The sequence below is a fragment of the Tenrec ecaudatus genome, chromosome 6 (genome assembly GCF_050624435.1).
Source record: "Tenrec ecaudatus isolate mTenEca1 chromosome 6, mTenEca1.hap1, whole genome shotgun sequence".
NCBI lineage: Eukaryota > Metazoa > Chordata > Mammalia > Afrosoricida > Tenrecidae > Tenrec > Tenrec ecaudatus.
Genome location: NC_134535.1, coordinates 74,363,334 through 74,503,701, shown reverse-complemented (window position 1 = coordinate 74,503,701; position 140,368 = coordinate 74,363,334). Strand labels below are relative to the sequence as shown.

At 49.9% G+C, this 140,368-nt stretch overlaps 5 protein-coding genes, 2 long non-coding RNA genes and 2 pseudogenes across 9 annotated transcripts in view; 3 read left to right on the top strand and 6 right to left on the bottom strand.

Annotated features, from left to right (window-relative positions):
* LOC142450867 (uncharacterized) overlaps window positions 1–1,687 on the top strand; it is a 2,967-nt gene extending 1,280 nt beyond the window's left edge. The window contains exons 2-3 of the long non-coding RNA XR_012784968.1: window positions 672–774; window positions 1,427–1,687. This is a non-coding gene — a long non-coding RNA (uncharacterized LOC142450867). The remainder of the gene's footprint in view (window positions 1–671; window positions 775–1,426) is intronic.
* Window positions 1,688–2,977: 1,290 nt separating this feature from the next.
* On the bottom strand, window positions 2,978–7,201 carry TAC3 (tachykinin precursor 3). Its single transcript, XM_075553238.1, has 5 exons — window positions 7,097–7,201; window positions 4,150–4,255; window positions 3,933–3,962; window positions 3,472–3,525; window positions 2,978–3,051 (listed from the first exon to the last, which is right to left on the bottom strand). The coding sequence occupies exons 1-5, from the start codon at window positions 7,199–7,201 to the stop codon at window positions 2,978–2,980; spliced, it is 369 nt and encodes a 122-aa protein (XP_075409353.1).
* Window positions 7,202–19,023: 11,822 nt separating this feature from the next.
* On the bottom strand, window positions 19,024–41,909 carry MYO1A (myosin IA). Its single transcript, XM_075552801.1, has 27 exons — window positions 41,796–41,909; window positions 41,566–41,681; window positions 41,240–41,334; window positions 40,936–41,040; window positions 40,671–40,717; window positions 40,449–40,512; window positions 40,172–40,270; window positions 38,157–38,260; window positions 37,895–38,042; window positions 37,144–37,262; window positions 36,976–37,062; window positions 35,148–35,213; window positions 34,679–34,783; window positions 32,075–32,137; window positions 31,713–31,913; window positions 31,334–31,560; window positions 30,842–31,042; window positions 30,491–30,584; window positions 29,881–30,030; window positions 29,679–29,747; window positions 29,295–29,369; window positions 21,352–21,486; window positions 20,917–21,023; window positions 20,021–20,153; window positions 19,737–19,889; window positions 19,438–19,565; window positions 19,024–19,153 (listed from the first exon to the last, which is right to left on the bottom strand). Exons 1-27 carry the CDS (start codon window positions 41,907–41,909, stop codon window positions 19,024–19,026), a joined length of 3,135 nt encoding a protein of 1,044 aa, XP_075408916.1.
* Window positions 41,910–47,831: 5,922 nt separating this feature from the next.
* Window positions 47,832–79,662, bottom strand: NEMP1 (nuclear envelope integral membrane protein 1). Its single transcript, XM_075551442.1, has 9 exons — window positions 79,506–79,662; window positions 60,382–60,503; window positions 59,056–59,275; window positions 57,190–57,262; window positions 56,012–56,105; window positions 55,479–55,593; window positions 53,688–53,913; window positions 52,785–52,958; window positions 47,832–52,044 (listed from the first exon to the last, which is right to left on the bottom strand). The coding sequence occupies exons 1-9, from the start codon at window positions 79,630–79,632 to the stop codon at window positions 51,864–51,866; spliced, it is 1,332 nt and encodes a 443-aa protein (XP_075407557.1). The 5' UTR covers window positions 79,633–79,662; the 3' UTR covers window positions 47,832–51,863.
* Window positions 79,663–103,525: 23,863 nt separating this feature from the next.
* NAB2 (NGFI-A binding protein 2) lies at window positions 103,526–109,359 on the top strand. 2 transcript variants are annotated; one of them, XM_075551440.1, is made up of 7 exons: window positions 103,532–103,844; window positions 105,219–106,092; window positions 106,427–106,560; window positions 106,926–106,977; window positions 107,083–107,212; window positions 107,400–107,591; window positions 108,525–109,359. In XM_075551440.1, exons 1-7 carry the CDS (start codon window positions 103,762–103,764, stop codon window positions 108,632–108,634), a joined length of 1,575 nt encoding a protein of 524 aa, XP_075407555.1. In that variant the 5' UTR covers window positions 103,532–103,761; the 3' UTR covers window positions 108,635–109,359. The 2 variants fall into 2 exon arrangements, with proteins under 2 accessions (XP_075407556.1, XP_075407555.1); XM_075551441.1 differs by lacking the exon at window positions 107,400–107,591 and having other exon boundaries at window positions 103,526–103,844.
* Window positions 109,304–124,591, bottom strand: STAT6 (signal transducer and activator of transcription 6). Of its 2 annotated transcripts, none has more exons than XM_075551437.1 (22): window positions 124,076–124,591; window positions 120,060–120,196; window positions 119,325–119,463; window positions 118,965–119,048; window positions 118,444–118,582; window positions 118,262–118,314; window positions 118,005–118,153; window positions 117,150–117,281; window positions 116,819–117,007; window positions 116,424–116,511; window positions 116,194–116,316; window positions 115,016–115,108; window positions 114,585–114,791; window positions 113,168–113,262; window positions 112,948–113,084; window positions 112,459–112,605; window positions 112,193–112,256; window positions 111,973–112,107; window positions 111,722–111,814; window positions 110,830–110,895; window positions 110,617–110,742; window positions 109,304–110,531 (listed from the first exon to the last, which is right to left on the bottom strand). In XM_075551437.1, the coding sequence occupies exons 2-22, from the start codon at window positions 120,173–120,175 to the stop codon at window positions 110,345–110,347; spliced, it is 2,562 nt and encodes an 853-aa protein (XP_075407552.1). In that variant the 5' UTR covers window positions 120,176–120,196; window positions 124,076–124,591; the 3' UTR covers window positions 109,304–110,344. The 2 variants fall into 2 exon arrangements, with proteins under 2 accessions (XP_075407552.1, XP_075407553.1); XM_075551438.1 differs by having other exon boundaries at window positions 111,973–112,083; window positions 124,076–124,589.
* LOC142450009 (uncharacterized) lies at window positions 123,261–129,901 on the top strand. The gene is made up of 4 exons (XR_012784900.1): window positions 123,261–123,452; window positions 123,554–123,700; window positions 124,263–124,385; window positions 124,515–129,901. It is a non-coding gene; the product is annotated as an uncharacterized LOC142450009 (long non-coding RNA).
* A 4,093-nt stretch (window positions 129,902–133,994) lies between these two features.
* LOC142451442 (putative ATP-dependent RNA helicase DDX47 pseudogene) lies at window positions 133,995–135,476 on the bottom strand (annotated as a pseudogene).
* A 4,111-nt stretch (window positions 135,477–139,587) lies between these two features.
* The window catches only part of LOC142451441 (mitochondrial import inner membrane translocase subunit Tim9-like), a 2,217-nt pseudogene continuing 1,436 nt past the window's right edge, over window positions 139,588–140,368 (bottom strand).

Sequence of the window (140,368 nt, the reverse complement as noted above, 5' to 3'; positions counted from 1 at the left end):
CCTTTGCGCACTAGCACACCTGTGCCTGAGTCCATTCACTCCTCCTTTGAGTGCCCAAAGACAGGGAAATCCGGGATGGCCCCGCTGGAGCACGCAGTGTGTGTGCGGAACGAAGGTGGAACACCAGAGGCCACCACGGTGCCTCCCACTCCTGACCACCTGTGTGTCAGAGGCGACTGGACTCCCCAGGGCCTTCAGAGGCCCAGCTTTCTTCCAAGGCACCTCTGGGTGGGTTTACATCACTAGCCTTTCAGGGAACAGCCCAGTGCCGAAAAGAAAGACACTTTCATTGCAATACGAATATCTGCATTGGAGAGGGCTTCCGAACGACTTGTGAGGAAATCCCATGATCTTTTTATTCTGTATTCCAGGAACTTTTTGAAGCTCAATATATGCACACTCCCTAAGGAGCTTCAGAAAGCGATGCAGATTTCATCTCTAGGTCTGTATATACATACACACATATACATACACGCACATACAAGTATACCCACGCACACACAAGGAGCTTCAGAGCGTTCATGGAACATGGATTTTCCCCCTGAGCTCCCCATGTGAAGCTTCCTCATACAGCGTATGCCTATGCGACGTAGCTACAAGAGTCGGGGGAAAGAAACCCCAGGAGCAGACCGTCAGTGTAGGCCCTATGCAAAATGCCTTTATTATTGCAGAACCGAGGGGCACGGCATCACGACGACGTCGGACACACCATGTGGACACAGCCTGGGTCTGTTGGGAGGTGGGCTCCTCGCAGCGCAGCGTCTCCGAGACAGGGTGAGGTCGAAGGGATGGGAGCAAGGGGCCAAGGCGTGAGGGTGGTCCAGTGATGGGGAGTAGGGGCAGGGGGTCCTCGGGATGCAGCCCAGGGGTCCAGAAGCAGCATGCTGGGGACCTGAAAACAAAGCCACGGGTTATGGCCCAGCCCTCCCTGAGGAGGCGGGGCCTCTGTGAAGGAGCAGGGAGAAGGGAAGTCTCCATCCACATCCCGGGGACTCTTGCCATTGCTAACGCAGCTAGGTGGCTTCAGGGCCATGTGGGTGGAGCAGAAGGACCCTAACTTTCCCGAGGCTGCGCGCTCTGTGGAAGCTGATCTCCGGGTCTCCTCCTGCACACACTTGCTGGGGGCTTCGAACACTAACCCATTCAGTTCTCCTTCCCACCCCCTGTGGACAAGGCTCTGGCTCATAGCTTAGAGGCCCTCTTGAAATCCAGGACAGAACGCTATGGTGACAGGTGCTTGCCAGACCAGTCGTGATAAACCCCCTGGGGGTGGAAGTTGGGCGTGCAGAGAGAGCGGCAAAGCGCAGAGCATGCCAGCACCCTCGGGAGGCAGGGACACACAGCCCTGTCCAGGGTGCCAGGCCCGGAGCTCTCCCAGTCTCCGCCAGTCCCGCCTCTTCTCAGAAGCCTGTCTCTACTTTCTCAGCAGCTTCACATGAATGAAACGAGATGACAGCTTGTCCCCACAGAAACACAATGATCTGTGTTGGTCCATCTCGTCTAATCTCCTGGGAGTGCCAACCCCGGAAACCCGATTCGTACCCTGCCTGGTACCTAACAGATTGTCAAAGGTGCCGTTGCTGCGGATGACGGTGATGGTGATGAAATGATAAAGGCTGCAATGATGGGGTCTGATGCCTCTGAAAGAGCTGGATTCACCAACAAGCATTAAAAGCGGGTTTCTACAATGCGCTTGTTTCTACCATTTGTATAAAATACTGTGGCAAAATTGCACTGTAATTATCTTTACGGCCGGTGCATAACGCTGGGGGAGAGTATGTCATCCAGAGGTAGCTGCCCGTATAATTATCTGGCCTTCGGCAGAACTGAAATAACCATCTAATGAGAGCAAAATGATACGGGTGAGTACCGTGTAATCAGCGAGTTACGATTATTACGGTTCTTTGTGGCCTCTCACCCAGCACTGAATGGGAGGCTAGACCAGCCTCTGCTCCCCAGGAGTCATCTCTGGCAGTATCATCCAGAGCCAGCCCTTGAGCCTCAGACTGTCCGCCCAGAGACCAGTGAGGGTGGGTGGCAGGGACCCCGGGAAGGAGCAGGGCTCTCGCTGCGATAATTGTGGCCTCCCAGACCCTCGCCTTTCCGCTCCCCGCATTTCCTTTCTTTAGAAGGCCGTGGAAAGAGAGCTGCCAGTGGAGTTGCTATTGCTGTGTGTGGGCAGATGGTGTCGAGGCGGAAGCTTCCATGTTTTGACTAGATGCTTCCCCAGGGATTCTCACAGCAGCGGATCAAGTGAGAGATCCGGCGGCCCACTCACCCCCAGGGTCCAGTCCAAATGGCTGTAGGCAGTCAGACCAGAGCCAGTGGGAGAAACATGAGGCAGCCCCACTCCCACCCCTTCCCCGCCACCTCCCAGACCAGAACAATTATGAGAAAGCACTTTGCCTACCCCCAATCTTCCAACCACAACCCTGCAAGGCTCCTCAAGCACCCTCCATTCTTCAGGGGAAGAGATGGAGGAAAGGCACAGAGAGGGTGTGCAACTTGAGCAAGGACACACAGCTAGTGAGCGCCAGATCCAGGATTCAAGATCAAGGCATGCTCTTAACACACCACGGAGCAACTCAGATGGGGTTCCCAGCGAGACCCCACTAGATGTCCGAGCTCCTTCTATTTCTTTCTAATCATTCCTGGTGGGACTACACAGAGGCGTTGGGCCAGGCAGCCCTGGAGCCTGGACGCTTTGAGTGGGCAAACGATTCCCTTGTGCATCAGATTTGGTACCTGTAATGATCAGACGAGCTCTCCAGCTTCTGCACAGATCAGCAGAGAGCTGAAGAACTCACAGTGCCCATCAGAAAATCCCCGGAGGAAGCCTGTCCCACCTGCCCATGCCCCCCTCTCCCCCCCCCCACTCCTGCTCACGACACAGGGAAAGAGATGAAAGAGAAGCGTGTGTGTGCTCGGGTAGCCTCCCCCACCCCACAGACACAGTCACCCCCCACCCTTGCTTACCTCACTCTGCCTTGCGGGGATACTTGGGGTTCCCAAAGCTGGGGGCGCCCTCTCGGTTTGCATCAAAAGCAGTGTCTGGGATGAAGCAAACAGTGGTTAGGAGGGATTTTTCAGAATGCGACCTTCACTCTGACTTGTAACCGCGAGGGGCTTGGCTCTGGTGGGTACCAGGAGAAGATGGAGTCCGGAAGAAGGCACGCTCCAGCCCCTGCCCCAAGTGCAGCAGAGCCAGGCCATCAGGGAGGGCTGGATGGTGGCTCTGAGAGGACTGGGCAGAAGAGGCCCAGGGACCCTCACTATAGGTAAAAAACACACTCTGTCCCTCTGGGGATAAATATGGGGCATCTGGCCCCTGTGAGCTCTGCCCCAGGATCCCCCACCACCTCTTTCTCTCTCTCTCTCTCTCTCTCTCTCTCTCTCTCTCTCTCTCTCTCTCTCTCTCTCTCTCTCTCTCTCTCTCTCTCTCTCTTTCTCTCCACCTCTCCACACACCTACCTGGCTGGCTGTCCCGCTTGCCCATGAGGCCCACAAAGAAGTCGTGCATGTCGCCTGCAGAGAAAGGTCCCATTGCTAACAATGACGCACACACACACAACTGTGTGGAAACTTTTGGCAAGCATATTTCCAAGACCCTCCCAACACCCCCCCATACCCCACCCCCACCCGGCCTTCCAAGTTTCAAGAACCCCCCTTGCCCCAGCGGGTGCCTGTCTTGAAATCTTGGCCGAAACTGAACATGTGTCCGCTGAGACCCCTTAGTTCCCAAGAAGGAGGGTCCCCAGGCATGGCCCCTGCTACCTACTTCCCCCTAGTGCCTAGGGCCCCTCAGTTCAGGGAGAGGAGGTCTGGCTGAGTGGGCACAGCTGGCTGTGGAGATGGGCACTGAGCCCTGAGCCCTCAAAGGGAGCTCCGGGCAAGTGGTCAGCAGAGAGAGGGAGGGCGAAGGGGCTACTCACGCTTCTGGAAAAGGGACAATTTCTTAGGACCTAGAAACGAAGAACAAGCATATACATTGGGGGATTTGAATCTGGAAAATGGGGATTAGAAGGGTCCAAATCACAGTCCTCCACGAGTCACTAAACCATCCCCAATTCCCCGCCACCTGCTCCCCACCCTGATTCCACCCTCCACACCCTGGCCCCATGGCCCTCTCCCCTGGAGCCTGCTGCTCACCCACACTGGTGCTGCTCAGTATTTTAAGCAGCCCTTCCAGCGAGACCGTCTGGCTGTCTACAAGTTTCTGGAGTAAGGACGGGGGCAGGTGGTGGAGATTCGGGTCCTTCTGGGGGAGAGAAGTAAAGAGGGCTAAGAACAAGAAACCGTGTGGGCCTGAGCTCCCCGAGACTGGACCCAGCATCCTCCTGATTTCAGAGTTCCCTCTGGCTTCCAGGGGAAGCCACGCAGAGTGTGGTCTGTGGGCAGCAGCATTGTGAGGAGCCTGTTAGCGATGCCTCATTGCAGCCTCTCCGCAGGCCTATTGAAAGAGAATCTGCGTTTGTAATAAGATGTTCCGATGATTCATGTGCTCACTCAGGTTTGCGCGGCACTGGTGGGTGGGGACAGAGGCCCCCGCGTTCTACCCATCTCTGGCCCAGACCCTAATGTCTGTGACCAGGAACGGAGGCCGGGGTTGGGATGTTGGGGGCAGGCGGGAGGGTGTCAGACCTGATACAGGGAGTAGCAGGTGTGGCTCCCTAGCCCTGACTCAGGCTAGACTCTTGCTATGGGTTCAGCTCCATCAGAGCTGAGGGAGGAGGGCTGCAGGGTGCTCCCCAGAAGGCTGCCTAGCTACCCATTTGCCCAGTTCTGAGGAGCTCCATGTGATTGCAAGGCCAGGCCAGTCCTGGCCCAAACCAGGAGGGTCCGTTACCCCTGCACCGAGGGGACAGTCTTCAGGAGCTCTTGTCCATCTCAAGTGCTGAGGACCCGTTGAAGGATGTGGCTACCCTACCCCCACCCTCACCCACCCCGAAAGGCCCACCGAGGATCCCTGGTGGTAGTGGTTGCGCATTGGGCTGCGGTCTGCATGGTCGGAAGTTCAAAACCACCAGCAGCTCTGCAGTTACAATTTGGCAAACCCACAGGGGGGTGGCACCCTGGCTGTTTGATAACAGATTGAGTGCACACTCCCTGGTCCGTGACTGAGGGTGGGCAGCCAGGGGGTTCTCTCCCTGCTCCCCTACTATCCCTCACATTCTCGTCCTTGCATGGCTCTCTAACTCCAGGTCCCTGTCTCCCCACCCCCACCCTGACTCCCACTTTTTCCCTGGATCTGACATATCGGGTAGGGGGTGCACTCAAATTGGCCTCCTCTCCTCCTACCCCTGCAGCTGAACCCCGGCTCCCGGAGTTGCTGCCAAGCACGAGCTCTTAATGTCCTTGTGTTTGGGTTTTTTTGGCTTGGGGTGTTCTTTTAGCCAACTTTGAGCACAGCAGGATGGTGGGCACATGGTGCACAGAGGCGATCCGAGTGATCACCTTTGGAAAGCCGCGCCTTCAATCACCGTGCTGCCCCTCACTCCAGGCCCAGGAGGCTTTGGGTCTCTGTCCCACAGGATGCACCCCGAGCCACACCGCTCAGGGGGAGGGACGCTGGGGCAAATCGTCGCCTGCCTCCGGGCCCAGTTCCCTTCATCCTCAAAGACCCGGGCGAAGAAGGACCCACAGCGCAGTCCTGCTCCCTGGAGAGCCATCTTCTCGCCCCAGGCCTGGCAGCAAGGATGTGTCACAAGAACCCAGGTGCTCTAGCGGCCCAGCCTGGCACTCAGTCGCTCTGCTTACAGCGCCCAGCTCCTACTTGGCATCATTACCGGTGTGGTTTCTGGTCAGAGCCCTGGTGACACATCGGGCCGCTGTCCACCAGGTCAGCAGTTCGAAATGCCAGCCCGTCCTCAGGAGAAAGATAAGGCTTTCTCCACTCCCAGAAAGAGGCACCTGCTGGGGCAGTCCTGCTCTGTCCTTCAGGGTCACCATGAGTCAGCGTCGACTCAGTGACAGTGAGATTGGTTTTTAGTCTGGGGTGTGCTTTTCCAACTGTGTGTGTTTGGGGGAGGGGGGGTTAATGTGCTCCCAGCTGCCAGGCTGTCCGCCTCTTGTGCCCTAGCATGCTTCCTCAGCTGGATGGCCCTCTCTGCCCAGCACAGGGTTTCTCAGACAGTTTCTTTCCCAAAAATGTTCAAATCCTCTGCCCACCTCCTGTAATGAGATGCTAAACAGATCTCAGCTAGAGAGGCAGTTGGACTCCACACACGGAATTTATAATAAGTCTCACCGGCAGTCATCGTAAAAGCCTTTGCACCGATGTAATGACTATCATTTCCAAACCTTGCAGAGACACCCGCCCTGCTCTTCCATATCCCTACACTTTCCTGAGAAGAACTTTGGAAATCAGTGCTCAACTTGTTCCCCCACCACCTCTTCCCTAAGGCAGTGAGGCTAGAGGTGGGCAGGGGAGAGGAGGGAAGAGGCTGGGATGCTCGGAGCACCGGAGGTGGATGGGGCAGCTGAGCAGAGGCTACGGAGATTTCTCTGCAGTTTGAAAATAAAATAAGGCATAAGTGCTGAAAGGAAGAATCGCCTGCTAAGAAGCATTTGGGAAAGAAAGCCCGGCCATATTTCCTGCCACCCAGAGCTGTGCCAGCTTGCCGGGGGACAGAGCTGGGCTGGGCTGTAGAGAAGCTTGGACCACCCTCGTTCATGCCTGGCAGCTGCCCCAGCCCCAAGGAAGCCTTCAGCCATGAAACAAGCAGCCTATTTGCAGGGCACCTTTCCCATCCCATTGCCATCAGCTTGACAGGGTCCACATTCCGAGCGACCCTGCGGGACAGAGTCATCTAGACAGATACCGGCTGGTGAGTTCAAACCACTGATCTCTCCGCAGCAGCTGAGTGCTTTAACCACTGCGCCATCGGGCCACACACAAAGACACACGCAGAACACAGTTAGGGACCAGCCCCAGAGACAGTGAGGTCACAAGACAATCCAGGAGACAACGGAATTCCAAAGGTCGGCAGAATCCCCTTAGATCAACAGCCCCTGCTTCCTTCCATCAGTTTTCCCCAGGTGCCCAGGCAGATCTCCCCATTGTCTGCCAGACTGGGGACAGCTGGGGGTGCCTCACCTTGCCGATGGCCCTGTCGGGCACCTGTGCCTCCTCACAGACAGCCGAGTTGCTCTGGAGCAGGCTGAGGGCCAGGATGGCTGCAAACAGCAGGGAGCTCCGCATGGTGCCTGGGAGTGAAGAGAGGGGGAGAGGCAGGCAGGGCCCTCTGCCCACTGGCGACCCCAGCCCACAGCTCTCCCGTTGTCAAGAGCACTTCTGCACAGAGATGATAGCCCTTGGACTCTGTGGCCCACTCCCCATCAGACCCGCACCTGGCAGTGATGCCCAAGGCCCCGGGGCACCCAAAGAAGAGGTTGCGACACACACTATTGCCTTCGTTGGTTGGAGGAGAGACCCGAAAGCCTGTCTTCCAGCACCAGGTAACCCCAAGACCTAAGCCAGAAAACTTTCTAGCATAGAAGAATCAGCCTGGACCTGTAGGTTCCAAACATGAACCCTGACACTTCCTGTTCACCTTCTCGGTGCCCTGTCACCGCCTCACTCCCTCCAGATTCTGGCCTCTGCCCTAGGCCCCAGTTCCCACCCCAACCAATCCTCCCACTCCCTGTCCCTTACTGGGCAATGCCTACCTGCAGGGCGGCTTTGAGCCTGGGCAGACGGCCTGGCCTGGCTGGATCTGAGAGCTGGCTGGGAGCTGGGAAAACAGCCCACTCCCCACACTGCGCGGATCAGTGGAGGGGGTCTGGGAATGTGGCAGGAACTCAGTCCCGCTCTCTGATAAAGGCTCTGGGAGGGTCTGGGGGAGGCGAGGGGAGGGGCTGAGAGTCACCAATCCCAGGGTGGCTGGAGGGGAGGGGGGAAGGTAGGGAGAGGAGCCAGAGTCTGCAGCCCAGACGTGTACACACACACACACACACACACACACACACACACACACACACACACACACACACTCAAGTCGCCCGGCATCCACTTTGTACCAGCGCCTGAACCTCACACGCACAGGAACGCTGTGTGTTTTTCACAAATTTTCTGAGCCAGGTCTGGCGCAGTTAATGTGAGCCCCAGTGTCTTTCCCCTCGTGGCCGTCCATCCAGCAGCCCTTCGCCTTTTAGAGGTGACTTGCCTCACGTACTTTGGCTGTGTTATTGGGAGAGACCGTTATCAAACAGCCAGGGGTCCGGGAGAGCCTGTCACCTACTGTAGCCCCAAACAGGCCAGGTGGATTTGAGACATTCCCAGTTTATTCCTGCAAGCGCCTGCGGAAGGCAAACAGCCAGGTTTCTCTGTTTCAGAGTTCAGTCCTGAGCCCACACGTTCATGTGCCAGAAACGGGGTTTTCACAGTGATTACAGGAGATTAGTAGGGTTTTTGTTTTGTTTTTTTACAATGTCACAGATGTGGTGGATGCTCTAAGAAGGCAGGTTCTACATCGATCATCAGGAAATTATCGACACCTACATTTCTCCAGGGGCCATGAGATCACCATCCCTGAAGGTCCATGCCCCCTTGTCTGGCTGCTTCCCGTCTTCTGACTTTATGAGCCTCCTTCCTTCCTGAGATGGAATTGTTCCTGTAAGGGAGGGGACTGCTACGTTTCAGATTTTTAACAAATGAAATTTTAAATTAAGTCATACTTGTAGGATTGATTTTCCCTCTATCAAGACCAGTCTCTGGGGGAAAGGACATTGTGCTCGGGAGAGGGGCAGTGGGAAACAAAAGGAAGCCCCTCCACACGATGGATCGACCCAGTGGCTGTCACGGGGGGCTTTCACACAGGCAGGACTGTGAGGACGGCGCAGGACCAGATCTCGTTTCCTCCTGCCGGACATCGCACACACGCTGGCTACGAGTCAGAACCTGCTGTACATTACAGCTGGCTCCTGCGCAGTAACACCATACTTGAGGGGAGGGTCTCTCTGCACCGCCCACCACCTAGAGCAGCGCTTCTCAACCTGTGGGTCGTGACCCATTGGGGGGTCAAACAACTTTCACAGGAGTCGCCTAAGACCATCAGAAAACACATATTCCAATGATCTTAGGACCTGAGACACCGCTCCTCAATCGTCTCCAGGCAGATCGGCCCACATGCAGAGATGCCCACATACAAGTAGCCGGCGTGAAGACTGTTCCCCATGCTACACCATTCTTCAAGACAGCATTTCACTGATTTGTCATTAGAAATAAGTATTTCACAATAGATAATTACACATTGTTTTTGTGATTCACCATGATGCTTTCATTATGTCGAATTTGTAACAGTGAAAATACATCCTACATGTCAGATATTTACATGACGACGCATAACAGTAGCAAAATGACAGTTATGAAGTAGCGACGAAAATAATGTTATGGGTGGGGGTCACCACCACATGAGGAACTGTGTTAAAGGGTCCAGGCCTTAGGAAGGTGGAGAACCACTGCCAGAGAGGCAGACTCAGACCCCTGAGGACTGGGCCGCCATCCATCTCCTAGGCCTCACTTTCCTTACTGGGAGCTGCTCCATGATGGCCCCATCCAAGCAGTCTGCCTCCACCGGAGGGCTCCTCCAGGCTTAACTCTGTCCTCCTGGCCTCCCCAGCCCACTACTTTCTAACCTGAGTCAACCTGACTTATGCCCCTTTGTCCCCAGCTCTAACCTCTCCCTCCCGCTGTCATGGCGAAGAGGGGAAACAGAAGTGATGGCAGAGCTGTTCCAGCCCCACCCCTGCCCCAGCATTGAGCTCTTAATTGCTGTTTCCTTTCTCCCTCCCTACTTGTTTCCACTCTAATCTGTCTCCCTGTGGCTCAGCCGCTGCTCCCCCCCCCCCGCCCCCTCCCCACCTTCCCAGCTGCCGGCCACACCCCATACAGTTGAGGGGCCTTCATCTGCTCGATTCACACACAAGCAGAGAGCCTCAGGTCAGAGACAACACTCAGAGACAGACAAGAGGCTGAAAGACTACAGAAGATGCGAAGGGAAAGATGTATCAGGATGATTAGTCCTTGCCAAGGAGGAAGGGCCCGGGGCTTGAATATTTGCAAGGTGCTTTAGCAGAACATGATCCATTTCGTTTTCACTACCAGGCATGCAGGGAAAATTCCTATTTTGCAGATGAGGAAACGCGGGCTTAGAAGGTGACGTGACTTACTCTGGGACGTGTAGTCACTGATCTGTAGGAAGCAGCATTCAAATTCAAGCTTATCTCATTTCAAATCTCGCTTCTTTGGTTCTTTTGGATGCACTGTTTTGGACTTTGATCTAGAGAGGGAGCAGCGTTAGTGGGTGATCCACCTGCCCAAGAGACTTGGAGATTTGAGACCTTCTTATATTCCTCTGGGGAAGGAGGGTTGGTGGCTTAGTGATCATTTGCTTGATTGTAATCCAAAAAACCACCAGCCAGCTCTCCGGGAGAAAGATTGGTTTTTCCCCTTCGGTAGAGTTAGTCTCGGAACCTCACAGGGGGCAGTTCTGCCCTGCCCTCTAGGGGTCACTGTGCGCCAGCACTGACTCCATAGTCATGAGTTCGAGCTTTGGTTTTTACCCTCCTATAAGGAGTCCTGGTGATGTAGTGTTTACACGTTGGGCTGCTGACCACGAAGTCAGCAGTTCAAAGGCACCTGCTGCTCCCCAGGAGAAAGATGAGGCTTTCAACTCTTGCTCCTTACAGTCTCAGAAAACTCAGGGGCAGGTGTACACTGTCCTATAGGGTCACTCTGAGTCAGAATAAACTCAATGGCAGCATGTTGGGGTTTGGGCACTCTTCGATAAAGGAACCCAGGTGGTAATGGGTTATACTGCTAACCACAAGGTTAGCGGGTCAAACCCATCTGCTGCTCTCGGGAAGAAAGAGGAGGCTATCTCCATCCATGAAGATGTATAGCCTTGGGAACCGACAGAGGCAGTTTTGCTCTGCCCTGGAGGGTCACAGTGCGTCAGGCTCGACTCGATGGCAGCGAGGCTCCACTCATCTTTAATTTCAGAGGAGGAGAAAGCCTTGTCACTGTTGTGTGTTGACTACAATGACTTGTGCTCACCAAGGCCTTCCCCAGCCACCAATACTCGTTCCACATGCCCCTCCTGATTTTTTAAACAAATCAAACCCACTGCCGGTTGAGTCTGTTCCAGCCCTATGGGAGAGAGTAGAACTGACACACAGAGTTTCCAAGACTGTAGATCTTGTAGAGGCAGGCTGACGCAGCTTGCTACTTGGCCCGGTTTAGGTTCACTGCCCCGTCATAGCACTTCCATTCATCAGCTCTCACTGCCACCCAGGAGATTCAGACACATGGGGACCCTGTAGACAGAGACACCCTGCCCCTGTTGGTTTTTACAGGAGTAGAAAGCTTCATCTTTCTTTCCTGGAGAAGCTGGTGGTTTGGAACTGCTGACCTTCCGATTAGCAGCACTTGTAGCCCCCATGCCACCTGCACTCCTTTTCATTTTCCTCACACTTACGCCGTCAAGTTGGTTCCAACTCGCAGTGACCCTATAGCACAGGGTAGAGCTGCCCCCGCGGACTCACAAGACTGTGACTCTTTGTGGGAGCAGAGAGTCTTGTCTTCCTCCCCAGAGCAGCTGGTGGTTTTGAACCAACGGCCCTGTAGTTGGCCGCCCAAGGCACAGCCGCTATGCCACCAAGCCTCCTTCGTGGCATGTATTAAATAACTTGCTAACGACTCTCCGTAGTGACCGTCTTCACTCTCCTACTAGAAGGGAGCTAGAGCTTCATGAGGGCAATGGTCCTCTGTCTGTTCTCCTTGCTGTTGTACCCCTAACCCTGTGGAGTTTGGCGTGTAGTACGTGCTCAAGAAATATTGATTTCTAAAACAAAAAAGGGAGGCAGAGCCATGCTCCTTATATCACATCCCCAAACAGGGGATGGTGCCTCTCAAGCACCCCTGACTCCTGCCATGTTTGTCGCCCTGCACCATCTGCCCCCACCCCCAGCCCAGCCCATGCAAGCACACAGACACACATTTCCAAGGACTGAACCATATATTGAAAGAAGTCCCCTCAGGGTAAGGCCAGCAGCTGGGTCTCAAGGCCGCTCTATTATTTGAGAAGCCAGTGGGGCTTCCTTAAAAGCCCCCCATTACCCAGCTAATCATAAGCAGCTGGTAGGAACCAGGACTCAGGGTTGGGAGCACTTAGTGGGGGCAAAGAGAGGGAAGTCCTTTACACGCAAATAGTTTGATTAGTTCAGGCCTTCCAGAAGCTCAGGTGCTGTTCCTAATGGGATCCTACCCGCTCTCCTTCCCCAACGCCCACTCAGAGAAGGAAGCTGCAAGTGAGAGATGAAGGGAGCTGGGGGGGGCTGCCAGAGGAGGGGTGTGTTGGGGAGCATTTAGGTGATGGCTGAGGACCATCTCTTCCTCAACACCACCCCCCTACACACACACCAGTGCATCCCTGCCCCCAAGCTCAGACACCTGGGAAGCAAGGCTTCTGCAAAGGTCCACCATGAATAATGTCCTTTGATGATGCAGCAGCTCACAGAGGATGGCTGAAGCCAAGGATGCGGGGGGGGGGGTGGGGGGGGTGGCAGGGAGAACTGAACTGATCACCCCTTGATCCCTGAGGCTAGCAAAGACTTAAAAGAACCGAGGCTAAACTGAACAAGAGCCATGACCTAGCTTTTTGCCACAAAATATATGCACCTTTGGTGGGGTTGAGGAGGTCACCTATTGGATTTGAGCCCCATCTCTGAAATGGTCACTGGCCTACAGGGGCTGGGTGCTAGGGTTCCAAGATCTCTAGAACATCAGTCCTCCTGCAGCCCCTCCCTTAGTGCTGGGCCAGGTTGGGATGTGCCCCGGGACCAGCCTGCACAGCTGTGCTGAGGTGAGCCTGGCTAGCTGGCCATCCCCAAAGGGACAGAGTCGGGCATGACCTACACATGCCTGGACACAAAATAGCCTGCACGGGCCCACCACGGCTGTGCAAATGGAGTGCACACCTGTGGGCTTCTTCAGTGTACCGGAGGGGTACTGACTGGGGAGGGAGGCCAGGTTGCTATGTGGGTGGAGATGGCAGCGAAGAATTGGTCTGGGGAGAAAAAGCAAGGCCCAAGGGGGCATAGTTTCTAGAGACCCCTTGAGTGAGTCTCGAGCGGACCAGTGGCGCTGCAGGAGGAAGATGGTGCTGTCTGGCCCTGGGCGAACTGGCCGCCTTGTGTTGGAACCGACTCAGTGGCCAGAGCAAAACCAAACTGCTGCCATCAGGGTAATTACAAAACCCTTGTGGGGGCCGGGAGCCTCCTCTTCCCCCCACAGAGCTTCCGCTGGGCTCAAACTGCTGGCCTTGTGGTTAGCGGCCCAGTGCACATTACCCAGGACGCCACCAGGGCTCCCCAGTGTGTTGGCAGTGGATTTTTACTGAGTCTTAACAGGACAAAGACAAAAGCCAAGCCATCTGGCTACGGAGACCAGCACAGGGCAGAATGGGATCCAAAGGAGTCATGGTCCCGTGGCAACTCCAATAGGACGGGGCACAAAGCCGTGACTGATGGGGTGGGGGGTGGGGAGTCAATTCAACCCGCTTGTGGGCGGAGCTCCGGAAGTGGGGCAGGACTGTGATTGGGATACAGACACTATTGATGATCACTGATGAGCATTCACAGAGTTGGTTCTGGGCCCCTCTGACCATCTTGGTAAGAGCGTGACTCATGACCATGCGAGTCTATGTCCTAAGGCCCCGGGCAAGCCCACGAGGTTCCTGAGGGTCAGACTGCCCCTCGCCTGGCTGTGTGTGGGGACGAGGGACACTTGCTGCCGTGAATCAGGTTGGAATAAGGACGGAGGATCCCTGGCGGCCAGCAGTTCAAACCCCCAGCTCCTCGGGTGCTATAGAAGTCAGCCTTGACTCATTGGCAGTGAGGACAGGAGAGAACTGAGACTTCAAGCTTTAAATCTTCACAGGAGCCTCATCTTTCTTCTGAGGAGACACCTCTACCCATAGGCCACTAGCCCAGCAGAGGAGTCACTGCAAACACAGCCTCCGCACGCCCTGGTCACTGGTCAGGACCTCAATAAAGGCTTGAATCTCTGAGGAGGCTCACAAGAGACTGAGGGCTCCCACTGCCCACCACAGCCATCCACAAACCCAGTGCTTTAACCCAGAGCGGGAGGATCACAGCTTCTGTGTCCTGCCAAACCCTGCAGCAGGGAGACAGTCCACAGAGCAAAGAACCAGAGCGCCCCTCAGAGACAGAGCTGAGGCTGAGCTAGAGGCGGTGCCAGGTGAGCCGCAGACCCGGCTCCGCGAGTCCGGCGTAGCTCGTGGCCCTGCAGCCCCTGACAGATACTGGACTGGTCGGGCAGCAGGAGGGGTCTGTGGGGCTCAGGTTGCTCCCACAGGCGACGGAGGTCCACTGGGCTGCATCAAGGTGGGGAGGGTTCTCCCCTGGATGCAACAGGGGATGAAGCGAGATGCCGCTGGGCTTCGGAAGAGGAGAGGAGAGAGAGGGCCCCCCCTTCTGTGAACTAGCTTCCGATGGGCATGAGCAGTGCCCTCTGTCCACCCCACCACCCAGAGAGCTGACAGTGCCGTTAGCCCTGGGGATGGAGCAGCGGCAGAGGGGGCAGCAGCTGCATATTCTCCGGCAATTGCTTCTGAAAATGACCAGACACTTCACCGGGAGAGTGATGACAATTTGGGCCCTGGGAGCAGAAGCTGAGGCAGAGAGCAGGGGCGGAGGATGGGGAGGGTGGTCAGGCCGGGGGCCACCCACCTCCCACCTTGCCAGATAGGATCTGATTCTGAGAATTCAAGGATTGCCAAGAGTGGGGAAAGCTGGACAGGGCTCCCCAGCCCCAAGACAGGACTGAATCCCTCAGCTGCCTGGAAGAGCTGGCTCCCTGGGTCCTTTCTGGAGTCAGAGCAGTGTGTGTCAGAGGCTTGGGGCTTGAGCAAGATTAATCTGCAGGCAAGGAGAGGTGTTCCTCAGTTCCTCTGGCTCCGCCACCAGCTCGATTACCTGGGGTCTGTTGATGGAAGAGACCCCAGCCTCAGGGAACAATGAGCCCCAAAGAGGATGCCCAGAGTGGGGCTGGGCAGGAAGGGATCCCAAGCACAGGAAGGGAGATGGATCAGAGAGAGAAACAAAGCAGTCCAGCAAAGCCAAATCCTGCAAACTCAGGGGCTGGGAGCCTGAGAGGCTTGGATAAGGCCGAGTGTACAGGAACGCAGCGATGAAGGGGAGAGGGTACATGTCGAAAGTGTCATACAAAATGTTATGCGGGGCGATAAGATGGGGCAAGACAGTTGGTGGCAGAGACCAGGACGAGGACAGAGAAACATAAGAAGACAGAAGGAAGAGAAGCGTCACAGAGGTGGGACAGGGCCGTCTCACCGGTCCAAGAGCCACCAGCTGCAGGTCCCAAAGGTGGGACGGCAATTACCAAATAGTTGTTGGCAAAGGGGAGAAAACGCACAATAAAATTTCATATTCTTAACAACTCCAGACTTTCTGGAGCCATGGAGGTTGGATGAATGCCGACGATATTACCAGATAGCCTTTCAATCTTAAACCAGAGATACTCTTTGAAGCCCACTACACCACCCAGTCTACACCAACTCATGGTGTTTACTACAGGGTCACTACAGCCAGTATAGACTTTCCCAGGCTATAAATCTTTTCTTTCGTCTTCTTTTTTTAAACAAAATTGTATTATAAATTAAGCGGGAGTTTCCATGTCAAACCATCAACCTTGTATTCAATTTTCAACTACTGACCCAACCAGCCCCCTTCTCCCCCAATAGTTTACCCTTCCCTGCTCCTGGATTTTTCCTTTCCTCCTTATGGGAGGGCCTGTCTTCCATGTCCCTCCCCCAAGTGACCACCCATCACTGGCCTCCCTGCCCTCCCCCCCACCACTTGGTAATCTCCAAAGTGTGCTCCCTTGGTCTTGTCACCTTGCTTTAGTTGCCCTTAGGTCAGTGGTCACCTATAACAGTTGTCCTTTTGTGCTTGGCTAATTTCACTTAGCACCATGTGCTCCGGGCCCATCCATTTCATGAGGTGCTTCCTGGTTTCATTTTTCACTGATGCATAGTATTCCATTGAGTGTATGCACCAGAGTTTCTTTGTCTGACGGGCATTTAGGTTCCATCTACCTTTTTGCTATTGTGAACAGTGCCGCGATGACCGTGGGTGTGCAGACATCTGTTCCTGTTATGACTCTCACTTCTGGAGCCCCAGCCGAGGGATTGCTGGGTCCTGTGGCATTATATTCCCAGGTGTTTGAGGTGGCACCATACCACTTCCTAGCACCATACATTGACAGTTCCACCAATCTCCAGCATTTGTCGGTTTCTGGGTTTTGTGTGTGTGTGTGTGTGTGTGTGTGTGTGTGTGTTGTCCTTGGCTGGATCATCAGTATAAGGTGAGCTCTCATTGTGTGTGTGTGTGTATGTGTGTGTGTGTTGTCCTTGGCTGGATCATCCATATAAGGTGAGCTCTCATTGTGTGCGTGTGTGTGTGTGTGTGTGTTGTCCTTGACTGGATCATCAGTATAAGGTGAGCTCTCATTGTGTGTGTGTGTGTGTGTGTGTTGTCCTTGGCTGGATCATCAGTATAAGGTGAGTTATCATTGTGTGTGTGTGAGTGTGTATGTGTGTGTGTGTGTGTGTGTTGTTCTTGGCTGGATCATCAGTATAAGGTTAGTTCTCATTGTGTGTGTGTGTGTGTGTTTTGTCCTTGGCTGGATCATCAGTATAAGGTGAGCTCTCATTGTGTGTGTGTGTGTGTGTGTTGTCCTTGGCTGGATCATCAGTATAAGGTGAGCTCTCATTGTGTGTGTGTGTGTGTGTGTGTCGTCCTTGACTGGATCATCAATATAAGGTGAGCTCTCATTGTGTGTGTGTGTGCGCGTGTGTGTGTGTGTGTGTGTGTGGTCCTTGGCTGGATCATCAGTATAAGGTTAGTTCTCATTGTGTGTGTGTGTGTGTGTGTGTGTGTGTGTGTGTGGTCCTTGGCTGGATCATCAGTATGAGATGAGCTGTCATTGTTTTGATTTCCATCTCCTGGGTGGCTGGCGAGCATTTATTTCTTCGTATGTATGTTGGCTGTTTGGACCTCATCCTTGGTGAAATAGACTGTAAATCTTTGGGGAGCAGACAGCCTCAGCTTCCTCCCTCAGCACGGCGGGCGGGTTAAAACCACTGATTTGCGGTCGGCAGTCTAGCACTTACTCCACAGCTCTGCCAGGGCTCTAGTAGTCCCTGCAGTCTTCTGAAAACCACACAGGAATTTAGCTTAGCTAGTCCGAGAGGTCTGCCTGGACCATTCGGCTCTTTTTGAACCATTGCTGTGGCACCGATTGCCAAGAGTGACTCTGAGAGCTGAGCGAGGGACCTTAGGAGGCCGTGAGTTCACGTTAATGGAGAGGGACCCCCGAAAGAAATGGAGAGCGAACGTGAGGGTGTTACTCAATGGAGGGGATCCAGCTCTCAGAGCTGCACCCATAGAAGCTGCTGAGTTGGAGTGTGTTGTAACCTCACTGCCGGCATGTGGTCCAATCGCACGATGTGCCCTACCCACACCGTCTCTTGGGAATGTTTTAGAACGTCTGGATCACTCAGTGGCAAGCATGCTGGACGGGCGTCCAGAGAGTTGTGAGCCCCTCTCTGATTGCAACCCTGATTGTTAGCACCCGAGAGGCTCGTGCCTGCTCCCCAGAAAAGGCTCTCGGCTCCCGTGGCCAGTTCCAGTCTCAGAAACCCACAGGGGCAGTTCTACCCTGTCCCACAGGGTCGCCAGGAGTTGAAATTGACTCGAAGGCAGTGAGTGTGGTTTGGCTTGGAGACGCTTTCTACTCCCATAAAGAGCTACAGTCTCGGAAACCCTCCCTCCCAGAGGGTCGCCACGAGGCGAGTGGCAGTGAGATTGGGTTTTTGGTTAATCAACAGAGACATCCAAGAGTGACAAAGAGCCGTACTGTTCTGTCTGTTGGCTAATAGTTAACAGTTGCTTGCCATGATGATCCTGAAACCTGAGCTAATATAAAAGAGCTGTGTGTGCATCCCCCAGGGTAGGAATTCCAAAGAAGACATCATCTCTGAGGAGTCTGATTTCAAAAAGGACCCTACTAAGACAGACAGCCAATGTTGCTGCCAGACTCTCCCCTCTGAGAGTCACCTTCTCATAAATATCCCCTCCCCACCCCCGTACCCCCAGCACATGGAGTTAAGGAATTTGGCTCTGCTGCCCAGGGCACGAGCCTTTATGAAGGGAAGCCGTGTCCGACTGTGTGTCTGCTCATGAACACCCACCGCAGAGCGGTTGGCAGCAGCCTGGCATCGCAGGTGGCTACTGGTAAGGTACAGGATAACTAGGAGGCAGGTGTGCCCCCCCCCCCGCCCCGCCTGGAGGTGGGAGGCGATGGCACTCGTGGGTGCAGGGGACCCCGCCTTCCCCCGTTCACCTCAGCTTGTGGGAGCCTTCTGGGCCCCTTTTCAGGCAGAATTTCCAAAGAGTCTCCATTTCCACCAAATCAGGAATCTTCACTTCTTCCCTCCAGGGACACACTTAATGAATCAGCCCAGTGGCCACCTGCGGCCTGCTCCCCACCCTGCCTGCCCCTCTGCCCACCCCCAGCCTCTCCAAACCGTAGCTGAGCTCAGCCGGTCAAGGAGCCCAGACAGTTCCCCTTCTTTCCCACTCACCATTTGTGTTCCGCTGGCTCCGGGAAGAGGCGGGAGGGGCGAGAAAGGGGAGGGGGCCAGAGAGAGGAGGGTCTACGTGAAACCGGCTGAAAAGGGGCCGGAAGGTAGCTTTATTAGTCATATGGCTCATTAGGGGGCCAAGAGGCTGAGGTGGGGGTTGGGATAGAGTAGGGCGGGGCACTAAGTTCGGAGGAGAAGGCTGGGAAGGTTTGGGAAAAGCGAGGGTGTCTTCCTTAGGGGGCTTTTCAACCTGCCAGGCAGAGGTGTCAGCCCGGAGGGGAGGGATGGGGCAGGGGTGGGTGATGGTCCAGGAGGAAGATGTGGCAGTCGGCTCCCCTCACTGCACAGTCACCTCCAGATTGCGACTCCCCTTCTTCTTGCAGCTTAGCTTGCCCTCCCCGCTGCCGCCCCCAGGGCCCTGGATGACCTTCACAGCCACACTGCTCTCCTTGAACTTCACTGAGAACCTGGAGAGGGGGACAGATGGAAAGACAAGGATAGTCCCCACCCCCCAGCCCCAGGCCCTCTAAGCTCCTGGCTCCCCCCACACCAGCAATTTCATGATGGCTCTTCCTCCGCTTCCTGGGGTAGGTGCCTGCCCCTTGACCTGCCCCCCTGAGAACGCACTTCCCAGGCCTGCCCTGACCTGGTACACCCCATTCTGGGACTGCATCAATTCTCCCGGTCACAGTGACCAGCAGCTTGGTCATCTGCCTGCCCCTCGCTCGCCGACCCCAGCTCTCAGCCTTACTTCTCAGTCACAGTGATGGGCAGCTGCCTCTGCATGGCAGCCAGCACAGCCCGGGACATCTTGGTCAGCAGCTCAATCACATGGTCACTGATCAGCAGGAAGTCTCCCTTGGAGCCCACCAATGCCATCTTAGGAAGAGGGGGGAAATGCCAGGAAGGGATTCACTTTCCTCAAAGGGAAAGGACATCTGAGGATGAAGGAACAGGCCCGGCATGGGGGCTCTTGGACCAGGTCACCTCCAGCCCCAGGGTGCTGTCACCACAGCTAGTCCCAGGTCCTGCCCAGCATGCCCGTGGTACCTCATTCATGTGCAAGCAAAAGAGTCCATCCTTGAAGCTGGTGACAGAGACTCCAGCCAGACTGTCCAATTCAATGGCAGTCCTGGCCTGGGACTTCTTGGTGTCTGTGAGGATCACGTGTCTCTTGGTCAGGAGAAGAATCTTAGAGGAGGTCTAGGGGTGAGGAAAGACAGGAATTAATCCCGCCCCACTGTGCTCCGAGCCGGGGGTGGTGGGGAAGGAAACCCCTTAGCATGCACGCCACCCCTTGGTCTGGTGGTCTGGTCTGGGGAGCAGGCCTTCACCTTGCCATTGCCACGGTTGACCTTCTTCACCATCTCTGCCATCAGAACCGGGCCTTCCTCCCCGCCCTTCAGCTTCTGTAGTTTGGGGTTCCCTTGCAGCCCGATGTAGTCACCACGGAACTGTATGGGGACACTGGGGACACACAGAACGGTGTGCAGTGGAGACAAGGTCCCCACCACTGACCCCCAAGGCCCTGTGTTTACCTCCAGACTTCTCCTCCAAGTCCTCCCCCGCCCCCTGCTCCTTCCCACCCTCCACTGGATGCCGGCCCCTAGCAGGGGTTCCCAAAGAGGGCCCCCAAGCAAAAGCATCATCAGCACCCACCCCCAGACTTATCAGAAAAGCAAATTCTTTTACAATGGTGTCCCTAAACTTGTAAGCCCGAGAGCATTTCACTCTTCAGGGTCACTAAGGCAAGAGTCAGGGCCAAGTCGATGCCGATGCATGGGAACCCTATAGGACAGGGTAGAACTGCCTCTGTGAGGTTCCGAGACCGTCAGTCTTCACGAGAGTGGGAAGCCTCCTCTCCCCTCCAGGTCCACAGTCAGGCAGAGCTGGGGTGCTGGGGAGTCGGAGTCAGTGGGGGTGAGAGAATGACCACACCCCGGGAAGGCTATGAGCAACTGAAGGCCCTGTATACGCAAACCTGGACGCCTGGCTGTAGGTTCTGCCACGTAAATCTTCACCGAAATTAAAGTGCAAGAAGGAAGGGACATTCTTAGACACACACACTAACCCGCTGAGTTGGAAACTCTGGAGAGTGGGTCTAGCAAGCCAGGTGCTTACAAACCTTCCAGATGCTGCGGAGGCCCCCTAACGTTTCAGTTTCAGAACTGCTGCTGATGTGGATGGGGGTGGGGGGAGAAGGCCACGTGAAGGAACTGGAGGCCCTCACCTCTGGGGGTACGACGCCTTCCTGTCCTTGAACAGCTCACTCGCACACAGCTTCTCCCGCAGGACTTCCACCTGCTCTGCTGACAGCCGGTCCCGGAACTTCTTGCACTGGGTGGGGGGCAGGGGGTGGGGGGAAGGAGGACACTCTCAGAAGAGCAGTAGGGGACAGGAGATGGACAGGAGCAGGAGGGCACTTGGGGTGATGCGGGGGGGGGGGGAGAGAAAGGGCAGGGGCTGGAGGCGCACTGAGAGAGCAGGGCCTGAGAGGATGCCAGGAGGTGTCCATGGAGCCGCTCGATTAGAAGCACCAGAGGGTTGCATGCCCAGCGCACCGCACAGGTCTGGGCCTCCAACAGGTGCTCAGTACGTCCTCGGGAAAGAATCGACGAGAGGAAAAGCGCTGAGGCGCCAGGAAATGCTGCGTGCGTCCTCTCACCTTCCAACGGTAGAAGAGCTGCCGCAGCTCCTGGTTCACTGTGCTGAAACACTTGTAGGGGGCCGCTGGCCACTGGTGATCCAAGATCTTGGTGGACGGCAGATTATTCTTCAGTCCCAAGAGGAACTTCTGTGCCTGGGTGGGGGTAAACGTAATGAGAAAAGACACTCCCTGGTGGGTGAATTCACCCCCAGAGCCTGCCAGGTCAAAGGAGGAAGGTCACCGCTGGGGAAGTCACAGTCGGCAGAAAGAAGGAAAGTGGGTAGACAAGAAGGTCCCTTCCTGCCTCTCCTTCAGCATGAAGTACAAATAAGCTTGGGTCTGGGAGGTATGGGCATGAATGGAGGGTGAGAATTAGATTGTGGGGAGGGCTGGTTCCAGCCAGGGATCCCCCACCCACGGCGGTGAAGTGGGTGATGAGGACACTGGCCTCAACGTTTGCTCCTGTGGCTTCCCTATTCTGCCAGCTCACAATGGCCTTCAACCGTGAGCCACTGCCTTGGATGGGTACCAAATCTCCTCTCTAACCAGTCAAGTCCAAACACCTCAGTCTGGTATTCCAATCCCTCCACTTAGAGCCCACCCTCGTGTCACAGGACCCCTGTATTCTCCTAGGACCCCACTGGACATGCCATGCCCGCTAGCCAGCCCGTGCATTATCACTGTGCCTTAGCTCCTGCGGCCCTCTCCCCTCAACTCTGCCAACCCACATTCTGCCCATCTTTCGAGAGTTAGCTTAACACCACCACCACCACCACCACCCCGATTCCTAGAGCAGGATCAGAGTCCCAGAGCACATGTCTATTCCTTACTCTTTGTACTATATCTCTTTGTTGGGAGATCTCCCTCTTCTAGACCAGAAATCCTTGAAAAGAAGCACTCCAGTTCTCTTTGTTTGTTTGTTTTTCACGTTCACATTCAATAAAGTAAACTCTCTGTTCTGTGCATGATACCATTGTAGGTCTGAAGGCACAGCAGTCCATGAAGCAAAGACTCCATCCTCACTGAGCTCATTGAGCTGGGTAGTGAGGTGGGAGATGGAGCACAGGCAACAAATATACGACGGATATCTGCTCTGACGAAAAAGGCAGGGCCTGAGGCAGGAGTGAGTGGCCCCATGTTCCAAGAGCAGAACACTAGGCCATTTGGCTACAGAAACCAGAACCAGAGGAGAGACCATTAGAGAGCAGGTCAGGGGCAGACCACCAAGGACCTGGTGGACTTTTATGCTGAGGGAAACAGAGCACCAGTAGAGGCGTTAAAAGAGGAGAGTAACATATATGACTTAAGTTTCCATTTAATTCCACTTTTTGAAAGTTTTTCAGCTTGTAAAAAAGTTGAAACCATGCAATGAACACCTGTGTCTGCCTCTTCTAAACTCATCGGCTAATGTGAACACCTGTCTTACTTGCTCTCACGCTTTCTATACATAGATGTAGACGTTCATGTGTGTAAATACATGTGTACCTATAAAATGCACACACACGTGCATATAAATGCATGCGCCATATAGAGACATACCATCCTAAATTAGATCGGAGGTATCATGAGCTTCCCTCCCTAAAAATGTCATGATGCATTCCAACGAACCAGGACCTTGTCCAATGCAGTCATCATTCCATTACTACACCTAAGAAAATCGCAACACCCAGCAGCCATCCCCACCCAGAGCGCTCCATGTGTTCATTATAAACTACACATGCTCTTAATAGCTTTGTCTTCACTTTTAAAATGCTGGGGTTGAATAAAGTGTTACCTCTCCCCAAATCTAATTTAAAGACTCTTGTTCTTGTTGCTAGGTGCTGTCAAGTCGGTTCTGTCTCACAGCGACCCTACGTACAACAGAACAAGACACTGCCCGGCTCTGAGCCGTCCTCACAATTGTGTTGTTGGAGCTCCTTGTTGCAGCCACTGTGTCAGTCCGTCTCGTTGAGGGTCTTCCTCTTTTTTGCTGCCCTTCTACTTTACCAAGCAGGATGTCCTTCTCCAGGGACTGGTCTCTCCTGACAACATGCCCAACTAGGTGAGACAGAGTCTCATCATCCGCCTCTAAGAAGCACACTATCCTAACTTCTTCCAAGACAGGTTTTCTTGTCCTTCTGGTAGTGGTAGTCCACAGTACTTTTAAAATTCGTCACCATGATTCAAATGCACCGATTCTTCAGTCTTACTTATTCCATATCCACCTTTTACACACATATGATGTGCTTGAAAATACCACGGCTTGGGTCAGGTGCACCTTAGTCCTTAAAGTAATATGCTTGCTTTCCAACACTTTAAAGAGGTCGTGTGCAGTGCATTTACCCAATGCCATGTGTTGTTTGATATCCTGACTGCTGAGTCCATGGGCATTGGGGTGGGTCCAAGATAGATAAAATCGTTGACAACTGGAACCTTTTCTCCATTTATCATGACGGTACCTATGATGATTTGGGTCTTTACATTGATTTGTAATCCATATTCAAGACTTCGGTCCTTGATCTTCATCAACAAGTGCTTCAAGTCCTACTCATTTTTTCGTTAAAAAAAGGGGGGGCTGTGTGACCTGCATATCAAAGGTTGTTAATAAGGCCTTTCTCCAATCTTGATGGCACATTCCTCTGCATACAATCCAGCTTCTCTGATGATTTGCCCATCAGACAGATTGAATAAGTATGATGAGAGGATACAACCCTGGCACACACCTTTCCAGATTTTAAACCATGCAGTATTCCCTTGTTCTGTTTGAACAACTGCCTCTTAATCCATGTACAAGTTCCACATGAGCACAATGAAGTGTCTTGGAATTCCCATTCTTCTCAAGGCTATCCATAGTTTGTTCTGATCCACACCATTTGATGCCTTGGAATAACCAATAAAACACAAGTAAACATCTGAGACCTTAGGTCAAGAAAATTAAAGGCCTCCAGCAAGATGATGAACTGGGCAGATATACTACACAAATCCTCTACAACAATGACACAGAAACCAAGTGAAACAGACCCAAATGATAGTCCTGGAACCCTGAGCTTCAGCGGAAAGAAAGGATAGAGAAATGGACTGAATACTAACTAAGAAAGGAAGTTGAACAAAAGTACCCTAAAAAAGGAGACAGGTGGTGAATTGCCAGGTGGCCTGACACAAAGCTGCCATCTGGAGCCTTTTCAAGCAGCATTCAAGACAGTTGCCTGACTCAAAATGCACACTGGCAGCTGGTGGAATCCTCCCTTCCTCACGCCCTACTGGCGACCAAAAATGTAGTCAGTCAGACCAACAGAACACACAGTGCGGGCTCCCTGCCCATCCTGACCTCTGCCACCATCTGAGGAGGCGCCCACTGCTTCCACATCAGTGTCCTGACCCAGGAGAACAAAGGTCAGCAAGAATCCCACCTAGGACCAGGGGCCCCGCCCTCCCCACTTCTCCCACCTTGTGAGCTCCTTGACTGGCAAAAGGTGCCAACCTACACAAGACACCCTGCCTACCAGTTCCCTCCCTTCTGTTTTCCTCTTCTCGCTTCGTTTTCTGCCTTCCTCCTCTTCCGTTTCTGTGTTTCCCTCCCATTCCCACTTTTCTCCTAGCTCTTTTCTTTATTGCTCTCTTTTCTCTTTGGCATTTCTTCCCCCCTCCCTAGTTTTGCTTACTGTTACTTCTTCTCGTTCCTGGATATCCTCTCTTGCTTTAATTTTTCTTTCCTCTTTTTTTGGTTTTATCTGTTATCATTTTTTGTTTTTCTATCTTTTATTATTATTGTTGGCTGTTGTTTTTTAATTCAATCTATTATTTGTCTCACCAGATGAACGAAAACAACTGTGCCCACACAGTCCAGCCACATCCATACTTTCTGTAGCCCCGCCTATTGGATAAGGGCTACTACCTGCTCCTGTGCCACCTGGTTATCCATAGACCGCAATTAATACAAACCAAACCCATGCAAAACGGTGCTACATGAACTGCTAGCAGAAGTGCACACACACTCACTTTCTCTGTCACACACATCAGAAGACAGATGGTGAGTTCTCACTAACATAAGACCATCCATCACATACAACTCCACCATAATGTCTCAGAGCCAGCAGGTGACTTCAGTTCACATGAAGAAAACAAGACACGGTGGCTCAAACCAGTGACCAAGACACAGAATTAGAAGACCCTTCTTAGGAATAAATAATATTGGCACTACTTGATACAGAATTCAGAAGACTGATACTATTTAGATTCCTTCAATAGATTGAGACAAAGATGAACAAAAGAAGAACATGAAAAAATTAGAAGAATTCAAGAAAATGCTACAAGAACAAATTGATCAATATAAAATTAAAAGCTACACTAAAACAGCAAATAGAAGTCTAAACGATTAACACTTAGATTTCAGAAATAGCTAATATATTGAAAGGCCAAAGGTGTAGAATTGAATCAATAGAGATATCAGGCATCAAAGAACAAAAAAATCATATCATTGTGAATGAGGGGGAATGCAGATTGAGGACCCAAAACCCATCTGTAGGCAACTGGACATACCCTTACAGAAGGGTCTCGGGGAGGAGACAACCCAGTCAGGGTACAGGCTAGTAACGATGAAACATACAATTTTCCTCTAGTTCTTAAATGCTTCCTCCACCCCATCCCCCACTATCATGATCCCAAATCTACCTTACAAAACTGGCTAGACCAGAGGATGTACACTAGTACAGATAGGAACTGAGACCACAGGCAATCCAGGACAGATGACCCCTTCAGGACCAGTGGTGAGATTGGTGATACTGGGAGGGTGGAGGGAGGGTGGGGTAGAGGGGGGGAATCTATTACAGGATCTGCATATAACCTCCTCCCTGGGGGATGGACAACAGAAAAGTGGATGAAGGGAGACATCCGACAGTGTAAGATATGACAAAATAATAATTTATAAATAATCAAGGGTTCATGAGGGAGAGGGAGCGGGGAGGGAGTGGGGAAAATGGTGAGCTGGTGCCAAGGGCTTACGTGGAGAGCAAATGTTTTGAGAATGATGAGAGTAATGATGTACAAATGTGCTCTACGCAATTGATGTATGGATGGATTGTGATAAGAGTTGTATGAGCCCCCAATAAAATGATTTTTTAAAAAGAACTGAATCAATAGAAAGCAAAATTAGTGAGCGTGAAGACAAATCTCAGTACTAGTCTGTTAGAGGAACAATCGGGAAAAAGAACAACAAAAACTCTTAGAAAGACTAAGAATTCTGTGATACACAATCAAGATCAGTCATGTACATGTAATGAGAACTCCAGAACAGACAGACACATCCAAAAGCCCAAAGAGAACTGTCAAAGCATTGTTAGAAGAACCCTTCTCAGACGTCATGAAAGACAAGAAGATAGGCGTTCAAGTAGTGGAATAAACCCCAAACAGGACAGACCTTATATGAAAACCACCAAGACTTATCAAGATCAAGTTTTGTGAAACCAAACACAAGGGAGATCTGGAGAGCAGCTTTAAGACGAACAACATGTTCTACAAAGGAGACCAATCCCACTAAACTCTAATTTCTCAGCAGAAGCAGCACAGGTAAGAAAGCAATGGGGTAACAAATATAAAACTCTGAAAGAAAAAAAGTTGCTAATCAAGAATCATATATCCAGAAAAACTGTCCCACAAATATGATTGCAAAATTAAGACATTTCCAGATAAGCAGAAATGAAAGGCATTTGCAAAAAAAAAAAAAGACCAATCTTACTAGAAATACTAAAGGAAGCTTTCAGACAGAGAACCAACAATGGTAGACAACAACGTGATCTTAGCAATCATGGCAAAGGCACCGAGAAGTCAACCCAGGTGTAGCAGTATCCTAAATAAAGCAGACCCACAACATTAAAAATAGGGCACCAGAGATATCAATCTGTTATGATGACGATTATAAAGTAAGAAGAGGAAATCATGAAGTTACAGACCTTCTAAAAGGCAAGTCGATTTCCAGAATCCGAGTGAAGGGAAGGGCAGTATAAAGTAAGAGGGGGGTTGGCAAAGAAGGACAAAGGAAAGGGAAGGCCGTGGGAAGGGTGTAAGAGTGAAAGGCAACAGAAACACAGATTGATAGGAATGCAAGCCTGCAATAACAGTGATCTAGGAACAGTTGTGTGGACAGTGGTCCATCCACGAATACATAGACAGAGGAAGTGTGTACATAGATCGTTGCCTTTTCCCAGCCTCCTCAGAGCTTAGTGTAAAGAGCTTGAAGCACAGTACATGCTGAAAAGATCGTATGCACTATCATTAATTGTAGTCAGAAACACTGGGAGACTCCATACCCAGAGATTCCTAGGATTCTGGGAGGGTATGATTTATGGAAATATTAATGCACACCCAGGTACTTCTAGCTTGACATTCAGCAGCTGCCTAGTAATACACCAGTGAAAGGAAAAGTAAAAGGGGCCCAGTCAGGAGATAAGAACAAAGTCAGATTACAGGTCTCAGGTATGCGGCAAGAAAGCACATAGATCACAGAAGCAGACACACTGGAGCCAGGATGGAAGAGGTCAGGCAAAGCACAAGGCCTGGGAAAATGGACCTCCCTTAAAGAGGGGAGGAGGATGCAGGCATGGCTTGGGAAGGCAGGGGAGAGACCCAGCATTTCAGGAGTCTGCTGACAGGTTAACTTCTCCAACAACAAACAAAGAGGGGCAAAGTCACGTCCAGATGATGTGTCTCATCCATGAAGGGGCACGGTTCATGAGAGTCCTGGACACTGTTCAAATCCAGCCCTCTGCCCAAGATCAGGCGCCTGCCCTTCTTCTCGCTGCCCTTTCCAGAGCCTTCACAAAGTACTGCTCTCTCCTTGGCCTGGTTTCCCTCAGACCCTTCTCAGCAGCACGCCAGCACCCTGGTGGTAGCTCCACAAATTTACGTTTTGTGCCTCTATTTCCTGTTACCAGAAACGTGTAGTGTGGATGTCTTTAGGCCAACCCCTAGCTTCTTCCTGCCTACCCTCCTCTGAGTCTTCCAGAGCTCAGGTAGGCCCTTTCTGAGATTTACCTGTGGGCCGTTCCCACTATTTCACAGGAGGTCATGGGAAGGAATGACTCGTGGCCACCACCATGCAATGAAGCACTGCCAGCCCTGCACCAGCCCCACGATCGGTGGCGGATCAGACCGCTGTGATTCACTCATAAAGTTTTCATTGGTGGATTTTAGAAGATCTTCACATCTCTCTTCCTAGTCCTTATTAGTCTGGAAGCGCTGCTGAAAACTCCAGCATCGTAGCAGCACACAAGCCTCCGCTAACTGGCAACGGCTGCTCTGACAGGAGGTGTAATGGCCAAGAATAGGGGAGACCTCCCACACAGCACCGAGGAGCCCTGGTGGTATAGTGGCAATGCATTAGGCTGCCACGTGCAAGGTCAGCAGTTTGAAACCACCAGCCACCGCGAGAGAAAAATGGGGCTTTCTGTTCCCGTAAAGAGTTGTAGTCTCAGAAACTTAACAGGGACATATAAACCCTGCCCTGCAGGCTCACTGTGAGTTCCCATAAAGAAGGGAAGAATTCAACCACTGAGCCACCACCGCCTTGTTCCTCCACGCTTACCCCCCTCCCCACCCCACCCCGCCCTAAAACGCAGCTCCTAATGTGGAGTCATGAACCCACCCTGTGACCTTGCTCAGCTCCTCAGTGAAGCTCAGCCTCCTGAGCTCTTGTTGCCGGTTCAGTGGCAGCTTCTTGGTGGGCCTATTTGCCTATGGACAGTCCCTGGGATCCCTATTTGCCCAGGGGTTACCAAGAGTGTCGGCCAACCAAAATGCTCTTCCGTCTTCCCCTGACCCTGAGGCGCTAGGTTGCTCCCAGCAGGTTGCTATCCCATCCCCTCTTCTCCAGGACTTAACTCGCACAGATGAAGGAAGATCTTGGAGAAATGCTTTGAGTGACCGCAAGCATGTCCTCCTCTCCCAAACCTCCACCCCAGCTCCCACCCTGGCTCCCCACCACTTACAAGGCTCTTGTAGATGAAACTCGACAACAAGAGGGCTGCCCCGGAACGGAAGTATTTCCGATAATCCTTGCGTGCCTACAGGGACAGGGAGTCAACGTCATGGCAGACTGCGTCTGGAGGAAGAGGTTCTACTACCTTCCAGCTACACAAAGAGCACAAAAGGTAAAGGGCTGAGACGACAGCCACCCGCCACTGAAGAGGACACAGAAGCAAAAGCTAGAGCCCCATCCGCACGTATATACGAAGCCCCCAGACACACACACAGGACTATGTCCTGCTTGCAGCCAGGACTTGCTCCCTCGCAGCCCTAAGGGAGCCCTGGCAGGGGGTGGGAGGTGGGGCTAAGGAGCCGCAGGTGGAGAAGTTCTACCCCCTGCCCACTACCTTCCATCCTCTCACGAACGCCTGGATCAACAGTGCCGACGCCCTCATCTTCCCATAGCGCTTCTTTTGCTGCAGAAAACATTGGACCTGTAAGCAAACAGCCTGGCAGACCTGCCCACGGAAACTGCCTCCCAAACCACCTCTCCCGCTGCACACTCTCCCCACTAGAGCGCGGGGGCGGGGCCTTGGCCCTGACAGGTACCATGTTGCCCCGAAACCAGGAGGAGATAAGGATCTGACTCTTGCGCATCAGCTGGTAGTGGGTCCGGCAGCGCCAGCCTCGGTACGTCTTCTGGATGAGCGTGGCCAACTGTTGGATCTTAAGGCGCCGCTGTTCTTCCAGGAAGAAAAGCTGGGGAGAGGGGAGAGGGAGGTGGGGGAGAGAGAAGCTGAGGAGCAGCACTCGCTCCCCGACACCCCACAGAACCAGCGGCTTCCCATCCGTGCATCCTGGGTTCATTCTAGCTAGCGTCTCGCTCGTTCACGCATTCACCCGCTCATTCGTTCATTCATTCAATCACTCGTACATTGAACGAGCATCCACCTGTGTAGCAGGCACTGTGCTAGGTGGGGGGTAAGGAGGCGTGCCTCCAGGGAGTTCCATTTCAATGACAGAGGGCCAAGCTGGCACAGACTCAGGCCAGGGTGGGAAGCCCAGGCTTCAGGTCCAAGGAAAAAAGCCCCTGCAGGGAGGGGACTTCCTCATCCACCATCTACTCCCGGTTAGGGAGGCTCCCCACCCCCTCCCTCCCGGCAGCCTCCTGCTCCTCCACCTTTCCACCTCACAAACACAGGTGCACTCTCCCACTCACTGTCTTGGGGCTCCTGATGAAGATCTTTGTCTTCCCAAAGGCCACCTCCTCTGAGGTCACACCCAGGTCCTCCAAGATCTTCTTGACCCCCTCCCTACAGGGCGCAGATAGGGAAAAGCTTCAGAGGGAGCTCCCAGAGAAAACTTCTTCTCCCTGGCCCTTTTCACGCTGGGGGACAGGGTTCAAGTCTCACCAAGGCCCTCCAGAGAGAACTAAGCTAATTCATTTCCCCAAGTATCCATTCAGCAAGCCAGCTCTGGTAGATGTACGTGACACCAGACCCTCCCATCTCTCTTCCAGAGGCAGTTCTTTCCCTGCCTTCCCTGCCCCAGCCTCCCCGCGGAGTCTTACCGATCTCCCTCTTTCCAGGAAGGCCAGGTGCTCCGGCTCAGCATTCGGTATCTTTCCAGAAAGAGGCTGTACACCTGACGGTAGGCATAGCCTGCCCGTCGCACCCGTACATTCTCCAGCAGTCCCAGGTACTGAGACTGGGTGGCCACCAGCTCCAAGTTGAACTGACCACGCTGCTGATTCTCATTGGGCTTAATGCACCTGGGTGGGAGATAGGTCAAGACATGCCCTTCAGGCTGATGTACCAATCCTGGGCTGTCCCCCTATTCTGTCTACATCCCCTTTAGCTGACACTTCAGAGGACAGAATACACTGGCCTTCCAGACTTCATCCACTACCGATGCTACCCAAGCCGGGTGTTCTCCTCCTGTAGGAAAGGATCTCCGATCCTCTTATTCCAGAGAGCCCCCCTCTCTCCGTGGACATGTTCTATAATCCATGAACTTGGCCATCATGTGTGTAACATGCCCCCCTAGGTGCCCAGCATGTCACCTGATGTAGTTGGGGCTCTTGGCATACAGGTTCTTCATGAGTATGGCCACCGAGCTCTTGAACTGGGCGCCGGCAGTTGGAGGGCGTTTGAGAGAGGCCTGCTTAGGATCCCCCTCGGGGAATAAAGACCGAAGCAGGGTGTGCTGGGCTTTCCACATGACCTGGGACAGGTCTCGGAAGAGTAGGTCATTATTTTTGTCGATGAAGCTGACCACATTGTACGTCACCTGTGGAGGATGGCTCTTGGTCTGGGAGCTCCTGAGCCTGTCCCAGCACCTGACCCTCCCCCTGTCCCCTGGGAAATTACTCCCACCGCTACCATCCCCAACTCCTTCTCCACGCCCCGGCTTCTCTTTGCCCCCCAGGGTGCCCGCATTACCTTGCCCGCATAGTGGCAGATGCGGAAGCTGCTGAGGCCCATGGTGTGGTCATACTGGTGCTGGGCATTCTGGGTGACCTTGCTCTCATAGTGATCGTGTTTGGAGAAGAGCTGGTTGAGCTTCGCCAGGAAGGTGGAGTCGCTGACCACCCCAGGCCGCAGACACTCCTCGTCTAGCATGGCCAGGATGCCTCGCTGATTCTGGTCAGGGGAACAGAAGCAGCCCAGCCCAGAGCTGGTTCCCGAAATAGCCGCACACTCACTGCTGCCCCCACACCCTTCTCGGTTTTTCCCTCGTTGCCAAGGGGTTGCCAGGCTACCTGGAAGGCATGGCTTTAGAGGTACCTGGACGGATAACTCACATGCTCAATGAGGTTGCAGATGATACCATTGTCAAAGTAGTCCACCTTTGTCCACGGGATGCCCTGGTGAGGGGAGATGCAACACATTGCAGGGAGCGAGTCCAAGACAAGTCTCTATGGCCTCACCTGTGCCGGCTGCCCCATTCTACCGCCCAGCAGAGGACCATCAGGAAGGCCCGTCGTTAGGAGCTGTCTGTTGGTATGGTTTCTGTTCCCTTCGAGACTGGAAGAGAACTGTGGGATGGGCAGACAGACCCAAGGGAGAACAAAGCCGGGAGTCCTGCAGGTGGGGTAGGGTGCAGAGGGGAGTGGGACATGTTGGGTAAGGACGGGGACAAAGGGTCACTCCACCGCGCAAGTCAAGAAGGACCCAAATGCATGGGGGAAACCAGTGGCCATGCCACTTTGCCAATATACCACCAAACCTGAACCCCGCCCCGCCCCGCCCCGCCCCGAGAAAGAAAGTGTTGTCCAACATCAGAGCAAAGTTGGTACGTGGTCAAAGATCACCGTAAGTGATTCTCACACCTAAGTGTGCGTCACCATCACCTTGGAGGGCTTGTTAAAATGGATTGCTTGGTCCCAAGCCCACAGTTTCTGATTGGGCAGTCAGAGTGGGTCCTGGAAGCTGCCTTCCCAGGACATTCCCAATGCTGGGAGCCCAGGACCACACTTGGAGAAGCACTGGTATCCAGAATACCTTCAAGATTGTAGAACAAGAAATAAGCAAGTACACAAACAAAAACACCGCACATGGTACAGAAGCAGAAGACCCCACCCTTCCAAGAAAGACGAGAGGAAGAAGAGCCAAAGACACAGTGGTCCCACCCTTGAGGGATTTGCTGAGCTTAGGTCTGCAGGCGGAATAGCTCCTGAGCCACACCAGTCCCGAGGAGCAGCCCTCCCAGCCGAGGTCATTTTCAGGGGGATCTGAGCAGCGCAAGCCTTTCTTCCCCCTTCACTCACAGGGGAGAAGTTAGTCCAGTTGCCTTCTACTTCATCCCCAAAATAACTTCCCCAACTGGTTCCGTGAGTTAGTTAGCATATCTTTATAAGCCCTATGTAATGTGTAGCTATGAAAAATAAATAAAATAAAACTCTTTATCTACCGCCACAGAAAGATCGCTCGTTCAGTAATGAAAATGAGGTGCAGGGCAGCGTGAATTTCCTGCCTCTGTGGTAATACCATCCTTGCAGATTTGCCTGTATCTATACCGAGCCCCTCTGGGAGGAGGCTCTCCGGCTGCTTGGTTGGGGAGGGAAATGAGGGCACCAGAGCAGGAGTGGGAGTGAGAGGCCACACTATGCACCCTCTTAAGCTTTTTTGAAATTTGAAATATGGGTCTGCATAATATATTTGATATATATTTTTTCAATTAACCTTTTCATGATCCATGGGACATAGATCCCCCACCAACGTCTTCAGCCTCTTGGGTTGCTTGGGAAGCTGCAACTCCAATTGTAATAAATGCAACCGACCGCAGGGAACTGTACAGCCTTGGGAGAGCCTGTATAACTACCAATCCTACCACCAGAAGCTACTTGGGACATATATGTCCCACATCATTGCATCAAACTCTATACACCTCAAAAACTATTTTCCCCATGATTCCAACATATCGCGTCATTTACTGAACACGTACATTGTCGTTATTATTAGGTGCCACTGAGTCGCCTCTGACCCACGGCCACCCTGTGCCATCCTCACAGTGGTTCCTATGCCTGAGCCCACGGTCTCAGCCACCGTGTCAGTGCATCTCGCCGATGGCCTTCCTCTCTTTCACTTCCCTCTACGTTACCAAGCACGATGACCTCCAGGGACTGCTCTCTCCGGACAACATGGCCAAAGTGCAAACGGCTGATATCCATGACATCCACAAAATAGTCAAGGCAGAAAGTAATGCAGTCATGAGAGGGTTAAAACGTACACAACAATAAGAAACCCGTTTGCACGCATTTCGATCACATTTGCCCCAAATTCCAGCACTAGAGGTTCCCAAGAGCACGGGAGCAGTCCTGGGAGGGCTTTCATGAGCGAGACTGCCACACACTCAATCAGAAGCCTCTTTCTCGCACCCAGCCCGCGATGACAGGGGCTGTCCCTGGACCACAGTGACAGACCAGGAAGAAATGTGGAGAGTGTGAGCCGACAAGGCAGGGCATCAGAGGGCTGCCAGAAAGGAGGCCCAGCTGCGAGAACCCTGAGGAGACAGAGTTCTGCGACGTTAGAGAAGTGCAAAGGACAGGATGTGCCAAGCCCAGGAGAAATGTCCCTTCTGAATTGGGTTCATAGTCTGCCCTAAGCCAAGCACGGCTGTCACTTCCTCCTTGTCAGGACTCCAAACACCACACAAACACACACACACACACACACACACACACACACAACTGGCCCTTCTGGAGTGGGAGGCTGGGCTGGTGGGGAGGGCCGGAGATAGACGGCAGAGACGAGGGTCACTTGGCTATGCCGCAGTGCTCAGTGCGCGGCTGTACCGTCCGAGGGCAAGTTGTGTCCTTTGGGTTCCATCTGGGGTCACCCCAGGGGAGATTGGGATTAAGGAGAAAGCTCCAGGGACCTGCTCTGCCTCCACAGCCTGTGTTTACCTCTCTCGCATACTCCTCCTGCTCCTCTTTCAGGGTTATTTCTATGAACACCTGCTGTAGCTTCTCGTTGCAGTAGTTGATCACAAACTGTTCAAAGCTGTTATCCTGCGGGTGAGGCACAGAGTAAAGTCAGAGCAGCTCACCCCCAGACCTTTCCTCCCCTCTCCCATCTCCCTCTTAGAGCCTGCCCGCCTCTGTGTGTGGGGCGTGTGTGTGTGCATGTGTGTGTGCGCGCACGCACAGCCTGCCGGCTCTCAGTCATGGAGACCATGGAGAGCTCTGGGGCTGCCTGGGCTGGAATCTTGACCGGAGCAGCTGGCTAGAGCTTTCCTCCTGTAGCGACTCAGCTGGGTTTGCACCCCAGACCTTGTCTTAGCCGTCACACACTTAACCATCATGCCGCCACCGCTCGTGGTCTGCCTCTACCACTAGGGAACTAGGATTCTGAGGCTGGCTGAAGCCTTCTTACCTGTAATATTTCAAAGCCATAGATATCCAGTACGCCCATGACCTTCTTCCTCTCCCCGGTGCCCACCTGAAGAGAGAGGCAAGAGCAGTCTGAGGACAGGCCCTTCTGGGGATGACCTGGCTGGAGCAGGAGGCAAACGGCATCCACTGCCCTTGACCGGGCTGCTAAGGCGCGGATGTGATGTTGTTCTGCCTCCTCCAGAGGCTGGAGACAAGCCCAGGGAGAGATGCCAAGGAGAAGGAAGACACACTCCTGCCAGAATTGTGCTCCCTTGGCACAAGGTAAGGTGTGTGTGTTCCCAAGTGGCGCCAACAATGAACACAAAGCTGCTAGCCACCGCAAGGTTGGTGGTTCAAGTCCACCCAGAGGGGCCTCAGGAGAAAGACCTGACCATCGATCGCAGAAATTCTGCCACTGAACACCCTACAGGCTACAGTTCCCATTGAACCCCCATGGGGTGGCCGGGAGTCAGAATCCACCCAACAGCAGCTGGTTTGGCGTTTGGGTCTGCTAAGCAGTAGAAAGGTACAAAAATCCGCTCAGGATAGTGCCCATCCTTCCATTGGCAGCGCCTTTCCCCCAAAAGAATGGCATCCCTATTTCCCTCATCCTTACCATCACCCAGAACAAGGGATGACTAGTCCCATGTTACAGATGAAGAAAACCAGATCTCAGAAGGACTGAGCCCTTACCCGAGCCTGGATTCAGACTCCCCCATCGACCCTGTTGCTCTCGAGCAACTCATTCTAAATAAATGGCACCTCCGGTGCATCATTTAAAAAGTGAAATAACAGCTTTATTGAGGTATAGTTCACATGCGAGCCTCCCTTTTAATGTATGCAAAGCAGTGGGTCTCCTACATTCAGAGTTCTGTAACCATCCCAACTCACCCCTGCCATCAAGTTCTTCCAACTCACCAAGACCCTCCACGGGGTTTCTGAGGCTGTAAATCTCCACAGGAGCAAAGAGCCTCCCCTTTCTCCCCCAGAGCGGCTGCTGGGTTTGAACCAGCCTCATGGTTAGCAGTTCAACGCTTACCCTTCTGCAACGCCACCGCTGCGTCGTACTGGCACATTTTGATAAGGGATCCTACACCTCCCTGCTCTACTAGCTCTAGGGACTGGCAGCGACGAGGCACTCCCACTGCAGTCACTCTCCAGGCCCTACCTTTAACCTACGCCCTCTCCCTGTGGGCCTACCCACCCGGCAGACTTCATCTAAATGGGTCCACATACGATGCGGCCTCTGTGTCTGGCTTCTTTCATCTAGCATGGTATTGCCGAGGTTCACTGTGCTCTAGCACGTACCGGTCCTTCGATCCTGAATCACATTCCCTTGTACGGATGCACGCACTTTGCTTATCCTGTTGATGGTTTCTTCCTTGGGGTTACTGTAAACCATGCCACTATGAGCACTTGTGGACAAGTTCTTAGGGGATCCTAGCTTTTGCTTCTCTTGGGTCTAGTTAGCAGTCGAGTTGTTGGGCCTTACGGTAGCCGTGCCTATAAATTTGTCTGACATTCACTCAGTCCTGTGAATTAGATGGGCACTAATGTCCCATTTTTCACATCAGGAAAGTGCAAGATAGAATCTTTGTGAAGTTGGAAGGCCACCCAGGTGATCAGCAGGGAGTCCAGAATATCTCATTCTGAAGTCCCTGCCATCTCCGCAATAGCACAGTACCAGGAAGAACCAGGCACGGTTGCCCCAGCGCCCCGCCCCAGCCATCTCCCTAACTGGTCATCTCAGGACCCAAGGTATGGGACTAGAGACCGGAGTGAGAAAGGGGAGGCAAGCAGAGGAGTGTTGAAGGAAGAGGGCCCTCTACCTTGATACTCTCGTTGATTCGATTCACGATCCAATTGAAGAGACGGTTGTAGATGTTCTTGGCCAGAGCGTCCCGGGCATACTGAGCCTGCGGGACAGAACCAGGCTGGTCAGAGTGGGCAGTCATGGGACAGGTTCACAAGCAGCCCCCTCTCATAGGCGCCCTTACCTGGATGACATTCAAAGCTGTGACCACTTTTTCCTTGGCCGTTTCCATGGTCCTTGCACACAAAGCTCTTTCTAGGTCTTTTGAATTTAAACCCACCAGCTCCCCAATCTCCTGGGTAACTAGAGTGGTGAGAAAATGCAATATGGCCTGAGAAGAGGCGCCCCCTCCTCCCACCCAACTCCAGGGAGAGTCACAGCAGGCCATTGTGGGCATGGAGGACTCTGGGGGAGGAGAGAGATGGAAGCTCTGTGTTGCTGACAGTATCCACTTTGATATGAGAAACTCCTGAAACAGGCATGGTGGATCCCATTTTGTAGAAGAATCGACTGAGACTCAGAGAACCCCTAGAGCAGGGGTCCTCAAACTACGGCCCGCGGGGTACTCGAGGCCCGCCGAGGATATTTATCCAGGCCTCCGGGTGTTTTTTCCCCATTTTGTTTTTCACTTCAAAATAAGATATGTGTAATGTGCATAGGAATTTGTTCATAGTTATTTTGTTTCAACTATAGTCTGGCCCTCCAATGGGTGTGAGGGACAGTGAACTGGCCCCCTGTTTAAAACGTTTGAGGACCCCTACCCTAGACCCCTACCAAACTTCCCAACCCCTTTCCAATAGGCTTCACCAAGAGCTCTTGAGGAGTCTGTCTGGGGAGCGCTCAGGAGCCGGCTAAGAGGGCCTGAATCATGCCCAGGAGGCCAGAAGAGTCCACAGAGCCAGAGGAAGCTCCGAGACCTGGGCAAGGGTGCTGACCTGGCCCCTCACAGATGCCACTTGCTGAGACCCCGTTGGCCTGGAACTCGCTGGCCAGCTCCACATTCCCCAGCTTCAGCACCAGCGCTGTCACCTCCAGCACCTGCCGAATCTCGTCCTCCGAGAATCCAATCACGGCCATGGCATTCTTAGGGGAAGGCAGAACCAGAAGCCAGATTAGAGGAGCCCAGCCAATGTCTTCTTCTCCAGGCTGGGTTCAGGGGACGCCCGAGGGCCGCAGCCCACCCCGCCCGGTACCCACCTGGACTGTCCTGAAGTTAGAGGCATCATCCATGCCGCCCACCTCGGACACGTCTGCGTTCAGATAGGCATAGCAGCCCGGGTCTCGCTCGAGCTTCAGGGCCTCTGGAAGGGCCAGCGTGGGGGAGAGAGGTCAGTGCCCAGGCTCTCAGGAAGGAGCCTTCCCGTCAGGGAGCTATGACCCCTGCCGGCCCTTGCCCTGGGATGGCTCCTTTACTTGTCCCAGGGCCCCATTTGTGTGTTTCTGTCTTTCCAGAGATCCTTCCTTCCATGGCAATAGGTGAAATCTTGAAGTGGTATGTGGGATTTGAGTATTCCTAGTGGATTTTTTAAAATAGCGGCAGTTTCTTTTTCTTTTTTCTTGTAACCATTATGATAAAAAAGCCTCATTCTCCTTTCCTCTCCCGAATCAATAAAAGGTTCCAAGCAATCAAAACACACGTGAAAGCGCTCCATCCTGCTCGGGAGTCAGTGCCCTGGAAGGACAGAAGGCGTGCAGAAGAGAAAGCCCAGCTCTCCCCACTGGCCAGCCTCAGCAGCAAACCCTCGGCCTGGCTTGGCGCAGTCAGTAAGCGGTCACAAAGCCCCAATGAAACAGCAGACACCATGCTCCCCGCGGACCCTGACACCTGCCCCAGAAGGTTCTCTCTGGCACTGCGGAGCCAAGTGACTCTCCTGTGTACCCCCCCCCCACACACACACCCTACCCCATGATGAGAGAGGTTGTATGTTGGCCCTGGGTCTCTCGTCTCTGTCTTTCAAGTGCCTGGCTGGCATCCAGAAACTTAAAATAGATAAGTAAACAAATGAATGGATCCAGGGGATGGCCAAAGTTGTTTCTTTGAGATGGGGAACACTGGGTTCATCCTCAGGCCGGAATGGGTATCAATGCTGTTGTGCAAGTAACCGCAAAATCAAGGCGCGTTCCTCAAACCAGAGCTTGATGGGAGCTCCCTGGTGACTCACAATGTGAAGCCTGAACGAGTCTGCAGGAAGGATGAGTCAGGGGGGCCCTGCAAGTACGGCCCCAAGAAGACTTAGCGGAGGAGACTCCACTGAAATGAGGAGGTAAAGAGGGCTCCGCTGACAGGGTCAGCCCGAACAAGGTCCTGTGCCATGATTCAGACAATGGGACACGCTAAGACCGTGAAGGCACGGGGGAGGCGGAAGCTATGGGGGTTCCTGAGCCACAGCGACCTCTCGGAGGGAGAAAGAGACAAGCACGAGTCCAGCCCAGAATCATCGGAAACCCACGGACAGCTCACAGCAAGAGGAGGACCGGGAGGCAAAGTGACAGACTACAGTCCCACCAGACCCCGCTGTGCCGTCCGTCTCGAGCCACCACGGGCCAGCCCAACGTTCGGCCAGGCTGCCTGCAATGGGTTCGCCCCTGGGACCAGGCAAGGGGCTCCATCCCTCCTACTTGTGCCGACTGCCCTGGCCTGTTGCCATCCTGCCACACCTCCTGTAACGTGTCCAACTCCAGAAGATGGCCGTTGGCCACCCATGTCTTATACATCTCCTTTAGTGTCCGGTCACATTCAGGTGTTCAAGAGACTTAATAAAATCAATGAATGAACGGAATAGCCACAGAACCAGCCAAGAAGAAGAAACCAGGGGCAGGCTCCTGGCGGGGCGGCTAGAGACTGAGGCTCACTTGGACTATAGCTCATCGAAAGTTCTGGAGCAGCCTCTCATTCCGTGCGGAACGAGCAATGAAAACCCAAGCTCCTGAAAGGGACTGTTCCGTGTTTCTTTGTGTTGTGTTGTGTTGTGTTGTGTTGTGTTTGGGAGGAAGAGGAACCGGGAGGGGCAGAGAAATAAAAGCAATGTCCAAGCGAGATGGCAGCTCTTGGATAGATAGAACACAGAGGTCAGAGGATTTGTTCCCAACCGGGGTGAGCAAAGCTCAGGGTGGGGATTGCAGGTAAGGCCAAGTCTGGGGGGGCAGGGGCAGTGGGTCCCAGGGGCGCTGGGGTCGAGTGGAGGTTGGAGAGGCTCCAGGCAGGTGCTTACTGAGCAGCTGTGTGTCTGCCCCGGCCAGCAGCTGATGGAAGATGTGGAAGTTCCTTTCTCCCTTCAGCTGCTTCACCACGCGGGATTTCTCCAGCAGATCTGTTGGAGATCCGGAGAGGTTTGTTGAGCAACCCCCCCCCCCTAATTCTGTCCTCATCCTGCTCCCTCCCCCTGGCAGTCTGGGGCTCCACTTTCCTACAGCAGCACATGAGCCACGGGGGTGGGGGTGTTGGGGGAGGGGGAGACCAGCTGCAAATGGGCAGAGGGAGATACATACAGTTTGTGATGACACCACCGAGAGGCATGCCCTTGAAGTCAAACTCGATGTCCATGTATTTTCCCTTCAAAGAGAGACCAGAGAAGGCCTTCATCCCCCTCCACCCCTTCCTCTCAGGCTGGGCTCTGTGCTGCACTATTCACCCTCTCAAGTCCCCTCACACTCCCCCACCCCCACCCCACCCCACACCACGGGGAGGGGCCCCGGCAGGTGTTCACTCACAAACCGAGAGGAGTTGTTGTTGCGTATGGTCTTGGCATTGCCAAAGGCTGCAGAGAGTGGGGATGGTACATGAGGGGATGCTGAAGGGGGAGGGGGTTCTCTAGAGGAGAGAGGCCTCCTGGCTGGTCATTGCTAGCTCATGCTGGAGCTCATGCTGTACAAGGCCAGTGGCGGTAGGAACCCTGGGGCAGGAGGGTCTGGGACGGAGCCTCTGGGGTTAGGCGGGAGGGGTGGGCAGGGCAGGGCCAAGACCAGGGATTCTCACCCTCCAGCACCGGGTTTGACTGAAGCAGCTGCTCCTTCACGGAATTCACCTGCTCCCCTTGGCCACAGACAGCCGCCACATAGGACATCACCAGCTTACTAGCCTCTGTCCAGAAGACGCCCTCAGTGTGAATCCCCTCCAGACTGTCACCCCCGGCCCCCCGTCATTGCCCCTCATCCCAGCACCACACACCCCTCAGCGACAGAAAAGCTGGGGAGGCATCGTTTTTGAGAACTAGGCAGAAGCAGGCCTGGCTTGGAGGGACTCAGAGGGCCCCCGGGGGCGCGTTCCGCAGGCTCCTCACCGGTCTTGCCAGCTCCGCTCTCGCCTGTGATGAGGATGCACTGGTCTCGGTCCTGGTCCCTCAGGGACTGGTACGCCACGTTGGCCAATGCATAGCTTAAGGGGAGGAGGTGGACAATGACCGAGAGGGGACCAGTCCCCAGGACCCAGGCTCATTCTACCTTCCCCACTTGGGCCAGGCTGAGGCAAGAAGTGCCAGGCCTCTCAGGGGATTCAGAGAAGGATGGGGCAGCTGGAGAACCTCCTTCGGGGCAAGAATAAGAGGAAACCGAGGTCTCTCATAGTGATGAAGCTGGGCCCGACCACCCCTCAGGGCCGTCCACTCACATGTGGGGCTTCAGCTCAAAGAAGGTATAGTCCCGGTATTGGTTAATAAACTCTGGGCCATAGATGGGCAGCTGCTGGTAGGGATTCACGGAGACCACCACATTCCCGATGTAGGTCTGCAGCCAAGGAAGAAGGGGAAGGGAGCAGGTTCAAGGGTGGGCGCGTGGTGGAGGAGGAGCAGGTGACTCTCTGGCCACACGCCTGGCCAGCAGGGCCCAAGCTGTACTCACATAAATCTCCTTGCTTTCAAAGCGAAGCTGGAGGTTCTTGAGCAGAGACTCCTGTGCCAGGGGTTCCAGGAGGATGAGGTCCTCCACCCCAACGGAATTGTCCAGGAGGGGCATGTCCAGAGGGGCTACAGGTCCCAGGAGGGAGGTGGGGGAGAGGGAGGGGACGTTGCAGCCGGCTGCTCAGCTTTAGGTCCTGAGAACTGTTTGGGAACAAGAGAGCAAACAGACTTGAAAGAGACATCCTCCCCCTCCGCTCTGGCTGCAGAGAGAGCCCCTCCCCCACCCCCATCTAGATGAGGCCTCTGGACAAGCCCAAGCCGAACACAGGGGGCTGAAACTCTTGGCGGGACAGGGGGGAATCAATCCCCTGCTCCCGGCCTTAGGGTTCAGTGGGGTGAAGGCAAAGGGCCACCTTCCTGTGACCACCAGGACAAGGAAGGCACCCAGTGGGTAATGCCAGGGGAACACAATTGTGCTTGAGAGAGAAAGAGTTGGGGAGGAGCCGCCAATCAAGCTGCATGCAGCAGCCAACTGCAGAAGGATCTTCCTCCTGCCCGGAGACACCTGCCCAGAGTCCAGGTCTCTTATTGGCCCCTGGGTCTTCTCAACCACCTACCTCCCACCCCTGTTTCAGCCACCACTTTGTCCGTACCCATTGAGAAGCTCTTTGAGTAGGGCCTGGAGGGGCATGAGTTACAGAACAGGAGTTGCTCCATGAAAGACTGACCTCCCTCAGAGATGATGGGGTGGGGGGCTGTTTCTCCAACAAACAAGCAGCTGTCGGGATCCCTAATGTGCCGCCCCCCCCCCCGGCCCTATGGTTCTAGCTCGAGCTTGGGCACCATCCCTACAACCTGGGGCAGACTTTGCCCCAGGGACACACCCCGCTTCTTAGTTGCGGGTGGGCGGGTGCAAGGAGGAGCAGAGCTGGCACTGCAGGCCACGCTGTGGGCTCTGCCCACGCAGTAGGCATCTGGCAGGTGTTCCCTGAAGAGGAAGTCCAACCGTCCTCACAGGGCCCTGCGGTATGGAGTAGGTGGGGTGGCTGGTCGCAGGACAGAATGACTTGTACAATGGTCAACGCCACTCCCCAATGGGAATCAAGAGCCACATCCTCCTCCTATTCGCCTGGCATCTCTGTCTCCAAACCTAGGAGGAGGAGGAGGAAGCAGGAATGGAAGGTAGGGTGAGAAGGTTCTCTTCTGCCTTCCCTCTGCTTTCTCCCCCCAGGAAAGGAGGACACTTGTCCCTTCCAGTCAGGACACAGCCGAGACAGCCACAATAAGACTGGTAATAGCCATCCTAAGTGCAATCATGCAGCACTTACCGTGAGCCGGGCACTGTTCGCACCACTTTGCACATACTTTGGGATTCATTTGATGCTTACAATACCCCCATGAAGTAGGTGGCATTACGTTCCCCCATTTTCCAGATCGGGGGAAAAACCTAAATAAGTCTTTTAAGTAACTTAGCAGGGGAGAGTTAGAAGCAGAAGGGGGCTGGGAGAAGATAGCACCTTTGGATTTGGATTTGAGAAACGCGGGTGTGGGTGTGGGTGCCGGAGGAGAGGCACCACAGGATGGGGGACGAGTTGCAGTGACAGGCGAAGGCAGCACTCACCCAGAACTGGAACCGGCGAGTCTCACTCCCGTGCCCCTAGGAGAATGGCGACGGAATCCCACTGTGACAGGAAGCGGGCATAGCAGTCCAAGCGGCCCCACAAGGGCAGAGAGGCACCTTAGTGGGCGCTGTCCATGGTGTCAAGGAAGCCGGGAAAGAGTCTGACCTCCTAGGCCGTGGTCCCTCTCCGACGTTCCTTTGTGCTGCCTGTGCCAGTCCTGCAGGAGAGGCTGCAGCCTGCTGTTCAGCACAAAGTCCGAGGGTGTTCCTGCTGAGGGTGTGGCTCGCTTAACCCTTGACAGGCCGGACGCCCCAGGTGAAGAGAGAGCTCAGTGAGGCAACCTGCCAAGATTCAGAGGGGCTATATGATGTGTGTCCCATGCCACCGTTAGTACACAGCAGAGCCAGGAACAGAATGCACGTCTGCCAACCCTAACCTCAAGTTTTCCGCAGGGCCCAGACCTAGGTCAGATGTCTCTCAGTTTAATCCCTCCTCAGCACTGCGAAGACCCTGGTCATTGCTAGCTCAGCTGGAAGTAACTGCCTCAGAAAGGCAAACAGCTTACATCGTCCTGCCTTCTAGGATACCTCCCTTCCTCCATTAAGGATGATTCCCGAATAACAGGCTCCCACCACCCTTTTCCTCAGGGATGCACAATGTGCACATCAGGTCATTACAGGCACTTAGGGGAAAGTACGGACTTGACTACCCAACTCTCATTCACTGGCTGCTGGGTTCAAGGTTCAAGCTCAATAGCTCTCGCAGAAGCACTCTGCATCAGCCAGGCCCATCAGCATTTCCATTATCAACCTGCCTTTACATAATTTATTGGCCTACTATATATATTTGAAGGGGAGGGGGAGGTAAGGAAAGGAGACGGAGAAGCTGAGCCTCGGTGACATACCACGACTACTCCCCATGGAGGGGTGGAGCGTACCAATGTCAGAGACAGAAGTGACCAGACATCCGTGTACGGGGAATCAGACCTAAAGCAAAACATCTAGGAACCTGGCAGGGCTGGGGCCAAAACTCAGGTCTCCTGTTCCCCAGAGATCTACAGCCTTGTTCCACTTGAGGTTTATCTGGGTCAACCCGTCCCCTACTGAGTGCTTACTGTGTGCTCAAATGAGGAAAGCAAAAAACCAACTTACTACCATCAAGTCAGTGCCAACTCATAGCGACCCTACAGGACAGGGTAGAACTGCCCCTTGTGAGTTTCCAAAACTGGATGGTAATGGCAGAACGCCCTGCCTTTCTCCCGAGGAGCGGCTGGTGGTTTCAAATTGCTGACTGCGGATCATAGGCAAACACATAACCACCACCACCACCACCGAGGGTTCCCCTACATGAGAGGCCAGCCTGGGATAATCTTCAAACCTTAAACCAAAACTAGTCCTTGAAGTGTTGGGTTGTTGTTGTTTTAATTCAATTTTTTGAAGTCTTCTTAAAATGAAACAATAGTTCAGCTTAGCTAGTCAAAATGGTCTACCCTTCAGAGGTTTGATAAGTTGTTTGGGTCGTTCAATGAAAAAAAATTCATCTAAAATGTAAACCCTCATCCAATTAATTCACCATGAATAAGGTTAAGAGCACGATGCCTCGAGCTATCTCTGGGAGAGCAAACCGACTGGCACTGAGGGGCCGTGGGTTTCTGTGAACCAGGACAAAGCAGGGAAGGAGGGTGAGAACAGTGCCACGCTGCAGGAATGCAGCGCTGACTCGGTGTGTTTTGCGTGTATATTCTCAACATCAAAACAGCATGCCGAGAAAAATCTACAGCAACCTCAGGCTTACAGTGGCATGCACAGACACCACAGTTAGTGTGGCCAACTGCTCGGGTGGGTCTGGGCTCAGGTGGGTGCAAGCTAGAGAAATGTCTAGCACACTTTCATCACAATAAGGAACGAGACGCATACCCACGCCAGTGGAGACTTCAAGATCTGTCCAAGCTTACCAGGGATGGGGAGGAAACTGGCAGTGGGGAGGCAGTCCTGGGATGGGCTTCTAAGACACAACTGAAGAGCTTACTGGTTTCCTCCCACTCCACCCAGCCCCTAAATCCCCTTCCCTTTGGAACCCCTGGCCCACAGAATGGAGTTGAGGAAACTTTGAGGGAGATGGCAATGTTCATCAGGATAATGGTGGGGTGGTGACCACGTCAACCAGACCCGGCACAACCGGACGCCAAAATGTGCATATTTTGTTGTGTCTACATCGTATTTCAATAAAGCCAACCAAAGGGAATTCCATTATTTTTTATTTCTTACAGGGATTTGTCGGAGGTTGTGCTCAACTCACGGTGCCCCCAGGTCCAACACACAATGCTGCCCGGTCCTGCGCTGTTCACATGGACCAATCAGTCCCAGAGCAGGCCACGGGGACCCATGGGGTTTTCAATGGCTGCTCTGGGGAAGTCGACTGCCAGGCCTTGATTACTAGCCTATTTTGATCTAGAAGCTCTGATGAAGTCTATCCGGTATCCCAGCAGCATGCACTGGCAGACTGCCTCCTGTGGGTGATGGGTTGGATCATGAGGTGGCATTGACTGAAAGTGGGTGCCACGTTGGGAGGGCAGTAATCTGACTCAAGGACTTCACACTCACTGACCCTCCCAGAGTATTCACTGATTCAAAGGCTGTGTACCATAAAAGTAACAGTTCTCAGATTATGGAAGGGAAGGCATTTGGGGGTCAAGGGTCTTCTCAGCATTTATAAATTGTTAACTAGTTACAAAGACCAGGTGTCTATTATGTGTCAGGCACCAAGCTAAATGCCTTACATGCTGGCTATTCAGTGAGGTCAACAGACCAGCAGATCCAATTCACCTGGGAAACTTATTAAAAAAGCAGAACTTGCGCCCCCACCTCAAACCTACTCTGCATGTTAGCAACATTGCCCAATGATCCCTATGCTCACTTCAAGATTCTTCCATGCCCGAGCTTTCAAATCCCCACTGAAACCCATGAATGACCACCCGTGTCTCTCGAGTTATATACAAGGAAAAGCTGTCATTACTGTGTTCATCTACATAAATTTACATATCCACCTTGTTTTCTTCGCCTCCCTGGCATTCCATCTTTTTTTAAAAAAACACTTTATTGGGGGTTCCTACAGATATTTTAACCATCCGATTACATCAAGCGAACTTGTATATGTTGCCATTATTTTTTTAAAATTATCTACTTGAGCCCTTTGATACCAGCTTTCCCCCCTCCCCCACTCTCATGAACAATGAAATACTTTTCTATATCTTATGCTGTCCAGTGTCCTTTCATCCACATTTCTGTTCTTCGTCCCCCTGGGGACACCCTCCCTCCCTGTGCCTTCACGGTACCGCTACTTCCCTTACTGTTTCTGGGGTGTTTATCTGTCCTGGATTCCATGTGTTGAAAGGTCTTATCTGTACCAGGGTACATATTCCCATCTAGCAGGATTAGGGAGGTAGAACTTCGGTCGAGGAGTGTGGTGAGTTTCATCGGAACTATATTGCACTGTGAGTGAATTGTCCCTCCCATGTGACCCTCCTGTCAGGGAATGTCCAATTGTCTACAGATGGGTTTTCGGATCTCCACTCTGACCCCTTTCCTTCACATCAATATAATTGTATGTCATTCCACCTTTTATAAATGGACAGCAGAGTCCCCTGCACACTAAATAACTGAGACAGATCTATAAATACACTCACCCTCCAAAAAAAACCCACTGTGAAGAGACACAAGATGTCCTTGGTAGTTGCTGTAGAGTTTCTACCTCATGGAAACCCCACATGTGCAGAGGACAAGCACAGGGCAGGGTTTTCAAGGATGACCTTTCAGAAGGTGACCGCCGCCAGGCTGTCCTAGGTGTCTCTGGGAGGTCCGACCTGCCACCTGTTTGTGCCATGCACCCACGACCCTTCACGCAGACACAACACTAAAGCTCAAACGTTCCCTGGGATAATCTACACTAGGCATGTTTTCCAATAGGACGGCACGGTGGCCCAACCAGCCAGTCCATGGAGACACCCTGGGGAAGCAGCCAAAGGAGGGACGTCCTCTCCAGCCTGAATGGCCAACAGACCTGGAGCTGGCTGCAGGGGGAGAAAGGAAAGGAGTTGAGGAGAGAAAAAGATGGCATTTGAAACCACTGCATGAGAAAGAGGAAAATAAGGAGCCACTGCTGATTACCCAGTAAGAAGAGACGCAAATGAGGAAAGTACACAGTCATCAGGAGAGACCACTATATGGCCTATAAAAGTTTATTAAAATTGGGATTACTTACAAACTATACAATAAAATGAAAAAATATATGATTGTTATTTTTGTCTCTTTCAGAAAAGTCAGTGAAAATGAGACCCACAGCAACGCATCATCCCTGATCATTGTATGCCTTTCAAGCATTCATGAACATTTTCAATAGAAATGACAATGACACAATTTTTCTCTTTTTTAATAACACTAAGGCATTACCATGGCTAAGACTTACCCGGGGATTCCTCAGCCCTGCTCTTCCTCTGGGAATTCCAGAAGCGGGGGCTCGGAGGCAACTGCAGGCAGTTAACAGTTCGAGTCCTCACACCGTGAGCACGGATGTTCACATGAGCTGTTTCTCACACTGTCGGAAAGTTCATAGAACGTCACCATTTTCAAGTTATCCAGAGTATGAAGAGAAGATGAAACACATGGGTGAGGGTGAGGGAGTCCAAAGCGCCCGTTTGGGGAGGCTGTCCTGCCGCAGCTGTGCCGGCACTGGCATCGGTGTGAGTAGCCAGTGTTTACTCCGGGTAGGCCCTGGCTCCCTTCACCTAAGGCACCAAGTACCCCTGTGAGCTCCACGGTGACCTGAATTCATGAGCAACGTCACTGAAGACACCACAGTTGTACAGCTTCCACAGAGCTCATAAGCAATGTCCGCTGTGTAGAAAAAGAAGGGGTGCACTTGCCTTCTGCAATGGCTATTTCACACGTTTATGACTCGGGCCCACTGCCCACAGGACATGGAAGCACCAGGAATCTGTCCAAGTCTCCTGTCCTTGGTTCAGATCAAACTCCTGGCATATCAATACGGAGCCCAGAGAGATACTAACAGGACACTGACTCTCGTTCCCTCCTACTTCGACTGGCACTTCTCACTTTGGGGAAACGTATGGGCACACAGCTAGGAACCATTTTTACATGGGTGTCCGTCTGAACTCATCTTTTTTTGTGAAAAAACAGAAAGATTGAGGGTGATTGTGTAATCCATTCCCAAGGCTTTCTCCTTTCTATCAGGCCGTGGGAGGGCTAGCTGGTCTACTTGGACGCTTGCAGGCATCAAACTTCCTTTGGCATTTACCAACGGGGGACTGAGGAAAAGGGGACTGGGCGCTACGACGGGATGTTTTAGCACAAAATAGAACATTGGGACCAAAGAGCTACTCTCAGCAAAATCCCCTTCCTAACACATTAAAATCATAATTTGGGAAGAGAAATAAAATCTTTTTTTTTTTTAGGTGGGGAGCTGTTTGCAATGGCTGACAGGAATTTCTAACGTTGCTCACTTTTCCTTGGTTTGGTCATTGTGTTCCTTTGGTCTCATGAAAGCAATCGTAGTGGGAAAGAGAACGGGCAATGTTTCAGACCACGCGGCTCTGAGACCCCCATCAGTGGAAGTCACACTCTACCCAACTTGGCCAGACTGAACAGAGGCGATGGATTTCCGATGTTGACGAAACTCTGAGCCCTGGGGCCAATTTACAGCTTGATATTTGCCAAGTCAGATGCTGACAAGGCAGCAGACCTGGCTCCATGGGCCAGCTCACCCCATAGTTAGCCCCTCATCCTTCTTGATGAGATTGGTCTGGGAGGAGATGAGATTGTGCTGAAACTGCAAGAGCTATAACTGCCAGAGAAAATGAAAGGGGGGCTTCAAGTAGTGACTGAGCCAGCAGACTAAGCGGCCAAGAGGGAGACAAGAGCAGCTCCTAAGGAAGGTTGACGGAGTCGTGCCATGTGCAGGCACACGGAGACGCTGAAGCACCGAGGATAGAGCCCCCCAGGCCGGCCGGCCGGCCAAGGCTACGCAGCACACCCGAGTAGCACCGTCCTTCACCGTCTGGAGCAGCTCTCCGCGCGACGACCCACAGCTTGGCTCCCGGCTCCAGCCACCACGCAGAGAAGAGGCACAAACAGCATTTGCCCTCCCTCACCCCAAACTCCAGCACAGTGAAAATACGGGCCTCCAGATGGTAACTGTATTTCACAAGGAGTTAGCAAACAGAAGCAGAGGAGAGTCTCCTCTGCTGCACAAGCCTCATCACAAGAATAATGACCTAAGGCAGGAAGAGTGACCCTGGAGGCGAGCTACCTCCCTGCCTCAGGAGCTATTTGGGGGGAAGGCACCTAAGCCCCCAGGGAACCCTGAGATCACTTGGATAGCTGAATTCTTTGTTTAATACAACTTTGGCTCAAATATGCTAGGTGCCAGTTTCTATAAATAAGGCAAAAACAGTTCCATCTCAGAGGTTTCACGGTACTTCAGGGCGGGACAGGATTTTACCATATACACAATGCATGAAGGCACTGGGGTTCCCCAGTATAAACCTCCTGGAACCTACCACCACACCCCGCTGCACCTGCCCCAACACTGCTCACGTTTCACTTTCTATCTCGAGTCTCGCTGCTGCCAACTGAGGTAGCTGTCACTCAACAACAGCCTGAAGCTGCCAGAAAACCTGGAAGAAATGATCAGCCAGGCACCTGGAGAGGAATGTTGGCACCGATGGACCCCAGGGCCTTTCTATCTGATGTGCTACATGGCTGGTCTGAAGGCATCACTGTAGCTGCTTCCCCCAGATCATGGTGAGCCAACCAGCCTCATGTGTGCTCTTGTCAGGAGCATCCACCCTACTGACCAAAGTGACCCCAGCTTCTCCTGAGGCCCGAGAGGGCGGATCAGATGGAGCAGAGAGAAGCAAACAAGGAACAGCCAGGCAGGAATCTGCCCCCTCACAAAAAGCACTGCTGGTTTGTAAGCGAACTCGCTCCTGGCCAAGGGAGGGTCACAATGGCCTCCAATGGTGAAATCAAACGAATGGCCCTGTAATCAAAGGTGCTGTCATTCTCTGATCAGAAACGAAACTGCGAATAAGTAGGGGTCGTGAAAAAAGAGGTCCAATCCTGGATCCCGGTGGTGGACTGGCCCTCTAGAGGACGCAGCCTACCTGGCTGGCAGTTTATGTCCTGTGAGTGGAACTGGCAATGCACCGTCTGCACAGCAAGCAACTCTCCAGACAGTTTCAGGACTAATCACTGCGCCAGGTGCTTGTGGTGAGGGGCAGGTGTGGGCGAGGATGACACGGATGGTGCGGAAAGGCTGAGAGGAATGAGGAGAATGCGCAGGTGAAGGAAGGAAGGGGAAGGGAAGGGAATGAGGTCCTGATTCCATTGAAACCAAAAGATAAGGGACCCACTGCGGCCAAACAGAGGACCTGGGCCAGGGTCCAAATCCCCACGCACGGCCAGTTCTCTCTGCGGGTGTGAGAAACGCCACAACCCAAGAGAAGGCAGGCATGAGACCGGAAACAACTGTGCACACTTCACAGTGCAGGGCAGACACGCCCAGGAAAGGCAGAGGGAAGCAGGAAAAGCTGAGCACAACGGCAAGGCCAGTAGACCTTGCCCCAAAGCCTACAGATACATCCCCGCAAACGGCAGGCAGCCCTCTGAGCAGTGCTGTGTTGGAGAACTCGTGCAGGGCTCACCAGCACACTGCCCCTGGAGCTGCAGTGGCCAATTCCTGCTAATAAATACAGACAGCGTCTGTGGACTTCCTGCTCGGGAGCACCTGCAGCTTTCGGAATGTGCATTGACAAGATTTAGAGAATATATACCATTTGCTTCAAAAACACAAACAAAAATTCATCTTCCTCTACAAAGGGCTAAATCAAGACCGATGCTAGTCGCTGAGGTAAACGAGGTGCGAGAGGCTCGGCGTGGTGGTGCCTCGAGTCTGGAGTCACCGCTGTGCTTACCACTCCGCTCGCTCCGGAGGGCCAGCCACAGGCATGGGGGCCGCGGGGAGCACCTTCTCTCATTAGGGAAATCCAGAGGCTTCCTTGCAAAAGGTTGGGGGCGTCGTCGTTATTTTTCCATTCTTCTACGAACTCTTCTATGAAGTCCCTTCCTAGAAGCAGGAGTGTCAAACGTGGATGTTCTTTCTGAGAGGCCCCAGAATGCCACGCGAGCCGTGCCCAGTACTCCAGCCAGCGTTTTCTTTGGGAATAAGAAGGCGGGCTGAGAGCCGAACCCATGCCAGCAGACTGTTCCTTTACCCACGCTTCTTCCCAGAGGTTCCTCACAGACCACCTCGAATCAAGCTTTCTGAGCTATCTCACCCCATTGCAAAGGGCAGAGAAGCCACTGCACAACATGGGCAACAAGGCACGCACAGACCCCAAGCCAGTCCCCAGCAAACTGACTGAGCGCCACTTAAGACAGGACGTTGTTGTGTGTGATCGTAGGGCACAAAGGACCTGAGTTCTCCTCCTCGGAGGACGTGTCCTCAAAGAGCTCACTCTGGATCAACATGCTCCCCAAGCCATACTCCTGCTCGTGGACAGAGACCTCATGTGGGGTGAGGTGGTAGGAACCTTCCACAAAGTCAGCAAATCTGAAAAAGAGAAAAATAACACTCATTAGGAACCTGCTTTCTGGTTTATTTTTGGGTTTTTTTTCTTTTCTTCTATCAAAAGAAGAACCAATGGAAATCCTTTGGCAGGCTCATAGCTCAAAGTACACAGTCCAGCCAATATCCGTGTCCTTGCCCAAGGACGACAGTAAGAAAGAAGAGAGGGTCAGAGATCAGTATCCCGGCACCCTGTTGAGTCCTGCTAATGCGCTGCAGTGCGTCACCGCTCACCACTGCCCTGTGTGCTGCCCAACGACAGTGCCGCACAGTCCCAGCCATCCTCACAGCTGGCTGAGCCCAAAGGTCCACCAGTCATCTGTAGTCCCGATAAGGGGAGATGTGGGATATTACAGGCTTATTGATGTTTGTAGCGCTATAAAGCTTATGCCACCAAGATTCTAAAGTGAAGCTTCACATATTCACTGCACGGTTTGCTCCTAGGTGAATGCACACTTGCTCACTCAGAAAGCAAGGAAGACTATCAGAGGGAGCACTTGACATGGTCCTGCAGTCTTCCCACTGCAATGTACAACCAAAGCTGATGTCAGGGCTCCTTACGACTGGTACTAAACATCTGCTGATACTTAATTTTCTCTTGTCCACTCCCAGGCTAATAGGGGACAAGTCAGTAAGACAAAATGGCTATCCTGCAGTATGAACTCGGTTAGAGTTCTAGGCTAATTGCCCTGATAAATGCCTGGCTTATGTGGCCAAGAGCTTACCTTTTGGGAGACTGAATTCGAGACACAGTCTTCCAAGCAGGGCAGTCTGGGCTTCTACAATATTCCTGAAGTTCCTGTAAAGCCTTTCGAGTCTCCACCTCTCCTTGAATCCGGTACTCTTCTTCTGTCAGAAGGCGAGGGAGGACAGGCTTTTCTGCGGCCTTACACATCTTTCTGTGCTCGTCAAAATAACATCATGAATCACTCATCAGTAAGCAGCCTTACCCCGCGCTCCCTTCAGTAAGCCAGCCACACGGCAGAGAGCTGAGCACGAAGATCCATCACTCCCACCTTTCTCAGCCCTCTTTAATAAGGATGGGCCCTTGACAAGTCAAGAGCAGCCACGATGATTCACTAATATATACAAATTCTCTCATTTGACAAAACAATAAGAGATTTATTTAGTTTCCAGTAGATGGAAAACAACAAGAAAACACTGGCTTCTGGCCGTGGCCCATGAACTTGGTTCACCACACCTTGACTCCTCCAGGAGAAGAACCGTCGGTGACGTCCTCAATGGCCTGTTTTCCATCTTTTACAATGCTACATGGTAACATGCTACAAGCTACATCTTAAAGCTAAGATTCCAAGACTGCCTGATTATCAGCGCAAAATCATCTGAAACCAGGTGACCTGTGGTATAAAGTGGTATAACTAGCACCACCTGGTGGTCATAGGAACACATACCAGTTACTAGATGCTCTTATTTCATAAAATGACTAGCCAACACCCCTGGTGAGACTGCTAAAGGAGTAGACCCCAAACCAAAAGCAGAATCATTGTAAACATTATACAATAACTTTCGTTAACAAAGACACCCAGATTTACACCTCTGTATCCTTTTGCTGCAACTGCATACCTCCCATTGCACATGTCAGTACAGTTACACTGCCTTCCGGTCACCTGTAGGTAATGTACAGCCACTGGATAGGGTACTCCAGGTTCTTGGTGCACAGTGCAATGACGATAATGGCAAAGGCAATGTGTGGTATCTGGATGCCAGAATACATGAGAGACAGGCCCATCAGCTGCAAGGCCCAGGTCAGCAGGTTGATGCTTCGTTCATTCTCCAAGGGCCCATACTTGTAACATACTGCAAAACTCATGAATCCAACTGTGAAGATGTAGCCTACAAAAAGAGTTATCAGAAGACATTCCTTATCCTGTAGACCTGGCAAAAGTTATTTGTAGGGGGAGCAGCAGTAAATTCACTATATCATCCACTGGACCAGGAAATCAAGCAAGAGCCTTACTCAATGATTCATACCTCTGGCAGTAGGATATATTTATATCTGTAATTTGTCTATGCTTTATGACATACCAGATGTATTTGGTTTAAGTGCAACATTAAGATTCAAAAGTGAGTCGAAAAGTATTGTTAGGAAAATCACAGAAAACTTCATTAAACAAAAGAATTCAAATGTGGAGCTATTGTTTCTTGACATATCCTTCTGAAGGTGAGGAGTTGTTTCCAACTCTCAACCGTCCCTGAAGGATGCTGTGTTCCTCTAGTCACATCATCCCACCAAAATAGAAGTTTTAACATCCTCAAGGGACTGCTGACGGCATGCTCCTGACAACTGTGCTTGACGTTGTAGGAACAAAAAAAGAAAAAGGGCAGAAAAGATGAGACGGGGGTTATATGTATGGCAGATGAGGTGAGGTGTCCCAGAGAAATGCACCTGAACGGGCCTTGCCACCCTCCAAGAGTGAGATGGTGAACTGTCATCACGGGGGGGAAACCTTCAGCGTTAACCTTCCTGGACTATTTTTAATCTAAGCAGTTTTCAATTTTCTTAAAATTTCTTCCTAAGAAGTCTCTGTAAAGATTTCTTGCATTCTTCAAGAAATCCATCAAGATGACTCTTTTATTTGGAGGGGTGGGGGTGGGCAAAAAACATCACCATAACCTTCTGCTCTGACTTCTCTGCCCTGAATTTAACTGGCCCAGCAGATTCTGTCAGAAGACATTGTCGACGGGACCTTTTTCTTGGAGACACCCTAACAAGACAAAGACAGGTGCACTGCTGGCTCCAATGACTGCGCAGGCGTGCTCAAACATGTTTTGTTTACAGTAAACCTGCGCACGTGTGCACTGGAGCCCTAGAAGCAATACTAGTTTCCTCGCGTCATACACTTGAACATTTCTGGGATAGTTTATTGAAAGCACCAACATATGAAAGTGAGCTGCATCATCTCTCGAGGACACAAGTTGCATCATCTCTCGAGGACACAATCAAGGGTAAGCAATCTGAATGGCCAATGATTCTCATTTTTCAGGCTAAATTCACCGAGTCCTTTACTTCCTAAGGTTCCCCCAGTATATTTAATATGTCATGTTTTTTAAAACATCAATTTCCAGCTGTTTAAAATGAAGTCTACTGTGTAAAGAGAGGTGCACTTACAAATACCAACAAATTAAAAGTCTCCTCCCAGACAGTGAGTGAGTGTCTGTAGACTGGTTAGAAATGCATGAAGGGCTTTCAGGTTTGAAAGCTAACACAATAACCTGAGCTGCTTATCTCCCATAAGCAAACAATAGCCTTATCAGCCTATGAGAAATTTTTTTATGATTAATAATTTTACTGGCTGGGGGCTCTTACAAATCTTATAGCAATCCATCATTCAATAGCACCTGTGTCGCATCAACATTTCCAAAGCACATGAGAAGTTAGCAGTAAAACTAAAACTTACTTAAAAGATACTGCCAGTAACACCTCCAGATATCTTGCAAATTCTTGAAAACTAGTTGAATGAGGTACAGAGAGAAGGACCAGCCTCCCGCCAGGAGGATGTAAATGGGGCTTTTCTAAGACAGAGAGTAGAAGTGAAAGCAAAAAAGTTACCACAGAGAAGCAAATGAACAATGATCTACAAAAACAAAACAGCCCACTCCAAGTGCACAAAAACGTATTTCTTCAAAAGATGTCCTTTACATTTAAACTGGTACTGTCTGCAAGGAACACTGGGATAATGAGAAGCTAAATAACTTAAAAGCCTGCTGTGTAATTAACAAAGAGGAAGGAGGCTTTAGTCCACCGGAGCGCAGAACTTCATGTAAAGAGGAGTTTGTGGGTAGCTGAGCCCCACATTGCAGGGTGGAAGGTATCTGTCTGAATCAGGGAAGAGCCGTCATGCGAATCTGTGGGGCTCCAGCAGTCCCTGGCTGAGTCCTTCGGCTGGCCAAGCGCACCCTCAGTGCATCGAAGGAGTCTTCTGCTACTTACCCTGGGCATGAACTTGGAGAGCATGAAAATGATGATCAGGAGAGAGGCCACGATCCCCACACTCATCCCAGTGGAATAGTAGAAAATCTGGCTTCTACAAAGATAAAATGTACTTCATGGCCGGGCATACAGCACACAGGCCGTGTAGACACATAGCATACAGACCAACGATAGGGAAAGGTACCAAATTAGAGCATACCCTCACCCAAATCCTAAGGTGAGAGAAGTGGAGCTACTGGTATGATGTGGCTGCTGCCAAATGATGAGTATTCATATCAACAAGGCCCCCTCCAATAAGTATCTCCCAATAATAAACATCTACTTAGTCTCCTAGCCCCCTCCCACCACCACCAGCATGTCTCCTACCTAGTTTTTCCTAAGAATCTTCTTCGGAGGAATTGCACAACTTCTCCAGGAAAAACCAAGGGGCAAGAACATTGTCCCAGTGGATAATAGAAAGGGGAACTGAACTGCTTACCGAAGGCCCAGCTTGGTAAACCAAGCATGTGGGCTAGAACCTAGGCCCCTACTACTATTCAGGCTTTCTACCAGCTAGTCCCCTCACCATAAGCTTCTCTCAGGAGCCCCAAAGCAAGGAGCAACCCCCAGCAGCCCAGCCTCAATGTCCACCTGCTAACTGTCCCTGTACTACTTTCACACTTCTTTTACGTCTAATGCTAATGTTGATTCAAATTTTGTACTTTATTTGGCGGTTTCTATTTTTACATGGTAAGTCTCATATGTATCTGTTTAATAGGCTAAGCAGGACATGAATACATGGAATATACTAAGTATAACAACAAAACTCTTAACACTTACTTAGAAAGTGTCTCTTTTCCTCTGAACAGCATGAAACTCATCAACCCATGGGCCTATGTAAACTAGAGCTTAACGCTTTATTTCCAGTGGTGGACGGGGTGGTGATGTCCAAATTCACATGCTGGCTGAATCCCATTACATAACATATTAATCTAACAGGGGAATTTCATTATTGCCAGGCTTATTAATAAAAACAAAAATCAGAGCACACATTAATGCAGTAAGAAAAATCTCCAAACAGACGATGTCCTAGTCATAAGGCCACGGACCAGCGAATGGCTACACTTAATGCTTCATGATCAAAGTACAGCAGGGCAGGTCTGGGTCTCCTCATACCACAAGCTAGCCTCCCAACCTACCGGCTCAGCAGGTCTCCACAAAAAAATAGCATCAGTCCCAGGAGAAAAACGAGGAAGAGCTTGGGGTCAAACCCTGAAATAAATAAAGACTTCTGTTTAGCTGGAGAACCAAACCATTTAAGGCGTAAAAGAATAAAAGGCAATGTAGGTGTTACTGGGTCAGCTACAGCAGAACATCTTACACTTTCCCCACTCTCAACTCCTTCTCGCCTGAGTAATTTGCAACACGGGCAAGCCTGCCAGAGATAGCCCAGATTCACTACGTGTTGGACTTGGCATTGCCTCTTGGTCACTGCACACTCGAAACGCTGTCACTACTCCATTCAAGCGTGCGGGGTCCCACACCCACAGTTTAAGAAGTTTGGAGCTATCGGAAGACACATGCAAACAGCACACGTAAAGAGCAATGCAAGTGCCACTCCAAGTCGGGGCCCTCCAGAGGAAGAGTCAAATTCCGTCTTTGTAGAACCTGCATTCTCTCAAAGACCTTACGTTAGTCTGGGCGACGTATGCTAAAGGGGCCTTGGAGGTGGAGTGATGACGCGTTGGGCTGAGCTCCGCATGGTCGGCAGTCTGAAACCACCAGCAGCTCTGAGGGAGAAGGACTGGGCTTTCTACTCCTGTGAACAGTTCCTACAGTCTCGGAAACCCACAGGGGGCGCTATGAGTCAGAGATGACTCACTCGATGGTAGGCAGACCAAGGAATGCGAAGGCACTAAGCCCATGCTGGACGGAGTCTGGCCCAGGGCCAGCAGCGCTTCGTACAGTCACCACAAGGGGTCTCTACCGCTCAGGTTTGCAAACCTTCAGTCACTTAAGGAACAGAACTCGGTTTTGCCTAGAACTCTGGGCCAAGGCCCTCGGCTGTCCATCAAGTGGCTGCTTTCCTAGGCAGCCAGACCATCTGCTTCCCTTTGCTGTGCAGAAAGAGGTATCCCAGGCCCGCCCACAGAGTTCTGGGGTTGAGTCGGGGCAGGCCAGCAAACAGAGAGCAGTAAGGCAGAGCACTCTAAGATTAGGTTAATCTCTTTCAACCAGAGAACTGCAGAGTAAGTGTGACTATTTTGTGTAGGGACATCCCTACTACTCACAGCCCAGCACGCTGGCGAGGAACCAGAGAGAAACCAAAAGTCGGAGAGAATCGGAAAGGACAATAAGGACAGAATCTGAAGGGACAGTAAGTTCTCCTGTGAACATTTCCCAGGGAAGACTGCCCAGACCCGCTGAAAAAGCCTAAGCCACAGAGATCGTCCGCTTTATTTGCAGGTCTCCTCGTATTTCTTTTAGTTGTGAACGGTTAACACGCAGTTTTGCCTTTCGTCCGTTTTCGTTATCTAACCATTCATGTTCTCAAACGCACACGTGCACCTTTGAGGACATCTACCTTGGTCTGGAAGTGTATGCGGCACTGGGGCAATAGAGAAGTGGTTCCAAAGGAAAGCAGCTCACCGTCATTGGGCCGATACCTCAGGGTAGAGAGGAACTGGCCCTGCAGAGTTCCGAGGCTGTAGCTCTTTAAGGGAGCAGAGAGCCTCCAATTTTTCTCCCACAGAATGACCGGTAGGCTTGAAATGCTGACCTTGTAGTTGGGATTCCAATGCATAGCCCACTACGCCACCAAGTCTCCACTGGGAATTTAAATCTTTTCAGTTCTAGGTTAGGAAGTAATCACACTGACTTAAGGGGAAGTCTTGATTCTTGAATCAAGAAAGGTCTTCCATGGGGTGGAGTCTCCCTGAGCTGTCTGGAACAGGGGCGTACTCAAGGTTGTAATCAAACCCCAAACAGAACTGTCTTTGGGCTGACTTCTTTGCTCAGTCCTTCCTCACTACAGAATCCATCACCAGCACAGAAGCACAACTTACTCCGGATCACAACGACACTGTAGTTGGTGTCCTTCTCCACAAGCTCCACGTGGACGCAGGTCTTGGTGCTGTATAGACCCACGTTAACATACGTATCATTCAGTTTCTCTTTTAAAAAAGAAGCAAAAAAGTTCCAGACACTGAACTGCTCCAGCTCCTTGAGCTTCTCCTCATTCTCCACCTGGGTGACTTGTACCAGTTTGGAACTATTTATCCGAATCTGTAAGACAAGTAAATTTGGGATGAGAAAGAAGGAAGAAGGAATTCTAAATTTCCACAGATACGATCTTTTTAAAGATACGCCCTGGAGTAAATGGCGATGTTTGTGCTAGCACCGGTCTTAGAAGACATACAGCGAAACAGTGGCTACAACACAATTGGGCGAGCAGACTGCACATGGTAGGGAGAGGGGGGTGTTAGATGTCTTATTCATGTGAGCTGACGCCACTATTAGGCGAGAACATAAAGGGGGAGTGGGTAAGCAAGGGGAAAACTTCCCAGCTTGAAGCACCATCTATACGGCAGTTATGAAAAACCGTACAAAACAAGGGTCTGAGATGTTAAGAAAATTGCCAGACACAAACAGCCCCAGACAACTGAAAATGTTTCCCATAATGACAGGCTGAGAAGTTCAACCCATTGTCACAAATTACTGATTATGAGAAATGTTGCTTATAATGTGCCCCAAATGGAGTATGATTTTTCTATCAGGCTAGAAAAAAGAAAAAGAAAAAAAACAATCTCACAAACCCACCCATATGTTCCTGATGTGAACAAATGCCCACGTCAGTAGCTATGCTTATCCAGCGGCAGCAACAATTCCAAAAGGCTCATTTTGTTCAATCACCATTAGAGCCAGACACTCCTGTTGGCCAGGTGACTTAATGGGGGTATGAAAGAAAGGAGATCCAAGTCATTCTGTCAAGGGATGGCTGAGGCTCAGGGATTCAGATACGTCTTCTTTGGAAGCAGGCTAGATTAAGAGCAGCGAGTCAGAGACGTTTACAGTTTCCAGCCCAAAGAAGGCATAGGCCTTGAAAGAGAAGAGAGCTAGCACATTGTGTTGGAAACAGGCAAGGGGACAGAGACAGAGCAGCTCCTAAGGGGAAGACGTTTACCACAAAGTCTGCTTAGAAATTCAGAGCATTTTAAGTACTTTAGGGAGAAGAGAGACGAAGCACACCGGAGGCATTCATGGGTACTGATGAAAATACAATCCAGGATCATCTCAACCCTAACAAGGTTGCAAGCAATTGTGTGTGAGGCAGAAACATGTGTCAATGTGCTTCCTAATCACAGACGGGCATGCATACCGCGTGCTCTTACCTGTATCCGTGTCCAGACATCATACCACTTTGGGACAAGCACGTTTTTGTAACAGAACTGTTGGTCGCTACTATAATAAACTTTGGACTCCTGAAGCATGATCACATGAACACCAGCTCCAGCTTGATGCAAAGAGAAGAAACACGAATTATGTACAGTAAGAATACAACATAGCAAGCTAAGAATTATCATTCATTTCATTAAAAGAAATAAACCAGCCAATTTTATTAAAGGCCATATTTCAACTTGAGGTTAGACTCTTCGCCAGACTGAGTGAGGAAGAAACTAGGATGAAAGAAGGAATAAGGCAGTCTTTATTTCTCTAAAATGTGATTACCAAATATTACAAACAGTCATTAACCAGGACAAGCTGCTATTGTAAACTGGTCACTTTTAAGATGAGGAGAGCCTGCCCCAAGGCGTGGTATTCTCCATCCCCTCGCATGCAGTGAGAGCTGGCCTGTGAACGAGGGGACCAGAGAAGATGCGAGGCCAGGAACCGCAGTACTGGTGAAGAACGCAGAATACACCATGAGCTGACTGCCTGAAACAAACAGCTCGGTCTTGGGAGAAGTATAGCTAGCACGATCCCTAGACGCAAGGATGGCAGGACATGTTATCAGCAGGGACTAGTCCCCAGAAAAAGGACACCACGCTTTGCAAAGGATCCGTAAGAAAGAAGAAGAGCCTTAACAAGGTAGATCCGCACAGTGGCTGCATGGGGAGAGTTGAGAGGAGGACGCAGGACACCAGGCGGGCAGTGCTTCCTTCTGCTGCCATGAGCCAACCTGCCTCGCCGGCACCGATGACCATCGTGTTACTTAGGTACAGACAGTAAGCTGAGTGCCTTGCATCTGGTCTCCCAGAGATCCTGCTCGCATAATCCTACTCTCTCAACGAGAACATACTTTAAAAAATTCATTTGCCCAAATCACACAGCCAGTTAATAATTTAACTGAGCCTCTGGTTTTAACCACTGCCTCCCTTTTAAGACAAAGCTAACCTGTAAATGCATCTGTTGATTTCCTCCCTCCCGCCACTAAGTGTGGGCTGAACAGTGCCGGCACCGCTCTGCATAGAGAGAGCTGTAAGAGAATGGGTGACGACTGCCGAGTGGTTTTTCCAGCTGTTATATTTCATCTCAAGTTTTAAGAGCAAACAATGAGCAAGTCTATACGGTGAGCAAGAACACTAGTGAGATGCACACATCTTAGAAGACTCAACCAACAGAGATCAGGGGTTACATCTGTCCATGGGCAAAGTTTAAGAAGGCTCCCGAGGAAGGGGAAGTAGAGGTGGGAAACACAGGGAGGTATTAGGATGAGTGATATTGCACTGAAGAGGGGTGAGATGAAGCAAAATGTCTATGAATTATAGAATGTAAATCAGATGACCTATGTATGTTGTTTCTAAGTTACCACTCTTCTCGACCTTGCTACCCAAGTTTACTCGTTACCTTCTTTATCACAACATAGTGAGGTGGTTTTTTCCTTGATTTCTATATTATGCTCAGAAATTTATCAAGTGCTACTGGAGTGGAAACTTTAGCTAACACTGGTTCTAAGTTGAAAAGAGGGTAAGTTTAACGTAAAATGCTGTTAATATGCCATCAAGCCCGAACGAACACTTACGAGGTCATCTCCTCGCCAAGGGTCTTCCTCCTTCTATCTGCTGACCATTTACTTTCAAGCATGATACCCTTTTCCAATCAAATCTTAGAAACCCAAAATTATGCAACGGCACTGAAGCTCATCAGTCAAATGGCTTTAGAGTGAAGCTAAAAACAAAAGAACTCATCGAGTTGATGCTGTTTCATAGTGACCCCACAGGACAAGGCAGAACTGCCCCTCTGAGTTTCCAAGACTGTCAACTCTTTACGGGAGTAGAAAGCCCTGTCTTTCTCCCAATAAGCGGCTGGTGGTTTCAAACTGCTGATCTTGCAGTTAGTAGCCCCACTGAGTAACCACTACTCCTTGGAGGAAGCTAAGACTAATGTTAAAGTCAAATTCTTATTAAGAAAAGCTTAAGTGTGGGGCTTCCTAGTTGGTGAATGACATTTTGTAAATGAGAGAATACTGTGTCCCTTTTTGGTGCATGAAAGCTCTGTGTTGGAACCCCTCCCAGACCTCACTCTGTGTCTCTTTAGTTGAAGACCAAACTAACACACAGAGAACACATGGTGAGGCCCACCTGGAGAGGAAGGAAGACCTTAGGGCAACAGCCAGTCACGTGTCACACGTTAGACACCTGAATGAACAAGCCTTCGGGTGACTCCAGGTTCTTTAAGCCACTCCAGATAATGCTGTAGGAGGCAGATTCAAATTACTCCATCTGTGCCCCGACTGATGTGCAGCTTCAAGAACACAATAAATGTCTTTATTTTTCTTTAATCATAGGGATTAAGCAATGATTTCTTAGTTATGACAACAAAAGCAAAAGCAACCAAGCACAAATAAATTGAGTAACATTAAAAATTTTAAATATTCAAGAAAGTAAAATGACGCCACATAAATTGGGAGAAAACATTTACAATTATAAATCTGATAAGAGTCTAATACCCAGAATACATTAAAAAGAACTCTTACAATCCAACAATAGACAACCCAATTTGAAAAGGGGTGATTTGAATAGGTATTTCTCCAGAGATAATAAGCACATGAAAAGAGATCTCAACACAACATCACTGACACTATGAGTCCCTAAACCAAACCAGAACACATCCTTGAACTCATGCAGAACTTGCATGTGGATCAAGAAGCAGTCGCTTCAATAGAACAAGGGTATTAAAATCAGAAAAAGTGTGCATTAGGATTGTATCCTCTCACCATACTTATTCAATCTGTATGCTGAGCAAATAACCCAAGACACAGAACTACAAGAAGAATAGGCCGGGGGGAGACGGGGGTGTTAGAAGGGAGGCAATATCAAGGAGTTCAGGAAGGAAATGAATGTTTGGAAGCTGTGGTAGTAATTGTACAATACTGCTTGTCGTGACTGAACTATATATTAACTCCCAATAAATAATACATTAAAATAATAATTCATGACTCAATATGCAAGAAATTTTTCATGTGACTAAGAAATATATTTTAAGTATGTCTATATACATATTTATAAAATATAAAAATAAAAGCAATGTAAATTTAAAATACAAAAAGAATAATTCGGCATCAGGATTGCAGGAAGGATTATTAGCAACCTGTAATACGCAGATGATACAACCTTGCTTGCTGAAAGTGAGGTGGTCTGGAAGCACCTGCTGATGAAGATGAAGGATTGCAGCCCCCAATAGAGACTGCAAGTCAATGTAAAGAAAACAGAAGTCCTCACAAATGGACCAATAAGCAACATCATAACAAACAGAGAAAGAATGAAGCTGTCAAGGATTTCATCTGGCTTGGATCCACAATCAACGCTCGTGGAAGCTGCAGTCCAGAGATCAAATGGCACAATGCATTGGGGAAATCTGCTCCCCAAGACCTCTTTAAAGTGAAGAGAAAGGAGGTCACTTTGAGAACTAAGGTGGACCTGACCATAGCACTGAAAAACCATCTCGCAAGCATGTGAAAGTTGGAACTTAAATAAGAATGAAAAAGAATAGTTACATGTGAATAAGGTACGTGTTTAGCATACAACAACCATGAAATGTTGAAATAGATGCCCAAAAAGCAGTGCTAGGGGATCCAAATCCAAACCACTCATGAGCACTTCACACCCACTGTCGCCGTCGTCAGGAAACATAGAGCTGTTCCAACTCACAGCAACCCTGCGGACAATAGACAGAAGCCCTGCCTGGTCTTGCAGCATGCTCATCATCACCGGTGCTGTCTCCCCCGCTGCTACCTACAGCCACTGTGTCAATCCAGCTTGTGAGGAGCTTCTGCTTTTAAGCATGAAGTCTTTCTCCAGGAACCGTTCCCTCCTGAAAGCAATGTCCCAAGTACATGAGATGAGGTCTCACCATCCTCACTTCTTAAGAGCATTCTAGCTATACCTATTTCAAGACAAATTCATTGGTTCTTCCGGCAGTTCGTGGTATATGCAATGGTATTTGCCAACCCCACAATTCAAAGGCACCAATTCTTCTCTGGTCCTCCTCATCCATTTTCCAGTTTTGCATGCATAGGAGGCAACTGGAAAACCCCGGGGCTTCTAGCTTAGTCCTCAAGGTGACATCTTTTAAAGGCTGTTGAAACCTTTAAGGGACTTTTGCTGCAAATGTGCCCAGGGAAATATATCATTTAATTTCTTGAATGCTGCTTCTGTGGGCATTGATAGTACATCTAACCACACAGAAACCTTTGACACCTTCAGTCTTTTCTGCATTTATCATAATGTTGTGTGTTGGCCCAGTTGTGAATATTCTTGCTTTCTTTGTGTCTTGTGTAATCCAGACTGAAGGCTATAGTCTTTAACCTTCATCAGTAAGTGCGCTTCAGGTGCACTCTGCTTTCAGCAAGAAGCACTGTCATCCACATACTTGTTAACAAGTCTTCCTCCAATGCTGATGCCACGTTCTCCTTACACATGCATTGCCTGATTTTAAACCAAGGAGAATCCTTGCTCTAATTCAATGACTGTCTCTTGGTCTACATATAGATTCCACGTGAGCATAATTAAGTGCTCTGGAATTCCCATTCTTCAAAATGTTGCCCATAATTTGTTACCATGTACACAATGGACTGCCTTTGTGCAGATAATAAAACACACTATCTTTCAAGTATTCTTTGATTTCAGATAAGGGACATCTTTACATCAGTAACTATATCCCGCAGGCCATATACTTATCTGAATACAGCTTGGATGTTTGGCAGTTCTTTGCTTGACGTATTGCTACAACTGCTAAGTAGCACAGGGGGATGTCCCCCTCCATGTCTGGAGGTCCCCTACAGGAGGTTGCTACAGAGACCCATGCGAGTCTCAGCCAGACTACTGGGCATGCGCCAATTCAAGTCTGAGCCAGGTGGGCCGTACACCTGGGTGGCCCAAACTAAGCCCAAGTGGGCTTAATTCAACCAATGGGGTCAACCAATACCTTTGACCACACCTCCCAGCCAAAGGTCCCAAATCCCAGGACCGTGAGACCGCCCGGGGCCCCTTCTGGTTTTTCTTCGCCTTCCGCTCTGCTGTACCCGTCTCTCTGTCCTCAGGCTCCTACATGTGGGTGTGCAGTCCCACGAGGTTGCCTGGCTTCAGTGACTGTAAAACCTGAAACTTCTTCCATCCTTTATAAAAAATTCATTTGGATCACAAACCAGGCTACAGTATGAATTCTTTCTCGTGTGAAGCCAAGACCAAAGGTTATTTCCCACCCAATAACCTAACACAACCAGTTTTTAATTATCTCCAGCAAAATTTTATTTTCATATGATATAAATGATGTTATCTGATATTTTCTGTTAGACCGCCTTTTTTAAGAATGGACAAAAATATGCATCTCTTCCGGTCAGTTGGCCAGGTAGCTGTCTTCCAATTTTCTTGGCATAGATCATCGTGAGCAGACAACATTGCATTCATTTGTTAAATAACCTAACTCCGACTCCCTCCCCACTCACTGCCATCCTGTTGATTCCCACTCTCAATGACCCAATATAGGGTTTCCAAGGCTGTAAATCGCTACAGGAGCAAAGAGCCTCATCTTTCTCCTGAGAAGCAACTGAAGGGTTTGAACCACCCATCTTGAGGCTAACAGTTTCCCCAACAGCACCATCCAGGCTCTAACATCCATTAGGATGGCTACAGTCACAAAATATAAAATGACAGATGTTGGTGAGTATGCAGAGAAACTTCAACCCTCATCCATTAATGATGGAGATTGTAAAATGATACAACCTGGTGGAAAACAGTTTGACAGTGTGTTAAAACAGTTAAACGCCAACGTTACCAGCAATTCTACTTCTAGGGAATTCCACTGAAAAGAAGTGAAAACATGTCCGTGTCACAAAAACTTGCACGCAAACATCAGTAGCAATAACATTCATAATAGCCAATAGAAACAACCCAATGTCTAGCAACAGATGGTGGATAAACCTAGTGTTTTATATCCATATGAAGGGGTATTATTCAGGCATAAAAAAGAATAAGTTCGCCCCATCTGACCCCATCACACTGAGGCAAAACACTAAGGGCATGCAACAGAACAAACAGCAAGGGGCGCAGAGAAATGAAGTCCCAAGGGAATACCAAAAATAGACTTTGGGGACAGGACATGGCACCCCACCAGACTCCACCAGAAAACACTTCTAAAGTTCAACAAACAGACCTTGAACTATTTACAGGCTTTTCTTTTTTGTTGTTATTATTGGTTTTTTTGTTGTTTTCTTTTCTTTTGTTGCTTTGTTTTGCTCTGTTTTGGTTTTGTGCATATTATTATCTCTGCAGGTCTATCTAGTTAAGATAGGCAGGGTAAACAATCTGGAAGAGAAAACAACAGGACCGATGGTTCTGGAGGGGAGGGGGGAACAAGATCATACCCAATGTGAATGGGGGTAAGGGGGATGACATGGAGTGTTGACCCAATGCCCATCTGTAGGCAATTGGACATCTCCTTACAGAGGGGTCACAGGGAGGAGATGAGCCAGTCAGGGTGCAGTATAGCACCGATGAAACCCACAACTTTCCTCCAGTTCTTTGGGGCTTCCTTCCCCCTACTCTCAAGACCTCAATTCTACCTTACAAATCGGATTTGACCAGAACATGCACACTGCTGCAGTTAAGAGCCCACAACACAGGGAATCCAGGACAGATAAGCCCCTCAGGGCCAACAATGAGAGTAGAAATACCAGGAGGATTAGGGGACAGTGGGGGAAGAAAAGGGGAATCGATGACTAGAACCCCCTCCCAAGGGGACGAATAATGGAAAAGTGGGTGAGGGGCAATGGAGGACGATGTAAGATATGAAAATAATAATCTATAACTTATCAAGGGTTCATGAGGGAAGGTGGGGGGAGGGGAAAGGGGGTAGCTGATATCATGGGCTTAAGTGGGAAGAGAATGCTTTGAAAATGATGATGGCAGCCTATGTGCAAATGTGTTTGACACACTGGATGAATGTATGGATTGTGATAAGATGTAAGAGCCCCCAATAAAAGTATTTTTGTTTATTTTTAAATAAATAAAATTAGAAAAGAGACCAGGCTTATTGGTTGGCTAGAGTGATAGGACCCCTGAGACTGTGGTCTTTACCCTGCAGGTCTGGACTGAACTCCCCTCTCTGTTAGAATCACCAACCATTTAAGATCCAAAGGGCAGCACTTACCCAGGGACAAAGTTCAAAGGGTTAAGAAAGGCGGAGGAAAGGAAACAGAAAGCACAGGGGGAAGTGGCTTATGTGATGCTATAATAGGGGTATCGCAATGATGAGCTGACACATGGGCCTGAATTGTTGAGTGAAAATCTGATGATCTACTTTGTAAACCTTCGTCTAATTAACAATAAAAAATCATTTTTAAAAGATACCTCATCTATTCACAAAAGTCCAAGTATAAAAAAACACATACACCTCCTAATTTAAAGCAATGCATGGTTCACAATAATCCCTTTCTTCTATCGCTGTCTCTCATTCCAACTGCCAGTGAGTCGATGCCAACTTATAGCAACCATATAAGACAGGGTGGGACTGCCTGTGTGTTTCCGAGACTCTTGACTGAAGTAGAAAGGCCCGTCTTTCTCCCTCAGAATGGTTGGTGGTTTTGAACTGTTGACCTTGCAGTTAGCAGACCAACGTGTAACTACTATGCCACCAGGGCTCCCAATTAACATAGTACTATGCCTAATAAACCCATTGTCTGATTGAAGGACACAGGAGCAAATGAAGGGAGAGAAAGAGAGTGGAACACATCCTGACCCACCAAGCCCTGAGGACAATATTCCCACTCAGAGCAGCCAAAGCACAGAGAGAACCATAGGGCAGGCCCTACTACAAGACAGGAAGTCCCTCACTGACCCATAGCGTTATGGGGGGCAACAACGGAGACACTGTGGGAACTGCACCCGATCTGACCTCACCACACTGAGACGAAACACTAAGGATGTGCAACAGAACAGCAAGGGGAACAGAGCAACTAAGTTCCCAAAATAGACTTTGGGACCAGGGCATGGCACCCATCGGACTCCACTGGAAAATACTTCTAAAGGTCAACAAACAGGCCTCGAACTATTTACATGCTTTTCTCTTTTTGTCATTGGTTTTTAGTTGTTGTTATTGTTTTGTTTTGCATATTATTATCTCTGCAAGTCTATCTAGATAAGATAGGAGGGATAAACAATCTGGAGAGGAAAACAATGGGACCAATGGCTGGGGGGACGGGACATGAGAGAGGGGGTGGCAGGGGAAAGGAAGTGGGAGATAACAAACCCAGGGACAAGGGAACAACAAGTGATCCAAAATCTGTGCCAAGGAGAGTGTAGGAGGCCTTGTAGGGCGTGATCAAAGGCAATGTAACTGAGAGGTATTATTAAAATCCAACTGAAGGCTGAGCATGACAGTGGGACAAGAGGAAAGTAAAAGGAAATAGAGGAAAGAGCTAGGAGGCAAAGGGTATTTATAGAGGTCTAAATACAGGCATGTATATATCAAATATACTTATATATGAGGATGGGGAAATAGATCTATGTGCATATATTTATAGGTTTAGTCTTAAGGCAGCAGATGGACATTCGGCCTCCACTCAAGTACTCCCTCAATGCAAGAACACTTTGTTCTATTAAACTGGCATTTCATGATGCTCACCTTCCCGACAAGATCGCTGAAGACAAAACGGGTGAATAAGCAAATGTGGTGAAGAAAGCTGATGGTGCCTGGCTATCAAAAGATATAGCGTCTGGGGTCTTAAAGTCTTGAAGGTAAACAAGCGGCCATCTAGCTGAGAAGACGCACACCAGCCTGTGTAATCACGAGGTACCGAAGGGATCAATTATCAGCCATCAAAGGAAAATCGCATCATTGTGAATGAGGGGGAGTGCAGAGTAGAGACCCAAAGCCTATCTGTAGGCAACTGGACATCCACTTACAGAAGGGTCTCGGGGAGGAGACGAACCAATCAGGGTGCAATATAGCACCGATGAAACATACAACTTTCCTCTAGTTCTTTAATGCTTCCTCCCCATCACTATCATGACCCCAATTCTACCTTACAAATCCAGCTAGACCAGAGTATGAACACTGGTACAGATCAGAGCTGGAAACACAGGGAATCCAGGACAGATAAACCCCTCAGGACCAATAATGAGAGTAACCATACCAGGAAGGGAAGGGGAAGGTGGAGGAGAAAGGGAGAGCTGATCACAATGATCTACATATAACCCCCTCCCTGGGGGATAGATGGACAACAGAAAAGTAGGTGAAGGGAGACATCGGACAGTGTAAGATATGGAAAAATAATAATTTATAAATTATCAAGGGTTCATGAGAGAAGGAGGGTAGGAGAGAGAGGGGTAAAAATGAGAAGCTGATACCAAGGGCTTAAGTAGAAAGAAAATGTTTTGAGAATGATGACGGCAACAAATGTACAAATGTGCTTGATACAATAGATGGATGGATGGATTGTGAGAAGAGTTGTTCAAGTCCCCAATAAAATGATTTATTAAAAAAATCATAATTACCATCTTCTTACATCCAATTTGTTTTTGTTTTGTTTTTATCTTTTCTGAATTCTATACCATTCCATACTATTCCAAAAAATAGAAAGTTAAAGAAAGAAAAAAAATCTCTTAACCAAAACCTTCGATGAAAATCAGCAGCTTGGCCAGTCACTTCTTTGGAAAGTTGTTGAAGAATGAATTTGAATAACCTCTTCCCACTTCCACCCGGCTACCCCCATGATCTATGGAAATGATCAATACTCTAGCTTTAACTTAAAATTTTAGAAACAGAATTGAAGTAACTAGCTTCAAACGCACAGTTATTCAAAATGTTCATGTTAGTACTTTGTGCTTTTTATGACAAAATAGGAAAACACCTCTAAGTGCACAGATGTAGCTCTCCTGGGAAAATACCTTCTTGGAATTTAGTGAATCACAACTTTCTGATTGTATTTTCCCATGAAGCAGTTATTCAAAGGCTAATACCTTCGTATTCATTAACTTATAACCATTACAAACTTACTTTCCAATCAACAAATACTGATAATTTAATATCTGCTGATAGAAGGTCAAAGGAGCCCTGGTGGTGTGGACAGCACCCCACCCTGAGTACTCGCTAGGCTGCTAAGTGCAAGGTCAGCAGCTCAAAACCACCATCTGCTCCTCCGGAGAAAAATGAGAGTTTTCACGCTCGTAAGGAGTTAGTTAGTCTTATAAACTCAAAGGAGCAGTTCTACCCTGTCCTACAGAGTCACTATGAGTCGGCATAGATTTGAGAGCAGTGAGTCTGGGGGGTCGAGGGTTGTTTGCTTGATAGATCAAAGAAAATAATGAAAACGTTTCACTGTATGGGATTGCTGGAAGCAACCCTAAAACCCAAACTTACACTGTGGAAACAATTAAGATTCATAGGGACCCTAGAGAACAGAGTAAAACTGCTCCCGCTACGACGACTGTCAATTTGTGGAAGTAGACAGCTTCTTTGTCCCTCTGCTCAGCTGCTGGGCTCAAATGCTGACCTTGGACAAAGTAGCCCAACATGTAATCCACTACACCATCAGAGATCCATGGAACCCTAAAAAGTTAGATAAAGCAAACTCTTCTAATTCGGATGAGGCTTCTACTCCTTTCTGTTCAGTGCTAATAATGAGTATCTTAAATAAATGAGCTTAACAAGAGATTACTCCGTGGGATGTCATGACTACTGGTCAGTTATTAAGAAAACAGTATTTATCTAGATCCTCACCTCACACCAAACATGAACAATGACAGATTAAAAACTAAACTGAATCACATAAGGAAATCCTTACATCAGAGAAAACAAGGTTAACACATCAGTTCAATTTTGAAGGACTTCTTAAGCATATAAGCAATAGAAAAAAGTCTAAAGGCAAAATCAAACAAACACATAAAAAATATCAACGTATTTTTAAAACTTAATGTATTCTCCTGCCCCTCCCCCGAAAAGAACTTGTTCCAAAGGACGACATTGACTCTGCAGCTATGGGAGATGGACATATTTGATCAGAGCACACGGGAGCAGATGAAGGGGCAGGAGGAGAGAGTGGAGCACAGCCTGGCCCACCAGGCCGTGATGATGATGTTCCTGAGTAGAGCAGCCAGTCCACAGAGAGAACAACATGGCTGGCCCTACTATGAGACATGATGCCCCTCAGGGACTAAGAGCGATACAGGGGACAGCACCGGAGACACAGTGTGGGAATTGCACCTGACCTGATCCCACCACACCGAGGCAAATCACTGGGGCAGTGCAGCGGAACAGCAAGGGAATGGAGTGGCAAGGTCCACAGGGAATGCTGAAAGTGGACTTTGGGGTCAGGGCGCGGTGCCCCAACAGACTGGACTGGAAAACGCTCCTAAGGGCCAGCAAACGATCCCTGAACTAACTACAAGCTTTTCTCTTGTGAACGGTTTTGTTCTGTTCTTTGTCAGTGGTTTGTTTTTGTTGTTTTGTTGTCTGGTTGTATACTGTTGCTTTGTTTTCCTCTGTCTAGTTTTCGTGCATGTTAGTGACTCCACAGGTCTGTCTGAATAGGACAGGCTAGATGAACTATCTGGAGGAAAAACAACGGGACCGACAGTTCCGGGGGGACTCGGGGTGGGGGGGTAGGGGGAGTAAGGAAGTGGTGTTAACAAACCCAGGGACAAGGGAAAAACATGGGACCCCAAATGGTAGAGAAGGGGGAGTGGCAGGCCTGGTGGGAAATGATCAAGGGTAAGGTTGCTTAGAGAAGAGGTATACTCTAGCCCAGGTGGCGATGAAGCATGGTAGTAGGGCAGGAGGAAAGTCAAGGGAGATGGAGGAAAGAGCTAGGAGTCAAAGGGCATCCATGGAGGTCTAGACAAAGACATGTACATGCAAATATATATAGGAGGATGGGGAAATAGATCTATGTGTCTATATTTATAGGTCAAGTATTAAGGTGGCGGAAGGACCTTGGGCCTCTACTCAAACACTCCCTCAATGCATGAATACCTTCTTTTATTAAATTGGAACTCTATGATGCTCACTCTCCCGACACAACGGCTGGAGCCAAAGTGGGTGAACAAGTAAATGTGGTGAAGAAAGCTGATGGTGCCCGGCTATCAAAAGAGATAGTGACTGGGGTCTTAAAGGCTTGAAGATAAACAAGCGGCCATCTAGCTCAGAAACAACAAAGTCCACATGGAAGAACACACCAGCCTGTGTGATCGAGTGGTCCCAAAGGGATCAGTTACCAGGCATCAAAGAACAAAAAATCATATCATTGACTGCACACCTCCATGATAGGATCGCTGAAGACAAATGGGTGCATAAGCAAATGTGGTGAAGAAAGCTGATGGTGCCCGGCTATCAAAAGAGATAGTGCCTGGGGTCTTAAAGGCTTGAAGGTGAACAAGCGGCCATCTAGCTCAGAAGCAAATAAGCCCACATGGAAGAAGCACACCGGCCAGTGCAATCACGAGGTGCCCAAGGGACCAGGTATAAGGCATCATGCAAAAAAAAAAAAGATATAAGTGTGTGTATGTATGTGTATATATGTGTACATGTATATATGTATGTGTATATATGTATATATATATGATATTAAATGAAGGGGGAAGTGCAGAGTGGAGACCCAAGGCCCAAGTGTCGGCCAATGGAGATCCCCTCATAGAGGGGTTTAGGAGAGGAGATGGGTTAATTAGGGTGTGAGGTAGTATCGATGAAGAACACAGCTTTCCCCCAGATCCTGGATGCTTCCTCCCCCCAACTACCATGATCCGAATTCTACCTTACAGAGCTGGATAGGACAGAGGCTGTACACTGGTACATATGAGGGTTGGAGGTACAGGGAATCCAGGGTGGATGATACCTTCAGGACCAAGGGTGTGAGGGACGATGCTGGGAGAGTGGAGAGTGAGTGGGTTGGAAAGGGGGAACTGATTACAAGGATCCACATGTGACCTCTTCCCTGGGAGAGGGACAGCAGAGAAGGGGGGAAGGGAGACTCCGGATAGGGCAAGATATGACAAAATAACGATGTATAAATTACCAAGGGCATATGAGGGAGGGGGGAATGGGGAGGGAGGGGGGAAAAAAAAAGAGGACCTGATGCAAGGGGCTTAAGTGGAGAGCAAATGCCTTGAGAATGATTGGGGCAGGGAATGTATGGATGTGCTTTATACAATTGATGTATGTATATGTATGGATTGTGGTAAGAGTTGTATGAGTCCCTAATAAAATGTAAAAGAGAAAAAAATGATTAGGGCAAAGACTGTACAGATGTGCTTTATACAATTGATGTATGTATATGTATGAACTGTGAAAAGAATTGTATCAGCCCCAATAAATTGTTAAAATAAAAAAAAATATGAAAAAAAAAGAGTTGTACGTCCCCCAATAAAATGATTTAAAAAAAACTTAATGTATTCATGTATATTTTAATATGTAAATATTTTTACAAATTAATTTTTAAATAAGCAAAATCCCAATAAACAGTGATCATAATAAACTGAACAAAGGACACTCACACATGCAAAATTTAAAGTCTATTAGCATGGCTATCAGCAGCTGAAAAATACTCTCACAGTTCACATTGCAAGAAATGTAAAGCAAATCTCTCTCTCAAATCAATACCAAAATTTTCACAGGAAAGGTGTGTATCAAGGTTGTACCTGTACAACCTATTCAATCTGTACGCAGGCAAATAAGCAGAGAAGCTGAACTACATGAAAAAAAAACTCAACCTCAGGATTGGAAGAAGGGTCGTTAGCAACCTGCAACATGCCAATGACACAACCTGACTTACTGGAGTACTTGCTGATGAAGATTAATGGTGACCACCTTAGACAGCAGCTGGACCAACGGTTCATAAGGAGCACGGGAGAAGAGGGAAGGTGAGAGGGCATCCAACAACTATGGGTACAAGGAAACAGTAAGAATTCTAAAATGGACCTACAAGGAGGGTGCAGCTTTTCTGGGCGCGTTTGATCAATCAAATTTTATCTGAGAGGAATTACTGAGGTGAATGATGGGCAAACAGAATAGTGGGATAGGAGTGGGGGGAACCCAATATGCATTTTACATATGCATATATAAGTATATATGAATATGCATGCATTTGTTTATATGTGTCTATATATGTAAATATAACAAGGAAGTAGATGGACTGTGGGCCTCTAAATTCTACCTCAGTACAAGAATGGTTGATTCTAATAATGTGGCATTGTATGATACCCACCTCCCTGGCACCATCCTTGAAGACAAAATGGATGCAGAAGCAAATGTAAAGAAAGCTGATGGTGGCTGGCTATCAAAAACTATATCTGTAACAATAAAGCCCACATGGAAGAAGCACACCAGCTTCTTGAGGTGTGTGATCACAAGGTGTCAACAGGAAAAGGTATCAGAAGTTCAAAAAAACACGCATCCAAATTGACATGAAGGATGCAGTGGAGACCCAAAGTCCACCAGCAAGACAGTTGGACAGTCCCTCTTAAAAGGGCCTTCATGGGGAGGAAACGAGCCAGTTAGGGTGCAGCATAGCACCGATGAAGCATACAACTTTCCTCTCCTTCTTTAATGCTCCCCCACACACATCATGATCCCAATTCTACCTTACAAATCCAGCTAGACCAGAGGATTTACACTGGTACAGATAAGAGCTGGAAACACAAGGAATCCAGGACAGATACACCCCTGAGGACCAATAATAAGAGTAATGATACCAGAAGGGAAAGGGGAAGGTGTGGGAAAAAGGGGGAACCAATCACAATGATCTACATATAACCCCCTCCCTGGGGGACAGACAACAGAAAAATGGGTGAAGGGAGACATTGGACAATGTAAGACATGACAAAATAATAATAATCTATAAATTATCAAGGGTTCATGCGGGAGGGAGGGAGGAGTGGGAAGGGAGGGGGGAAATGAGGAACTGATACCAAGGGCTCCTGTAGAAAGAAAATGTTTTGAGAATGATGATGGCAACAAATGTACAAATGTGCTTGACACAATAGATGGATGCATGGATTGTGATAAGAGTTGTACGAGGACCCAATAAAATGATTTTTAAAATAAAATTAATTAAGTTTGAAAATAAACAGTCACTATTGGCAGGGCAGTGACAAAAGAGGCCACTGAACAAGTATATCAAGAAGAGGCTTACCCCTCAACGGCCAGGGTCAACCATGAAACCAGAGACGGTGTTACTCTCCCCACCTGCCCTGCCTGCCCAGAATAAGCTAGGAAAACACCTTAAGACTGGAAACCCAGCTCTTTTCCCGTTGCTAGTGGGAAAGCAAATCTGACTCACCTGTTTGCAAAGTAGACTGCAATTTCATTTAAATGAAATACCTTACATCTAGCAATACCAGTTTGGGAGGCCCATCTTTGAAAAATCAAAGCACCTTAATTTTTAAAAATCACTATTTAAGTCAACATTGCTTATAGCTGTGAAAGCCTGGGAATAATTTGTAAGTCTATCAGTAGACATGGTTGAATTAAATGTGTTGCCACCATTCTCCAATATCATGGAGTTGTTGTAAGAACGAGTCAGACTTATTTTCACTAATTAAAGAGTACAGAGTTAAATGGCAAAGACAGAAACCGCATAGTAATCTGATACAACCAACAGTTTGCCATCAGATCTATGCATGAGGGTTTGTGAAATAAAATATATTTGACATGAAAAAAAAAAGGAAGGGCCTCAGAGAACGGAGGGTAAATCCAGAGTGTGGTGTAGCACTGATGAACCACATAACTGTCCTCTAGTTCAGCGGCTCTCAACCTGTGGGTCTCAACCCCTTTGGGGGTCAAACGACCCTTTCACAGGGGTCACCTAAGACCATCAGAAAACACATAAATATTTCATAAACATATATTTACATATTGTTTTGTGATTAATCACTATGCTTTAATTATTATGTTCAATTTGTAACAATGAAAATACGTCCTGTATATCAAATATTTACATTATGATTCATAACTAGCAAAATTACAGTTATGAAGTAGCAACAAACATAATCTTATGGTTGGGGGGTTACCACAACATGGGGAATTGTATTAAAGGGTCGTGGCATGAGGAAGGTTGAGAACCACCGCTCTAGTTCTTTATGATTTCCTCACCTTACTATTATGGTTCTTACGTGATATACCTCAGTGGTCATGTTAGATTTACATATGTTCATTTGTACATTTAAGATCGCTCGGTCCAGAGTAGTCATTCATGACAGGGACCCCTCTGCAACAGTGACAGGAGCAAGGGTTCCCTGAGGGCATGGGAAGTGAGAGGTGGCAGAGGAAGGAGGGAGCGAGGGGAGTTAATAGCATTGATGATTGTGATAGCCCCTCCCAATGGGATTGAACAAAAGAACTATAGAAGGGAAGGGATATATTAGGAGTAAGATATGTCAATAAAAATATTTAACTTAAAAATAAATAAATGACAACCTGCAATGTGGATTACATCTCTGCAAAAAAAATTTTAAAAACCTTACTGCTGGACCAATATACAACATCATGAAAATGCAAAAACATACTGACGCTGTCGACGATTTCACTTACATGGCTCCACAATCAACGCTCACGGGAGGCGGGAATCAACGATGTACCACACTGGCTAATGTGCTGCAAAGAAGACCTCTTTTAAAATCTTAAAGAGCAAAGAGGTCGCTCTGAGGACTGTGTGCCTGACTCAGCACTGAAAAGCCGCTAATGAGTACAGACGGTCAGAGAAGAATCAATGCCTCTGAATTACAATGTTGGGGAACAATGTTAAATATACCATGGACTGCCACAAGGACAAGCCCTTGTCTCGGAAGTAACACAACCATACTGCTCCTTAGAAGCAAGATGACAAGACCGCGTCTCACATGTTGGACCTATTATCAGGAGGGACCAGCCCCTGGAGAAGGACAACAGGTTTGGCAAAGGACCAACGGAAAAGAGGAAGATTCTCATTGAAATGATTGACACGGTGGCTGCAACAATGAGTTCAAACACAGCAATTATGAAGATGCCACAAACTGGGATGCAAGAGGTCCACGGAAAAATTCCATTAACTTTTCATTCCATTTCCCCAACAACTTTTCAATGCTCCCTTGTACTTAGGGTCGCCATGAATCGGAACTGACTCAGAGAGTACCTAACCTGAGTCATAAGCAGACAAACACTGTTGATTGTGGTATAAACTTGCACACCTTCTCCGGGAGCATTTTCACAAGGTGTTTCAATGAAACATAGCTTTTACCTTTGGATGTGATCATTTCCAGTTCTCATTTTTGAGAATCTACCTTGAAAATGCAAATGCAACAAAATATTTATATGCGAAAAAGTTCATAAAATGTTGCCCATGAGGGTAATAAACCGGGAACGCCACAAATACTCAACCAATGGAGAGAACATTAACAACAGTCTATCCACACCATGGACTGTAATAAAAATAATACTTAGGAAGAACTTTAAGTGGCATGAGTAAATTCTATGCTAGAAAATCAAGTGAGAAAACTACCCCTGGTAACAACTGATAGTTTCCAGGGAAGAGAATTGATTTTTTTTTTAATTTTTAATTAAGTATGGGGAGGGGGAGGCTAAAATGAATTGTCTCCAAATCCAATACCTGAGTTTTTTTCCTACTTCTTGACACTTAAACGATCTAAAATTAACATAGTATTTTTATAATCAGAGATTTAAACTTTCAATGAGAAGGAAGTTTCTTTAGTTATCTCAGTCATCGTATTTATTGTCTCTTTACTCCGAGAAACTTTTCTAGAACATTGACTGTCTCATTACAGTTGCCAACAACAGACTGTCAGGCCACACAACAAATATCATCTTTTGAGTCTACTCTTCTTCATGCTAAGTTCCTGTTTGTTAAAGAAACTTAAACTATTCAAGTGTATGCTAGGTGAATTATATAACAATACAACTGTTGGGAGGGGGGCGGGGAGAAACTTAAAAAGAGAAAAAGGAACAGTAATTAAGCATATACTATGTGCTGGCATTTTTCCATGTATTTTCTCATTTCCCCTCTACAACCTTCAAGATAGGTGTTATGTGTCTCATTTTATAAGTTAACCATCTGGCCCAAGTTCACCCCGATAACAAATAACCCAAGTGTCACTCTAGGCCATGTTTCTGGATACTGCTCCTCCTCCCTCTAAAAAAACAAAGAAATGTTTTTGAACATTTGTGCGTTGGAACTAGATCCAGGGATGCTGAGAGCGCCCGCAAGATGCCCCTCAGGATTATGCACGTGGCAGCGAGAGATGGGCAGCAATCAAAGGGGACGGAGCGCGCGCCCAGGCTGTGTGTACGAGATAAGATTCCTTGATTCCTGGGTCTCAACTCCCTCCAGTGGGAGCTTGAGAACCCCGCTTATTTTTCTGCCATAGGTTGAACGATAAAGGACTACCTGCAAGTTTTCACAAGCACACTCACTCGGTTTCCTGGATTTTAAGAGCAGACAAGGTAAGCGGTTTCTTTCCTAGTCCATAGTCAATCTTCCAGCAACAGGTACCAAATAATTTTGCTGGACAAAACCTACCATAGGCTAAAGTGTCTGGGTATCTCTCTTTTTTTTATTTTTTAATTGAGGAATGTTATGTCATCCGGTCCGTCCTGGGCCAGTGTCTTCCAAAGGCATAAGGCACCCCCACTGCATGCCTGTCAACGAGGATGATCTGTCCTGACATCCCTGCCCTGGGCCTGACGACGCTTGCTCAGGGGCTACCGCTTTGCTGAGTAAGGGCCCCGCACAGCCAACAGGCTCGGGGGTCCCTGCTTTTAAGGAGACGCTGCAGCGCTGGCAGCCCCCGGACCACCTCTCCCGCCCAGGCCTCCCTTCCTGCCCGGGCCCCCAAGCTCCTGTGGGTACCTCCGCCGAGCCCCCCAGGCGCCAGCCCCTCGCCCCAGCGCCCCTCCGCGGCCGACGAAGCCTCCACTTCAGTACCCACTGCCCTCGGCTGACCAACGGCCCACACCCGCGGGACGGTGCCCACTTGTCGGAAAGTAACCCACGCAGCACCCGCCCCATTGGGTGCTGCTGTCCCGGCAGTACCTGCGCCGCAAACCACGCAGCCCGAGAGGACCAGGAAGAGCCGTACGGCCCCACCGCCCCCGGACCCCCAGCCCCAGGGCCCGGGACCAACTGCCGGGGAGACTGCCACTTTCATTCCTCCCGCCATGGTCGTCTCAAGCCGCCGCCTCCTCACGTGCCTCTCTCCAGCAACTAGGCCTGAACAGGCAGGGTCAGCAGCCTATCAGCTACAAGGACCGCCCCTAACAACCAATCGGACGGGCGGAGCTTCCAGTAGGCGTCTCTTAAGGCCCCTAGGAATCCCGCCCATTGGCAGCTGGCGGGAGAAGGCGGGAGAAGCACGTTTCCGCCTATTAGAAAACACGTCAGCCCTTAGCAATGGCGACCGGAAGATTCCGCCCCCTAACAGCACGCTTCCGTCTCCAGTGGAGTCACAACTGGGAGGACTGATGGCCACGCGAGCCAATAGGGAATCAAAGTGGAAGAAGCCTCCTGAATCAACTGTGAATGTAAGCCTTTGAGTGAGATTTCTAGGTCCGCCAGCACGGATGCAGTGCAAACCAACCAAAAACAAAATAGGTTCTTTACTTTCGAGCAGCGAAGTAACTGGTGGTGCTGTGGATAAGCGTTGCAGCAACGCTTTCTGCCCAAACCCACCAGCCCTCCGGTGGAGCAAGATGCTGCTATTTGACTCCCATAAAGACTTACAGCTCAAAAAAAAAAAAATCTACATCTCGGAAACTCCAAGGAGCTATTCTATAGCGTCACCGTGAGTCAGAATCAACTGGACAGCAGCGAATTGGTTAGTAAACAAAAATCTCACACATTGGTCAATGATTTCAAAGTTGCCTGTGCAGCAAGTGAAAGTGTTTGTGAGGAAGAACTTGTTGCAGGTTGGAGCCGGCTCAAATGTTTCAAAGTAAAGTTAAATTTCACGTCCCCAACCCCAGCCAGTCCTGGGCCTTTGGGGCTCGCTCAAGGGGAGTCCCTCTGGGACATAGGGGTACAGTGAATAGTGTGACTCTTTGCTGGGCATGCCTACACAGTAGGGGATGCTGGGCCCCTCTAGGGTTTCCCCTATGGGCTACAATAAATTTCCCTTTTGCTTAAAAAAAAGTGTTTCAAAGTGTGAGTAGATTCACATAACATTAAAGTGTCAGTTGTTGGGGGGAGGGGAGTACAATGGTGGTGGGGCAAAAGTGATCCTATGTCAAGGACTCCCTGTAGAAATACAACATTTGGAAATTGTGGGAGCAATTGTACAATTCTACTTGGCATGATTGAAATATGAAATGATATGACATATGTATTAAACCCCAACTAATTAAAAAATGTTCCACTAAAAATAATAATAAAAAATTAAGTGCCAAGTGTATGTAAGTCCAACCTTCACTAGGAACTGCCTGTATTTGCCATGAAAACGTTTTCTTTTTTTTTTTTTTTTGAAAACGTTTTCTTACTTCCCCCTCTACCACCTTTTTGTTATGGCAAGCCCGTAACTGAGATCTATGAATAAAATACTCCTAACAGAAATTTCATTTATTGATAACTTTTTTAAACGTTTTAAAAAAACGTGTGTGTGTATGAATTACGTGAAGGTTTACAGAACAGATCCTCAGTTTTGCATTCAACAATTCATACACATTTTGTTTCAACTTATCCATTGCAGTGGTCTCGATGTACCATCACTTACCCCACTTCCTCCCTGTTTCCTGGTTCTGTTCCTCCTTTCCTTAGCCTCGTACTTTGTCTTTAGGTTAAAATGCTGCCCATTGGTTTCAAATGGTTAATTATTCCAATGGGGGAGTGAGTTCAGCTCCAGACCAGAAGAGTAGCTGTCCATAGTCTTGGAGGTCCCACTGGTCCCTATCCAACCTGTAAGCCTGGTCTTTTGTATGATTTTGAGTTCTGGTCCATATTTTCCCCCTACTTTACCCAGGACCCTAAGGTGATCTTTCTCAGAGCAGGTGATAGTGGTAGCCAGACACCATCTAGTTCTGGTTACACCAGTGTGGGGACTGCTGGGTGTGTGGTCCATTAGTACATTTTGTCTTTGGAGTTTGATCACTCTCTCCTCCAGAACTTAGATGGCTAAGTTGCACCATAATGGCTACTCATGGGCCTTTAAGACGCCATCACTACCCACCACATGGGATGTAAAGCATTATCTTTGTAAGCTATGTTATGCCAATTGACTTTGGTGTCCCCTGAGACTCAACAGCTCATTCCCTCAAGATGTTTGGTTATATCCCAGAAGTGTTCATAACATTGCTCCCTGTATGCTCCCTTCATGGACATATTTGTAGCAAAGGTAAATTTACATATACAAAATCCTCTGCCAAACCGATATAGATTCATGACTATTCTACTAGCATTTCTCCCAGAGAAGTCAGAGTCCCGACAAATCATCTATGCATGCTTATGCTCATTGCAGCACCATCTACAAGAGCAAAAAGATGGAAACACCCTAAATGTCCATCCTTTAGGAAACACCCTAAATGAGGGGAATCACAGTGTCATTTTGGTATTTCTGTTGCCAACTTTTTGAGAAAGCAGCCTGTTATCGGCCTCTTTTGTTGTCCCCCAGCATGTGTGAGGGTTCCAGCATTGTTGTTTTCTGGGACAAGTTGGTATCTCGGTTTTGTTTTTTATTTGCAGCTCTGTGTTAGCTGATGAACTTGAGCATTTCTTCATACGTTTCTTGGTCACGTGAGTGTCTGGTTTTTAGTATCTGTTCATGCCTCTGCCCATTTTTTCAATTTAATTGCCTTTTGCTTGTTGAGTTATGGGAGTTTTTAAATGTTAAAAATTGGTCTCCTATTGAATGTGTTATTCCCCAATTTCCCCCTGAGTGTGTGGATTCCCTTTTTACATTGCAAAAGGGCTAACTAAAAAAGCATATGCACATGTCTTGACTCTCTTATAAATTCAGTTTTAAGATATACCTATGAATGAATTTTTGGTCATAACCCAAAGTCTACCTGTGGATGGGTTGTCATCATTGTGGTAATGAGGCAGGATTAGTGTCAATCTCTTTTGAGCTATAAAGAGAGGTTAAATAAAGTGAACTGAAACAGATGGAATAAGCCAGATGCTAGCACACCTGGAGGTCTCCAGGGAAGCAGGAAACAGGAACACAGCTGAAGAGCCAAGGACCTTCAGGGCAGACAGAGAGCACGCTTTCCCCTAGAGCCAGCACCCCAAATTCATACTTCCAGCCTCCTAAAATATGAGGAAATAAATGCATTTGTTAAAGCCCTCCACTTGCAGTATTTCTGTTTTAGCAGCACTAAGACACAGGTGTATAACTTACTGCCACAATTGTATTAATTGACTGTGCAACCCTACCCTAATCAATGCAATCTTTCCATCACTGTGAATCAAAGTGCAGTGCTCCATAAGCAATGGAAATACTCTCACTTTCCCCCTCTTTCCTCCCTCTGCTAACCTGTTAGTCTTTGATTTCTGTACGTAAGCCAGTGTTTGTCTTTACTGTAAGTGAGATCAGATGACTCTGAGGAAACGTCAAAAATTCTTGGAAAAATTCCATATCTCTTAATTCAATTTTTCCACAAATCTGTTGAAACCCCCTCACATTTATACTTTTGTTATTGAATTATTCAGCCTCCATCCATGTTGGAGCACATATCAAGACTTCATTTCTCTTATTAGCTGAACAGTAATTCATTATGTTTTTGTTTCATATTTTGCTTATTCAACCATTGATGGACATTCAGGTTGGTTCCACCTGTTAATTAGTATGAATAATGCTGCAATAAGCATTGGTGTTTATGTACACCCAATTACAGCTCATACAATGAAATAAGGCACAAAGGCGCCAAAATAAACAAGTGACCAAAACACCAGGTCAAAGACCTTCCTGAGGAAGATTAGGCATTAGGCACTACCAGAAAAGGAATTCAGAAGAATTATTCTTTTTTATTTTCTAACAGCTTTATTGGCATATAATTCACATATCACACAGCTCAGTCATATTAAGAGTTATATAATCATCACCACAAACCATTTTAGAATATTTTCTTCTTTCTAGAATAATGATTCTTAGATACTTTCAATGGATGGAGAAAAATAACAAGCGAGCCATGGGGGAAAGCACACCAAAAAAAACCCGCATAGACATATTCAGGAAAACATTACAAGAGCAAGCTGAAAAAATAAATGAAAACTTAGAAACCATATAAAAACAGCAAATAGAATTCCAGGAGATTAATGCTAAGACAATAGAACTAGAAAACACTTGGAAAGAGCAAAGCAGTGGAATTGAAGCCATGGAGGGAGCTTGAAGACAATCCTCACAATACCAAACTATGAAAGGAATGAGCCCTTAAAAGAACAAAAATAAACCAATAAAGAGTCTAAGAATTATGTGTGTCGACACTGTCAAAATGAACAACACACATAACAGGAATTCCAGAATAGGAAGAAACAAAGCACACAGAAAACTGTCCCAAGAGCTACTGTGGGGGGAAAAAAATCTTTGAACATTCTGAAAGAGGAGAAAATAACTCTACAAGAAGCTGAAAGCGCCCCAAACATGACAGAGCACCCCCACCCAGAAAAAAATCATGTAAATTTAAGCTTTTCAAAAATCAAAGACAAAGAAAAATTATTAAGAGCAGCTCAAGATAAGCAAAAAATTACACACTAAGGAGAAATGATCAGAATAAGCTCTGATTTTTTTCAACAGAAATCATACAATCAAAAAGGCAATAGAATGACATAAAATTGAAGAGAAAAAAATTGCCAATCAAGAATCTATATCCAGCAAAACTTCCAGATGAGTTGAAATTAAAGAAATTTGCACACACACACACAAACCCCACCAACCTTACAAAAAAATACTAAAAGGAATTCTTTGGACTGAGAATCTACAACAGCAGACATTAACCTGAGATCAGTATATAAGACAACCCACTGGGAAGTCAACCCAGTTACTGTAGCAATCAAAGTAAAACAAAGTTACAAGATTGAAAATAGGGAGTCAGAGATACCAATCTACAGCAGATAAGTAAAAAGTAAATAGTGGCAACAATGTAAATACAAAGCTGTTCAAATGGAGAGGAAGTCGGGTACATTTCAAAAGAGATTCTCCAAAGGGAAACAAACTCACTGCCATCCAGGCAATTCCAACTCATAGGAACACCACAGCGTTTCCAAGTTCATCTTTATGGGAATAGAAAGCCTCATCTTTCTCCTACAGAATGGCTGGTGGTTTTGAATAATTGACCTGTGGCCAACAACCCAACAGAAAATAGGGAATAACAAAGTACCCTCAAAGAAAATAGATATTGCTCATCAAAATTTAAAAAGGAAAAATCACAAGGCCAAGTAAAAGATAAAACAAGTTTTAAAAAACAAAACCAAACCTACTGCCATTGAGTTACTGCCAATTCATAGGGATCCTATAGGACAGGGTAGAACTGATCCTGTGAGTTTCTGAGACTCACTTTTTTTTAAAATCATTTTATTGGGGGCTCATACAACTTATCACAATCCATACATACATCCATTGTGTCAAGCACATTTGCATATTTGTTGCCACCATCATTTTCAAAACATTTTCTTTCTACTCGAACCCTTGGTATCAGCTCATCATTTTCCCTACCCCCCCCATGAACCCTTGATAATTTATAAATTATTATTTTTTATGTCTTACATTGATCAGTGTCTCCCTTCACCTACTTTTCTGTTGTCTATCCCACTGGGAAAGGGTTATATGTAGATAATTGTGATCAGTTTCCCCTTTCTCCCCCCTCCCCCACCTTCCTCTTCCCCTCCTGCTATCTCTACTCTCATTATTGATCCTGAGGGTTTTATCTGTCCTGGGTTTCCTGTGTTTCCAAATTTTATCTGTACCTGTGTACACACTCTGGTCTAGCTGGATTTATAAGGTAGAATTGGGGTCATAATAGCGGGAGAAAGGAAGCATTAAAGAACTAGAGGAAAGTTGTATGTTTCGATGGTGCTACACTGCACTGACTGGCTCATCTCTTCCTTGTGACCCTTCTGTTAGGGGATGTCCAATTGTCTAAAGATGGACTTTGGGTCTCCACTCTGCACTCCCCCTCATTCACATTGATAGTATTTTTTGTTCTGGGTCTTTGATGCCTGATACCAGATCCCATCGATAGCTCGTGATGAGACTAACTTAAGGGAATAGAAAGCCCTGTCTTTCTTGCCACTGAGCAACTGGTGAGTTCAAACTGCTCACCCTGCAGATCACAGCCCAACATGTAACCACTATGCTACCAGGGCACAAAATCAACTCTGCACAGAAAATTACAAGGAACAAGGAAACCAACAAGAACACACACAAAATGGCAGCAATAATCCATACCTATCAATAATGACACTGAAAGTAAATGGAATAACTGCACCATCAAAAGAAAGGGAGGAGTTGGTGGTATAGTGGTGAGCATAGCTGCCTTCCAAAAGAGAGTAAGAGCATGATTTCATTTTTTTTAATTAAGTAGGACCCATCAATCCTTATAAGATACACACCTTAGTCACAGACAAAAGCAGACTAATAAAATCAAAAGATTAGGGGTGGGGAGCAAGCTAATGGAAATTTTAAAAAGAGAAGGTATATTAATCTCTGGTAAAACAGACTTCAGTGCAAAATCCACTGGGAGACAAAGTCAAAGCATAATGATTGACAGGCAACTAAACAAGAAAACATAAGTATAATCGATATATATCCAATGAAAGACCTTCAAGTATTTTTTTTCAAATGTGCCGTTTTAATGGAGTTGTGTACAAGATATTTCACTCTTGCATCTTCTCAAGTGATTCTTCCTTGTATTTGCCCTTTTCCTTTCCTACTTGGCGAGATTTGGCTTTCTGCTCCAGGATCTTTTTGTGGTCTTTGTCCAGTTTTAACCTTGTAATCACCACCTTGCTGGGGTGAATGCCTACATGGACAGTGGTGCCGTTAGCTTGATCTTGCCGCAGGCACTCAGGGTAGATGACGTATTTCTTCCGGCAAACCTGGACCACTTTGCCAATCTGCTGACCATTGTAGCATCCTTGCACAAGCTGAACTTCATCATCCTTTCGGACAGGCATGGACCGAACATGGTGTTTCTGTCTCAGTTCCTTGGAAAGAGGGGAAGAAGACATAATCTTCCTGCATATGTGAGAAGGTGCATTGAATTGCCTTTTCCAGTTTTTGCTCCGGTCCGAAGTCACAAAGGGATTGAACTCCATTTTGGCCGCTACTCCTTCAGCAATGGCCCCAAAAGGGAAAAGCGACCTTCAAGTATTTTAATAAAATCCTATGGATTTGAAGAGAGAAACTGACTACCGTACAATAATAACGAGGTGTCAGTATAGCGCTCTCAAAGAAGGACAGAACAACAAGAAAGAAACTCAACAAAGACATAGAAGAAGTAAACAACACAATTCAACTTGACCTCTTCTATACAGAACATTCTAACTAATAAAAGAATCATATATTTTGTTTTCCAGTGCACATAGAACCTTCTCGAGACTATACCACATTAGGCCACAAAGCAACCATTAGCAAAATTTAAAACATTGAGATATATTCCAGGCATCTCCTCAGATCACAATACTATAAAATTGGAAATTAACAATGGGGGGGGTCAAGCACCTGGAAATTGAACAATACCATGCTACTGATATTTGAAGAAATAGGAATGAAAAATTTAAATTCCTTGAAACAGAATAAAAATACAGTGTAAGAAAACTTTTGGGACACAGTCCAAACAGCATTCAGAGGAGAGTTTATAGCAATGAATGCATACATCAAGAAGGTAAAAAAAACAGCCCACTAATCCAACATTTCCAACAACTAGAACAAAAGACAAGCAAAATAAACCTTTAGTTACCGGCAGAAAAAAACAGACTAGAGCAGAAATAAATGACTCAACAAACAGAAAAACAGGAGAATCAACAAGGCTAAGACATTGGTTCTCCAAGATTGTGCAAATGGAGGTCCTGTGTCCTTGGGTGGGACCCCTGGCTTAGTGGGTATCCAATGAAAGGGTACCCATAACCACAATATAGTTAATACCTCAATCCTCTCCCTGTATTAATATGACAGGTTTTCATCCGAGAGGCAAGGATCTGTCCTTGCAAGAAATGATACAGGAAAATTCCCCTCGCAGCAACCCCAGGCTCACTGCAAACAGAGCTCAATCGATTAAGAAGTCAATCTGTACAAAGCAGCAATGCATGGATTACAGCTCTTAGTTGGACCATGCTCTCATACAGCTCCTCATATCAACATATCAATTATTGATATCAAAGCAGTCACCATATACCCCAAAGGGGTGATTGATCATGTATTTTTTAGGGGCGTGGGTGTGTTTGGTTGCTTTCTGTTTCATTTGTTTTTGTTAGGTTTCCCAGTTTATGAAGCAAAGGAGTGGATGTATAAAGATAATAAGTGATACAGTGGTTTATCAGGAAAGGGGGGTTGGGTGAGGGAAATTGGGGAGCAAAAAAATGTGGGAGGAGGGAGGGAGAATTAGAACTGATTGTGATGATGTATGTACAACTCTTTCTAGAAGTGATTTAACTATGAAAATGTATGATATGTGAATATCAGGTCAAGAAAACTAAAAGGAAGGAAGGAAGGAAGGAAGGAAGGAAGGAAGGAAGGAAGGAAGGAAGGAAGGAAGGAAGAAAGAAAGAAACCAAACTTGACTTATGGTTACCATGGATGAAAGAAGATTTTTTTGTTTGGGGGGTACTGAGTTTAGGGTAATGGTGGTGAAATAATATGGAAAAGGATATCAATAATGGTTGTACAACATGAAGAGTATAATCAGTGGCACTGAATCACACATGTAGAAGTCGTTCAATTGGAGATTGTTTTGCTGTGTATATATTTGCCACAATTAAAAAATAATTACATCAATAACAATGAATACAAGGAACAAGAAAATGTTCTAAAATTGATTGCGGTGATGACTGGACAGCTCTGCTTGATGTGGCTGAACTATTGAGTTATATGATAGGTGGATGAAGTGCGTTAAAAGAAGAAGAAAGGAGTTACACTCTCAGAAACATCTATGAACAACTCTGCCCTGGTCTGTGAGTGGGAGTTGACTCTATAGCAGTGGGTTTGGGTTTTGTTTTGTTTTCTGTGCCTGGTTTGTATTACAATGACTCCTTGAGTTCAATGATACACCAAAAAGCTAAATAACTAAAAGAAGAAGTTGCTTCTTTGAAAGGATTAGCTAATTTGACAAACTACTGGCAAACCTAACATAAGATAAAAGGAGAAGATGGGTAGGGGAGCTGGTATCAAAGATTTCAAGAAGAAAAAAATGTTTTTGAAACTGATGGTGACAGCAATTGTACAATTATACTTGATCTAATTGAATTATGGATATCTGTGAGGTATTAATATCTGTAAGAACCCACAATAAAATAATTTTTAAAAGAAGATACAAATGTGACAAATAAAAAAAAAGGGGTAATGTTGCCAGAGGACCAACTGAAATAAAAAACATAATGACACAATGCTATGAAGGACTTGACTCCAACAGATTGGAAAGCTAGAAGAAAGGAACACATTTTTAGAGACACATGACCTACCTAAGCTAGCATAGACTTGTATAAAAGTCCTGAATAGACCTACACAGAAGAATGAACTGATTCTGGTTGTTAAAAAACTATCAACAGCAACAAAAAGTCCAGGGCCAAGATGGCTTCACTGGGAAATTCATCAAATATTCAGAGAACAGCTGACACCAATTCTACACAAGCAATTCCAGAATATAGAGAAGGAGGGCAATCTCCCAAATTGATTTTATGAAGTGAACATATGCCTGATCCTAAGAGCAGGCAAAGATATCATCAGAATAGAAAATTATAGGCCAATATCCCATACGAACACAGAAGCAAATATTCTCAATAAAATTCTAAACAACAGGCTCCAACAGAGTATTAAAAAGAAAAGCATATCATGACCAAATGTGATTCATCACAGGTATACAAAAATGGTTCAACATTAGAAAAACATTGTAAAAAAAAAAAAAGAAAAACATTGTAATCTACAATATAAATAAAAAGGGGAAATTGCATGATCGTATCAATTGATGCAGAAAATGCATTTGACAAAATCCAATGCCCATCCCAGATAAAAAAAACATTCAGCAAAATAGGAATAGGAGGGAAATGCCTCAACCTAATTAAGAGCATATATGCAAAACCAGCAGCCAACAGCTCACTCAAGAAGGAGAAACTGAAAGCATTCCCCTGGCGAATGGGAACTAGACAAGAATGACCTTTATCAGCACTTGTGTTCAATATTGTATACTGCAAGTCTTAGATAGAGCTTTTTAAAAAGACATAAGCAAAAAGAAACCAGAGACATCCAAATTGGCCAAGAAAAAGTAAAATTCTATTTGCTGATAACATAATTCTATATGCAGAAAAACCCAGAAACTCAATAAGAACATACAAAATTCAATCAGATTCTTGTCTACCGGCAAAGAGAACTCAGAGAAGGAAAGCAAGAAACAATACCATTTACAATACCCACCCAAAAGGTAAAATACTTGGAATAAGCCCAACCAGAGAAATAAAAGACTTGTACAAAGAAGTTTACAAAATGCTGCTACAAGCAATCAAAAGGAAGACTTAACATTGAAAAATGTCAGTACTACCAAATGATCTATAAATATAATGTAAATCTGACTCAGATCTCAATATCATTCTTTAAAGAAATGGAAAAAACTAGTCACTACCTTTATGTGGAAAGGATTTTACATGAAAAATAAAGCAAAATCAAAGCATTATTAAAAAAGAAAATAGGGAACCTCTCACTCCCTAATTATAAAACCTACTACACAGCTATGATAGTTAAAACAGCCTGGTTCTGGTATAACAAGAGTTATATAGACCAGTGGAACAGAAGAGAGAATCCATCCACTTACAGATAACTAATTTTTGACAAAGGATTAAAACACATGCAATGTGAAAGAGAGAGTCTCTTCAACAAATGATGCTGACAAAATTGGATTTCCATTTGCAGAAGAATGCTCAGGACCTGTACTTTACTCCGTATACAAAACTGAATTAAGATAGATATATGCACATCTATAATTCCAAAGATCATCAATGAAAAACATAGGGAAAATCTTAGTGACCCTGAAACATGGCAGAAGTAACTGAAAACATAATGAAAGACATGCACACAGACGAGATGACTAGGACCTCCACATAAAATAAGAAACTGACAAACATCCAAAAATTTCACCAAAAGGGTAAAAAGCTATCCCTAAGAGTGAGGGGGAAAATTGCAATAACATATTGGACAAAGGACTAATCTCGAGAATGTATAGACAACTTCAACAACTCAACAAGAAAAACACAAATCGGCCAACTAAAAAGGGGTCAAGGGAGCGGAAAATGGACAGAGGACATGAACAAACAGCTCTCTAAAGAAGAAATCAAGCAGCCCAAAAGCATGAAGAAATGCTCATAATTAATCACTAGATGCAAATTGAAAACAGCGACAAGATACCACCGTGTTCCATAATTCATAGCAAAGTTTAAAAAAGCAGAAAACAACGTATGATGGAGAGGGTGCAGAGAGATCGGGGCCCGTGTACACTGCTGGTGGGAGTGCAGAGCCGTATTAACTGCAGGGAGAGCAGTACGGTGCCTCCTCTGACAACTGGGAATCAAGATGTCATATGACCTGGTGCTACTTGGTATATGCCCTCCAGAAATAAAGACCATCACACCAACAAACGTGTGCATACCCATGATCATCACACTATTCACAATAGCAAGAAGGTGGAAGCTGCCTATCAGTAGAACGGATAAATAAACGCTGGTGCTACATCCTATACGCATCATGAAAGATGAGGAACCCGTGGAACATCTCATGACATGGATGCATTTGGAAGACATTCTGAGTGAAGTTAATCAAACACAAATATTGAACACAAACACAAATATAAGGACACATTTGTAATGAGACCACTGTTAATATTTTTTAAGGGACAAAAGGCTTCCACATCAAAAGAAACAGATTTTGACAATTACCAGTGGTAGGAAGGGGAAGACAAGTGTTAACTTGGATGAAGTGGGGAGACAGTAAAACTGCAAGGGGGACATGGGGATAAAAGGGAAGGAGGAAATAAGGGAGCCATTGGGAGGTTTGATAAGTGGCTGAATGCAAAAATGATGATCTAATATGTTAACCTCCGCCCAATTCATAATAAGAACTTTGACAAATGTAATTTTGGGAATTTTTCATCTTGGAAACAAACTTAATGTGAGATTTAAGCGAGTTTTCTGTTTCTTATAAGATCTTGTGAAACAAGTAAGATTATCTCCATGGAAGATGAAAGACTAAGAAGGATAAAGGGACATGCTCAAGGCCTTATGCTTAATGGGACTAGGCAGCAGTTCCAACCTAAGTCCTGCAGATGCCAAAACTTGAGTCTACTCTGTTCGTTAGGCTGCTTCTTAAGACATGATTTGACATGCTGAGGGCCGAGCAGAGCACTTAGCACGTAATGCAAAGCAAAACAAAAAGCTGCCCCTGTCTATTCTGACTCAATATGGCCCTACAGACCAGAGAACTGTCCCATAGTGTTTCCAAGGCTGTAACATTGCCACATCTCACTGGCCGCCCCACCCCCACCCCGCCGCCCCTTCCAGCATGTAATGAGTTCAACTCACTGCCATTGAATCGATCCCCACCCTCCAGAACAAGGTAGAACAACTCCTGCGGGTTTCTGACACCGAAACTCTTTCTGGGAGTCGAAAGCCTCACCTTTCTTCCAGGGGGTGGCTGGTGGTTTGGAACTGGGGACCACTATACCCCCTGGGCAAGAAATAGGCTAAAAAATAGTATTGACTGTGAGGTTGGTGTAGGACTGGGCAATATTTTGGTCATGTGTACATAGGGTCACTATAAGTCAGAGCCAATTAAACAGTAGCTAACAATAATTGTTCATAAAAATTGAAGCACTTTTGTGTGTGTGTGTGTGTGTGTGTGTGTGTGTGTGTGTGTGTGTGTGTGAATCCTGTATAGGACAAATAACTTCGTTGAGCCTTTGTCTCTGGTTTTTAGAATTCCCTTGGAATTATGAGCCAATCGGGGTGACTTTCCCAGGCACACTTGGTCTGTATCCTCCAGTCCATGTTGACTCGTCGTGACCCTGTGGCACAGAGTGAATTGCCCCATCGGGCATTCTAAGGTGTGATATGTGTGAGAGCAACCACAGGTTTTTCCTCCCAGGAAGCAGGTGGCAGGCTCAAACTCTCAACCTTCCTTTCTGTTTGCTCTTTTAACTATCGCACCGCCAGGCTTCTCAAGGGGCACTGAGCTGTGCAAATGAGGAGGGGCTGCAAGAGCCCCATCCTGGCAGTAAGTCTCAGAAAGGGCAGTAGACAGAAGGAAGTCATGCATGCATATTCATTGAGTCATGCATACGAGGGGGTAACCCCCCAAAATGGAATTTTCCCCCTTCTAAGCTATGTATTTAAAAAAAATTTTAACAGAATCACCAAATCACCTTCAAAGTACTCTCCATTACACTTAATACATTTGTCGAATCTGCCATTCCATTCTTTGAAACGTTTTTTCAAACTCATCTGTTTGGATGGCTGACAGCACCTCCCTCGTTTTTTTTCTACATGATCAAATCACTGTCTTTTCATGTCCTTCTTCATTTGTGGAAACAAAAGGAAGTCACACAGGAGCGAGGTCAGGTGAGAAAAGTGTGTAGGACAAGAGAGGCATGCTGTCTTTTGCCAAAAGCTAGCACACACAGATGGCTGCGGGAACAGGTGTATTCTCGAGGTGGCAAAACCAGTTCTTTGTCTGCCACAAATCAGTCCTTTCTTGTCGCACATTGTTACACATTCTTTTCAGGACCTCTAAATAGAAAGCTTGATTAACAGTCTGACCTGCTAGAACAAGCTCCAAATACACTATCCGCTCACACACACACACACACACACACACACACACACACACACACACACAAATCAGCTTTTAGAGGTACTCCCTCGTGTGCATGGAGGACCCAATGAGTCAACAAGGGACCCTGGACCTTGGATTTCTCTTTGGGGATTTTTTTTTTCTTTTCCTTTGGGGAGTCTTGGGATGGCAAGAACATTTAAGTAAGGGAGAGTGTGGCATGGCAAGTGGAAAAATGGAAGTCTCCTGCCACTATCTCTTCCACCCCTTACCTGGTGTATCTGTCTGTCTCCTTCCAGGCCATCACGAATGGGTAACTCTACGTTTGGGTACTAGTCTCCATAAATTTTGTAAGCTACTATAGAGAATCAAGAAACCCATGAAGGGGAAATGAGAGTTCGGACTTGACATGGGGGGTGTGGCTAATTCACAAGAGACTGTGCCGGCAGTCAGGACACAGTCCTATCATATGGCGCCAGCTTTGGGTGATGGGTGCCCAGAAGAGGGCTCTGCAGGCTGTCTATCTGTGAAGACCCACCTCTGGGTAACTTAGTGACCTAGTGTTGCTACATCAGAAATACCCCCATGGATGATTTTAACAAAGAGAAATTTATTTTCTTAGTTCAGGAAGCCAGAAGTCCAGATTCTGAGATTTAGCTCTAGAAGGCTTCTTGCTCCAGAAGGAAGTCTTCCACTCTTCTGAGTTTCTCTGCTCCTGGGGGATGATCTTCATGTGGTTCAGCATATGTCTTCCCCCTCCTCTGTTTCCTTTAGTTCTTATTTCATCTTTTTTATATCTCAAAAGAGATTGACTTGGGAGGGAGGGGGGGGAAATAGAGGACCTGATGCAAAGGCCTTAAGTGGAGAGCAAATGCTTTGAAAATGATTAGGGCAAAGAATGTACAGACGTGCTTTATACAATTGATGTATGTATATGTATGGATTGTGATAAGAGTTGTATGAGCCCCTAATAAAATGTTTTTTAAAAAGAGATTGACTTAAAACACACCCTGCCCTAGTCCTACCTCATTAACATACCAAGTGTGGTTATAACCACGTGACATAGAGGTTATGATTTACAACACATAGTTATGGGGGAGACACAATCCTTACCAGTGACGCAGAATGCTGGAAGGGGTGGGGGGAGGTGAGACTGATGGAGAAAGAGTCTTTCTAGCTGTGACTTAGCCTCAGGGAGTTAGAGAGAAATCATCGGGGAGGGCTGGTTGGTCTGAAGGGCAGAATTGGGCACACTGTTGGGGCTGCAGCTGGGCTTCAGTGGCCTGACCTTGGATGTGGCCAGGGATGTTTTGACTTGGCTCACAATACCTAGGAATAAAATCTGACCTGACTCTGAGTGATTAAGGTGAGAGAGAAAGTGCCACAAAAATTGGCTAGTGAGGAGAGGAAACTATGGACTTTCACCATATCAAAACCGGTCCATCCGTTGGTGTGGCAAATGTACCATACAATCAGATATTCACCACCAAGGAAACTAAATATGAGGTTTGTGAGCATTTTCTGTACCATCTTAACATTTCTATAAATATAAAATTGTTTTAAAAACAGAAAACAATTTTTTAATGCCCTTTTTTACCAGACCCCACATTCTTTAGCATTCAGAGCTCTTTGATTTGGATGTAAGACCACAGGATAGGAATGCATAAAATGTGTAGACAAGGTAGGTAGTAATGAGAGTGTTCATAATACATCACAATTTAGCATCTAAATGAGTGCTGTAATTTCAAGGTAGTCACTCCAGAAGCTTTTAGCCTTGTTTGAATAATGCAGACACTGTTCAAAACACTTCCAGAATAATCTTCAAAGCAAGCCTATAGCACACACTGTGATGAATATTCACGATCAGCAGGTGGGTTTGATTTATGCAAATAGCCAATAGTAACTCAGGCCAAGACTTAGGAGTAAATGGGGTGGTCAATCTGGATAGTAAATGTGTTTTAGAATTCAGAGTTCTTTAGATTTGAAAAACCTCATATGGTACAGAAGTAGACCAAAAAAAGAACTGCTGTATTTGAATTATGGTATTAGCAAAGAATATTGAATATAGGATGGACTGGCAGAAGAACTAACAAATGTGTCTTGAAAGAAGGAAAGCGGAATGCTTCCTGGACGAGGAGAATGAGATTACTTCAGCCACCATATCAAGCAAAATCAATCCCTGGAGAAGGACATCATGCTTGGCAAAGAGGAAATCCTTGGTGAGATGAACTGACACAGTGGCTGCAACATTGGGCTCAACAATAGCAAAAACAGTGGTGAGGATGGTCTAGCACTGGGCAACGTTTTGTTGGACATGCAGCTGCTACGAGTTGGAATAGAGTCAATGGCTCCTAACAACAACAATACACACTCATTTAAGGCAACAATCCCAGTAGTGTCTGGGACTAAGAATAAAGAACCATTGACAAATCATTTCCAACTCATGGTGATCCCGTGTGTGACAGAGTAGAATTTCTCCATAGAGTTTTGGCTGTCATCTTTATGGGATCACCAGGCTTTTCTTCCATGAACAGCCAGTGAGGTTAGTAACTGTGAAGGTAGGTTTATTGTGCCAACCTGGCCAATAGGAACATGTGGGATTAATAAGGTTGCAGTTTGATTGGAGGCAAAGAGATAAATGGCTCAGTAAGCCCCACCCATCTCTCTCTTGCTCTCTGGTGATCGGACCAGCGTACGGCTGCCTTAGCTAGTTCTTTGCCTCAACTTGTGAGCTACACTACCTGTGGGACAGCCAACCCATGGTTTGTGTCACTAGAGCTTGAGGTTCCTTTGAGACCTGCTTTGCCCCGCTGCTGGTGTATACATTGCTTGAGCTTGGGACTGTCGGATCCTGTTGTGTGGCTGACTGTCAGTGACCTGCCCTGCTGTTTGCTGCCTGCGGCTGGACTACCTGCATTGCTCTATAGAAGACATAGCCGTCTGCTTCCTTGACCTTGGACCCAGCAGCCCTTTTGAGTTGAAGGCCTTCCAATATAATAACTGTTCCACAGAATTGAGTTGAACTGAGCCCTCTGTACTGCTGTGTGGACGGATTAGCTGCTATATTCCTTCGTGCTGTATATATCTATTGTCATAGAGATATATAAAATCATAAGTGTCCTGGTTTTGTTTCTCTAGAGAATCCTAACAGTGTAGCCAAATGCACACCATTTGTGTTACCTAATAATACAAAACATTATTTCTTCAGTGATACACATAGATATTCACATTAAGTGGGGTTTAAAAAAAAACCCCAAAACTCTGAAGTAGCCCTCATTCAAGTTGCTGGTCAGGCTCTGTCACAAAATAAATTCAGGTCAGATCTAGTTTTGTTGCCCAGTGAGTTATGGGGAGAAAGAGAGTGTTTTGACAACTCTTTTAATTTAGGGATTGTGGGTAACTTTTTAATCATTTTATTAGGGGCTCATACAACTCTTATCACAATCTATACATACATCAAGTGTGTAAAGCACATTTGTACATTCATTGCCCTCATCATTCTCAAAACATTTGCTCTCCACTTAAGACCCCGGCATCAGGTCTTCATTTTTCCCTCCCTCCCTGCTACCCCCTCCCTCATGAACCATTGATAATCTATAAATTATTCTTTTGTCATATCTTACCCTGTCCGACATCTCCCTTCACTCACTTTTTTTGTCCACCCCCCAGGGAGGAGGTCACATGTAGATCCTTGTAATCGGTTCCCCCTTTCTAGCCCACCCTCCCTCTACCCTCCCAGTATCTTCACTCACACCACTGGTCCTGGAGGGATCATCCTCCCTGGATTCCCTGTGTTTCTGGTTCCTATCTGTACCAGTGTCCATCCTCTGGTCTAGCCAGACTTGCAAGGTAGACTTGGGATCATGATAGTGGTGGGGTGGGGTGGGGGGAGGAAGCATTTAGGAACTAGAGGAAAGCTGTATTTTTCATCGTTGCTACATCGCACCCTGTCTGGCTCATCTCCTCACCGAGACCCCTCTGCAAGAGGATCTCCAGTGGCCCACAAATGGGCTTTGGGTCTTCACTCACACTCCCCCCCTCATTCACTATGGTAAGATTTTTTGTTCTGATGATGCCTGAAACCTGATCCCTTTGGCTCGTGATCACACTGGCTGGTGTGTTTCTTCCATGTGGGCTTTGTTGCTTCCAAGCTAGATGGCCGCTTGTTTTCCTTCAAGCCTTTAAGACCCCAGATACTATATCTTTTGATAGCCAGGCACCATCAGCTTTCTTCACCACATTTGCTTATGCACCCATTTGTCTTTAGCATCATATCATGGAGGTGAGCACACAATTATATGGCTTTTTGTTCTTTGATGCCTGATAACTGATTCCTTTGGCACCTCATGATCAGGCTGGTGTACCTCCCTTCACTCTCCCAGTATCGGTAGGAACAATTGAGAGAATTGTGAGGACCGGGCAGTGTGTCATCCTGTTGTGCATTAAGGTCACTGTGGATCGGAACCAACTCGATCACACCTAACAACAACACAACATACCAATTCTGTTCAGAATTTGTTACCAACCCACAATGAAGGAATTGCAGAAATTAAATGTAACAATTTTAAAACTTTGTAGCAATTAACAGTACTTCATAAATATCTTGTAAATCTAACAAAAGTGGAGGCTTTGATTTTTCTAATAATTCTGGAGTGTATTTTATAAAAGTAGCAGTTGGATTGCATGATAAGGAACTCCACATCAAGATTGAAGGAATACTTAATAACAATCTTCGATAGGCAGGTAACACAATCTTGCTTGCTGAAGCATTTACTGATGAGAACCAAAGGCTACAGTCTTCAAGACAGACCATATCAATAAGCGACATCATGATAAATGGAGAAAATAATGAAGTTGTCAACTATTTCACAGTACTTTGGATCCCCAATCAACGCCCACAGAAGCAAGAAATTAAATGATGGATTGCACTGGGCAAATCTGCTGCAAAACATCTTTAAAGTTCCCAAAAGCCAAGGTGTCACTTTGAGGACAAAGGTATGCCTGATGCAAGCTAAAGTATCTTCAGCTGCCTCATATGCTTGCAAAAGCAAGACAATGAATAAGGAAGACCTAAGAATTGATGCCTTTAGAATATCTTGTTAGCGAAAACCATTAAATATCCTGCCTTTAACTGTCAGAAGAATGAACAAATCTGTCTTGGAAGATGAACGGACAGAATGTTCCTTCGAAGTGCGAATGAGGAGACTTCACCTCATGTCCAGCATACATGCCATGAAGAGAGAAAAACGTCACCCAAGGAGATGGACTAACATGCCGTGGTTCCAACAATGGGCTCAAGCCTAGTAGCAATTGTGAGGATGACACAGATCTAGGCAGTGTTTCATTCTATCCTGCCTGGGGCCCCAATCATTAAGAACTGCCTCAACGATGCCTAACCACGATGGACTGAAAAATGTTTAAAACAGGGAGAAAAAAAAATCCTTTGACCTAATTTGCCACACACTGGCCTGTGGCTAGTGCTATTGAGTGGACTCCAGTGCACAATGACCTCATGCACCAGAAACTAAAAGGATGCCTGGTTCTGTGCCATCTTTACCATCATTGGTACGCTTGGGTCCACTGTTGCCGCCTCTGTAACTTGAGTGCCTGGTATGTAATCTCCTTAATGGAATGACTTTGTCCACCTCCCTAAATTCATACCTAGCCACTCCTCCTCTAGTAGTGTTGCTGTTCTTAAATGCCGTTGAGTTGATTGCTGACTCACACCCCCTGCCACGTGTCTAGAAGCACTGCTGGCTTCTCGGCCGGCCCGTACTCTTTAGAGAAGAAGCAAATGCACAGGTCTTTCTCCCGCGGAGCTACTAGGCATAGTCCGACATCAGCCTTTCACGCAGCAGCCAAGCCTTGAACGCTTTCACCCCCCGCGCTCCTTCCTCCAGCAAGAATGAACCCCAGTTTCCAGCCTCGGCAACAGATCCGTCTGTTTTAGACCTCCGTGCATTCTGTACATACTAATCTCTCTGAAGCCACTGTCTCTTCCAGGAAAAGCTCCTGTTCGTTCTTCCAAGGTGCCTGTCTAAGCCAGTTCCCAACCACTCCAGGGAGAGGGGGGCACTTGCCTTCCATCCTTCTGTCACTGTCTGTCCTCCCAGGATGGCATTAGGTTGTCAGTATCTGTTCATAAATCTCTTTCCCCTCTGAACCTGTGAGATCCAGTGGTAAGAATTACTTGTCTGGGAACGGTGAAACATCTCCAGCAAAAGGCCCAATTTGAACACCAAAACCCCCCACGCCTACAGGAGACTTCAAAGACCATTTGTGGGAAAATGAAAGGGTCGGGGTGTTTTCCATGAACTGTTAAAATTTTTTATTAAAAGATCATTTCGGGGGGCTCTTACAGTTTTTATAACAATCCATACATCAATTGTATCAAGCATATTTGTACATGTGTTGCCATCATTTTCTAAATATTTACTTTCTTTTTTTAAATCATTTTATTGGGCTCATACAACTCTTATCACCATCCATACATGCATAATTGTGTAAAGCACACTTATACATTCATTGCCCTCATCATTCTCAAAATTCACCTTCCGCTTGGGTTCCTGGAATCAGCTCCTCATTTTCCTTTTTTTCCCTCCCCCTCTCTCCCCACTCCCCCCTTCCTCATGAACCTTTAATACTTTATAAACTATTGTTTAATCCCATCTTACACTGCCCATCGTCTCCCTTCACCCACTTTTCTGTTGCACATCCCCCAGAGAGGAGGTTAAATGTAGATCCCAGTGATTGGTTCCCCCTTTCCACCCCCCTTAACATTTACTTTCTATTCAAGCCCTCAGTGAACTTTTTTGAAACTCCCCTGTAGGAGGGGAAAAAAACGAGAAAAATCTTGACTTATTGGTCCTATCATCCTATTACCAGGCAAAAGGTCAGTCTTCTTTTAACCCCTGGGAGTGAATGCATTTATCAGAATAGTAGGCATTTTATAAGGCCAAGGAGCTGAACTTGAGTGATTTACTAGAAACTTCAGTGAGGGTGGAGATGGGGGCAGGAGACACGGAAAAGAAACCTCTGTATGTCCCAAACCAATCTTGCTAAGCATAGGCCCTTTGGAAGTACCAATTGCCCTTTTCAAAGCTGCTTCTACCTTGTAAATGCCATCACCAATTCATTCATTCTGGAGGAGGCCCGACCAGATACAAGGGGTCCCGACAGGGGTCCTGGGCTATGGGGGTAACCAGCAGTAATGGAAATTTGCATCAAGAGTGAGGACCCCCCACTCCACCCCAGGTGGGAGGAATTCTGTCTAGAGGTGTGGCTGGCAGGGCTCCAAGGGAGAGTCCAGGAAGGTGAGTTTTGAGCCCAGCTGGCAACCTGGAAGTGGGTATTGATCAGGTGAAAAGTAGTGTGTAGCTCAACCTGCTAGATGAACAAGGACACGTGATGGGGAGAGGCCGGCATGCGTTTCAGTTAGCTCCCTTCTCTCCCACCCACATTTCCCCCTTTCTTTCCATCATTTCCTGGAAAGGGGGTACTGAGGAGACTGCTTCCAGTTGTCTTCCCTGGGGGAAATCTTCAAGAAGGGCCTGATGTAGACCACAAGGGGAATATTAATTGCTCTCCCCAGTGGGCCTATGGGAACACTGGTAAAAGTTAGGGGCCCCGAGAATCAGGTTGGAAAGTGTTCCGGAGCAAGACAAAGCCACCCCGGGCCCCACCTCCTTTTTGTCATTTGTCAGTTTTTTTTATGGCTTTTCATGGTCTCATGGCTTTTCTTTGTCTCCCCTTTTCTCCAGGCTGGGAATTCCTTGTTCTCGGCGGACGAGAGTGGGTGGGGAGTGGGCCGATGGGAGTGGGAAGGGAGAGAACAGCATCTAAGTAGCTCCCGCTGCGGGGTGCCCCGGCCCCGAGGCCTGACAAGTCAATGGCTTAAAAAATACATGTATTTTTAAATCCACACACAGAGACTCTCAAATACAAACCTAGAGAGAAAGAGACATAGTTACACAAATATAAAGAAACATAAATTCACAGTCTCAGGGTACAGAAGCATCGCGTCTTAAATTTGCTTAGCATTTTACAATTTACCGGTAGTTCTTACATAGGCTCTCATTTGAACCTCAAAGAAAACCTTGAGAAACAAAGATGTGAACACTGGAGTTTCACTCTCACGCGCAGTCCGCGGGCTTTTCCTCCCCTCCTCCTCCTCCTCCTCCTACACCTCCTCCGGCCGAGTACCCTCCCCAGGCCTGAGAATGGAGGGCTCAGGATCAGCTCCACCCCGTCCTCTTTCCAGGACCCGGGCGGCCCGGCGCCCAGTAAGTTCCCGCCTTCTGGCTTCACGCCCAATTCCCTCCGGGAAGGCCCCCTCCCCGGGCTTGCATCTCCCTCCAGATCGGGGGGCTCAGCACCACCCCGAGGGGGCCGGGTGGGAGGGAGGGGGGCGCCTGGAGCAGAGGCTGCGTGGGCGGAGGATGTGCGTCACGGGGAGCGTGGGCAGGGAGAGGGAGGGGGCTCGTGGAAACCCGGGGCCAGCGGCTGGCAGCCCAGCTCAGAATAACCAGGGGGGGAGGGGCCGCCCACACACAAAGCCGAGGAGCTTGGTGGGGGCGCCCCGGAGGGAGCCAGTCTAGCCACGCTGACCAGGTGCGGGACGGGGATTTGGTGGACGGGACTTCGCTCCTAATACCCCCCAGACAGTTTTGCACTTAATGAAGAGGCTAAGTTTATCGACTGTACTACTCCACAGTAACGCACCCCGCTCCCCCAGCCGCCACCATGGGACGGAAAGGTCCCAGTGCTGGGCCGGAATGTAGAAACCAGCTGCCGCCCACGCCACCCACGCCGAGCCGGGCCCTAGGCCACTCAGAAGTGCGGAATGGTGGGGCGAGGCTGAACTTACAGGCTCGGGGGATCCTTGCTTCTGGCCTCTCCCCCACCCCCACGCCCACCCCTTACGGAGCCAGGAGCCGCTGGGCGGGGCCTTCAGAGCCCCCTACTGCCACCCCCCCCCCTCCAGCCCTCCCAACCGTAGGCGGCAGCGAAATGGGAACCAGATGGGGCTGGGAGAAACAGGGAGGGGAGGAGGAGGAAGTGGGTGGGAGGGGGGTGGGAGGGGGCCCTAACTCCTTTAAGGCACTCCTTTCTTAGCGCCCCGACGGGGAGCTAAGTCGGACGAGAGCCTCCTGCAGTTCTCCTACGAGGTCCCCTAGTAGACGTCCCCAAAGAGGACTTCCCCATCCCAACTGCCATACACAGTTCTCAGAGTAGTGCCCCTTCCTCAGAAGACGGAATGCGAGGAAGAGTCTGCAGGCCAGGGAGCCTCCTCCCGCTCCAGCCCGACCCTGGGAGCTAGAAAACGCGGATGCGGCTACGGAACAGAACCTTTAAGTGGTGGCCTTCCGTTCCCAGTTTCCCAAACTTCGGAGGCCCAGATGGATAAGGCCCAGTGCTGCCGACCCCCCAAAAAAAATTACTCAAGGGCTTGGAAGGGCGCTGGCATCTCTATCTACAGGGTTCCTGCGGGGCGAGCCCCGCGCTGCCCGAGCGCACACCTTTCGCCGTCGGATGCACGCAGGCAGCGCGAAGCTGCTCACGCTCGCCCCGGCCAACTTTGCCCGGCTCTCTCCAACAGTCGCTCCGACTGCGCCTCGCGGTCCCCCGAGTGAGGGGCCCCGGGCGTCCGCGGCATTGTCTCGGCACGTTCGCACGTCCGAGTGCTTCGGTGTCTTTGTGCACCTTCTTGCGGAGGAGAAACACCGCTCTCGCTCGCAGGGGTGAGGGTGGTGGGGCTGTAGGAATGTCGCCTGCGGGGCGCTCACGTGGGCACGTGGGCGCGGAGAGGGCCGGCTGTGCATCCGGCGTGGGCGGCACGGCGCGATCTCGCCCCGCCCGCTGTGTCCCCAAGCCCGCCCTCCCCAGCCCCGGCCGCGGTCACCTCGGTCCCCCACTCGGGTCCCGGGCTCCGAGTCCCCGCCCCCGCCTGCACACCGCTCCCCCCTCCCCCCAGTCTCCGCCTCTCCGGCTCTGCTCCGCGGCCGACAGGCCCCGGCTCCCGCCCCCCGCCCCCGGCCTCCGCCCCCGGCTCTGCCCACGCCCTCCGCCCGCCCGGCTGCCAGCGCAGCGCCGGGCCCCACTCCCCGTGCGTCCTGCGGGGGCGGAGGCGCGGAGAGGCGGCGAGCGCTGCCGGGGAGGTGCGGGGGGTGGGGGGGCCGCGGCACAGACAGAGCCTCGGCGTCTCGGAGAGAAGAGACGTGGAGGAAGGGACGGAGCCCGGACAGCGGTGGACACGGCCTTGCGCTCCGGGAAGAACGTAGCTCGTACTCGGTGCGGAGCGCTGGGCACCGAGGGGGCAGCCCGGGCGGTCTCCCGCCGTCAATGCACAGAGTGCCCTCGCCCCCTGCGGAGCACCCGCCAGTCGGAGGGGACAGCGCCCGCCGGACCCCGCTGTCCAGACTCAAGTTAGTGGGCCAAGGGAAGCGGTGGGGAATGGAGATGGGTGGAGCCCGACTAGGGAATGGGGTCCGGAGGTGGTGGGGAGAACGAGGGGAAGTGGGATAGGGTGGGAGGGCATGAAGGCCGATGGGGGAAGGAGAATGAGTTTTCTAACGAGGGGTCCCCGGAGCCGCTGAGAACTGGCGAAGGTGGCTGTGTGAGAGTTATACTTCGCGCCCCTCCCCCGTTTACTGGATGAGCTTGACCTGGCAGGGATCCGGAGGCAATGCGAGCTCCCACAAAGAACGTGGGAGCCCCCAGCGCCTAGGGAAGCCCTAGAGCTCGAGCCCGCTGGAGGGAGTGCGGGGAAAGAAGGACCACCGGGCTGGCTCTCAGTGGCATTGACCCGGAGCACGGGTCCTAGAGCATCGGGGGCACGAGAGACGCAGCCACCTTTCCCATTTCAGCCCTTTCTTTATTCACCGTTCGGGGAGGGCCGAGGGGGGGCGGGGTGCAGCCCCGCCCGCCGGGAGTGGCTCCCCACTCCACTTGGAAGATGTGGGTGGAAAATGAGGGAGTGGAAGGTGGGCAGGAGCCCCCAGGCGGTTTTCGCCCACAGACGCTACTACTGTGGGAGTGTGTGGGGGCGGAAAGGCCCCGCAGCAGAATTGAGGCACCCTCCTCTTCCTAAGCAAGGGCCTAGCCAGCAAGTGGAGGAGGTCACCACTAGGAGAAGGGTCAGTTGAAGGCCGCTGGGCAACCTGGGAGGGAGCGTTAATAAGACCACCTAAGCTCTGGGAAAGGCTTGAAGGGAGAGAAACAGGATTCACCCACCCCCCACTGGTGGGAAAAGGTAGGGAAGGGGCCACACCCCTCTCAGCCACCTGGACAGGATGTCACGCAGGAGTGGAGTGGACACAAGCCAGCAATGTCTCCACTGCCCCTTCTGGAGAGGAGAGGCGGGTCTTCCTTCACCTTCTGTAGGCTATCACCTTACATAGTGTTCAGACTTCTGAGTACTTAAGGAGAGTGGAAGGTGGAATCTGTGTTCTGGCCCAGAGTTTCCACCCACCACCACCCCCAGGTGTGTGCTGGCAGGTGGGCGGCCCCAATGTTCTTTGCCCAAGCCCTAAAGGTAAAGGCTAAAGATGGAGACTAAGAGTGTTTGATTCCCAGGCCCCAGCTTTGGATACTTCTGACCAAAGTGTCACTGCTTATTTCTGATCAGTGAGTGTCTGGTTAACATGATCTGTGCCCAAGTTAGGGCACTGGGTGGATAGAGTATTTAAAAGAAGGGAAGGGAAGTAAGCAGCCAAGAGAGGACAGCTGTGGAGATGGGTTGGTACCCAGCAGGGGGACTTTCACCCACTCTGCCTCTTTCTTGTGCACCTCCTTCTCAGGCCCAGTGCTGGAGTCATGGCACTGCCTCGGACGCTGGGGGAGCTGCAGCTGTACCGGGTCCTGCAGCGTGCCAACCTCCTTTCCTACTATGAGACCTTCATCCAGCAGGGAGGGGACGACGTGCAGCAGCTGTGTGAGGCGGGGGAGGAGGAGTTCCTGGAGATCATGGCCCTCGTGGGCATGGCCACTAAGCCCCTCCATGTCCGGCGCCTGCAGAAGGCACTGAGAGAGTGGGCCACCAATCCAGGGCTCTTCAGTCAGCCAGTGCCTGCTGTACCAGTCTCCAGCATCCCGCTCTTCAAGATCTCTGAGACCGCGGGGACCCGGAAAGGGAGCATGAGCAACGGGCATGGTAGCCCAGGGGAAAAGGCGGGTAGTGCCCGCAGCTTTAGCCCCAAGAGTCCCCTGGAACTTGGAGAGAAGTTGTCACCGCTGCCTGGGGGACCTGGGGCAGGGGATCCTCGGATCTGGCCTGGCCGGAGCACTCCAGAGTCGGATGTTGGGGCGGGTGGAGAAGAGGAAGCTGGCTCTCCCCCATTTTCCCCACCTGCAGGGGGAGGAGTTCCTGAGGCTACTGGGGCTGTCGGGCTAGCAGCAGGAGGGACTGGGGGTGGTCCAGACCGACTGGAGCCAGAGATGGTGCGCATGGTGGTAGAGAGTGTGGAGAGGATCTTCCGGAGTTTCCCAAGAGGGGACTCTGGGGAGGTGACCTCCCTTCTAAAGCTGAACAAGAAACTGGCCCGGAGCGTGGGGCACATCTTTGAGATGGACGATGGTGACAGCCAGAAGGAAGAAGAGATTCGGAAGTACAGCATTATCTATGGCCGCTTCGACTCCAAGAGGCGTGAAGGCAAGCAGCTCAGCCTGCATGAGGTGAGGACCCTGCCTCCAGGGTTGCTCCTGGCTCCCAGGCCTTACCCTGCCTCCCTTCCCCCATACCCTGACCCCAGCTGCTGCTGCGTGCTAGTGTCCATCCTAAACCAAAGAGGGCAGCTGAGCTGGAGACCAGAACCCCATCAGCTCTGAGTCACCATAGACATGAAGGAGGCCCCCAAAATTATTCCTAAGACATGGGGTGCTGTCCTCTGCCCTCTCTCAGAAAGTCCTGTGTAACAAACAAAACAAGCGTCCCAGGGTATGAGCCTCCAGCGGCAAAGCCCTGGCAGTGGTTAGGCGGCTGACCGCTCTGGCTTCCCCCTCTCCACAGCTGACCATCAATGAGGCCGCTGCCCAGTTCTGCATGAGGGACAACACGCTCTTACTGCGAAGGGTGGAGCTCTTCTCTTTGTCCCGTCAAGTGGCCCGTGAGAGCACCTACCTGTCCTCCTTAAAGGGTTCCAGGTGAGACACACCCCCCCAGGTGTCCTGAACTGAAACTTTGCCCAGAAGACGGGATTGTGGCATAACCTCCAACTCAGGCACATCTAAGCCTGCTTCCCAGCCACCTTCACATCCTGCCTTTGGCATTGTGGGCTTGTCCGAATTATAGCCCCTTCTTGCATATCCTTCCGGCCTTCCCTAGACACACCCCCACCCTCACCCACCCCGCCAAAGGGTAGTGCCCTGAACTGGAGCCTCCTCTCCAGCCAGCTCCTGTGAGGTCTCCATAAAGTACCATATGCTCCTGACCAAAGTCTATGTTCTGCTTATCATGTACTACCCCTTACCCCCATCCTGCACCTCTTCAATACTTATCATCTTTTTAGGATTCACCCTGAAGAATTGGGAGGCCCCCCGCTGAAGAAGCTGAAACAGGAGGTGGGTCCTCCAGGAAGTATGTGAGAAGGGAGGATGGAAGCTTTCCCCAAAACCTCCCCTCCCCCTGCTGTATTCTCATTCCCTCCCCCCTTGGGGTATTCACAGGTTGGAGAGCAGAGTCACCCTGAAATCCAGCCGCCCCCAGGCCCTGAGTCCTATGCCCCCCCCTACCGCCCCAGCCTGGAGGAAGACAGCGCCAGCCTGTCTGGAGAGAGTCTCGATGGGCACTTGCAGGGTGAGTGGGCAGGGCAATACTTCAGTCCACACACTGAAGGGAATGGGGTGGAGAGCGCCAGGAGGCAGCTGCCTGACACAGGAGTGGGAGGTATGGGGGTAGAAGGGCTTAGGGGTCTGGCTGTGAGGTTGAGGGAGGGGGTTCAGTTGGCTGCAGTCCTTGATCTGACCCATGCCCATGCCCACAGCTGTGGGGTCATGCCCAAGGCTGACGCCGCCCCCTGCTGACCTGCCTCTGGCATTGCCAGCCCATGGGCTGTGGAGTCGCCACATCCTGCAGCAGACCCTGATGGACGAGGGGCTGCGGCTGGCCCGCCTCGTCTCGCACGATCGAGTAGGCCGCCTCAGCCCCTGTGTGCCTGCGAAGCCGCCTCTCGCAGGTGAGGCAGCCAGCAGTGCTGTCCCCCGAGCACCCACACAGCTGCCCCAGGGGGCCCAAGGGCCAGGCGGGAAGAGGGATCTCCTGGCCAGAGATGGCAGTCAGTCGTGGGGGGCCTAGCTCCCGCCAACTAGACCCTGGGTTGAGGCATGGAGGACCCTGCAGGCCCGTTCCCCCTAGGGAGGGTTGGACCCTAATGGGGACTGGGAAGGGGAAGTGGAGGGCAGGAAGGGGAGCTTGACATTGACATTGACCAGAGCAGGTGGGAAGTGCTGGGAGGGTGGAGCAGGCTGGGAGTTGGGGGGTGGGGCTGTCCAGCTTGGAACTGGAGTAGCCAAAAGGGGGATGATGCATTGTGTGAGGATGGGGGAAGGGGAGTGGGCCGGCCAAGGGCTGGGCATCTGCTGGGCTGAGTGTGACGCAGCAGATAAAGCCACCAACCCTGGCTTGGTATTTTTAAACTGTGCGTGGGTGGGAAGTGGGGGCGGGGACTGGAGGGGGGCTCGTAGGGGAGGAGCTGCGAGGCTGGTTTCCTGTGTTACCCCCCCCCTCCCCCGGTTTGGCTTCCCAGAAACTTAGGGGGCCATGATCAGGTGGGTGGGTTCTGGGAGGGAGCCAGGGAGGGATGAGTGGGGGTGGCAAAGCCTAGGGAGGGGGGAGGGGGAGAGGTCAGAGCCAAGCCGCCCCCGCAGCAGCTCCTGCCTGAACGAGAAATTCCAGCTGAACGGAGGCGGAAGAGACAGAGACCCATACAGAGAACGAGCTGCACACAGCCAAAGGGGAGGGGGCCACGCATACGTGGGGCCTGGCACCTCCCCTCCATAATACCGGCTCATCCTTCACACCCCTATCTGCCCCCCTGCTTCTGCTCCCAGTCACTGCTCTGCAGCCTGCACCTCCACAGCCTCCTAACCTCCTCCCCGCTTCCCTGCAGAGTTCGAGGAAGGGCTCTTGGACCGATGTCCTGCCCCAGGACCCCACCCTGCGCTTGTGGAGGGCCGCAGGAGCAGCGTGAAAGTGGAAGCCGAGGCCAGCCGGCAGTGAGAGGTGGACTGATGTTCTCAGACCCGGACCAAGACCCCGGACTTGGGGTTCATGTGGACTTCTCCCCTGCCCCCACGCCCCCGGAGTCTAGTCACAACCCGGATCCTTCCGCCGCCCTTCTCCTGCCTCTCCTCCTGCTCCATGGGCAAAGGACTATGGAGCTTCAAGCAATAACGAGCAGTGGCCTGGCGAGAGGACATGAGGGTGCCTGGTGCCCCTCACTCCTGCCCAGAGCAAGGGAGCGAGGACTCCGCCTCCAGGGGCCTCCCCGCGCCCGCATCTACACAGCACAGCCCTATTCTCTAGGCTTGAATCAATCAGCGATGTGAGTCGCTGGCCCCGGTTTGGACATGGAGAAGGGGGCTTCCTGGGAAAGCCCAGCAGCTAAAAGTGGCAACGTTTACCTGAGCACTAGGGGCCTGGGAACACTGGAACTGCCCCCTCTCCCGGCCCCATTTTCGTGCTTCTTGTTTGTTTCTTTAATTTAGCAAGTGCTGCAGTTCGCCCGGCCCTCGAACCCCGGAGCCCGGGGCTGTTCTTTCCCGCCTGCCCTCTCCTGAGGAGGGAGGCGGCAGAGGCGAAGCATGGGTGGGCCTCAGGGTCTCCCCCATCTGGTGCATGGACCACAGCACCTCTGAGCAGTTAGAGCATCTTTCTTTTCAGATCGTGTACAGTAGATTATTTATTTTGTTATTTTGGAATAAAATTTATTTTATGGCTTAGGATCTCTGACCCTCACCCCCAAGAAGAGGGAAAAATGGGAAGCCTAGGCTTTGGGGAACAAACAGGCAGAGTGGGGAAGAAGGGGAGGAGGTAGGGCTGAGCCTACCCCTTCTCGACAACCCCCTGGTTCCTGGCAGGATCAGCCCCCGAGAGGCCACAGGCAGATGTTGATGCCATGATTTGGATTCACACACGAAAGACAACCATTGCTTTCTCATGTGCAGCCTCTCTGGCCTCCAAATCTGTGCTGTCCCACAAACAAAATCAAATACACACGTTTGTAGGTATAATATCTACACATTAGCATGTCTCGGATACATATACTTTCACGCAGCTATACATGAAGAGCCTCAGCCCGTGGACTTCTGTACAATCTCATGCACGTGCCAAAGGCTTCCATCTGACTGGCAGGAGTTTGGGACTTTGTTGTGTTGTTTGTTTTAATTTGGGCAGATCCTACATCAGCAATCAATTGTAGAGACTTCTCGTTCGGCCTTCCACCCAGGGACCCCTGGGCTGCCACCTCTGTCCCCTGGCCCATCCACTCCATCTGCTACCTCTAGTGTAACTGGGTGCCCACATCCACGCATTTCTGCATGTGTGTCCTGGGCTCTGGCTTGGCAGGGGCGGAGGAGTACACTGTGCCCGAACCTGTGCTCACGCCCCACTGCCCTCCGGCTCAACCCCAGCTTCCGTGGGGAGCCATGTACGCACTGCCTGTGCAGGCCTGTGGGGTGTGCCGGGGCCTGCCTGCCTTTGGAGCCTGGACTTCCCCTCCTGGGCTGGAAGAGGGTGGACGGGGCGGTGTGTTTCTAGGAGTAGGAGGGAAGGAGTGGGCCAGCTCCACCTTCCAGCCAAGTCTTCACTTCCTGACCAGAGTCCAGGGGTGGCCTCCCCAGCTGCTGTTTGGCAGGAGCACTGACAGGTGTCCAGAGCAGGTCTGTGGCAGGTACAAGAGCTGCCTCTGAACTCCCCCTTCAGCTGGGATTACCAACTCTGGTTGGTCCTTCGGTCCAGGTGGGACATTGAGATCCCAGACTGCCCATAGGAGGGCTGCAGGAGGGACTGGGCTCCCAGAAGTCCTCCCCCTGACTCGCCTTGCCCCTCCAGAAGCAACTTGTTGAGGTCCTGTTCCGTGGGAGGCAGCAAGGGTGGGAACATGTCTTCGCCGACCCTGTAAGAAGGAGGGGGGACAGTGGGGTGGGCAAGGTTGCCCGACCTCTAGCCCTACCCAGCCACCACCCCATGCCCACACTCACCAAGTTCCCTGAGGGAACCCTTCCACCGGCTGGCTCAGGCAGCTGTCTTCTGCCATGGTCACATCACAGAGCAGCGGCTCAGGGGTGCGCACGGCATGCTCCTGAGGCTGGCATGGCAGCAGGCCCCTGCCAAGGCCAGCATAGGAGATAAGTGAGAAGGTGAGGTCGGGAAAGAAGGGGAAGTACAGGGTCGGTGGGAGGCTTGTCACTCACTGGGGGTGAGATTGATCGAAGGGCTGACTCATCTGGCTCAGGCTGAGGGGCACCTGCAGGTGAGTTCTAGAAGGAGGAAGGAGGAGGACACGTCAGAGGAAGGAAGGCTGGCCAAGGGCAAGGGTGTTTCAAGGGCAGGGTGAAGACCACTGAGTGAGGAAACAGAAGTCTGGCTCCATATCCTGACTTCACGGCTCACTCACCGCACGGCCGTGAGCGTGTGCCAGACTTAGCTCAATCTTCTCATCTGTGAAGTGGGGGTTGGGTGGGGAAGGTGGACTAGCAAACTAAAAATGTCCTAAGTCTCCCCGCCAACCCCAACCTCCCCTTCTGGGAGGGGAGCTGTTCTGGTCTGACTCAGTTAAGTGCCCTGGTGATCCAAGGGTGAGCATTTGGGAAGAGACCTGGGGATCGACTTCCTGGAAGATGGCAGCCAGGAGAGCCCCGTGGGCAGCTCCACTCTGCCACCGGGGTTCACTGGGTATCTCACCCAACAACCAACACAACCACAGAGCTCATAAGCCTTTGTGTGACTTTCAGAACAAGATCGGCCCCTTCAAGGTCGAAACAGAGGACTTGATAAGAAGGCAGAAGCTACTTGACAAGGTCAGGAGAGTTAACATGCTGTTAACATGGCTTTACCCCTGCCTACGTTCACGCAGGGTACCCTCCCCCACTTTACAGCGTCCCAGGCCGCAAATTCCCGGCCTTGTCCGCCCAGGGTTTGTTCGTGGCAGAGCTAGAATTCAAACCCAAGCACTTTTCATGCAGACTGCCTGGAAAGGAACAGGGGATGGGGGGCAAAAGAGGTCATCAAGGGGTATGGCACCCACCGTCCCTTCCTCACAAAGGCACACCACCACCCCAAGTGAATCCTCCCCACCCGACTTACTCCTGAAACGCTGACAACATATTGACGGACTCCTCTGGGGAGAGTGCTTGATAGGAGGGGATGGCATGAGAGTGTGGTGGGTACCCCTGGGGCCTGGGGAGAGAAAGCAGGCCTTTAAAGCCAGCCCTCTGGGTCCTCCAGCCCCATCATGTGGAAGCAAAACCCTCGGCTACAGCCCCCAAGCCAGCTCGCTCAGCTGCCCACACTGAAAGTGGCCTGTATGGGCCAGCCCCTCCAGCCAAGCTCCTTACACCATGCCTGAGCCCAGCTGCATGTTCACGGGGGAATCACAGCTCATGCCTAGGTCATAAGTGGGCACCATAGCCGACATCTGGGAGTCCAGGGTGGGCAGTGGCTGGTCCCTAGGAAGGGAGAGGGAGACACGGCTACCTGACCAAGGGTCCATGGCACCACCCCTTCCCGCAGAGCAGTGCCAGCCTCCCTGCCCCACTCACCCACCATCACACTCACCTTTCCACGGTCATCTTGATGGTGGCTGGGACATACCCCCTGCCATCCTTGCCCATCTGCTCCGCTGTTGTGGGAAGGAAAGGAGAGCCATGGAGGGGTGGGAGTTGGTGAGGAAGGGCGATGATGGGCAGCTAGGAGCAGTGGGCCACAGAAAGATGTGGAGGGAAAGTGGGGGTGACGAGACAGGCGGGGGAGGGGGAGGGGTGCAGCTGAGCACAGGAAGAGACATCGAGAGGAGGGAGGTGGCACTGTCAGCCCCAGCTCACGCTTGTAGTGGCTCCGGAAAGCTTCATCCTTGGGTTTCTTGGGATAGAGGTTTTTCAGCTGAGCCAGGTCCCGGATTCGGTCCCCCAGTGAGCGGATGGACAGGTCCTTGGCTGAGAATGGCTGGATATTCTCTATCTGTGGGGAGCCTGCAAGAGAATGAGACTGAGACCCTCTTTTCAGACGTCCTTCCCCTCACCACCACCACCCTGCCCCTGACAGGACCCACGCTCTGTCTGCCACAGTGAGGGAGAGAGGTCCCTGGGATGGACATCCTGTGGGAAGGAGCTCCACTGGTCTCTATTTCCGAAGAGCTCACAGGGAGAAAACAGCTGACTAGGTTGCAGAAGGATGAAGAGAAGTTGGGTCTAAAGGAGAACTTTTGGGAGGTCAGGGGTGCAGCGTCGAGGGGCGCCAGGAGATGTCTTCCCAAGAAGAAACTCCAGAGGGCTCAAAGCTCAGAGGCAGGGGGCTGGCTGGGGTGACCTTACCATCCTGGGCCCGGATGACGTGGGCAATTGTGATGCCCCCAATCTCTGAATCACTGAAGCGGAGGAGGAAAGTCCCATCAGGCTCGTTGAGAAGAAGGCTCGTAACATACTGCTTGCTGATGAAGCCGATGATCAGCCTGGCCAGGATGAAGGAGAGCATGGGGGTGGGGACACCGGGGGTGGAGAGATAGGAGGAGGTACACCTGTGGCAGGAACTTACCTGTCTGACCAGTAGCTCCGGAGACAGCGTTTGGTGAGGTCTAGGACGCCATCGAACCACTGCCAGAAGGTGAAGCCACGGCCCAGCAGGATCTCCTGTGGGAAGGAGGGAATGTATGTACAGAGGGAACTCTGGGAGGCAGGCGCTGGGCTGTGAGTACACATGCCACAGAGTCAGGGGTTGAAGCCCCAGACTGAACCTGACGCCCATCAATAAGAACACTCATGCTTGTTACCTGTGGGCACTCGTCTGAGCGCTTTCCACATCTTAATTGATCTGACCTTTATGAGCCTATGGGGGTAGGTAGATATGGGAACCGTCACATCTTACTAAGAAAGCACAGAGATGTCAGGGCACTTTTCCAGATGCACAGAGCTGGTGAGAGGCTGAGCTGGGACTGCTCCCAGGCTGGGTCTTCTCTGGCACGCCTGGCCCCTCCCCATAATCACTGTGCATACAACCTCCCTCCGGAAGCCGGACCAGGAGGCAGCCCGAGGAGGGCAACTTGCTGAGTGTGTATCCTTTCCTGTGACCAGCACATCTTGTGATTACGCGGCTTCTCTTTCTTCCTCTGTGGCCTGTCATTTGCTCAGTTGGTTGCTCCCAACACACCCAGCTCTCTAGCTCCACCACCACCCTGTTCTTATAGCCCAACCAGTCCTGGGCCACCTTATTTTCAAAATAAATGAATAGCCAAGCTGTGGGCATTGAGTCCATTCTGACTTGTCATGACCCTTCTATCAAGATGCCCAGGCTGTGCCTCTGGATGGGAGCAGATAGCCTCATCTCTCTCCCTTGGAGCAGCTGGTGAGCCTGAACCACCGACCTTGCCGTTAGCTGCCCAGTACTGACTTGGCATTGCCAGCAGTCAAATACAGCCGTTTAAGAGCCGGCTTCTGAAATGTGGGCTTCCATCGCAGCCCAGCCACTGGCCTGATGTGAGACTATGGCTGTGGATAAACTGCTTACCCCCTCTGAGCACCAGGCTCCTCCTTTATGAAACAGGGTAATAATAGCCTCACAATTATGTTGGAAGGCTAAGTGAGATGACACACATCGAGTGTCGACATGCAGTAAGCTGTTAACACGTTGTAGCTATTATTACTGCACAGTCCCTAGGGAATTTCGCCCCCAAATGAACTATTTTCCCAGTGGGTCAAAGTCGGGTTGAATCAGAGCTCTGTTGTCACACTTTGGGAGAAGCATGCGTGTCAACCATCGGTGACGAACAAGGACAGAGGGGGGCCTCTAAACATCTAAAGGATGCCAGCGAGCCTGCGCTCTGGGCCGACTCCCAGACCTGAGTGGTCTTCCTGCCCGGCATGTTGGAGCTCGGGGAAGAGTGAGAGTCATCCCCACCCCGGGTGGGGGGGCTGGGTGCTCTGAGGAGAGGCGAGACGGCGGATAAGAGAACCACCTTGTTGAACTGTGACCAGGACACGGAACGGTGCTGGAAGGCCTCCGTGCTGAGGCTGTTGTCATTGAAGATCTTCTGGGCCAGGAAGAGAAAATGTTCCGGGAGCAGCCCCCGGCTGGTCCCCACCTCAGCCATGAACTTGAGGTTCAGAGTTTCACACATCTTCTCCCAGGGCACCCGTTCAGCCACCACAAAGGGCACTCGCTCCTGGGGGGAAGAGGGCAGTTCAGCAATCCCTGCCCAACCCCCACCCTCCCAGCATTCATTCCTCCCCTCACTCATTCACAAAGACGTGCACTTTCAAGGTGACCTTCAAGACAGAGGATGAAAGCCCTGTGAGACAACCAGGTGATGTCACTCTCACTTGCCTGCCATGCAGGTATTCTCCAGGCTGAGCCCGCCCCATGTCAACCCCAGTCCTGTCCCCTCACCATCTCAGAGAAAGCATTGTCCCACAGGATGGTGGCTTTGGCGTTGTTGTCTTGGTTACCATGGACGATGACCACCAGAGGCAAAGACAGGGCCTGCATGAAGAGAGGGGTTCTTTTGACTGGGGTAAGAGGCTTCCTGGTGGGGCAGGTTGGGAAGGTGTAGAGTTACTGGGCATGCTGGCCACAAGTGAAAGCTTGTGGTATGTTCTCAGAGCTTTCTGAGGCTCCACTGGGGTCTTAATGTAAACATGGCAAGACCAGGGAGCCTGACTTGCAGATTTCAAATACTAGCTCGAATGCTGCTGAGCTGCAGCGCCTTGGATCAATCTCTGTGCCGTGATTTAGAAACCATACCTCGTGACCTCACAAGGTTGCTGTGAAAGCCAAAGTGTGTGTGTTGCTTGTGTTGGGTGTCATGGAGTCAGGTCTGATTCATAGCAGGCCCCAGGGGACAGAGCAGAAGCGTTCCTTAGGGCTTTCTAGGCTGTCATCCTCATGGGAACAGATCCCCAGGTCTTTTTTCTGTGGAGCCTCTGGATGGGTTTGAACCTCCAACCTTTGGGTGGGAGCTGAGAGCTTAGCCACTGTGCCACCTGGGTATAAAAAAAGAACTCCAAAGACAAACTCACGGCTCTCAAGTCAGCACCGACTCACAGCAACTCTAAAGCACAGGGCAGAACTGTCCCTGTGGGTTTGCAGCAGCACAACTCTCTACAGGAGTGCCTCCTTCACATTCCTAAGGAGCAACTGGTGGTTTCGAAGGGCTGATCTTGTGGTTCACGGCCCAGCGAGTTACCACGACACCACCAGGGCTCCTAGCCCCAGGGTGCAGAGGTCACTTAAACAGTGACCTGGTCTATGAAAGGCGTTTTAAGTTGCTCCCGTTGATCATTTGTCCCAGGTGTGTGCATTGGCTCCTCCCTGCTCACCCTGGCCGACGAAGGAGCAGAAGATGAAGAAAGACGAAGATGAAGAAGAAAAGAGTCGCTGTGTTGAAGCCTGGCAACCCCAAGTGTTACTGCAGAGAACCGCTCCGTAGAGCAGGGTATTTTTGGCTGATCTCTGAATGGAAGCAGATCGCTGCCTGACTCTGGGGTTTGAGGATGCCAGCTATGTGGGACAAGGGGCAAGGGGGGATTTAGGAGCTCAGCGTGGAAGAGGAGCTGGGGCCCCTTCACCTGGAGCTGGATGGGCAGCTTGTTGGGGCCAAGCGTGAAGCTGGTGGAGAACAACACAGCGCACTTCTCCTCTGTGACCGACTCTGTCCCCTTCCGCTCGCACCGCTTGATTTTCTTCAAAAGCTGCCGGGTGGGGCAAGTAGAGGTGAGGGCACAGCCAGCTGCTCCTGGGCCCAGGTGAGTCCCTTAGGCCGAGATCAACGCCCCCATCGGCTGAAGGCCCTCCTCACCAAGTTCTTGAAGAGGGCAGAGCAGCAGTTCCCAGGAAGGCTGTTCTCCAAGGGCACCAAGTTGTTGATGATCTCCCCACTGCTCTCTCTGTGGGGTGGAGCCAGAGTAAGCCAGGTGTGAGGAGCTTGTGTCCCATGCCCCTGTGGTGAATGGCATGGGCCACCACCCTCTGTCACTGGCCTCTAATCTCCAGCCCCCTAACTTGGGTTCTTAAGGGAGAAGATCCCATCTGCACCAAATCATGAGGCCGCCACCTCATCCAGGCCCTGGCTGGATCCCTGCTTTTCCTCTGACCATTCAGGGTCTCCCCATCACCCCCCTCTGCATCGTACTAGCCCCTGTAGCCTCCATCCCCCTAATAAGCATTCTCCAACCATTGGCTGCCTGCCCTTACACTCCAGCGCCGGGCCCTTGGGGCATGCTCAGCTCCCTCGCCTGCTTCTCAGTCACCATGTCAGCCCTGACCAGTGGGGGTTTGGCTGGGGCTCCTAGGAACCGTAGGCCCAGCAGAAACCAGACCCCGGCTTGGAACTTGGTCTGCGTCTTCAGAACCTGCGGGGGCTGCTTCTCCACCAGGAAAGAGCTGTGGGGATGGAGGAGAAGACCAGAGGAGTTAGGGGCTGGCTTCCTGCCTGTCCCCTCCCCACAATCCTCCATCCCCTTCCCTCTAGGCCAGGCTGCCTCCATCCCCTTCCCTCTAGGCCAGGCTGGGAGCTGGGACATACCTGGTGACCAGGGTCCGCAGGACTTCATCTAGCCGGCTGAGCAGCGAGGCCCGGGTCTTGGCCTCCAGCTCCCCACCAGCTGCCCCCACCTCCTGCTGCAGCTGGGAATAGATGTCCACCAGGCTCTCACACCTGGGGCCAAGACAGAAGTCAGAGGGGCTGCCTGCTCCTGCCCAGACTCTCCCTCTCCCACGACACCCACAAAGACACCTGGGCTCATCTGGGAGGCTCATTCTCAGGGCCCAGGCCCCTGGGAAAGCCCAGCAGCCTGTCTTCACCAGGGTTTCAGTGGCTACCAGGGCAGCTGCCGGCACATGTGAGCAGGCTTTCGAAAGTTAGTGGGAAAATTCCATTCTCTTCTCATTTCTCCATGAGCTTTTTCAAACCCCCTGGTGCAGTTCTTCTGTGCAAAGCAGAAGATGCCCTCCCTAAGAAAGGAACCCCCCTCGGCCTCGAACTGAAAAGTCAGGGCTGTGAACTGACCCAGCTGCCCCGTGGGAGAAAGGTCTGACCCTCCATGTCCCAGCCAATGATAAATCAAGAAGACCCCTTTAGGCAGGCACCTGGGCTCCCTTGGGAGTTGGGATCAAATTGGCAGTACCCTACAACCACCCACTCAACCAGTGCAAAGGAAAAAGGCTCCCATTGTTCAGGGTGCAAGGCTGCTGGAGCAAAGGCTGGGCTTAGTCGCATGGGAACTACTAGTCGGGTGTGCATGTCTAGACTGGGGCCTTCCTGCCAGAACAGACTCCCCTGACTCTGCCTGCTTCTGGTCCTTTTGCCTGGCTTCTCACACCTGGGGGTCCTCCCCACCCACCCACCCCCTCCCCTAGCCCTCATCAGCCCTGCCCCAACCTCTCCTGTAGTGGGGCCAGGCTCTCCTCAAAGGGTGCCCCGTTCCCTGCCAGCTGCTGCTGCCGTTTCCAAATCTGGATCCTCTTCAGCACCAGGGCCTGGGTCACCTCCAGCTCCCCAACAGACTCCTGCAGCAACATGGGCAGGGCCTGCAGACAGAGAGGGACCTGAGCCAGGCCACCACGCCTCCTCAGTGACCCTCTGACCGTGCCTGTTCCTTCTCAGTCCGTGGGGCCATCCCTCAGTCCATCACTCACCTCCCTGTGCCCAGACCCATTGGCAGAAGTCTCTATCAGGCTGTGCAGAGGCACTTGGGGGGCAGGAGCAGAAATCCAGGGGAGAAAATAGAGTGGAGGTTCAGTTAGGGCTGAGGTTCAAGGCAGGCTCACTCCCTGCCCAATCCCCAGAACTCCTGCAGCTCTAGGCCCTGGCCCCCTACCTTGACCAGCCTCAGCCCCCTGCTGCAGGGCTTCCCGGAGAAGGCGGGCCTCCCTCACAAGGTGCTGCAGCCTCTGCAGAGCTGTGTTAAACTTGAGTTCTTCCTGCTTCCAGTGGAAAGGCATTGGCAGGTGATGGAACTACACAGGAGGGGCAGAGGCCAGGGGGTGAGACGCTCTCTCTGTCCCTCAACACCCAGCCGCCACTCCCAGAAGGAGTGCCCTCTGCCATGCTCTGCAGAAAGGCACACACCACTTCCTGTGTGGCTGGCCCACCTCTCCCCTTTGGCCACTCTTCCTGACCTTTGGGGATCCCCTGGAAATCAGAGTCCTCCAGTCCTGGCAGAATCAGCAACTTACCCCTCGCTCTGCCCTCCTCGACCCTTAGCCCCCTTAGATCCACATTTGAAATGACCCTGCATTTGCTTTGGGCTTCACTCTGCCCCCAGGGACCTCCTTTGGTCATCCTGGGTTGAGGGCACTGAGCCGCCAGGACTTGAGTTGGAGTAGACCATCATCATACCTGCTCCATGGCAGCTTTCTTCTCTCCCTGAAGGATTTGTCTGAACGTGGCCACCAACTTCAGGGGATCCCTCTGGTATACGCTCTGCAGAGGTGAGGGCAGTGGGCAGGGCTAGCCTTATTTTCACCCAAGCCCTTCTCCACACCTGGCACCCCCCTTCTCCCAATTCTTATACACACACGAGAAAAGAAGACATAACTGTGGATGCCACACGCTTTCATGCATGTGCATGCTTTTCAAGTCTAATTTGCATGCTAGCAGACAGCCAACCACAAAAACACCAATTTTCATCCAGTGTCCAGTGCTCACCCCAGCTCCACCCACCCCGGCCCAGCCTGCCCCCCACCAGCCTGCCCCTACCTCCAGGTTGCTGATGTGCTGTAAGAAGGTGCTTCCCTCCCCCTGCTCCCCAGCCACTGCCTGAAGGCGCTGGACAGTGGCTGAGAGGAGGGCGCTGGCCAGGTTGCAGCAGAAAGTGTCAGATCCAACCAGGAACTCCCTGCAGAAAGATCAGGTTGAGGCTGCCTGCCTGCCTGCCTGCCTGCCTGGAGATCAGGGCTTTCCCAGCTGGGGGTAGTACCCCTTCCTCCCCACCCCCTCCCCAGTCCATAGCTCAGAGACTCCTTTCCCTTCCTGTTCTCCATCCTGCCCTCTGCAGCCAAGTCCTGGCATCCCGGTCTCCCTTGCTTTCCATTGTGCCATGTGCCCTTGTCCCAGGCCTGCCCTGCCCTCCTCTCTGCCTCGGCCTCCCAAGTGGGTCAGGGCTCCACTTTTCCACAGTGTAGTCTGGTCTCCAGGGGCCAGACTGCCCTCCACATTTCAAGCCCACTGCCATCAACTCCTATCAACCCTATGTAGGTGTTCCTTGGCTTTGTAAACCATCGCCCCACTGCCGAGCAGACAGCCTCATCTTTCTCCCAAGAAGCGGCCAGTGGGCTTGAACCCTCAACCTTGTAGTTAGCAGTTGAGCGCTTCCCCGACAGCACCACCTGGGCTCCTACATGTGGAAGAACAGGTCCCAAATCCTGAATTGCACAGGTGAAGAGAGAGAGCCCACTGAGAGGGGGTGGACCATGGAGGACCTGGGGGACTCACCAGGGCTGGTTCTCCAGCCAGTCACCCAGGAGGTGCCGAAGGCGTTGGGGAAAGTCGATGTAGAGCCGCTGCAGTTTTTCTGGGGGCATCTTGGAGACCAGACCCCATAACGACATGATCAACGGGGTTGGAGGTGCCTGGGGAGAGAAGCAATACCATTCCAAGAGGTGTCTCCAGGGGGCAGCCAGAGACATCTCCCAGAGTTCATTGCCATTGCCACTCCCAGCCCATTCTCAAGCCAGACACATCCTGGGTCAATGCTGAGACTCAGTAACACCTCCAGTGGAACGGACTCACAGTGGCCGTGGCGGGAGTGGGAGTGGGGGTGGGGGGAAAGCAAAGGGGGTCAGGGCAGCAGGAAAAGGGCCTTCCTAGAGAAGACGGAGGAAGCAGTGGTTCCCGCTGCAGCCTCAGTCTTCTCATCGACAAAAGCCGAAGGTTGGGTGAGGGCTGAGTTTTCCAAACTTTTGAAGAAATTAAAACCAAACTCACTGCCATTGAGTCGATGCTGACTCACAGTGACCCTAGAGGACAGGGGAACACTGTCCCTGTGAGATTCGGAGACTGTAACCATTTACGGGAGTAGAAAGCCCTGTCTGTCTCCCCTGGAGTGGCTGGTGGTCTTGAACTGTTGATCTTGTGGATCACAGCCCAACATGTAACCACTAAGCCACCAGGGCTCCTGCAAAATATTGAAAGCGGTGGACAATTTTAGTTTCCAATATCTGTGGTGTCTCAAGGATACCAATTGGAACTCCGCTGTTGAAAGCAAGTATGAGAGGCCTAGAGCTCCACTCATTCCGCACCCCTCTCCTCCCCTTCTGATCCCCATGGTACCCCTGGAAAACTCCCTCAGCGTCCCTAGGCTCCAAGAGAGTTTGAAAACTACCAGACTAGATGGTGAAGGCAGAAGAGTGAGAATATCTTTGTTATTGGCTGCTGTTGAATCTGCCCTCAACTCACGGTGGCCGCCATGCACAAGAGAACTAAATGCCACTCTGGCCAAGCCCCACCCCAAGAAGCAAATGGTGTGACCCACAGTACTGATGTTGGCTGATGCTTAGAAGCAGAGCACCGTTCAAGGCCTTTCTTCCCAGCCTCAGTCAATAAAGTCCACTGCAACCTGTGAGCACCACTGTCACATGCAAGCCAGGAGCCGAACCTGGGTGTCTGACCTATTTCTGTGTGTTACTGAGGTGATACCAACTCGTTGAGCATATAACCGTCCCATACATAGGGTTTCCTAGGAGCAAGATGAGGCTTGCTCGTCCCGTAAACAGTTCCAGTCTCAGACACTCACCGGGGCTGTCCTGCTCTGTCCTACAGGGTGGCTAAGAGTCGGCCCGGCCATGATGGCAGTGAGGGTTTCTGTTTTGTTTTGTTTGTTTTGAGAGGACTTCCTAGGCTGTCGTCCTTATGGAAGCAGCTCTTCGGCCCTTTCCCACACGCATCCTTTCAGTTAGCAGTCGGGCAGTTAGACATTACCCCACCAGGGCACCTTAGGGTCTCTGATATGAAAGGTGAGAATTGGGGCATTCAAAAAACCAATGTGCCCAGAGTGATAATAATTCAACAGGTCCCTGTCATCTAACTGACGGTCACTCACAGGGACCCCATAGGACAGGGTAGGACCGCCCCTGTGGGTTTCCCAAATGGTAACTTGTTACAGGAGGAGAAAACCTCAGCTTGCTCCCGAGGGACAGTTGGCGTTTTCAAACTGCTGACCAACATGTAACCACTAAGCCACCAGGGCTCCATCAGTAGTGATAATACTCAAACTCACTGCTATCGAGCAATAACAGCTATCATTTATTAAACATGCTATACGGAGAATTGCATTAACTGCATTCTCTCTTTAGAGTTTCTTAACAATTAAAGCAACAACCATAGAATTATCTCTTTTTACAGATGAAGAAACCAAGGGCAGATCGGATCTATCTAACTCATTGTCTAAGACTGCTCAGCTAGCACGGTCCAATGGCAGAATTTGAATCCAAGGATGATCAATTCCCGAGCCTCAGTCACCACACTAGGAACTTGGGTCAAGATGCCTTCCGCATCCCATCATGCTATTTGGGGGGGGGGGGGGCTGGCGGCGCAGGGAGGAGCAGTGAAGAGGACTAAGGGAGAGGGGAGAAAAAAACGAGAGAAGGGAGGTTAATAAGCCAGAAGAAGGGGAGAGGAGGGGCTAGCAGGCTGAAGGAGAGAAGCAATGAGGGAGGACATCCACAGGGGTGGACTAAAGGGTGAGGGCTGCATGGTTTCCCAGCAGTCTCTGGGTGCAAGTTTCTCACACAGTGCCTCTGTTAGAGAGACGAGGTGAGGAAGGGGTGGGAACACCCGGAGTCTCCCTGAGGAGACCAGAACCTCAGCCCTTCTATTGCATTTTCTTCAGGTCTAGCTCCTCTCCCAAGACTCCCAAAGAGTGAGCAGACAGGGACCCTTCCCTGGAGACTTAGTTCTGAGACCCTCTGCCCCTCTTCCTACTTACTATTCCTGGGGAGCTCTTGTCCCCCAAAGGCAGGACCCTTCCCCCCACCCTGCCCAGGGTCCTACAGGGTTAGAGCTGGTAGGTCGGTTTCAAATTCAAGGCAGGGCCCCATCCCTCCCTTCTCTCTGCTCCTCCCACCCTGCCCCTGGTGACGTTCCAGAGACCTTGCCTTCCCACGCTTACCCTACTGGGGGCTGGGGTGAGCCCCACACCACAGGCAAAGACAACTCCCCTTTCCTCTTTATCAGCCTCCTGACCGGACCCTCCTTCAGTTCTTCCCAGGCCCTCCCCAACCATCTGGAGGCCCCACTCTCCAACCCCCACCAGGTAGCACCCACCCCAGAACCCAAATCTTGGACAGGTCCATTGGCCTAGACTGGAAGAGGCAATTTTTTGCTTAGAATCTTCTGAAGGGAGACGTGGAGAGGGGTGAGGGAGGGAGGAGCCACGAGGTGGAGGGGCGGGGCCAGTGTCCCTCCCAAACCGGGAAGGGAAGCCCCACGTCCAGGATTCTTATGTGCCCTGAGATTTGTGGCCTAAACCAGAGATCATTCAACCCCTATATCCTCAGACTGTGTGACCACAGGATCAAAGGTCAAAAGCCCTTCTCAGAGTTGCCCAATGTGTGTTTTTGGGGGGAGAGGGAGAGGGGAGGAGTGGAGGCGGAGCCAGTTCAGCACGAGGAGGGTTAAAACTAGGCTCAGCCTCGGGCTCTGGCCCCAGCAGCCCTGCAGAGTGGAGCGAGAGCGCCCATCAGTTTTGAGGGGGAAATCCCCCCTCCACCGGGACACCATGAGGTCGTTCTCTGAGGCTCTCGCCCCCAGACAAGCCACACCCTGGAAGAGGAACCATTATGGGGGTCAGCACTGGGACCCCACTGCCCAATAAGCACAGACTTACTGGTACTTACTAATCTGTAGTGAACCATTCCACTTTTTTTTTCTCTCACCGCACGCACGCACAATCTGCTTCTGGGGCTGACTGGCGTCTGTCTCTCTCCCAGCCTCACTGCCCCTTCCGACAGCATCAGAGCCTCCACGGATTGACACCCCCCATCATGAAAAGAACACCCAGCAGGGAGCAAGCACCGCCTTACTTAGCCGGACTTACTAGTCGGTGAAAAACATGTAAAGCGGTTCACTACAGATCAGTAAGTACGCAAGAGTAAACTGGAGCTTACTGGGGAATCAGCCCAGGCCCTGGATCAACCCCCTAGGGAGGGACAGCCACATCGTCCCATGGCGGAGAGGTACCTCCTTTCCCTGTTTCCACCTCCTGGAGAGGCCAAGGTGGGCTGTGCAGAAAGTGACCCGTAGCCATGGTGAGGGTGGAGGGTAAGGGGGTCCTGGGCCGGGAGTACCCACTCTAATTTATCTCGAGTGGTCAAAACTTGCCCAAACCCAGTACCACCAGCTACCAATTTCTGGAGGACCATCCACCCCATCCGGGAAGGGTTCCTCCACCTCCCCTACTCATAGTCCGAGGCCCCCACCTCCCACCCTCCCACCCTGCAGTCATCCCTCACCTTGCCAAGCCCTCTGCTGTCTTCGCCCTCTCAGCGGGCACTGCTAGGCCCCATAGGTCTGTAGTCCAGTCCAAGATGACGGTCGGCCCTGTATCCCCTGCCACCCCTACCACTAAAACACACACAGACACACACACACACACACACACACACACACACACACGTCTCTGGTGTCCTTCCTCTTCAGGATAAGCAGTAGCTGCCCCAAGCCCGCTGTTTCCGGCTTCTCCGTCTGCCCAGGGCCCTCCCTACAGCTCTGACGACACAGAGAAGAGAAAGTGGGCTGGAGAAGGAAGAGGAAGAAAGTGGGGTGAGCGTCTGTGCTTGTGGGGCGGGGGCTGGGTGAAAGAGTTGGTGGGCTTGCCAAGGCTGCCCCTAGGGGCTTGAGGCACCTGGGGCAGGAGGGGCTAGTGCCCTCAATTCACTGTGTCTCCCACAGGGAAGTGATCACTTTCCACCCCCAGGAAGCCACTCAGTATCCGACAGAAGCGCGCCACCCCAAACTGCCTGCCTCCCAAACCCAAAAAACTTTCGCTGGGGCCAGGGTTCGGGCGCACAAGGGACTCGGGCCCACCCCCACCCACCCGCCCCCGGAAAGCCGGTCCGCTTCAGTCCGAGCTCCCTCCAGTGGAGGATCCTGAACCACTGTCCAGGAGGCTGGCGCCTGGAGAACTCGGCGCCCCCACCCCCCTTGGGGCGGGAACGCCTTATAGGTCGTGTGACTACTGCTGGGAGGAGGTGGGGGAAGGGCCGCAGATCCGAATTCTGGAAGATTCCGAGCCGGAGCCCCAGGGACTGGGGAGGAATCTTTGCCCGTCCTCACGCACTCTCAGACCCTGGCAGGGCGGGCACCCGCCCGAGCTGCCAGCCGCCGCTTCCCAGGGGAAGGTTGGAAAACGAGTCTGCCGCGCGGCCGCGGCCAAGTTCCTGTCTGTTGACGGGGTAAACACGGAGACACGCCCAGAGACAAATGCACACACACACCATTTCCCGGGCCCGGGGATTACACGGTTACACACACGCACGCACGCACACACAGGCTGGTCAGCATTCGGAGCCACAGGCAGCCGCAATACCGGGGACACGCGCGCGCGCGCACACACGAGCACTCAACTACAAGGCCAGCTCCACAGAACTTCTGAGTCACCGTAACTACGGGTTGGGTTCTGCAGTGCGTGGGAGGAGCTGGAGGACACCTAGGGACCCCGTAGGCCTTGCAGCCCCCCCCCCCCCCCCCCGGAGCCGCGGACTCCACCGAGGAGCAGGCGGCCTCTGGGAGGGAGTTTCCCGGCGCCCTGTCACCGCACCCGGCCCGGCGAGGACCCCGGCGAGGCCGCGCGCCCCCTGCTGGCGCGCGGAGGCCCAGCCCTCGTCCGCGGCATCTCCCGCCACTGCGCATGTCCGGCTGGGCTCCGCGCGCCGGGGCGGCGGCGTGCAACCCGGTCTAGGCTGCAGAAGTCTGGCGGTTAAAACTTCGGACTCCGGCTGTTTGGGTTCAAATCTTGCCAGTTCTGCGAACTGTAGGGCTGTGGGCAATTTGCTTCACCCCCTTAAGCTGTCGTTCCATCATCTGTGACGTGGAGCAGATAGATAACCCACAGGTCTTAACCCACACGGTGTGGAAACGAAAGGCATGTCCAACATTACTACTGGATTTCGGAATATGCATGCACGAGTTTATTCCAAACACGTTTAAACATGTCTGGACAATCAGGGAAGACAAGTTCTCTCAGCTTCGAAAAGTTCACTATCTTTTCATTCCATTTTCCCATGACCTTTTTGAAGCCCTCGCATACAATTGTCTCAGTCTCCCTAAAACCAAAAGGAAAAGAAAGTGGGGGAAAGCCAAACTCCCGGCCACCAAGTCCATTCTGACTCAGCCCTCACCCTAGCCTAGTCTCCTTAGGGTGCCAAAAAAAAAGGCCATTCTTCTGAGGGGATTTGCTGGGCCGGTTAAATGCAAAGCAGAGACAACAGCTCAGAAAATATGATGATGGTTTTTGGGGGGGTTCCCAAGGTGTGATCTTGATAGGTTTCATAAGATGTTCACAGGGGCTTACCAGGAAGAAATTTCCAGAAAACTGGAAACTGCATTAGAGCGCAAAGGCCCGGAAAGTTAAGCCAAGGGATTTGTTTCCATCCTGACCATCCGTTGAGGGCAGCAAGGCTGTTGTTCTATGAGAATTTCACTGGGAAACATTACCTCATCCACCCTACAGCCTCTCTCTTGCTCCTTCAGATTTCTTTTAGTCCCTAAAACTCAAGGAATATTTCTCAGGAACATGATGTGTGTGCCTTGGAGACACCAAAACAGCTGTTTTAACAAAGACCAAAGATTCTTCAGTGAAGGGCTGGAGAAATTGGAAATGCTGCCTTCAGAAATGCGTAGACCCAGGAGCATGATCTATGGCAGCGGTTCTCAACCTGTGGGTCCCAACCCCTTCCGAATGACCCTTTCACTGGGGTCACCCGATTCCTAACAGTAGCAAAATGACAGTGATGAAGTAGCAAAGAAAATAATTTTGTTTGGGAGTGTGACCTAATCTGGTGTCAATTTAAGGATGAAGAGTATAGGGGTGGCGCCTAGGCTGCCAATCTGGAGATAGCCAATGAGACTTCTCTGTGGGCATGGCCTTCTCCTGAGAATTCTGGGAAATCTGGACTTCCTCCTTGGAGGCCAAAGACACTCTTTCTCTCTCTGACACTCCCTGGCAGACATAGCAGCTGACAAAACATGGACCCACCCTGACGCAAAGGCTCCTGCCAGCGCAGAGATGTTTCCAATGCCACTGGGTCCCAAGACTGTCTACCCACTGGCCTGTGATCTTCTACATTCTGTGTCATTGCATGCATTTCATGAGTCTGAAGAGGACTTTATAGATTGGTATAGGACAGATGGGCTAATATAGGATTTATGGACTTGATATGGACTAGGATGGGATATTTTCTCAATGTTCAATTGTTCTTGTATACAGATCTCTTTCTTATACACATATGTGTGTCCATGGATTTGTTTCTCTAGTCTACCCAGACTAACACAGGGAGTAGCCACCACATGAGGAACTGTATTAAAGGGTCGAGGATTAGGAAGGTTGAGAACCGCTGCTCTATGTCAGGGAGAGGTAATTCATTACTTAATATGGCCCTCCGGCTGTAATCCCTTTTGGTCTTGTAAATTCTAGCCTCTAATGCCAGGGGCTATCATCCCATGTTGGAGGACATTCTCTGCTATGTTAATGGACAGGATTAAGATGGGATGTATTCTGAGTCTCTGCTTTATTAGAGGATAGAAACCAAGTCACCACCCTTTGTTTTCTGGGGGATTTGCGCTGCTCAAAGACCAGAATCACACCTTCATCAAAGCCATTCCTCTGGTTTTAAGAGCCATCCCTGTGCCATCTCAGAAGCAGAGAAAATCCCAGGGCCATAAACTAAGGAGAACCACCATTGGAGTGTGCTCCAGATCTGTCTAAAGTGGTGGAGGCTGAGACCAGAGACTGCAGTCTCCAGGCTGCAGAGCAAAGGAGGCAAGCCAAGACCAGAGGGCTAGTTATGAAGACTGAGGGGCTGGCTTCCTAGACGTAGAGGCCAACGAACCACATGACTGAGAGACTGAAGGCTAGAGAGACTTCACTACTACTAACCAAGCAGAGGTGTTTCTGTGAGCCAGTGATTGTATGTTTACTGATCCTGACTTGTAACTTCCTGACTCCCTAATATGTTGACTTCCTTAATAAACCCAAATCCAATGAGTTGGTTCTGACCCATAGAGACCCTTTAGGACAGGGTAGAACTAACTGCCTCTGTGAATTTCAGACCGTGGGATTCTTTAGGAAGTAGAATGCACCCTGTCTTTCTCCCGTGGGGCAATCAGTGATTTCAAGCTGCTGACCTTGTGATTAGCTGCCCAACGTGTATCCACTACACCACCAGGGTTCCGGTAACTCCCTTAAGCAGCTCCCTTCATTGTGAGTATTGTTGGAGTTCCATGTGATCAATGCAATGAATTATCAAACCCAGTAGAGAAGTAGAGGGTCTCGGCCCTCGGAAGGTGTCCGAATAGATAAAAAATAAAGAGAGAGGAGGCAGGACTGACCTCTGCCCTGTGGCAATAGGAAAGTCTGAGGAGTCAGATATGGCCTCCTCACCAATTTTGCAGTCAAGAAACAATGGCTTCACATTTTGATGTTTTTAACTTACCCTCATGTATTTGAATTCTAGATCATTACAAAGTACATATTATGATCAAATAAGCAGGCTGTATTCAAAGAAGTTGAAAAGCCCCATTCAGGTATTTGTGGCTGTCTTGGTTCACTAGTGTTGTCTGTAGTAACAGAAATTGGCAGCTATAACAAACAAATATATTCCCTCGCAGTGAGTGTAAGAGGCTGTGGGAAACTGAGAACCAGGAAGCGAGTATATGCAGACAAATTCTCTACGCTCATATTGAAAGGAGTCTGGGAAGCTGAGACTCTCGTGGAGAGAGGCCTTCACACTCATGAGTGGGACATGAATCCCCACAATGTCCCCAGTAAGAATGCCAATTGTAAGGTGCTGCTTGCAAGTGCATGGTTGCTAAGATATACACTTGAAGGTTGTCTGCCACCAAGAGCAATCAGAACCTATTGTCTGTCCCACCATAAGTAACACCTACTCCCTTCTGATAAGGATCATAGATTGCTCCCCTGGGGAAGAGCTCACAGACAACTAGAGTCAAGCCAGGTTAAGATGCCATCTTGACTCTAGAACCTGCCCATCTTGTTAAGAATGTGCCTTCCTGTCAGAGATAGCCCCTAGAACAGTGACTATCCTAATGCCATGACCCATTCATACAGTTCCTCATGCTGTGGTGACCCCCAACCAGAACATTATTTTGGTTGTGACTTCATCACTGTTATTTTGCTATTGTTATGAATCAGGCGACCTGTGAAAGGGTCATTCAACCCCCCAAAGGGGTCGTGACCCACTGCATTATGCCCTTAGTAAGTCCCCTTCCTGTTATGTAAATGTCCCTTCCTGTTACATATGCATATGTATATGGCTTGCATGCCTGAGATTATATAAACCTGTTGAGAGTGTACATTCTCTCTCTCTCTCTCTCTCTCTCTCTCTCTGGTTCTGGTGCTCATGGAAGAGGTGAGCCCTCGCATGCCTTGTCTGAGTCTTTAATTTACCCCTCAATTGCACAACCACCCCATAGGGCCCATTCAGTTGTGGTGGCTGGTCCCCCACAAGAGGCAAGGAGTCTGAATTCAGAGTGCCAGCATTAGGGGAAGGCTTTTGTCCTGAGTCTGCTCTAGGGAGAGGTCTTGTCTCCTTTTAACATCTATCAGCCCAGACCATTCCTTGGAGATCCCAGATTCAAAGTACATGCTCTGTTCCCCATAATCTGGTGTCAGTTTGAGACTTGAGAGGGAAGGGGTGGAGTTTAGCCTGTCAGTCAGGTCGTAGCTTGATGACCTCATTTGGAGGTACTAAGGAGATAAATATCTCCCCGGAGGCAGGACACATGCTCACTTCCTGAGTCTCTCTACTGACAAGACACATGAGGCTATGCTGATGGCAGGGAGAGGCCTAGGCCTGGAGGAGCCACGTGGAGACCCATGCCAGCGCTGAGATGCTTACACTGCCACTGGATCCACAAGACTGTCAGTGGCCTGTGATCTTCCTGTATTCAGCATCATTGCATGTGTTTCGTAAGTCTGAAGAGGACTTTATAGATTGGTATAGGACATATGGACTGATATCAGATTTATGGACTTGATCTGGACTGCGCTGGGTCGGATGTTTTCTCAATATTCAATTGCTCTTGTATATAAAGCTTTTTCTTATACACACATAAGTGTCTATGAATTTATTTCTCTAGTCTACCCAGACTAACACACTTAGTGGTAGTCAGGGCGTTGTGATCTCTGCTCACTTGTTTAATCTTTTTTTGTATCTCAAAAAATACAGGCTTATCCTGTAGATTGTATACTGCCCTGTTAACATCACCACCTGCCCCATTAACATTATTACCACAGTAAGCTAATTACATCAGATCACACAATGGAGGCTATTTGCATAATAATGAGAATCATGGCCTAGCCAAGGTGACATATTTTGGGGGACACAGTTCAATTCCTAGCTCTCCTCACTTTCTTCTCAGCTCTCAACATCCATTATTCCTCCAACCACCTCCTCAAGACCATTTAGGCTTTTACTCTGAGAGCCTTACAACTCAGCCGGTACTCATTACCTGTGGGAAACAGAAAGATTTCTCCCAAGTCCTCTCCCCCAAATATATGTTAGACTTAGGAAGGCAGTCCGGTCCCTGTAGGTAGGGTTTACACCCTACTGCTAATGTTTTCCATGGAAAGCCAGAGAACAGGTCAAACTGGCTCAGTGACATCCAAAGTTAGGCTGCCATCCTGAGTCTAGGATCCACCCATCTTGTCACGTGTATACCCTTAATCCCTCTTCTTCCTATGGCGTATGAACCCCTAGGTTGTCCCCCTCTCATTACTGTATTACCTATAGTGCAACCCCTTCCTGTGACCTATGTCTTTACCTGTAATTAGTGGGCTTGAATGCCCCCCAAAGATACATAAACCCTGGTTAGCAATAAAGACTCTCTAGGGCTTTCTCTACTTTCCCCTCTGCTCTTCCCGTCCTCTCTCCCCTGTTCCCTTCCCCTTGTCCTCCTTCCCCTCCCTCTCTCTTGCTCTCTCCCCTGCCCTCTGGGCCCAGGGCCCATGCTGTGCATGAACCTGGCTGGTAAGATCAAAGCCATCCAGGAGGTGAGCATGCTTTCATGAAATGTATCTGACTCCATTACTTCAATCTCTCTTCTATCTCATGTTCTCTATGACTTAATTTTAATCTTTATATATATATATATCTTAACCATTACAATTACGCTTACCGAACCCGAGATTAGTTGTGGGGAGCTGGCCTTTCACCCACAATTACCCAACTCTCAAGGGGCTTGTCTGTGTGAGGTATCTGTTAGAGCAGCACTCCCCTCCCACTACCAAATTCTGTCCTAATTACCCAGTGCTGTATAACAAGTGAGTGGCTTTCACAAACAGAAATGCGCTTTCTCACAACTCAGCAGGCTAGAAGCCCAAATTCAAGACGCCAGCTCGAGGAGAAAACTTGTTCCTCTCCATTGGGTCTGATGGAAAGACTTTTTCTCCTTCAGCATCCGTGGGCCCAGTGTTCTCTGAAGATCTCCATGTGTCTTGGCTTCAATCTACCCTGCAACTAGGAGGTTCTTAGAAGAGTCCCCCAAACTCCACTCCTGGCCATTCTTTCTTAGTGGCAGCCAAGTTGCTCTGATTTCTGCTCACTTGTCTAATCTCTCTTACTGTAAAAAGAGATTGGCTCAAGATATAACTAATTCTGTAGATTACCCTGCTTCATTAATGTAACTGCCACTAATCTTGCCTCAACATCATATGGTTCATATTATAAAGCTCAAAAAGGCAAACTCATTGCCATCAGGTCAATTCAAACTGTAGGGCAGGGGGATCTGCCCCTATGGGTTTCTGAGACTAAGTCTTTATAAGAGCAGAACGCCTCCTCTTTCCCTGCAGAGAAGCGGTGGTTTCAAGCTGCCAGTCTTGCAGTTGGCAGTCCAACAGGTCCACTGTGCCCACAAGTATTATAAAACACAGGATAAATACAGCAGGTTACAAAATGGCGACTGAGAATGAGAATCATGGTCTAGCCAGGTTGACACAGTTTGAAGGATACAATTTAATCCATAACAGTGATCATCATCTTTTTAAAAGCTTGGCATTATTTTTAAATTACTTTCTGGGTATTCCCTCTCTCTCTCCCATCTCCTGGTAAGACTGTCAATTTCCAGAGGGCAGAGGCTCATATTACTCTGTCCACACTACTCTGCAACTAGAAGACAAGCATTCTTGCAAGAAGTGACAAGGGCTACTGTTTATTGAGGGCCTACTGTTTCCCTGGTGCTGGACTATATGTTCCACATGCACTCTCATAAAAGGACTACACTTCTGGTGAGGGTGCCAGGTAAGCATTAGACTGCTAACCTCAAAGTCAGCAGTTCAAATCTACCAACCACTCCACAGGAGGAAGAAGAGACTAGCTGCTATTTGCTCATGAAGATTTACAACCTCAGGAGCCCTAGACAAGGTTTCTAGGAGTCAGAACTGATTTGATAGCAATGGGTTTGGTTTTGATTAACTATATTTAGTGGGGCAAATGATTAAGCACTGGACTACTAGCTGAAAGATTGGCAATTCAAACTGAACCAAACGTGAAGTCCAAAATCTCACTGCCATCAAGTCCTTGCCAACTCTTAATGACCCTATGGAATCGGGTAGAACTGTCCTTGTGGGTTCCAACACTGTCACTCTTGATGGGGGTAGAAAGCCTCATCTTTCTCCCGAGGAGCAGCAGGTGGTTTCAAACTGCTGGCCTTGCAGTTAGCAGCCCAACACATAGCCACTATACCACCAGGGCTCCTCCAAAGGCACCTCAAAGGTAAGACGGAAGGAGTTGCTTCTAAAAGGTCCGAACCTGGAAAACCCTCTCACTTGCCGTTCACGGTGCACACATGAAGTCACCAAGAGTCTGAAGGGTCGCCTCAGTGGCAGCCAATGACAGCAACGGAAGCAACCAACTGACTGACCGACTGATTTCCGAAGTTCAATACAGTCCACAAACAAGATGAGCGGGTGCTGTGTTCCGGAGGACGGGGCAGTGGAGGACTGAGAAACAGAAGGAAGAGGTCCTGGAAGAAGTGTGGGCAGCTGGTGTGGGCCCCTGGCCAGCTCTGTCTCCCAGGCCTTCACCTTTCTCCGTTTCCATCTACCTCGATCCCAGCTCACTAACTGGATTAGAGGAAGCATCTTGGAAACTCCCCTACCTGCCTGCCTGCTCCTGACCGATGGACTATTCATCACGTGGGTCAGTACCTGCGCGCTGCCTGCAGGCTTAGCAGAGAGGGCATCTCTGTCCCTGCCTCTGCCCTGTAACTGTGTCCCTCCACGTGCTCAGGGCACCTACCTTCTGCCTGCCAGGGGCTTGCTCGTGTTCTGTTTAGCATCACCTCGGTCCCTTATCTTTAACCTCTCGCTCTCTAGTTTCTCCATGTGATTCACAAATTGTACAATACAACAGTATATATAAAAGAGTTTTCAGTCCAACCATGTTACCTGTACGGTCAGTGACATTGACTCTGTTCATCGTGTTGTACAACATTCATCCCTCTCTTTCCAGATGATTCCACCACTCTTAACAGAAACACAGTGTCCCTAGCCTATGCCCCACTCTGCTCTCCCCCTTAGTGGCTACTGGTGAACGTGGGTTCCTGTATATTTGCCTATTTCACTTAATAGGACCATGAAATACTTGTCCTTCCGTGACTGACTTATTTCACTCAGCATCATGTTTTCCAGGTTCATCCATGTTGTAGGAGGCATTGGGACTTCACCTCTCTCTTTTTTTTCTTTAAAAAACAATATGTAAATTAATTGCTGAATATTCCCTCCAGTAAAGCACAAGCTGAGAAGACTGAATATCACCATTTGGTTGCTGTCCCCAAGACATATCAGGGTTCTAGATACTGAAGTATCTTCCCTTTCTGTTTACCTATCATCGGCTGCGTCGCCTCGGTCCTTGGCTCGCAGTAGAAAATGGCAAAGTGTGTGAGTTGCTGAGAGGAGCACATCCTACTTGAGTCATGAGCCAAGAGCCAAGGTTGAATAACAGCAATGGTCAGCCAATGCCCAACTGCAGTAACGAGACTAGACGCCACAGAGAGAGGGGACGGAGCAGGGCATTAGCAGAGCAGATTCCGGGCGCAATTCTGGCAGACTCTGGAGGGAGAACGCTGTGCAAAGGCGTCCCATGCTTTTCAAGTCCCTTTTATGAAGCCGAACGCAAACTTTCATGTCAGTGACTAACAGCCTTTCCTTTTTACTTTTCCTTCTCCTCCAGCGGCCTTGTTCCTGGACCCTGCCACCCTCGTATGGTCAGTGTCCCCAGCAGCGTCCCAGGTGTGTTTCTTCTTTGCTCCCTGCTCCCTTGAATCCATGTGGGCAAATCTCTGGGCTTCCATCACCCACTCTGTCAGCCTGGTGACCTCTTTCCTGTGCTGGAGACAGGCAGCCTCTGCACCAGAGTTCCACGTCATTCTGCGATGCAGCTGATAGACTGCCGAACGCCCGGCTCGAGCTGTTCTGCTGCTCAATGGATGCGATCCTTGGAATGAGTGGGAGTGTCAAAATTCACTACGACGTCCTCGCGAGGAATGGCTGAGCCTCGCCTTCAAGAATGGGCTGAGCTTCCGCCTTGAATTTGTTAGGGGGTCCTAGACGCTGGTCTGACGCCTCTGCCCACGGAGGGGATGGTAGTGAACCCAAGATTTCAGAGGAGCAGAGCTGTTCTCAGACTTGTTACAGGTGCTGCACACTATTATCAGAGAGTTTCCAGCCAACTCCTTCAGAATATCAACCAGGTAGCTGTCCTAGAATTTAGAGAGAACTAAAAGATAATGTTGCTGAAATTTCTCAATGGTCTGGTATTGAGAGGAAACTTCACATTTCACGGATTTCTTCAAAGCTGCCCTCTGAACTTCCTGCACCTTCTTGGTCGTGACCGCAGAGGAGAGAAATGCTTTCCGGTCTCAGGGGATCACTGTAAGGATCTTATCAACCTCTGTCGCACACCCCATCGTCAGTTTCTGAGCGCTTTGTGTTTTCCAAAAGATCAATCAGCCACCTGGGAGCTGCTATCACTACATGGGGTTTTCCGCTGGGTTCAGAGTGGGACATTGAATCGATTCCACCCACAGCCCTGGCAGTTTGTACTCTAATAGAGGCCCCCAGGCTTCACACTGCTCCGAGATCTGAGGGACCAACTCCTGAGTGGGGTGAAAACTAGGACCAACGTGTTTGGGGGCATCTTCAGATGGGCATTCAGAATGGGCAAAGTAACCAAAAACCCAAACTCAACTGCCATTGAATCGATGCCCACTTCTGCCGTGCCAGCCCTAAAGGACAGGTAGAATAGCCCCTGTGATTCTCTGAGATGGTAACTCTGGACGGGAGTAGAAAGCCTTGACTTTCTGCTGGTGGTTTCAAACCACTGACTTGTGGTTAGCAGCCCAATGCGTAACCACTATGCCACCAGGGATCCTGGGCAAAGCAAAGGCCCCTGTTTTCCCAGAGCCCGTTTCTGCCAAACCAATGACATCACGGCCTTGTCAAGCCAAAGGAATCGCTTCCATCTGGATCCTTGTGGGCTCTGCCCATCGCAGCTGGTCACAGGCTTCCCACAAGGCATTCATTACACCCAGATATTTCAATGTTTTCTCTTCCTCTTCCTCCACCACCAGCTGGGGTGCTTCAACCAGAGACTTGTGCTCCTGGGGTGCTAGCATCCCGTCTCTTCTTGACAGAATAATACTCAATTGTATGTACACACAGCATTTGTTCATCTTTTCTCTCATTGTATTAGTCTGGGTACTTTAGAGAAACAAATCCACAGAAACTCATGTATAAGAGAGTATTATATAAAGATTAAGTGCACATCAAAGAAAACATCCCAACCCAGTCCTGCCCAAACCCACAAGTCCACCATTAACCCTCTATCCGACACCAATCCACAAAGTCCGCCTCCATCTCACAAAACAGACACAATGCTGACTGCAGGAGGAAAGCTGAGTCAGTGAACCTGTAAGCATCTCAGCGCTGGCAGGGGTCTCCACACGGCTGCTCCAGCACCCAGGGCTGCATCACGGTAGGTCCATGCGGCTTCTCCTCAGGGATGTCTTACAGGAAATGAGCCTTGCCAGCTGAAGCAGGGAACTGCTAAGGCAGCTGCACCCTGTTCTAACCATCACAAAGCAAGAGACCCGAGATCGAGAAAGGCGAGGCTCAATAAGCCATTTATCCTTCTCCCCTTCAATTAACCCCTCATGTGTTTATCGTCCAGGTTGGCACAATAAACTAACTCCCTCACTCATGTACTTTGCAGTACCTTTTATTTTGTTTGCTATGCTTAAAAATTATTGTTACATTTACAATTTAAAAGCTTAATAAGAAACAGTTACTAAAGCCCTTTCAAAGATATTTTTTTCTTTTTTTCAATACTTTTATTGGGGGCTCTTACATCTTCCATCACAATCCATACATTCATCCACTGAGTCAAGCACATTTGTACATACGTTGCCATCATCATTTTCAAAGCATTTTCTTTCTACTTGAGCCCTTGGTATCAGGTCCTCATTTTCCCCTCCCTCCCCCACCCGCCCTCCCTCATGAACCCTCGAGAAGTTATAGATTATTATTTTCATCTCTTACATCGTCCCCTGTTATCCTTCACCCACTTTTCGGTTGTCCATCCCCCTGGGAGGATGTTATATGTTGATCCTTGTGATCAATTCTCCCTTTATCCCCCCACTTTCCCCTTATCCTCCGGTATCTCTAGTCCATGCTAATCTTTTCTGTAGCATTCCTAGTTTAGTTTACGTGCCACCGAAGCAAGCACCCTCTATTCATTTGCTGAAGGATATTTTGGTTGTCTCTACCTCTTTGCTATTGTGAATAGTGCGGCAACTCACTAATTGTTATTGTTCTTCACTCTCCACATGCAAATTCAGTAAAAATACCTCTCACCTGTGAAAAATAAAATCAAGCAAACAAATGAACAAAGCCAAAACCAGAGCCTATGTCTAGTTCATTCTACAGACAGTCATTGGGGAGAGCGGAGAAGCCATCCTGAAGGGGTAGGTGAGTGAGCTGAGTCTCGAAGGGGAAGTGGGAGTTCTCTAGGCCAGTAGTTCTCAACCTGTGGGTCGAGACCCCTTTGTGGGTCGAACGACCTTTTCACAGGGGTCCCCGATTCATCACAGTAGCAAAATGACAGTGATGAAGTAGCAACGAAAATAGTGTTATGATTGGGAGGTCACCACAACGTGAGGAACTGTATGAAAGGGTGGTGGCATCAGGAAGGTTGAGGACCACTGCTCTAGGCAAAGAACAAGGAAACATGTGGGAGCTTGGAATCTTCTGGAACTGGGCGGAAGTTGGCAATGGAGAGCCATTAGAAGATGGAGGAAATGAATAGTCTGGAATGTACTAGCGAGATTGCCTTAGCTACCGGGTCAAGGATGGACTGAAGCCGAGAGACCAGTTCAGAGGGTTAAGACCAACACAGGAGGAGCCGGTCTGGTGGAGGAGTAAAAAGGAAGCCTTTGTAGACTTGACTCTGGTTAGGAAAGGAAGTGAAAGCACAGGGGGCCAGGGACTAAGGAAAGAATGGCCTCAAGGGGCAGGGGACTTCAGAAGACCTGAAGACTGGCTGTCCTGGGGCAGGGGCAGGGCCGCCGGGGAGGCCAGGACATCGTGGTGAAACTTCAGCTCGCCCAGTAGAGTGTGGTATAGGGTGTGTTTGTGGAGTGCGTAGTCTTGGAAGCATGAAGATATGTCCTTGGAGTTGAGAAAGCTACGGAACCAAGTGGCCAGAGTGCTGACTGGGCTATCAGCATGAACATGGAAGCCGTCCGGCTTGCAGAAGACTCAGGCTGGACAGGAGATCAATGAGTCTGAGATCAAAGTCTTCAAGGAGTATGGGCGAGTGACCATGAGCATCAAGGGATGACAGCAAAAATAGCAGTTAGGGCTCACTATGTTATTTCAAACCCCACTTAACTATCTAAGAGTACTAGAGATAGAACCATACTGTCCGATCCAGTAGCCACTAGTCACATAGGGCTGACTTGATTTTAAAGTAAAGATTCAGTTATTCGGATGCCGTAGGCCCATTTCAACATCAGGCTGCCAGCTACTTCATTAGCATAGACGTGGCACATTTCTATCAGCAAAGAAAGTTCTGTTGGATAGCGTTGATAATCTTCCTTTTACAGGCAAGGAAACTGGTGCAGAAAGGTTACATAACTTGCCCGAGACCACAGCGCCACTATGCGGGAACCCTAGGATTCAAACCCAGCACCAACACTGTTGCTCTTAAGCAACATGCTGTCAGTCTGTTCAATGGAAGGCGCAATAACTGACCCTTTGGGAAGAGGCGTTTCTGTGACTAGTGGGGCAAGCAAGGAGCTCAGGCGGCATGGGGGCTTACACACATTGGGCTGCCAAGCACAGCAAGACTAGCGTCTCAGACTCACAGCTGCTCCTCAGGAGAAAGATGAGGCTCTCTGCTTCCTTGAAGATTACAGGCTCTCAAAAAATCACATCATTGTGAATGAGGGGCAGTGCAGAGTGGGGACCCAAAGCCCATCTGAAAGCAACTGGATATTGCCTTTCAGAGGGTTGCAGGGAGGAGATGAGCCAGTCAGGGTGCAGTGTAGCAACATTGAAACATACAACTCTCCTCTAGTTCCTAAATGCTTTCTCCCCACCGCCCCTCCTATCATGATCTCAATTCTGCCTTACAAATCTGGCTAGACCAGAGGATGTACACTGGTACAGATAGGAACCAGAAACACAGGGAATCCAGGACAGATGATCCTTTCAGGACCAGTGGTGAGAGTGGCAATACTGGGGGTGTGGGGGGTGGAGGGAAGGTGGGGTAGAAAGGGGGAACTGATTACAAGGATCTACATAGAACCTCCTCCCTGGGGGAACTGGCAGTGGAGAAGTGGGTGAAGAGAGACATCAGACAGTGTAAGACCTGACAAAATAATAATAATTTATAAATTATCAAGGGTTCATGAGGGAGGAGGGAGCAGGGAGGGAGGGGAAAATGAGGAGCTGATACCAAGGACTCAAGTAGAAAGCAAATGTTTGAGAATGATGATGACAACAAATGTACAAATGTGCTTGACACAATGGATGGATGGATGGATTGTGACCAGAGTTGTACACGCCCCCAATAAGATGATAAAAAAAAAAATTACAGTCTCAGAAACTCAAAGAGGCAGTTAGTTCTGCTCTGTCCTGTGGGGTCGCTGTGGGTTGGCATTGGCTTCCCTGGCAGTGCGTGGGATGTTTGGTGTATTGAGACAAGCACCCACTGTGCCTAGTCAGCAGCCAACCCTTCCTCCCTTGCTGGCAAAGGCGGGATGTCGCTTGGCATTCCTCTCCCAGTGTATTCAGGGGATGACTCTTCACTGGGTTACCCACTCACAAGACTTCCATTCTCAATCAGTGAGCCAATGCTGGTCAACAGGCCCTGACATTGCTCCTGGGGAAAGTTTTGGTCTTCTTCTGTGCCATATCCACAGGTGGTCTTGGACTGGCTGCAACTGTGTTGTAACTGCCCGCTAACCACTGAGGACACAATAGCACTGTGAAGAGATTTTGGAGAACTCTTTTTAGTAAAAAAGAAAAAGAAAGAAACAATAGTCTATTTTTCTAATCAATTGACCAAGCTGCGGAATTTAAAGCCTCAAACAAGTCTTGCATCCTCATATTTCCCTTGAGCAAGACCTTCCATTTGATTATTCCTGGTACATCGCGGTTGGTTCTCCAGTGGTTTCCATTGGCCAGACAGTTTGGCACGGTGGCTTTTGCCCTCCAGGCATTCGATCAAAGGAGCCCTCTTCCCAGTGCAACATCACATCCCCAGTCCGTCCAGCGGACTTCTCTATCCGGGCGGCCGAGGAGCCCTGCTTTGGCTGCTAGAGCTGCCATCTGCTGCATACAGCAGAATCCTGAAATCTCATGGACGGACAGTATTTGCCCCGTTTTAAAATATCCCTGTCAGCAAGGCTCTGAACAGGTAGTCTCTTCAGGTTTTACTTCTTTTGCTGTGAAGTCTTTAACACAGTCCAAAGCAGGTTTCTGTACGTGTATTGTAGGTTCCAAGAATTCCTGAAGTTGTGTTATCTGATTGGACTCTGGTATTTGTGCAGACAGCGCCTATCGGCATGCTGGAGCCACTTCTGCTGGTGCATGAGTGTCCTTTCTGTTCTGGAATAGCAGTTGCCCAACCTTCTCTTGAGTGACTCCAGCAAGCCTGGGTTCCTGCAGGATAACCTGGCCCAGTTTCTGTCTAGAGCGGATCCCGGTCCTCCTCCCGCCTAGTCAAGCACACGTTCCTGCATCAGCTACCAATACGAGTTTGGGGGTGCTGTGCTGCCAGCCAAGTTTGTGGGCAGAGGAGGGCCAGGCGAAAACTCTTGATGAATCAATCAATGAACCAATCAATCAGCGCGAGGCCTGCTCTTCCCTGTTCCCACTGCTTTGACTGGCCGTGCTGAACTGAGGGACTGGGTGAGAACACCATGCGGCTAAATCCCCTGTGCCCATCATTACAGGTCTGCAAAGCCGACTCTGGTGGGGGATGACCCTCATGGTTCCATCTTAA

Coding starts and splice junctions, on each gene's coding strand:
- STAT6 (XM_075551437.1), bottom strand. CDS start 120,175: ATGTCGTTATGGGGTCTGGTCTCCAAGATGCCCCCAGAAAAACTGCAG. Junction 119,049..119,324: donor AGCACATCAGCAACCTGGAG/GTAGGGGCAGGC, acceptor TCACCTCTGCAG/AGCGTATACCAGAGGGATCC. Junction 118,583..118,964: donor AGAAAGCTGCCATGGAGCAG/GTATGATGATGG, acceptor CCTCCTGTGTAG/TTCCATCACCTGCCAATGCC.
- TAC3 (XM_075553238.1), bottom strand. CDS start 7,201: ATGCGGAGCTCCCTGCTGTTTGCAGCCATCCTGGCCCTCAGCCTGCTC. Junction 4,256..7,096: donor CCGACAGGGCCATCGGCAAG/GTGAGGCACCCC, acceptor CTCCCCCAGAAG/GACCCGAATCTCCACCACCT. Junction 3,052..3,471: donor CAAGCGGGACAGCCAGCCAG/GTAGGTGTGTGG, acceptor GCTTCATCCCAG/ACACTGCTTTTGATGCAAAC.
- MYO1A (XM_075552801.1), bottom strand. CDS start 41,909: ATGCCCCTCCTGGACAATTCCGTTGGGGTGGAGGACCTCATCCTCCTG. Junction 38,043..38,156: donor CTAACTTCAGGACAGTCCAG/GTGGGTACCGGG, acceptor CCTTCCCCTAAG/AATGCCATGGCCGTGATTGG. Junction 29,748..29,880: donor CCTGGTTTCGGGGCAACATG/GTACCTGTCAGG, acceptor TGTTTTCTGCAG/CAAAAGAAGCGCTATGGGAA.
- NAB2 (XM_075551440.1), top strand. CDS start 103,762: ATGCACAGAGTGCCCTCGCCCCCTGCGGAGCACCCGCCAGTCGGAGGG. Junction 106,561..106,925: donor TCCTCCTTAAAGGGTTCCAG/GTGAGACACACC, acceptor TCATCTTTTTAG/GATTCACCCTGAAGAATTGG. Junction 106,978..107,082: donor TGAAGAAGCTGAAACAGGAG/GTGGGTCCTCCA, acceptor GGGTATTCACAG/GTTGGAGAGCAGAGTCACCC.
- NEMP1 (XM_075551442.1), bottom strand. CDS start 79,632: ATGGCGGGAGGAATGAAAGTGGCAGTCTCCCCGGCAGTTGGTCCCGGG. Junction 56,106..57,189: donor TGTGGAGACCTGCTGAGCCG/GTAGGTTGGGAG, acceptor TTATCTTTGTAG/AAGCCAGATTTTCTACTATT. Junction 53,914..55,478: donor TTACTGGCAGTATCTTTTAA/GTAAGTTTTAGT, acceptor CTCTTTTTGTAG/GCTACATCTTCACAGTTGGA.